General features: G+C 31.4%; 2 protein-coding genes and 1 long non-coding RNA gene across 3 annotated transcripts; all 3 read left to right on the top strand.

Moving 5' to 3' along the window:
* Nucleotides 1-4,010: 4,010 nt before the first annotated feature.
* On the top strand, nucleotides 4,011-11,758 carry LOC132744668 (uncharacterized). The gene is made up of 2 exons (XR_009627733.1): nucleotides 4,011-4,503; nucleotides 11,589-11,758. It is a non-coding gene; the product is annotated as an uncharacterized LOC132744668 (long non-coding RNA).
* A 409-nt stretch (nucleotides 11,759-12,167) lies between these two features.
* LOC132744667 (uncharacterized) lies at nucleotides 12,168-23,577 on the top strand. The gene is made up of 4 exons (XM_060733426.1): nucleotides 12,168-12,323; nucleotides 16,550-16,984; nucleotides 17,290-17,458; nucleotides 17,668-23,577. The coding sequence occupies exon 4, from the start codon at nucleotides 19,108-19,110 to the stop codon at nucleotides 22,024-22,026; it is 2,919 nt and encodes a 972-aa protein (XP_060589409.1). The 5' UTR covers nucleotides 12,168-12,323; nucleotides 16,550-16,984; nucleotides 17,290-17,458; nucleotides 17,668-19,107; the 3' UTR covers nucleotides 22,027-23,577.
* Nucleotides 23,578-32,456: 8,879 nt separating this feature from the next.
* LOC132744664 (phosphatidylinositide phosphatase SAC2-like) lies at nucleotides 32,457-125,380 on the top strand. Its single transcript, XM_060733425.1, has 10 exons — nucleotides 32,457-32,659; nucleotides 39,222-39,302; nucleotides 52,273-52,409; nucleotides 60,622-60,753; nucleotides 61,678-61,722; nucleotides 64,584-64,781; nucleotides 74,554-74,731; nucleotides 84,691-84,758; nucleotides 98,855-98,966; nucleotides 119,656-125,380. Exons 1-10 carry the CDS (start codon nucleotides 32,563-32,565, stop codon nucleotides 119,673-119,675), a joined length of 1,068 nt encoding a protein of 355 aa, XP_060589408.1. The 5' UTR covers nucleotides 32,457-32,562; the 3' UTR covers nucleotides 119,676-125,380.
* Nucleotides 125,381-144,179: the final 18,799 nt, after the last annotated feature.

The raw sequence follows: 144,179 nt of genomic DNA, 5'->3' as shown, positions 1-144,179 counted from the left end.
ATAAACGGCCGTTTGTAATATACCCCTCGCCTACCGGCTCGGGTTATATTTACAAACAACCGTTTATATTGAGCCATATAACCTGTCAACAATCTTTATAACTGATAGTATAACGCTAATAACGTCACGTCAAAATATATGCACGGCCGTGCAATACCATATTTACGGAGTCGCAAAATCGGCACGGGTGTATGATAAATACATGTATGTAAATATTATGATATACAGTTAAAAAACTTTGTGAATGTTATACATAAATGTAAATAGTATGGCATACACTTAAAAAGCCTTTGTTAATGTTATAAATGTATGTAAGTAGTATGAAATACTTGACGTGTATAAAAGTAACGTGTATTTTCTGTCCCAGCTTCAAGAAACATATAGATCAGGCATTTTAAATATTACATGAAGATGTTTGCATACATTCAAATGAATTTAGATACTGGTGAATTATGCTCACCAGATTTAATAATGGGTAATTAAATATCTATTCTTGCAAAAAAAATATATGTTAAGATTCTTTATACTTTTATTTGAAATTTATAAAAATCCATTTATTTGAACTGCACTCATGTTATCGTTATTTAACTATGAAAATGTTATGCATAACTACATTTTGACTTTACAGACTTCAAGAAATAAATATATTTTATTTAAAAAAATGAATTTATTTTTATAGTCAGATCCAAATACTGGAATAAACAACAATGTACAACAACAACAACAACAACAAAAAAGACAGGAAGTTTGGGTTGCTAACTAGGTGTGATATGATAAACATCCGTAGAACCTGTCATTATGGAATTGAAATAGTTAACTTTAAATGTATGTTGAAGGTGCTTTAAACCAGATCTAGGTATAAAAAGTGTACTTAACTGTTATTTCATGGAAACTTCATTAATTATTTTCCGTCGGTGATGATCAAATTATTTCATTCCACGAGAAGGCTTGATTGGCATGGCATAAAAGGGAAAAAATATTATGAATGTTTTGTTAATAGGTACTTTGATTAGTTTCACAGAAATGATTCCCAAGTGACAATTTTTTTAAAAGAATTTTGATTCGAACACTCTTTATGTTTAAAAACTTTGAAACTTGCCTAGTTAAAAACTCCCGGTCTTGTTTTGAGTGACATTTTACAGCCCGTTTACGAAAAATGTTCAAATGATTCAAAAATGGCACCAAGGGGGGGGGGGGGGGACAGTGTAACATTTACATTGAAAATATTCTGGTACGACACCTGATTTTGGTCTGATATAAAAACAAATGCGTTGTTACATTCTGAACATTGCCATCGAATATCCTCAGTGCTTGCATGGTAAACAAAAGCTATTCAAATGAATTTTCATAGTTCACAAAGTGGAATGACAAGTACAATGCGCATGAGCGAAATGCAACTTCGGTTGCTATGGAAAAATCGTATTGTTAAAAGGTCTTTAGCAAGAGATGACGTGAAGTTTCAAGTCAAAGTTAAAGAATTCAAAATCTGACAAATAAGTTTTTGCAACTTGTATAATCCCTGTCGGCTCACCTTTCTTTTGTTGTTATACGTAGAAACTTGACCATGGACCGAGTAGAAATCAAACCTAGTATCCCTGCATTTAGAGAAACGGCCATCAGTCCCCTTTATTAACAACATGACATTACATGACAGAATATTTTTTAGTACGTTCAATGTTATTATTCTATTACCACACAATATTTCTAAAATTTAGTTTCCGTTTTTATTTTCCACTTGTCGAATTTGCCTTTGTGAATTTCTTTTTATTATTTTGTAGTAATTAGATTATCGTCTATTTTCAATATATACATTTATAGACAAGATACATTTGTATACATATTGCGACGCGAGCACGGTGCTCTAGTTCGTTTGTTAGTTGTTAGATTCTTCTTTTTACTTGGTTTGTGGAATTTATAATATTTTTAGGGGGTTTTTGTTGATGCTGTACTCGCGTCGGCCGTCACTAGACGGCTTATCAAAATGGGCGGGGAACATCTCTTTAAATGGTAGCGGACTTATTCTAATCAAGGATGATGTTTTGTGTTGTTCTCTATGTTGTTCTATGATCTCCGAGTGATGATTGTTGATGTAGAAATTCAGACGAAGACTCAAAGTCTTGTCTCTCTATGGTTGATGACGGTGACTAAAAATAAATGTCACCGGCTGGAGAGTCGTAGTTTAACACAATAATTACACTATCGATAAACAGTTAAAATAATTCATTTAAGTAACAATTATGTTAAGAATTAAAAGGTGCAACAATTTATCAATAATATTTAAAGTTTGACTACTACGCGGACTGTCAGACCAAAGTTTAAAAGTTTAATATTTTAGAATAAATGTCCCCAAAAAAAGCTGGACATAAAAATTTACGTAAAGATCTAAACTATTTAAATGTAATACGTATAATTTGATTAACTTTGCCTCAAAATCAGAAATTTAATTATTTAAGAATATTTTAAATAGAAATGAGACAATACTTGTGCTCAGAAGAAAATCTAGAAGACGACTGCTCGGAACTGATTTTGGACGTTCTGAGCCGATAGCGCGCATGTGCAGTCACCGTGTCCGAGCCGATGCTCATACGCAGTACATGTAAATGAGCCGGAGATGAGCCGATATACATGTACAATGCATGTTAGGGAGCCGGGACAGAGCCGCTGCACATAAGAGAGCCGGTAATACGATCCGCATAATAATACAAATCCGACTATTAAACAATGAACGAGATGAAATAAACGCATGCGCAAAGATGAAAATGAAAGTTAATTGTTATCAACAGACACGAAATCAGCAAAATACATCTAGTCCACGCGATGACAGTCGTAAGCAGCCGTATTTAATAAAAAGGTTCAATGAATACTTACTATAGATAATTGTAATTCCCATGTTGGATGTTTCATGTAAAAAAAATAGAACGAAAAAATAATTCCATAAAAATAACCGTAATTGATGTCGTAGAAATTGTATAATTCCCTGCGGGCCGAAGCCCGCAGGGTATTGGTACGTTTAATTTTTGAGGCATGGAGGAGCACGTGACCTGTTTTCGGTACATGGAGGAGCATATGATCTGTAAACCGTACATGATTGGATAATTGGCCTTTTCGAAAACCTAGCTAAATACCGTTTGTCCGGTAGGTTACGGATTTACCTCTAGGGAATTAGTCGCAATTACACCTAATTAAGAACATAAAACTATTACGTGATATTTCTAATTTAACCATTTAAGGTGAAAAAACTGGCATGATGTATTTGAAAATTATCAATGTTTCTTTAATATCTACATGTGTATCTCAAATTTTACAAACAATAAATTGTTAACAGTGAAAATCTACAAAATTAAAACATTCTTAGTGGCAGCTGCCATAATAAATAGTGATATTTTCTGCGTACACGTGTGTGTTTTCCCTTTTTTACATGGAATTATTCATACAATGGTATTTAATCATTTTCTTAAAAAGAAATAATTGTTTTATTTTCGACTTTTTCCGGTCTCCGGTCTTCAACGGTCACAAGTCTCCAAAGACCTTATTATTGTCAACAAACGTTTATTTTCCCCCCAAACAATGTTGAAAATAGTTAAATGAAATATCTTTATATCTTTAAAAATGTTACCCGCAATAAACGATTTTACTTGTTAGAGTATTGCATAGAAACATGAACCCTCAGATGTCACACTATTAATAAATTCCCGTCTGGTTCTTGTACGGGGGGAGGGAGGGGCGTCTGGTTCTTGTACGGGGGGCGGGGGTAGCCAGATGCCTGGATAGTTACCGATCAGACTGATTATTAATTATGGTAAGAATGTAATATAGCCGTTTTCCATTATATATTTGTATATGTTTATGTATGTATACTGCTATTGCTATTGTGGGACTTGTGCATTTTGTAAATAAATTGAAACTGAAATTGGTCTGTACAATAGCAGAAATTAGTAATATTATATACCGGAATTTAATATGAAATTTTAAAAAATTAACATTAAATGGCAAACAACATTTGATTTCAGTTGCATAATAGTATAATAGTTTAAAAGAATTTTAATAATGCAATATTTACTTTTGCATAATAAATTTTGGTAACAATTTCATTAAAACTCAAAATGTAACTTTGTTGAACTTAAATGTCGCTAAACAACGCTAGCTACCTGAAATGACGTAGTCATAAGTAAGGCATAACGTTGTCTATTGTTTTGATACCCGGCTATGAATAGAACGGGGCGAAAGTTCTATATCGTACTCAGTTTAAAACAATATGATATGGCTTATATATGTCATTGGTATATTAACTTTCAATAATTTATCGAAAATTTAGCATAGATTACTGAGAAATGTAACTTGTAATGGATGAACAAGAGTTTTTACGTTATAAACTGAGTATCATCGTGTATTTATGAAATGTACCGAATGGGACTCCATACTTCGAATAAGTCAGCAGTGCGTACTGTGAGTCATTCACTACGTTCGAGAAGTATGTAATGCTGCAGTGGATATGGATTTCAAGTAAGTAAATTTTACTTGATATTTACTAATTTTGTCTGTCTTTTATGCTAATCATGATAGCACATTTTTGATAACATCTCTGTTTGGCTTCAGCTTAATTATTCACGGCATGACTTTTTAACGAAAACTGAGGTTGATGTAGATTTGTTTGTGTGTTTTGAATTTAGGTCTGCATTATACTAAATACAGTTATAAACATGGCGGATAGTGCAAGTTTCACGCGTTTCGTTAGTAAAGCGTGAAATATTTGTCTATTCGTAACGTGTATAGTTTACAATTTAAAGTATTGGTCAACACTTGTGCACGAGTTTTACGTGCTTGATAGTGTAGTATTTACAGGTTTATGTGTATGAAATATTCATTCTATCAGACGATTCAGTACAAGCAATATTTTCTAGCAAAGATAATAGGGCGGAAATTATGTACATGCACATAATGTATTTCAATTGTCATTAAACATTAGCTGAAAATGTAAAAGTTAAAATCAGACTTTATAAATAATTATATCTATTGTTATTGTATTATCATTATCATCTTTGGCCCGTATTCAGAATCGATACTTTAACATTCGCACTCAATGAGTAAATATTATCCCATATAATTGCCTAACGGTTAAGACAGTCCTCACCTTTCAGTAAATAGAGGATATTCAAGTTTTTTTTTCTATAAATACAGGATTTATTTTCATCAAGTGGTATGAAACTAAATATTTCATGAGTGGCTATAACCACGAGTGAAATATGATAATTTTCATACCCCAAGATGAAAATTAATCCTGTATTTATAGAAAAAACTTGAATTTTTTGTTTATCATATACATGTACATTTTTCTTTTTTTTACATTACAATTTGAAAGATTTCCCCTTGAATTTTGTTTATTGGCTGAATTTAGAAGAAAGTAGTCCGACAAGACACCAGTGAAAATACGGAAAATATGTTTCACTGCAGTGAAAAAATATTTTTTTTACAGTGAAATTACGGAAAATGAAAATTCGCATTTTACAATATTTCTCAATATTTCATTTATAAGCATATAATAAAGTGGTATTCAGGTTATAAAGTAAGTGTCGAGTGAACTCAGGAAAGTTGAGAATCTGTGAGATTAGGAGGGGGTCCTCAATAAAATGATACTGAATAACACTTACAGTATTGATTTCGAATTAATTTCGTCCCATGTACATCTAAGTGCATCATATATACGAACTGACAGTATTTTAGAAAATAAATGTTGGAAAACAGATACTTAAGATAGAGATGATCCAATTAAATTTATGTCTATCAGAAATTTTGATTTTCAAAGGGGTATACCCGGTGTGATACAAGTAGTATGAACTATTAAGAGTGTATTCAGCTCGCGGGATACCAGTACTTATGCCAAAAAGAAATGAATTTATACGACTTCAAGTTGGAAATTTCTTGAATTTCCTTTTATCCATAAAAATGATTGTTCCTGTGTTTGTCAATATGACCGTTGATGATTCTAGACAAGTTTGAATTGCAACATGTTTATCCTCATATTCTACAGTTAAGGTATTGTCTATTCAGCACTGATAAAAAATGTGATACGTAATAAATATCAGTCTATAAAGAAGACAAAAATAAAATTTTAAGAGGATATTTTTTCGTTTGAGTAAATATGGAATATATTTTCACGAAACGTGATAAAATGCCACATATTTTCACGAGCCGGGACGCAGTAATCTGAAAGTATTTAAATGAGAACAGTGAATGGTATATGTGTAAAAAGGTTGTTTTTGTAAGATAAATTTGAAAGAAACCATCTCATTATGGAATTACAGAGAAAAGATTAATAACAGTTTATAGGACATCTTAAAAAAAATCAACATTTTTTGTCATAATTTTCTGTCTCTGACAATAAAGATAATTTTACACTAAAAATACAGTTAAATTGCATTTTTGAAACAAATCTGATATATGAATGGTAAAAAGAAATGTAATTATGCAGTGGTTATTTCTGTCGAAAATAACGTAAAAGATTGCACATGGTAATTTCCATATTTTTGGCGGCCATCCTGGACGCCATCTTGGATTTCTTAGACCCCCAGCTCTTTCGGAAAAAATGAAATCCCATTTCGTATCGTAGAGATCCAGCCAAATATTTTGGTTTATCACACACCCGTGCCGATTTTGCGACTCCGTAAAAATGGTATTGTACGGCCGTGCATATATTTTGACGTGACGTCATTAGCGTTACACAAACATAGTGTAAAGGCGCGCTAAATGTTAGCGTGTTACTATAGGCGCGTCAGTGAAAAATGACTCTTTTTTCACTTTAAACGGTCTTTATTTTGGGTGTGTGATAAAAATAATATTAAATTCGTGTAAATTCATTACTGAATGAGCCAGAGGCTCGCATAATATAATTTTATTCAACTCGTGTATTACTTACACTCATTCAATATCCTCTATATATGAAACCCTCTGTTTATGATCGGAGATCAGTTAGGTGTTCCTAGGCTCATGAAATTTGCAGCACTACTAAAAGTCCTCGGATGATTTGTCGTATGCGTCTAAATTTAGGCATATGTATCACACTGTTTGGGATTGACATAGAATTCCCAATATATATATTTGAAAATATTTCAAAGGAAACATGACAGAAAAATATCTTCATGGCGTCATGAATAACCATGTCATAAAGTTAGCGTTGACGTTTGAGTATTTTAATTTAAAAAAATAAATCAAAATCCACATAGCAAAACAATATCTTGAATATTTGTTTAGCATTTGTTTAGCATAATTTATGTAAAATATACTTCACTAAACGAGTATGGTATGATATTACTTACATTTTAATAACAGTTGTATAATGATTTACCGCTTCAGTCATTAGGTATTCCAGCATCACAATCAAACAGGGTTGATTTGTTTGTTTGTTTTTGTTGGGTTTTTTTAGGGGGGGGGGGGATTATGTACAAAATCATTGAATTTGATACAAGAAATTAAAAAGATTAGGGTTATATAAAATTGTAGATACCAACGACAAATATTTAAATAAAGGCGCGTTATACCTCTTTCTATTCTAATTCTTTAGAAAAATAATTAAAAACTATGTGTTATGATGGTAGAAAATGTAAACAATGAAGTATTTTGACTTCCATACAAAATGATAATGCAATATGATTATACCCTTTGCAAAAGTTGAAATTTCAAATTAATGATATCACTTGTTATACGATTATATAATCAAATAAGAGATTATTTTGAAATTGAAGTGGATAATTTAACCATTTTTAAATGTTTTATTACGAATAATCAGCAACAAATATTTGTTTTTACTTTTATGTCAATATATGAACACCATACAATTCAACTTTGTAACATGATATGTATATTGCGTTCTTGTTTACGTGCCGAAGTAATATCTCCGGAATTACTGTATCGCTATGATAATGTGAGAGTGACGGTACAAAAGTTTATATTTTTGTCTGAATAGGTAAAACAGGTATTTTAGAAGCGAATATAGTACAAGAAAAAGTAAAAAGTACAATTTGAAATGTCTGGATGGCAAAGTTGGTAAAGTCATTAAAATTCATTACAAATTAAACATTTTCACGAGTGCGAGTCTCACAAGCTTTTTCTTTTTCTTAATTTACTGAAGATACAAATGAATTGGAAAATAAAGGTAGTTTCGTTATGATATCTAATAATTCACCGGTAATAATATTTTTTATCATGTGTAGTGTAAAATATGCAGTAGTAACAGTACGAGTATTTTGTGCCAACTCAGCTATGTGTACATGTAATAATTCCGATTAGTATTCAATGTAAGATTGTACCAACTTTTATATATTACTTTTGTAAACAAAACAAAAAATATTGCGATGATAAGTTTTTAGAAATGAACACAACACTTAACACGTCTTTTCATCAAGAAAAAATAAAACATATTCGTATTTTATTGTCTATAGACATAGACATTATTTTCGAGAAAAAAGTACAATCCGAACTAGTCTTGCATTGATATTGAACTAGAAGATTAACTGACAACCTTGCTGACAGTTGATTGAGTTGTCGATATTTTAATTTATATCGCAAGCCAGGTGATAAACACAATATGAGACAAAAGTTGTTGTATTTTCTCGTGGTAAATTAAGAAATAAGCCTGTATTTTATTTCAATAATGCACCTCTAGAAGCTGTAGATGATTTTAGTTATTTAGGTGTGATATTCAACTTTAATGGTAAATTTAATAAAACAATAAAACACTTGACAGATCAAGCTAGGAAGGCTATGTTTAGTATTTTAACTAAAATTAAGAAATTGTGTTTGCCAATTGATATTTAGTTACAGTTGTTTGACAGTATGGTTAAGCCAATGTTATTGTATGGGTCTGAGGTGTGGGGATTTGAGAATAATTCTATTATTTCTCAGTTTCAATTAAAATTTTAAAAGTATATACTTAAACTTAAGATGTCAACTCCTTCGGTTATGGTCTTGGGAGAATTAGGTGCATTTCCTATTGAAAATGAAATTACTTGCAGAATGTTAATTTTTTTGAGTAAATTAGTTAATGGTAAAAATGATAAAATATGTGCTTCTTTGTACCAAACTATGTATAATCTTCATGAAAAGGGTATTTTACATCAGTGGATTGAGAAAGTAAAATCTACTTTGAATAATATTGGTTGTTCTGATTTTTAAATAACTCAGAATGTTGCAAATTTTAATAATTTTAAATATGTAATAAAATCACGATTACGTGATCAGTTTTTACAAGTATGGAATAGTGAAGTTTTTGATTCTGCTAAGTGTTTAAATTATAGAATATAAATTATATAGGATATTTGTTTGTTTGTGTGTAAGATGAAATTTTATTTCATCGAGTGAGAATACTGTTTTTAAAGTTCATGAAATGAAATAAAATTACATCTTACACAACAAACAAACAAATTTTCTTTTTATTTTATGCTTAAAAACAAGTTAAAACGAAATTTCCATAATATTAACGTTAATATTAAAATCTGTTTTCCCCCATTGAGATCCCCATTTAGTCGGAATTTCTCATTAAAAACAAGAAGTCTTGAGCTGATAAATAAGTCCGACAATCAACGTTAAATGACGGTGATATTATTCATTTTATTAAAAAAATATGAATGATCGCTTGTTTTAATAATAAAATCAAACAATTCTTGTAGGAGAAAAAGTCCAACCATCCATCCATATTTCTGTTACTTACTGCGAATTTATATTAGACCTGGCTTTGTAAAATGTAAGCGGCAGCCAATTTTTTAAAGTTGTGTATTTCATGGGAGGAAAATAGTTGTGTTTGATTCAGAGGGATATCATTTGGATTTGTTAGTCATACACCTTTTTAAAAGAAAGAAAACTTATTTGAGGATTGCAACAGACAAAAAATAAGTGTTGACAGATGTGAAAACATTCAAAAAAGCAGCTAGGAAAATGGAAAACTTGGAAGCTGGCTCAGGAACGCTGGGTTGTTTACTTGTTCTTCGAGTGATGGCTGTCAGTGCTTTTCAATTTTTCATAAAGCATACGGCAGTTATTGCTCGTAGGATGCTTTAATATGCCCAAATGTCACCAAGAGCAGTTTTGCATGTGGAAGGAATGTATTTTTCAGACTGTAAAACTGAAACCAAAAAAATTGGAGACGAAATTTGTTGATTGGAATTTTAATGAATAGAAGTAAGTTTACTTCTTTTTATTACTTTTGACATTTTAGTTTATCAATTTCAGTTTTGCTTTTTCTTTAAACAGCCTGACATTGTCAGAATTGTCAGCAAAAATAAAATTGTGGTACCACATGGGGAACATCTTAAAAAAGTAGTATCGTCATTGAAAATTGTGAAATTATATTTTGATAATTTTCACTGTGAAATTATCAAATATAATTTTCACGGATAAATCAGTAATCCACTGAAATCATAAAATAAATAAAACTTAATTTAAATTAGAACATTATTTACTATGTTTACCGAGAAATTTAGCAATTACTCTTTGTAAATTTAGATGTCTCAATTCTAATATTCCTATAGAGAAAGGTCGCTATTTTGGTATTGAAAGAGAAAATAGAACATGCTCACTTTGTAATCAGCAAGAAATAGGTGATGAATTTCACTATATTTTTAAATGTACTTATTTTAATCATGAAAGACACAGGTATATCAGTAATTATTATTCAAGGTTTTCTTAGTATTTTAAATTTTAGGCTCTAATGTGTAGCGACAACAGAAATACTTTATTTAATCTAGCCATTTTTGTCAAATCTGCCATGCTGAAATTTCAATATTTGCTTATTTACTTCTATGCCTTGTTTGTATTATTATTTTTTTTGTTTTGTTGATTGTTCACAATTATGCCCTTAAGGGCCATGAGTTTTTGTTTATAAATAAAATAATGCATTGATAACTGGTTTACACTGTAATAGTGAACTTGTCCGCTGTGTCACTAAATAATTATTCTTAACGGACAGTACAGAGTGCCTTTATTTACGGTGTTTTGATTGTTTGACATTCCGGTTTTATGTTGAATAGGTTATACCTATGAAGCCAATCAACCAATTCGGTATTCCTACATAATTAACTAATAATTACCAATTTTCCCGCAAATGGCCGACTATAAATCAGACAGTGGTAACGGTTAAAATACATTTCAAACAAGCGGCGTCATGTCGAAAAAATGCAATTTTTGGACAATATAAACAGTTTCAGTGGATAAGTTTCTAATTTTTAAGAGTCAAGTTTTCAAATAAGAGAAACTTTAAATGAAGAGGATATTTGTTCTATTTTTAAGTTTTAGTAGATCAACTGATGTGCTGTAAGAGTGTATGTTTCAGGTGCGTTAGCTCGTAATTCAGCTGTTTAATTTCACCGGTATTCAGAATAATAATAATAATCACGACACTTACTTAAGACGTATTTTCAGATTGATGTTTGAGAAGGATACACAACAGCGCATGATGTTCATCCGGATTGGAAAAGTTGGCTATTCTTGGAAATAGTGTTCAAAATTTCAAGTAGAATACTAAATGTTAGACAAGTTACATTGATTATTTACAATGAGGTTCATGTGTTTGAATTTAATATGAAATGTATTTATTTCAGGTATGTGATTTAAGACGTGAGTGAGGTTGTTGTTATTTTTGTGGTGTTTTTTAGACGTGGTCAGTTCTTTGTTGAGAAGGCAGTCCCCTTTACAAAGCAGGCTGTGATAGAGAAATAACTTCGGATTGATGAGCTTTCGCATTTCCCCTTACTGAATTCTATATATTAATGTAAGTACGTATATAAAATGATGATTTAGAAATTAAATAATCTGTCATATGATTTGACTTTCCTTGTATATTACATTTTTCAATATTTATGATATACGTTAGGACAAAGACGATAATAGTTTGATATCTAAGTTGTTATCTATCACGTAGTTCATATTATTATCTTTAATCAATTTAACATTAAACTTTATTAAAGTATGTCAACATGTTAGTCTGTCTTCAGTTTTATGTCACTTCGCATTTTCATATAGGATCAATACATGTATGTACTGAAATTTTAGTAAACCTTTACTGAATGGGTTGACTTCAAATTTTGTATAATTGTTTTGGATATTCTAAAACAAAATTAAAACAATAATTAAAGTAAGACTTAAATTGAAAGTTTGTGTTTGTATTTAAAGGCTTACTGAAAAAAACAACGGACCAAACAATTTCACAATGGCGACTTTCAACACTCAAAACTTTTCTTCGTCCTTCAACTTCGAAGATTTTTCATCCCGATTGAACGAGCCAGAAGCTAAACTTATAATTGTTGATATTGCTAATGAAGTATCTTCAAGTCAAGGTTAGAGTAAATTACATTTTATTGAATTCAATAGACACGTTAAAAGTAACCAGAGCGATCAGTGATCACATGTGTCGCCTCATGATAGCTAATTGCATGTTGCAGGACACAAAAATCATTAACATGGCAAAACGCGTTTTTGTGGTTGTCGCCTCTACAGCGTAGTGGCAACTTGTAGGGATAACTTCTCCGTCGTCGGTCTCTTTGTTCGTCCTTCACATTCTTTTCCGAACTACTCCTCTTTTACCCCTGTCACACTAGGGCTGCGTTCTCACGGCGTCCAAAAACATCTGAACGCCGAGTTAAGCGCAGTAAGATCGCAAACATGGCGACAACATCGCCGCAACATCGCAGTGGCATCGCATAGAAAACGCGCATTTTGAGCATGCTCAAAACAAACGCCGTCACTCGGCGTTCTAATAAGACCGCTATGGGATAGCAGTAAGGACGTCGTAGCTGCTCAGTAGTATCTCCTACAACGCAACAGGAGCGCCGTGAAAGCGCAGAAGGATCGACGAATGAACGCCGTGGTTAGCCACGGCGCTTGTACGGAGATTGTACGGCGTCTCTACCGCCCTTATACTGCGTGTGTACGGCGCTTTTACGGAGCCTTATTTCTCTAAAACGCTCATACTGCGACTGTCATTGCGACCATTGCGCTCTTTAGGCGATTCTGCTGCGTTAATCTGAAATTGCAGAATACAGTAACAGTAGAATCCCTACTTAACCACCCCGGAATTAAGACCACCCCTCTATTAAGACCAATCTTTCAAAGAACGGAATTTTCTATTCCTTATGTTAATGTTAACATGATCCACAATGAAGGCCATCCCATTTATCCACTTTTAAGATTATCAGCTTCAGTCCCAATTCATTGTTCTATTTATTTAACCCCATTATAGAAACCACTGATCTTCCAGTCAATATCTATTCAGATCTCAAGTTGTATGAATTTCCTTGGCACTGCATGACAATTGATGAAACTAGGTGTTTAAACTGTTATGATTGTAAAATTGTATAAAGGTGAGAAAATAAACTTCCATTGATTTATTGTTACGTTCTGCACATTTATTTTGTGAAGAAATAATTTCTTAATTAGATCTAATAGGTAAATAAGGTACATGAAACAAGCCATTTGAATATTTAATCTTTAATAGATCTATTAAAGATCCTGCAACACATTTTTTGCCGGGTTGCACAGTTGCAAACCCGGGTTATAGTATGGTGAATGTCGGGCGGCGGGCGGGCGGGCGGGGAAAAACTTTCGTAATAGTTTCCTCAGCAACTACTTATCACAGCCCCTTGATATTTGGCAAACATCATTGACACATGGTTCTATACCGTGGGATTTGATTTCAGGTCTGTCGCTCATCCACTTCCTGATTATCGACTTAGTTAAATTTCAACATTAATGGTCAATGATAGGAAATTTTGTAACAGTTTTCTCAGCAACTACTTATCACAGCCTCTTGATATTTAGTTTATAGCATGAACACATGGTACCATACCGTGGGATTAGATTTCAGGTCTGTCGCGTATCCACTTCCTGTTTGAACAACTTAGTTAAATATTCAACATTAATGGTCAATGGTAGGAAATTTTTCGTAACAGTTTTCTCAGCAAGTACTTATCACAGCTTCTTGATATTTAGCATACAGCATTGCCTCATAGTCCCATACTGTGGGATTCGATTTCAGGTCTGTTGCTCATCCACTTCCTGTTTGCCGACTTAGTTAAATTTTCAACATTAATGGTCAATGGTAAACATTTTTTGTAACATCAAAGCCTCATGATATTTGGTATACAAATGCAACCCGGCCTTTTCTGTCTTTGACCCATTTTTTATGGTTTTAAATCATAAATATGATACTCAAATTAAGATTTATCAATACTGTAGGTTCCAAAAAAGCATTATTTATAAAGATATTACAGAATTTAACATTTTATGTAAATAAAGAGTGATACAAATGTAATAAAATATTTTCTATAAAGTTTAAGTCAAATTTTACAATAAGAAATGAATGCATATATCTTAATTATTACATATCATATGCACAAAAAATTGCAGTACATATTTTACATATTCTTCGATGTTTGAAAATTGTTTTAATTGAATAATTATGTTAATATATATAATTTCACTTAGTGTGGTAAACCACTTTGATCATAAAAATATCTTCAGACTTATGTTCTAATTAGAATTAAATATAATAACATCACTTTATATTAATATTTGTAGGTTATGATATAATTGTTTAAACATGTTTATACATAATAATTCAAATAAAGTGGCCATGAAATATATGTACTTTGATAATTACTCGTATATCCACGATTAAGACCACCCGTAAATAAGACCACTTAAGTAACGCCTTTTAACGTTATTTTCATTGTATATATAAAATGTACATGCAAGTAAATACCCTTTCACCATGGATGTTGAACGGCAGCAAGGCGGAATATTGCTTTCTTGCATGCAGGTGCAGCAGGTACACGACTATTCAGAAGTGAGTCGCTGGTATATGAATCACGATTTCAGCGCAGTGTGATCGAGCGCCGCAAGCACTGTGTGAGTGCCGCGAAAGCGCAGTGGAAGCGCAAAGAACGCAGTAAAAACGATGACCGAACGCAAAGCGCAAAGAACGCAGTAAAAACGATGACCGAACGCAGACAATCGCCAATCAAACGCGGTAAAACGCACTTCAACGCCATGGAAGCTTCGTAGCAACGCCATGATCGCTATGAGGACGCCGGGAAGACGTCGTGAAGTATCCATGTCAACAAAAATATCAGATTTTTCTTGCGATCTCGCTGCGTTTTGTGAAGTTCAACAACGCTGTGCCAGCGCAGTAAAAGCGCAGTCTAGTGTGACAGAGCCTTTACTTAACATTACGAGCAATAGTTAATTTCGTTTTTTATAATTCTTTTAAACATTAGCGTTTTACTAGTTCATATCATGAAAAATAGTAGTAGTGAACATTATAGCTGCAATATTATGCACTATTATATGACCAAGTTAACAATGTACCGAAATTTAGATGCTCCTTTAACTTTTGCACTTTCGCGTATGACTGAAATACGAAATGCGCAATTCTCAAATTTGATTTTCTTGAAATGTTGTCGTCGGAGGCATGCAGCTTAATTACTGTTTATTCCAATAAAACGATATAACGATATATATGAGTTTGATAACATAACATAATTTGTTCCCCTTGCAATATGAATGATAAATTCTTTTTTCTAATTTCTTGAATTTTGAATATTTTTATTTATGAAAAATCTTAGTACATTGGTCTCAAAGATTGATTTCTATGAAAATATTTGGGCTGATCTGGAGGCATGCAGTTTTCAGTGTTAACAATCCACTGGCATACGTAACAACCCTTTGCTGTTTAGTGTTTAAATATCAAATATAAGTAATCATTGCCATTTCTGAAGAGTTTTGTCGTGATACAAGTTAAAGTAGCACGCCTCCAGATTCCTGCTAATGTTCATGAAAATTTTGAAAATGTATTCAAAGGTAAAATATTATTAAGCTGACAGAGTAAATAATATGCACAATTCAAACGGCACTTACAACCAATGTAAATTACAAAAAAAGAGGTCAAAATATGCAAAATAAACCCTTACTGTGTTAGTAACGCAGTAGAAATATGGTGAAAATTGGCCATCAATCGCAAATAACATGGAAATTATTACTTTTATCTTTAGTCTTTAAACCTCAATACATTTTTCTCAAGTTTTATTTTGAAATATTTTGGCTCATCTGAAGGCATGCAGCTTTAAAAGAATATACTTTAAAACACACTAAGTTAATAAACGATATGTTAAGTTTCTTGGATAAGGGCAATTCAATTGTATGAAATAAAATAATGTATTAGTTTGAGCTCTGTAGCAGTTTTGTAAATTTGTAGAAATTCCGTCAGATCATCTTACAAGTTGACCTTTTAGCATATTTCTAGCGGCAAACAACCGAAGAGACATTCATTTTATTTGGCTATAATATTTTACAACTTTCCCATTTCATAGCACAGCAAGGGTACCAATAATTATGTTTCTATCTAAAGTAAAGTAAGATGTTTAATATTCTGACTTGAGGTAAGTGTAGGTACTCACACGTTTTATTTCAACAAATTTAATATCTTACAAACTCTTCTAACAACCCGAAAAGCACGAAATATGATTTCATATTGTAATTGAAAATGCATTTTTTTCATTTTATACAGTAGGTAAACCTGATATAGAAGACGACCAAAAAAGATGGCTGATTGTTGGGATATGTCTACACAGTGTCATATCTCCTGCATTAAGAAAGTATATACCACCTGTTGTAAGCCAGCTCTACAACAAATTGAAGCAAACAAACAAGATAGACACACAATCATTTGCGCAACACATGAAGCGTTATAAACCAACAAACAAAGAATTGAACTACGAGGCGATCAATAACAACAGTGCCATACCAAAAGTGAAAGGAAAAAAAGATGAACAGAAATACAACTATGATGTAACAAACGATGTAGATCTGACTAAACTGTTCATGATTACCAGCATGGCACACTATACCGGATTCGACGACACATGTGACTCCTCAGCTCTCCTTGGGAATCATTGTTAACATAGATACATTCCCAGCTTTACCACGAAAAACGGCTGAAAAGGTACTTATTTCTTATTTTTTTAATAAATGATTTAATTACTGTATCACTTCATTTCAGATTTAAAAGTTAATAGGCAACTTAGAACGATTCAAATCAACGATTTATTTTAAATAAAATAAAAAAACAACAACAACAAAAATATGCTAATATGTTTAATAATGTCAAACGAATTACATATTTACGACAATAACACTAGATATACATAATTTACACTGCCTGTGACAGTATAAATTTAGACATTTAATTTTATATGATCTCGTGACATTTATAAAAGTATATATGAAAATAAAAAAGTTGTTTTACAGTTAAGAACGGATATTCGAAATCCGTGGGCACACTGCAACTTTTCTGAATGGGACGTGATCAAGTACCAAAACTCATTCCAACTGATGCATCAGTTCATTAGAAATCTGTTACTTCCAGTTCAAGATGAGACAGCAATTCTTGCACAGCTGATGAAATGGCAAACAAATGGTTCGTTTGACATGTTATATTTAAGATATTCTTTCGATAAGCTGATACCAGGAACGTTGATTTACTTTTCTTATGATATGACTGAAGTCATAAATTCTTAAACTTGTACTAAATTTATATACAAATTTCGAATATTTAAACAATCTATAAAATTAAAAGTGTGATTGCAACTTTGGGTACTTATTATTGAAAATAAAATTATGTTACAGGACTGCAATTTTTGCAAGGGACAACACTTGGACTTGAACTGGTGCAAGAACTTAAAAATGAGACCAGGGCATTAAGTAAATACATTCTTGATGTTGTTTCAAAAAATGATACGAGTTTTCAAGTTGTTCACACATCGATACTGTCAATAGAAAGTTCGTTAAATAAAACACTTGAAAGAATTAATAACATTGAAACTCAGAGTCTTCAGATGAAAGTGGACATACAGTCGTTAACAGATGCGGTGACAGGTATGCAAGATTCACAAAAAGCAGATTTTGAAAGTGTTGAAAAGATGAAGGCTGAATTGAGCAATGTTCAAACAATAAAACTCATTCACAACTTGCTGATTCAACTATTAAAGTTTCCCAATTAGAAAGTCGTGTAGACAGTCTTTCATTGAACGTTTCTGGAAATATGAATACATTGCATGACATAAATACAGAGGTAAATGTTGTAAAGAATGAACTAAAGGGGACACAAGAAGCTCTTAAAACTAGTACACTTAACTTTCAAAGTACAAAGTCAGACGTCGCTAAAAATACTTTGGATATCGCTAATATAGCAAAATACCTATCATATGACAGACCCAATGGAAAAGTATTCTTTTATCCTCCGGACAGGGTTTCTACATTCGTTAGTCGCCTAGATGAATTGGAACAACTGCAAAAAGGGTTTAAAAGTCGAAGTAGTGAAACACATACACAAGTTATTTGCGGGTTAGGGGGAATCGGTAAAACAACGTTGGCAGTAGAATATGCATGGACATTTCAAACATTTTATCCTGGAGGTGTGTTTTGGATGTCAGCAGAAACAAATGAAGCATTGGAAGATTCTGTACAACGTCTTGCTATAGACACAAATACTGTTGGAAAGAATGCTAAAGAAACGCTAGGTTAAAACGCTTAAATGGTTGTCCTGTGTTCAAGAGAGTTGGCTCTTGTTTATCGACAACGTGGACATGGATGAAATTCAGGGAAGTGTGAAAGAAATACTTCTCTCACCTTGGAAAAGGGGTTCAAAGGGGCATATCATTATCACTTCTCGGAGAGAAGCACAGAACGCAGAAGAGACATTCTATGTGAGATTGACGACTGCATCTCTTTAGATGTTTTAAATAGGAACGAAAGTGTTGAATTTATGATGATACGTACAGGTCAGAGTGGTAAAATAACGATAGTTTATTAGAATTAGCAGAAGAGCTCGGTGGACTTCCACTCGCTTTGGAACAAGCAGCTGCTTACATAAAAGCTATACACTGTTCATTTGATGAGTATCTGAAAAAATTTAAACGGAAGAGATTAGGTGTACTCAAAGCAGTAAGATCACAATATGATGTGTCAAAAGAACGTTTAGCGGTGCGAACAACTTGGCAATTAAACTTTGAATACATTGAAAAACAATCTCGGGAAGATGGACTTGGATTTTCAGCAATAACTGTGATGGAAATTGTGGCCTTCCTATATGCTGACGATATCCCGATGATTCTTTTAAATGTTGGCTCGCCAAACATTCTTGACGAAGATCTACTCGACATTTTTGAAGAAGAAATGGGAATTAAACAAGTTGCTGAAATACTATCACGATTCTCTTTGTTTAACAGATACAGCACTAATAGCATGAGTGTGCATCGTTTAGTTCAGGAGGTAATCCGACAGAATATTAAAGGTGCAGAGAGAAATGCTTTCATCTTACAGTGTGCATCACGAATGGTCAATATGGCGTTAGAAAACACACAATCGCCAACGGATGCATTACAAGAGGAAAATATAGGGAGAGCTTCCTTACAAATGTGGAGTAAGTTAGCACTCAATGCAAATACTCTAAAAACTTATCTGTTTGACTACACAAAAAGACATGAAACATCGAAACACATCTGCTTTAACATAGAAACAACAAGGATTTTACAAACTAGTGCAATATATCACAGTCTGTACCAAAGGCAGGACGAGGCCTTAGCATGTCAAGCGCAAATGCTGAGCATTATACCGGCTCTTTCAATTTCAGAACGTGACTATAATTATCTGACCAGAATTAAGATACCTCTTCTACAGAATGATAGGCTTATTCTTCAAAGTAGCATAACAATGGTTATACCAGCAGACTCGGTTGCATCGTCAGATCCTAGTCAAGACCAAACTATCGCACTTTTGGATACAGAATCGTTGCACAAGATGGGAAATGATGCATTTAAGGAGGCAAGATACCAAGTTGCAATACAATGTTATTCTGAGGCGATCACAGCAAGTAATGAAAAGATTGACATAACAAAGTATCTAACAAACAGAAGTCTGGCGTACTTAAGAATATGCGACTATGAGAATGCTTTACGCGATGCAGATAAGTGCATACAAATCGATCCGAAATCATACAAAGCCTATTGTTGGAAAGCGTATGCAATAGGAAATCTCATACGTCTTGAAGTTTTACCTAAATCCTGGGAGTCTGCCGGATTAGCTGCAGCAGCTGTTGCTGGACACCTAAACAAACAATGCTTACTGGAATACAGGATGAAAATTGAATATCCGGTGGTAAGATACAAAATAATTGAAAATGAATCTGAACTTGGCATGGAAATATCGTCCATGATGAACAGGACGTATACAACATTACTTTTGCGTAGAGGCAGATACAAAATTGCGCTTGATAAAGGGGAGATCACTACCAAAAGCGTTCAGATCATTGGCATTGAGGATGAAGTTCAAATTCATAGCACATTTGGCGTTGCTTTGGTAAATCCGAAACAGTTTTTGCCCCAGTTTCAGATTGAACAAAAGATAAATGTTTATTTTGAAAATGTCTCTTTTCCAAATGAAACTGGTCAGATAACAATCCGCACTGGTGTTAATGCAATATTCTACAAATGCAAATTCTCAAACGCGAAAAAGGGATGCGAAAAATTTCCATTTTGCGATGGTTATTCCGGTTGTGTCAATCCATGTACTGACGAATGCAGCTCTTTATTTTTGAAACAAAGGAATGTGTCAGCTCCGCATCCCAGTGGCGTTGTTGGTTGTCCAGGCATTTGTGCAAGTGAAAATGGAAATGTATTGATTGACAACTGTCTTCTTGATAGGTGTGGTGGTGGTGGAACTTTAAGTGCAGAAGGGGCTGTGTTAAAGATCAAGAACAGTGTTGTTTGTAATATGAGACAGATGGGTATTGAAGCAAGAGATGGTGGCACTACCATTGTTGAAAATTGTACAATTTGTGACAATCAGTTTCACGGGGTGGCTATAGGACCAATGGGAAAAGGACATATAAAAAATTGTATCATACAGAATAACAAAAATGAAGGTATCTGGTGTGGTGGCAACTTGACAAATGTAGGTGAATCACGTTTAGCATTCACAACAGATTCAGGAGGTGGGTCTACATGCAAGATATTGGATAATTTGATCTATCAAAATGGTATGTCAGGAATTTCATTAGATGGTGGATCGTATGATGTGTCCGGAAATAGAATTTTTGACAACTGGCTTTGGGGAATGATGGTAAAATCTCGATCAACAACAAATATTTGCAACAACGATATATTTGAGAATAAATGCGGTGGTATAAGGATTGGAGTAAATTATTCAGGTGTAGTCGTATTAGATGGAAATTCCATCCGGGATCATACTGGCCCTGCTATTCACACAGAAACGGATCCAGATGTGAGTCTTTTCGGAAGATCATTGCCCGCAAGTCCGATGATGAAAGATATTGGTATGTTGGATGATGAGAGCAATATATTTTCAATACCACCTATTATTACTACAAGGAATGTTTTTGAGAAAAATAACAGAGGGCAGCAACATCCAAGTAAGATGTCAGTCCTTCTAGAAACTTGTTGTTTCTGTCATGCTTTTTCCAAAACATTGAAAAAATGTGCGAAGTGTAAAAAGGCAAGTTATTGTTCAAAGGAATGTCAAACACATCACTGGAAACGACACAAGTCCATATGCAAACTAATTGTTGAAAACTTTACAGTAGATATTAAGATGGTAAATACAGTGAAATGGAACGATTTTCTCAGTCCTGGAAAGTCTGTAGTGCGGGGGACTAATGCTCCGTTACCAGGTTTAGGAAAGGGTCAACCTCCAGACAAATTAAGTGAAAGGAAATTTATCATTAAAGTACAGTCGGGAACAGAATACACGCCATATAATCCAAACAAAGATTTAAGGCTGTATGACCAAACACAGACACTAGACGTATTTTTCAAAAGCCCTACAATTTGTCACTTGGTTTTTGAATGTGGAGTTCTTGCTGCAACAAAATTCACTACTAAGAAAATGTTCTGCTGGGCTTCTTATAAATGTAGAGGCAGCGTTCTTCGTATCTATACAGACAACTTGCCTCCTTTTCAAACGTGGTAAAGTTGTGTTACTGTTTTGCTACTTTCAAGCAAAGATTCGAAAAAATCTAGGAGAAAACAGTTGTTTGTCAAATTCCTAAGAACCTATATAAAACTGAGTCGTCATGTAGTCTACCATGGTAACATATAATATGATGCAGACACAGTGTAGTTTAACATGAACTTGGTCGGCAAGAATCATTCTCGTAGACATTAACTACAAGTCAGGAAAATAAAAAAAAAATACTATTAATAGGATTACTACACACTTTATTATTTGAAAGATTTCTAAATGAATAATTTATAGATTTTCTGGTATATACACATACTTATACTTAATAATAATAAAGGGAAAGAAGGGATTAATCTCATTGGATTTAACGGCATTTAAATCAGAGTTCATGTGTGATTTTTACGAATGCGTCAAAGAATTTATACATATATGCATGGATTTATTGTAATATAAATCCGTGATATATGGACGGTGGAAAATTGAGATGAAAAGAAAAGGTGACCAAAAGAATAAAGAACGTTCGCCTATCCAAATGATCTCCTTCTTAACCATCGTCAGTGTTAACTTCTTAGGTAATTTCCTACGATTGTATCCTTTTTAAGAAGCGCTAGAGGCAGTACATCGTCGGATAGCAATTAATATTTATCATATCACATGTCATGTTACATGTTAATCGGCCGAAGGTATCCGACGATGGAGGCAGTATCATTATTCTTTGTTATAACTATGGAAATCTTGGTCTATAAGTGTTGTTTTTACGTTGCTGTTTAAATGATATTGTTTTGATATCAGAATCCAGTACCTTTTTCCAATTAAACATTTTTCTGGTGAAAAAATTATGTCAAATCAAAAATCACTCACTATGATATGTAATAAATATTTTTTTTAATTTCTATGTACAGCGGACGCAGTGTTGTTTATTTGTGATTTTAGATAAGTATATTTGTTTTAACGTCGTACTTTACTATTGGTTATGTTTATTTTGAAAGTAAGTCAGTAAATATGCTAACTATGATTTTTTTCTTGTATTTTGTTACAAAGACAATTTGATGATTTTGTAAAAAAAAATGTATTAACAATTAGAGTTATGCACATTTGTAATATCAATTTTCATTTGACACTTATGACATTTATTTATAGTTTCTGTATACACAGATGCTGCAAAATTCATGAATCAATTATATCTTAATTGAAGAAAACAGTTGTATCATAAATTTGTTATTTTTCTCAAGTTATATAACTGTTTGTTATATAAGCTTTCATAGAGACACTGATTTAAATTATAATAGTTAATATTGGGTCATATAGCATGTTATAAACCTCACATATTGTATATGGATGCAGCTGTTTCCAATCAGTGTTCAATGAAGATTTTTTTCTTTCATCCTTTTCTTATTATTTTATTAGATTTTTCTTAGATGTATCGATCAATTGTCATTTCCGTATTAAGAAATTGAAGATAATGAAAGAAAGTTGAAAAAAGAAGTATTGAATTGAAGGTGTTAACAAAATAATCATATGATTTGTATCTTATTTGTGGGAATAAAATTTGAACAAAAAGAGTTCGTCAATTTGAAAGTCTTGAAAAATAACACTGACATGTAAAATAAGCTGATATAGCACATATCTTAGTGATTGAATATTGCATTCAACAGCTGTAAAATTATGATTGAATTACAATGACTTGAGTTTCCTTTTCACTTTTTCTGCATCAATTTATTAGAAAAATATGTCTTATATATACTTCATTCGCAGGGACATATGTTACCGATATATTTCTCTTTATCAAAATTATTACATGGATCTGTTTTATTCCAGATACCAGCTCCTGTCAATTTTCTTACATCTTTTTTGTTAAGTATCTGGTCAAATATCTAATATCCATTAACCTAACCAGTGGGAAGTTCCAGTGTGCGAGAATGAGTCCTTTATAGCAAGTTTTATATAGATATTGAAACATCGCACAAGGGTCATTTATTTGTTTCAACTCGACCTTCACATTTTTATAGGTATAATTTCACTTGTAATTACCGACAGAAGTCAATGAAAATATATGTATAAAATATGAGAAAGAAGTTCTACAATACAATTGCGACGTATATTGAAACACAGGCCCAGATGTAATCTAACCACACATGACTACCGGAACAGTAAGAGCTAGACAACGAAAAAGGTTTATGAGATAGCATAAGGGCGGGGAAACCAATTACTACATGTTAGTAATTTAGATGTTATCCGGAACCCGGCAATTTCCTAGCCAATCTATATAGGTACAAACAAACCTTTACCATTAAAGTTCACTATCCGCCAACCCTTTGCGCTTATTTTCGAAACTGTAACTGTAAAAGTTTGTACCTACAAATAAGCTGGGAAAACCCCAAATATTCATAAGTCATAAAAAGTTAGTCTATTAACAGACAATTTAGGAAAATCATATAGTGAATTAAATGGGAATACTAAAAGATATGATTAAAGGGCCTACATGTATACAGGAATAAAAGTCAGTATAAATTTGCGCAAGAATAACTTATCAATTAAGCATGTCCGTTTTATTGTCTCCAGTTTCATAACATAAAAAGACAGAAACTGAAATGTATTGGAAACGAAATCATCTATCAAGTTTAAAATGTAAACGGTACCTCAAAGTATTTAAATTCAGTAGATCTTAACCCATATGGGAACGGAAGCACTAAGTCTATGTTGTAAGTATTTATTATGAAATTTAAACTCTATTAAAAGAAAAGTAATAATTATTTCGAAATAGTTCAAACTATGTTTTTTTCTCTTGCTGTCAGGTTTTTCAAACATGAAATAATGATAAAAAATAAAAAGCGCATACTAACTGCATACACTTGGACAAAGTCATTTTAATGTTTCTAAATTAATTTGCACTAAAAACAACGAACATATTTAAGAAGAAAAAGACGGTATCCAATTATACGTTCGTCAGAAGCCTTAAAAATGAAATGTTCGCTGGTGACTTGTGAAATTGAAGGAAAAACATGACAATACAATTTCAAACATTTCTGGAGATACCGTATAGATTCAAAGACTTCTATATTTTTACATACGCCACGCGCGTTAAAAATGAGTTTTCAGTAATCGTTGACCATTCTGAAAATATCTTAAAAACATTGTGAAAATCTAAACATTACATAACTTGTTTGTCAAAATTCAATTCTGAAAACTGTCATAAATTTTTGTCTTCATGTGTATAAAAAGTGAAATGCAAGTTAGTAATTGGCGCAATTTCAAGGCTATTTTGGATAAAGAAGTAATGACATATACATGAATGTATATTAATCTGTAGATCTAAGATCAATACAATTGTCCTGTGTAAAAAATGTAAAAAAATAATAACATTCATACTAGGATAAATTGTCTTTGAATAAAATTTAAAGAGGAATATAGCAAGCGATTACAAATAAAGCAAATAAAACTTATCACGTATTATTAAAAACGTAAGTAATTTTGACAATATTGAAGACATATACTAACAAAAATATGCAATATGACATGGTTAAAGCTACATTAAATAAATATGTTAAAATATTTTTGCCGTCGGCCTAAAAACCAAGCATTCTACAGTTTCATTAACCTTTTTAACAGTATCGTTGTAAATCTCATCAAATATTGTTCATAAATTAGGATTTTAAATGGAAAACCCCACGGTAACACTAAAGTTCGTATACGAATTTTAACATGCAAATGAAGACTATAATCAGCTCGTGTATGCGCTACGTCACGGTGGTATAGTTGCTATCCGGAACACAGCAAATATAAGATTTTCTTGTGCGAACACACTTTTTACCGTTTAACCTTCACGGTGCACTAGGCCTGTGGTTCAGAAAAAATAATCATCTCATAAAAAAGATAAAATTTGTAAGAAAATATCCGTTACAATGCGGAAATATACCGTTAAATTAGGACTGCTACTTATAGTCATGTTTGTTGATTTGATATTGATGTACGGATGATCTGAAGGCGGAGTTTATCATGAAAACAGAAATTGTACTTCCGAATTCGCCATAATGAGGTTGCACATTTGTATGCTCATTAAACTCATTTTGGTTGTCTGGACACCAAAATAAGATCTGGGGTCGATATGAAACACAATTTATTTATGAAATGTCGCTATTTCTTTTTTTATGAAATTTATTTAATGTAACTTTAAGCAAAAGCACCCTGCACAACAGGACAAAACTAACGTGAATTAGTTTATGAAACAGAATATACAATATGTGAAACACCATTACATATTACGAGTAATAGCGAGCTCGACGAGCTGGCCCGAAGGGCCTGCTCGCAAAGCGAGCTTTACGGTAACGCGAGTACCTGCTAAGTGATGGTTTTGAAAACTTTCGTCCAAAGTACCGAATTGGACACATCGCAACCTTTCGAATTTAAAGATAACGATAAAAACTGAGGAATTCTGACTGAAAACGGATGTGTAGACTGGTCACCCGCACGTCTATGGGAACCATAATTGGACAGGGAACCAGAATAACGGAAGCTGTGTATAAAAAATGAAAGTCGAAGGTGCCATTTTGTTTGAAATCTGATAAATAAAAACAATTTTTTGTCGAATTTTGTTGTGAAAACTATTTAGAATGAAAGAAAATGGTCTAACTAAGAAAATTAATCCGAACACCAATATCTTTTATTCAGTCGTTAACGCTGTACAGACGTTTAAAGTATTGTTTACGTGACGTCACAATGTAGCGCCAAACAGCACGTGCAAAACAAACAAATCAAGTACGCTATTTTAATGTCGCAAACGATTTAAGTTTTACATTTATTTCACTTCAAATAATCTTTATTTCGCTTGAAAAATTATAGAGTGAAATAAAATAAACAAAGTTTTATCAACGTTTTCAAAACTCGTTATTCATTTCACGACAGGGGCGGAGCGATATTTAACACAGTACGTGTGACTTCACACGCACTCGTTACTGCATTTGAAATAAAAATGAGCGATTATTTCATACTATCCACGTAAAAAGTACATCGAGCTCGCTTTGAGGCTTTGCCTTTTTCATATTATGAAAAAGGCAAAGCCTCAAAGCGAGCTCGATTTTCTTTTACCGTAAAATAGTTAAAAATAATCGTTCATTTTTATTTTACATTTTCCGTTTTAAAATTGTAATTCGGTATTTTATACATTGCTTCCGTTTATTCTGGTCCCCCTTTCTATTAAGGTTCCCATATAAGTGCGCAGGACACCAGTCTACGCTTCCGTTTTCAATCAGAGTACATCGGCTTTTATCGTTATTTTGTAATTCGAAAAGTTGCGATGTGTCCAGTTCGGTACTTCGGACGAAAGTTTACAAAACCATCACCTAGCAGGTACTCGCGTTACCGTAAAGCTCGCTTTGCGAGCAGGCCCTTCGGGCCAGCTCGTCGAGCTCGCTATAACTTGCTGGTTTTCGGAAATGTCTTTGCCCTGCTTTGAATTTTAAACACATTATTTCAAGTAAAATGGATTTCAATATCAAAATACAAAAAAATCAGCGACCAACAGTATATAGTCTGGTCAGACTACACGGATGTTCAGGCTGGCCTGGCTTCCAGAAAGTTCCGGTAAATGTAAAGTACAAGTAACTAGGCAACATTTATCAACAAATATTGTAGTTCTGAAAATAATTGTCAAAAGTCATAAATGAAAAAGTTTAAATTTCTTCAAGACGAGTATAGACATTTTAAAGCGTATACCATATATAGGTGCATCTGATGACATGAAAATTAAAACCAGTAAAATTATGTTTTTCCCATAACCATATGATTGTTTCTTGACAGATTTGTAATGTGGAATGTCACTATAATTTGATATAAATGAATACTGTACGTTGACAAAATATTAAAAATATTCTGCTGCTAGTTTTAGTAGGTTTGACCATCATTTCACATATACCTCACACGTTTTCAATAAAATATACTCACAAATTTCTTTCATTCTAGGTATTCTGTAATCATTTTATGTCACAATATAATCAAAAATTTACAATCCACAGACAGAGAATATTGAAACTTTATACACTTAAACAAAATTCAAAAAGCAATGTTGTTAATTGATTTTCTGCAATGCGTCATCTTTTTAACGTTATAAAAAATGAAAAAGTGATCGTAAGTTTAGAAGATTCTGTCCAAATTAAGAATAAATAGATTAAAAATATGTTTTAATTAATTTAATAATTCATTTCTTTGATACATGTAATACAGTACAAAGTGCTGAACATGTATTTCTGAAGAAGACGTACATGTTTATTGCTAGAATGATTTTTGTTTGATAGATATTGAACATATCTTCCAGTCCGAGCAAATAAAACGTAGATTTGACTCTAGAAATATCAATTATGAGCAGCACAGTAGATCAATTAAGGAAGCAGGTGTGGGTGGGTCGGTTAAGGTGCGTGTAAGAAATTCACTCATAACTTGATATTCCTATTAAGCTTGCGAAATATCTTAAATGGGTTTGTCTTTCTTTCAATCTCGACAAAAAATTCATCATTTTAGGGACAAAATTAAAATCGCATGACCATGATAAGATTGCAATGATGTGCAGGGGTAACGTTGTAAACTGACCCCCATAATATAATGACCACCGGTCAATATTTTGTATAAAATAATGACCCCCGGTCTTTACTGGACTCTTTCAAAGAAACATTGTCAATATAATTATCTCAGATGAGAAATATGCTAATGTCACTTGTCCGTGTGTGTGTCCGTGCGACCGTGCAACGATTCGACTGAATCTTTTCACTGCTATTTGACGGAATTGTTTCAAGCTACTATAATGGAAGCCCAACCTCAGTCTGCATTTTCTACAAGTGACAACGGCTAGGGATATGTCATTCGACTGCAGTCCTTGTTTGTTCTTATTAGCTCGACTATACGAAGTATATGGAGAGCTGTCCTACTCGCCCCGACGTCGGCGTCAAGAGTTTTGGTGCGGTAAAATATGTTTGACCATAACATTTTCATTTCTTAAGGTATCAACTTAAAACTTCGATTGTATGTTCCTTATCATCAACCACATCTTATGTGTTAAGGTTCATAACTCCAGTACCAATATTTCAGATTTATTTCCCCTTGAACTTGGAATTTCATTTAATTTTTTTTTACTGATAGTATCTGTCAAATGTTGCGGTTCAGATCGGAATATCTGTCCCGAGGGACCCCGCCCATTGGGCGGTAACGAGGCTTGCCGAGTTACCGCCCATGGGCGGGTTTCCGAGATGCGGATATTCCGGTCCGAACCACAGACATATGACAGATATTTTTTCTTGCATATTCTGCCACATTGGTTTAAACATATTTTATTCGATATATTTACATTATGATGAACAATATTTACACAATACATTTGGGATTGGGCAGAAAGCTATGAAAGCTTATGAGTGTCCTGTCCCAGTTTAAACAATTTACATGTATACAGTTCATGGCATTATCATGCACAATTTAGTTGAAAATATATCAAAGACATTTTCAAAAAATATGTATTTTGCAATTAATAAATAATATGAAAAAGGCAAAGCCTCAAAGCGAGCTCGATGTACTTTTAACGTGAAATAGTATGAAATAATCGCTCATTTTTATTTCAAATGCAGTGACGAGTGCGTGTGACGTCACACGTACTTTGTTAAATATGGCTCCGCCCCTGTCGTTAAATGAATAACGAGTTTTGAAAACGTTGATAAAACTTTGTTTGTTTATTTTATTTTACTCTATAATTTTTCAAGCGAAATAAAGATTATTAAAAGTGAATTAAATGTAAAACTTAAATCGTTTGCGACATTTTAATAGCGTACTTGATTTGATTGTTTTGCACGTGCTGTTTGGCGCTACATTGTGACGTCACGTAAACAATACTTTAAACGTCTGTACAGCGTTAACGACTGAATAAAAGATATTGGTGTTCCGATTCATTTTCTTAGTTAGACCATTTTCTTTCATTCTAGATAGTTTTCACAACAAAATTCGATCAAAAAATGTTCTTATTTATCAGATTTTTCAAACAAAATGGCGCCTTCAATTTTCATTTTACATTTTCCGTTTTAAAACTGTCATTCGATATTTTATACACAGCTTCCGTTATTCTGGTTCCCTGTCTAATTATGGTTACCATAGACGTGCGCGGGTGACCAGTCTACACATCCGTTTTCAGTCAGAATTCCTCAGTTTTTATCCTTACTTTTAAATTCGAAAAGTTGCGATGTGTCCAATTCGGTACTTCGGACGAAAGTTTTCAAAACCATCACTTAGCAGGTACTCGCGTTACCGTAAAGCTCGCTTTGCGAGCAGGCCCTTCGGGCCAGCTCGTCGAGCTCGCTACTAAACCAAATGGTCATGAGAAAAAAAAAGCAAAAGATAAATGAAACAAAATGGAGGTGAAAAAACTAAATTCTTGCATCTCAGCCAGGATTATCTAACGTTTTCACCGGTGCTAGAAAACTCTGTCTAAGACAAGTCGCGTGCTTTAAATGACGTCATTGACGCGCGCCTTTTATGAATGAATCGCGTTCTTAGGATGACGTCATTTTTCCGTTATGAATGAAGTTGTATGTTCATACGCTACTATAAGAAAACTATTCTATAATTAGATTTTCGTGAAATTTGTTCCCGTTCTCATTCATTAATATGACATGCTGCGAATCACCGAAGGGGAAACCAATATGTGACTTTACATAATAGAAGTCGGAAGGAATTCTTCTTTCCGAATTCATTTTTAGCTGGAAATCGAAGGGATTAATTAATACAAATCGGGTCCATGGATAAAAAAATAGTTACACAATGAAATAGAACATTCATTAAATTGAAATGTAACGAAGCAAAACAACCCAATTTGTGATGAAAACGACTTTTCCGTGATCCGTACATTTACGAAACGAACGCTATATCACTGTGCCTTTATGCACTAAGCATAATTATATAATTGACTTACACGCGCACAGTGCCTAATCGTTTCGGGCTGATTTGGAATATTTTCCCGTTCCTGAACTGATTTGGATTGATTGGCACGTACTACAAATTCATCACTGGATAAAACATTTTACAAAAACCATTAAATTATCGCGGAATGATTTTTTTTCTATAACTGATCATGAAATACCTGAAAAATCATAGATAATAATGACTTTTTGCCAATTTTATGCTAGTGTATACTACTACTTCACTGACATGTGAAATTTTTTTTTTGATTCCAACTCGTAAAAGACCGTTAACAAACCTTATAAAGTTGTATATGATTTCCTTAATTAAAACATTGCAATGTAACGCAATGTAACGTGCAAGTAGAATATTCAAAGACTAAAAGATGGAATTGTGTTTATTTTATATATTTTCTGACCATGTCAAGCAAAAAATCCATTTTATCTGAATCAACCGGTGCCAATAAATCCAAATCAGTTCAGGAACGGGAAAATATTCCAAATCAGCCTGAAACGATTACGCACCGTGTAACAGTCACAGGCACTATAGACACAATTAATTTACCCATATACGCTATAATACTATATATAAAGAATACTCTTTATATTATAGTATTGGGAGTGTATATGGGTAAATTAATTGTGTCTAGTGCCTGTGGTAACAGTGCAGCTCGTAGAAAATTCAGGTGATAAATGTTTGCTTAATATGCACGGTATGTGTTACATTTAGTTCTAAAATTAAGTGATAAAGAACTGATTTCTTTCAGTCAAAAAAGCTATTAACGTATATAAGGCTGATGACCTATATATTGCTGAATTGCCTAAATGAAGGCAAAATATGAAGAAAAAAAGAAGAAAAAGAAGATTTGGACTCATTCATACCGAACTGTTAAAAAATGAACACTCTTTCAGATAGGAGAATTTGTATTAAGCATTTTATACTTTAAATTTCATTTTATTAGATGTTTGCTTATTCTAAGCCGGACCTCTGAATTTTGCCTTTGTTTTGTCAGCTGTTATCGCGGCAGTAGCAGCAACAATACCAGAAGCAGCAACAGGCACAACAACAGCAACAATACTAATACGCAATTGTAAGATGATGTTGACTTTACAGATTATGTTGGGTGGTGGTCAATATTTTATAAATAAAATAGGGGGTCATTATTTTATATATAAGAGGGTCACTAATTTATAGATGGGGTCACTATTTTACATAAAGTAATGACTGGGGGTCATTATTCTATTGGGGTCACTTTAAATTTACTACGTTACACCGGCGGATATGCACTCCACTGGTCGCATAGGTCGAAGCAGCTGCTGCCAGCAGGCTAATGGTTATTTATTATTAAAGTTATTTCGTTTGTAGATCGATTTTCTGTGTTAAATTTTTTAATCTTTTATGTGTGACAAATCTTTGAAAAATTGTATCGATATTTCTTTGGTACGAAACATTTGATTAAAAATACTCTTTACGTGAAAGATAGTAAAGTAATTCATAACAAAGGGGGAGAACTCTATGATTCCCTGATACAATTCAGTTGTCAAATGCAGAAAACTATGCACATTTGTTGTCTCAAGTTGTGTATTTAGTATTTGTGTGGATATACTCAGTGATAAAATGGAAGTATTTCAAACCGACAATCACTACATCATTCTTGACGGGGAATTTAGTCTCTGGTGCAGTAGAAGACATGGCACTCTTGAACCTAAGACAGGTAGGTGGTTCCTAAATTATCCGATGTTCCTACATCTGTACGCATTATCATAGCCCAAAATATCAGACTTGCACTTGTTATAGTTTATGATTGCCAAGAAATAAAACTATCACAAAGCATTGTCATATTTATTGGACAGGTTAAACGTTAAGCAGATAAGTGATAAACTGAACAGCTGAAGTGATTTGCAAAGCCCAGTGCAGGTTAGTAGGAATATTTTGACGTACCAAAGCTAAATTATGATATGTTTTTGACGCTAAATTTGAACTTAGATTCTCAATTCTAGTAGAGGGGAGATATTGCCCATACACAAAATAGCACAATATATTCTCAGTGCGTAGTACAATTAGAATGTCAGAGGTTTCACTCCCAAGACATTTCACTATTGAGACGTTTCACTCCCAAGAAGGTTCGCACTTAGATGTTTCACTCCCATTTTGTCAATTGAATGACGTTTCACTCCCAATTTTTAGAGATGTTTACCAGGAAAGTTAACAAATTTCAATTTCATTAATATCAAACAACTGGTGTAAAAAGGAAATTCAATTTAATGTTTCATTTTGTTGAATTCAATGGTATTGTTAATATGAATTATTAGAAGATTACTCATTTAATTATTGGTTGTGTGTTAAGAGGTGTAAATGAAAGACAAATTTCTGAAATATCACTTTTATTATAAGTGTAAGAACATGAGAAAATTCTATTTATAGTATTAGTAAATTAAAAAAAATAAAATTCATTTGTTTGTAGCATAGAAAGAACAACAAAGACATAAGTATCAGTTTAAATATTGAAATCACTACCAGTAAAGTAATTAATATCAAATAATAAAAAATATCAATATATTAAATATATTGACTTTATAATGATTATTTTTTGTAAGTCTTAAACAATGAAATGCGAAACATGTGTATAAAATAAATTATTTTTTAAAATTATTTTCTTCATTAATTTATTAAACAGTATCTATTAAACAAACTAAAGTAATTGTGGACAGTAAGTTATCTCATCCCCTAATTAGTTGTATAAACAATGAGACAATCAACTAACAGTTTGACACCACTATGTCATCAGTTGTATAACCACTGCACTTAAGCATCAACAGTTTACTTATCAGTTGTTTATTGGACCACTAAAATATTTTTTGACAACAGCCAATTTAAACACAGAAACTTCTCAATCATTTTAGATTATAATTATATAATAACGAATTTTTAGTAACAAAAAAATGATTATACACGACAAATATTGAAAAAATCCCAATGCTTTAATTTAATTTAAAGATAATTCAATTCTGATTTCAATGGCCATTAAAATTTTTGACATATATCACAATTAAATCACTATAGTATACTACCATTAAATAATTTAACAATTTTTTATCCCATGTTTAAAATTAACAACAAAAAAACACGTTACTCAAAGTTAATTGTTGTCACAAGATTGTTATGCTTTAAATTAAAATTGCCTATTGAGTCCATGTTTACAAAAGATCAAATAGTTAGTTATATTAAAGTGTTATTTTAATCAAAAATATTTTTTCTTTAAGTGAAATAATGTGATAATTGCACATATGGATCAAAGAATAGAAAAACACCTTATTTCAAAACAACAATAAAGAAGATAAGATAACTGAAATGATAGAACTTAAAGTACTGAGTTTTAAGTCATTGACAAAAAAGTGAAATCCCCCTTTTTAATTTATTTTTATTAAATTTAAGGTCTATTTTAGTTCAATTCAATATTTTAGGTCTATTTTAGTATATCATAAGTATCAAAATAATTTTGGTATAAAAAGGGAGTGAAACGTCTTGGTGTGAACTGTCTTGGTGTGAACTGTCTCAATAGTGAAACGTCTGTCTACCGTACAATTAGTTGGACTTAAAGTTCAGGTATATCTAGACAATTATATAATGATATGGGAAAGTCAAATATCGGGTCCGCTAAGTCGGCTTTGGGCCTTTGGCTTGGTGGGTAATATATAGACTACACATGTAAATTTTAAAGGGAATAAAAAAAACAAAGAATATATAGAAATCTATACCTATCAATGAAATTTTAAGTGTCTGTTTTAGTTGGGCACAGCCAATTTCAATGTAACGCAGTGGTAATGGGGGGGGGGGCATTCCAATAACAGAACAAATTAATTTAATGCAATGCTTTCTCCAGTTCAAACAGCTTGGTATTTCCAAAATGTTGGAGAGAAGGCTCTGACTTTCCCATCAACAGCCCTAGGGAATAGCAAGGTTTTTGAATTTTAGATTTTTGTATTCTGGGTAAAGGCCCTGCCCAGTGGGGATACTCTTAAAGTCTAATGATAAAATGTTTAAAAGTCCTGCAAAATGCCCCCACTTTCTGAGTTGGACATACAATGTATCTTCTGCTACTTTGCACCAAAAACAAAGCCACCACCGTGACCTGACAGATCAGTGACAGAATGTAAAACTTTACAGTATTTATGTCAGATGTGCTGGGAGATGTACCTGTAGTTCTAGCAAGTTGCTTAGAACTACCATTATATCTTTATAAGCAGCATAATGACTGATTCTTAACAATAAACAGGATGAAGTGAATTAATATACATGCATATAAAAAATCAAGTGTTATGTTGATGTTAGAAGGTTTTATGAGGGCAATCTTAGTGTAAGTTCTGGACAACGGCATTTAACTAAACAACAAATAACGGGTTCTGTTAAAATGTCACTGATATTTGATACACCATAGCTAACTTGTGTAACTTGCAAAAGACCAGCATGACCTCATAATTATGTTATGTGACATGATGTCAGTATTTTTTCTTTTCAAAATATTCACTAACACTTTTGATATTGAGTGACCCACTTATACCACCTACACAGTTTGAACTGAAAAAAGCATATTGTCCTTTGTATATTGAGTTCTATACAAAATACTCATCCACTTCATTTATACCTTTTGCCAACAGAGCATAAAAAGTAAAAGATAGTTCAGTTATGTGACAAATGAGTATTCTGTTTGAAACTGTAACACTTAGATATACAAAAAATAGAAAGTTTCTGAGAAATAAAAATGATAGCTTTTCTGAAGCTAAATAGGCCTTTATTGATTCAAATGTGACCTTGACCTTTGAATGGCCTTGACCATCATGATCAACTTTCAAACTTGAATTTTATTTTTTGAAAGAAAAATAGCATTTTCATGAACTTTTTACTATAATATTCTTCCTGTGATGTGTTTGACTTTTGAAATAAGAAAAAGTTGAGCATGGCCCCTGCTAGGCTGAGACTCTTGTTTTTTTTATTTGAGATATGGTGATTCTGAGTTCATGTGAATGTTTATATTTTACTTTAAATAAATTCTTAATTTCATTTGAAAGATTATGTGTTATTTTATTTCAAGTTGCCTATTACAAACTAATTGTTTATGTTTATTCACCTTCATTGCATATTGTGGACAATTTTGAACTTGGCCATACAATATTTTGTAACAGCCTTCAGTAGACTAGACACACTGGAACATGACTTTTAATATCACCTTGACTACCAAATGACCTTCACCTTCTTTGGTGTGACTTAAAATCCCATTCTTAACAAAAACAAAAAAATCACTTTCATTTTCAAATTATCAGAATTAGGAAATTCCATGGTAATTTATACATTTCTTAACTATATTTGGATGCGTTTTGCAAACTTGTTTTGTACAAGAAATCAAGAAATGTTATCATAAATATCATGACCATTTTGCCAGACTGAAAGTTATATAAACAAATAAACGTTCCCAGCAATATACTTTATTTAAACCCGTAATATCTAATGATTAATCATATTATACTACTGCATATTAAGCTCATGTTAATTGATATCTAATTAACATCTAATTGTCATGTATATAATCATTTACATCTAATTATCATGTATTTTCAAGTGTACAGCTATCATTTTCAAGTATTAAATGAGTTTCCTTCAGGTCAATGTAATACAATTCAGGGATTTTTTTTAGGACTAAGCTATTCGGCCCAATTACCATCTTCTAAAAGTATAAGTATATTTCAGAAAAAAAATTCCTCTGCCAGATACAAAATAAATTTTGTTTTAAGGTCCATTCTTTTTAAATATTGTAGTTTTAAATCATAATGGTGTTGTATATATCAAAATTTAAAATCAAACTCATTGGGCAGGGCTCCTCTCCAGATAATTTTTTAGGGCAATGAATATTTACTCATTGATTTTTTTGCGAATGAGTGAAATTTTGAAATTTTAAATCTGGAATTTTGGAGGAGTTATTTTACTCCTTGAAATTTTTGTGAATAAGTAAAACCCCTTAATCATGATTATGTTTAATGCATACTGTTACAAAGTGACAATGTATACATTTGTAAAATGTATGTTTACCTACATTTTCATTGTTAATTTGTAGTTATTAAGCTTATTAAGTCATCCTCTGCTGTTTGTGATTTAGTATTTTTCGGCAAAATTGATTTCACTTTGATATTGTTTTGAAAGAGCGAAAATGAGAGTAACTCAACAAAGCTTATTCACACATTTGTGATCAGCAATAAGTTTATGTTTTGGTTACGCAGGAGAAATGTTGTTCAGTGGGTAATCACAATTTCTTGCGCCTTTTTTGACGCTTGAAATTTTAATTGCATGCATAAACCTTGTGATTTTAATTGCATAATTTACGCATTTTATCTGGAGTCCTGTCAGACACTGTTTTCAAACTTTTCCCTCTGTTACGCAATTTTCCCCTGTCATTGGGGCCCTGCTTCCATTCCCCTAAAGGTAATTTTTTTTAAAACTTTGGCCCTGCTGCCATTCCTTTATGGCTTAAAAGAAATCACTTAAACTATATTATGAAAATGTTGTTTGTTTTCAAAGATTTACAAATAATAATTTAATAAGAATCATTAATGTCAGCAGCCAGTTGTATATGTGTTTTTGTTCATTTTATTGGAATTTGTTTTGATATAACAATGAATTTGTCAAAAATGTGTTTATAAAAAAAAACTTTCCTGACTACAATTCTTGAACTTGTACCTAAGGTTACAGGTCTTGATGTAGAAAAAATAGAAGATAAAATATGTTTATACTTGATTATAAAGCAAAATTTTTGAGTGTTTTGCTTTTATTTAACATTATTTTTTAGCAAAGAAAAATAAAGACAGATAAATAAATTTTCAGCTCACTTGATGAGCATGTTGTAGAATTGAACTGCTATGTTTCTATTAACAATGCTCCCACTGAAAATTCTGATAGATGTTAATGTTTGGCACCAAATATGCATGTTTTATTAATGAATTTTATTGGCCATACAAGTAGAAGAGTTAAACCACTATACATGTATGTAATACAGCTTTAGTGGAGTAAGTCTATTATTACACAAGTGGTTTGTGATGTGCTTGAATTTAAAAAGTCAAAAGAAGAACTACATGTAAATAATAAAGCTGCATGTCTCTAGATGAGCCCAAATTTGTTCAAGAAAATCAATTTTGAGAAAAATGTACTAAGATTTCAAGAAAAGTAAAACTATTCACAATTCATAATATTATAATGATTTACATGTTATGTGCAATGAATTTCTGATTTTGCAGTATTTATCACCATATTTTTTATACATGTATGTGGCTATAAATGCAGTTATTAAGGGCTATTAATTTTTGTAAATTTCTATCTTTACTTGGTTATTTTATACGTAGATTGAAAGTGCGGTTTGCTATGTGTAAATTACTTTTTTTTGTTCACTTAACAATATTTTTTAATACATTTTCAAAATTTTCATGAAAATTAGCATGACTGTAGAGGCATGCTGGGAAAAGTATAATTATTTTTACATGTATTACTTTCTTGTTAAAACATGACAATTCATGACAAAATGTGTGATGTGCATTATCTGCCAACAATATCTCTTGTCAAAACTACTCTGGTAGATTTTGATCAAACTGCACAGATATACATGTAATTTAAGGTTGTCTTCTACACAAGTTGTACAGCTGATTCCAGTGGCACAGGAGCTTTATTTCAAATTTGAAATCTTCAGAAATTAATTAAAACCTCTTGAGCATAGAAATTTGGTATGAATGATTGTCTAGTGATCCTCTAATAGTATGTAAGTTTTATTAATCATTCCCCAGTAATCAAAACTTACTTAGTTTTTCATCCCACTTACATTTATTGATTGATATTTTAGAAACATTCATTGCGTGTAGTTTCAGGTTGATTTGGTCAAGGTCACTGATAGAATTTCCTAAATTAGCATTGTCAAGGCAACAGCGAGGACTTTCCATTGGTGTTTCAGATATTTTTGTTTTGAATGTAAATATTGCTCCATTTTTTAAAAAAAAACTCTTAACCTGCTAATTTTCTTAAATCAACTTGTTCAAGCTTCCATTTTTGGAACCGTCGAAGTGTATTATCAACTATAAAAATTTAGTCAGTCAACAGTATAGAGCCTGGTCATTATACTCCTGGCCTGGCTATACATGCATACTGGTGGATAAGGATAATAACAGCAGGTTATGGGTTATTTTCTGTCCTAGATCTAATTTGAATGAATCAATTAATACAAATATTTCTTTATATTTTAGGGAATGATTTGTGTTCAGCCTGGAACCCAGTATGTATAGGTTTGGTGTATGGTGTTATTGGAAAGATCAAGATTCATTCTGGTAAGTCCTTGACCTTCATACAGATTACTTCTTCATTTATGTTATAGACTTTGTGTTTGAACTATCCAGTGTTTATTGAAGGGTTTTCATTATTTACCCTTTACCTTCTTGAATCAAAAGAGAGTAGCCTTTGCCACCAGTTTACAACTATGTCAGCAGTCTGACCAGGCTCAATTATTGGCAGCTCAATTATTGTACTTTAATTGATATTGAAACCCCTTGAACTTTGAATTTCACAGCTGGACAGGTCATTATAGAAATATAGAAGATTAAAACACTTAGAATAGGGAACATGATAGAGTCTGATAAAGCTTTACTCTAAGAAATTTTAAAATAAAAATGATGAATGAGTTTGTTCAGGCTCAAAAGATGGACATGTCTATTCAAGAAATTTAGCAGGGTAAGGCCAATATTATACATTTGAATTGCTCTATATTGGTGGAATATAGGCATGCCAACATCACTTGTTTCATTCAGAGTGTTAATAAGAGACAAGGTGTACAAGTGTTGCCAAGATGTATAAATTTTTAACACAGTAAACCATAATACAATAAAATTATGCAGCGATTTCAAAATACCAATTTGTATTACCATAAATACAAATGATTATGTATTAACCTTAAAAAGGAAAGAAGGAGAAAACAATTTGTTTAAGCCAGATGCAGGGAAATGTTATCAGAACTTATCGTCATACATCATGCTGCCAGCTGGCCTGGCTCTATGTGTGATAATTACACAATGTAGGTCTACTGTAGTCTTCTGTATTTTCTTCAAATACCCTTCCAATAGCACTGAAAGAATTAAACAGTTTTTCTCGGAGGATTTCCCAAACGAGTAATCAAGTCACTGTTTGTTGTTACTGTTATATTGATCAGCTTGGAGAAGTAGATAAATTACTACAGATCAGTGTTGGAGGTCGCAATCTATTATCTTATAACCTAACATTAGCTTTGTTTTTCACTTCAAAGAGATATTTTAAAGAGAATCATTTAAGATTATAAATATTCAGATTATTGGGTTGATGATTCAGTCTGTTTTGGTAGAGATATTCACTGTGTAAATTGCTTTATCTAACTTTACATGCTTTGCATTGTCATCAGGTACAAAGTTAGGTCTACCAACCTTGGATGTATGTACTCGAGTTCTAGTTACGAATTAAGCAATTTTTTCTGTGACAGTTTCAGTGGTTAGGACCATTATTTCAGTCTTTAGCTGTGTTTCAGTTGATTTTTGTGGAGAAGTTGCCATTTACTTGTGGTAGAATTGGTTAGAAATGAGGCAGAAAATTGATCAGTTTCTGGCCCCCCACCTGCACTCTCATAACTGCTAACCCATAACTCTTATTTGCCTTTCTTATATACTGTCTTAAATCTTTTCTGGTCAATATCTATAAATAAATTTATATAAAAAATATAGATGTATAACAACATCCCCCAATCTAACCTTTTTTTTTGGTGTGTGTATGTTGTTGGGGGTGGGGCAAAAGCTGAAGGGTGGAGACCAGAAACAAATGATGTAATTTTTTTTTGTCGTAAATGATTCAATGTCTCTATTGTCAATACTTGTCTGGCTAATGCCCTTTACGGAAGTCATTTACTTGTTTTAAACTCCAAACTGATGTGCCCTAATCTATTATTTATAAATGCTATACTGACTGTTTACTGTATAGTCAGTGTAAGCTATATGATAGAAATGTTGTAGTTGTAGTATATTTTAAAGATACAAGGTCCTTTTTATCACCAAATTGCCGTGTGTTACCTTTAAAGGTTTAAATGAAAGCATCAGAACTGCAGCCATCGTATATCCCTGCATGATTGTAAGAGGCAGCTAAATGGCTTTTGCATCACCGGCCGAAAACAGTTTCAGTAGTATTATAGATTAAGAGGGCATCACTAATAAGATTGTACAGTGAGTTCACACAGCTGATGTATAAATTATGAATTTTGTAGGTTGAAACTTGGTCATGTTCACAAAAGCCTTTAATGAAAGACTTTCACATATGAAAATATTGCAGAGAACATATTAAACATATGCACAGACAATCAGTATAATATTTAAACTATAGTATTTACTTACTTTACAGAACATTGTAAATAGAATATTATAATAATGATAATATAAGAAGGCATTTACTATAATTAACCTTCTTGACATCCAGGTGTGTAAGAAATTTATTTCTTGCATATCAGACTGGCTTTTTAAACCAGTAACTGTAAACTGTAAACTTCCATAGCAATCAGTGACTTTCATAGCAAACATTTACTTTTGTTAGCAATGAGTAACTCTACCATTAAATTTCATAGCATTCAGTGACTTCCAAGGAAACCATTTATTTTGTATATAGCAACCAGTGACTCTTTAGTAACTTATTGTTTTCCCTTAGCAAAAGCAACCAGTATTGTTTTTACACATGCACTATTTTATAATCATATATGAACTTTATGATATCAGTTTAAGATTTAGATTTTATATTGGCTTTCACCTATAGTTTACAATATAATTACTTGCTCCTTGTCATTAAGAGTATTTGTATTCAGGTGAGCGATATTAGGGCCATCATGGCCCTCTTGTTTAGTAACTAAAATAAATTCATTGAAGGCTTCTGATTTACTTGTCATTGCATATCTCTCAACCCTGCTTGAATTGTTCAATTTATGGCCTTTATCAGTTACATGTAATTAAGGAATTTAATAAATACAAATAATTCAAATATTGAGCTGCAAAGTGTTTGAATCAAGTTAAAAAGCATCAGACAAAAAAGATGGTTTAGGTACATTTTTGTAATTGACCAATGAACCAATGATACTTGTAACTATAAATGTACACAAAAGATAAAAAACTTTTGAGAAATAAATTTAAAAGCATTTCTTGGGCATAATGGGACTTTAATAGGTTAACTCTTAAAACAGTATGGCCTTTAGATTAATGCTAATTTTTATGAAATTTTTTAAAATGTATTAAAATTTAAAGAGTAAGATATTGTTAAGTGGACAAAGAAAGTAATTAAGAGATTGTAAATGGCCCTTAAAATCTATGAAAATTACCAAAAATAGCTAAATATTTATAAACTTTCACTTTTGTAAAAGGACAGTTTTTAAAATTGGAAGCTTTACCAGTCCATATGATAAATTCAGCAAGTTATGGGATCTTCATTAGTATTCAGTGGGTTAATTACTTTTATAAGTCTTTTTAATTTGTTAATTAAGTTGAAATTGTGAAAATACTGTTAGCTAAATCTTTGTAAACTTTTACTTTTGTATTTGATCAGTATAGAAAATTGGAAGCTGTACAGTCATGTCCATAAAGTCAGCAACTTAAGGGTTAAATTCATGATCCACCCTGGCTTTCAATGAGTTAATTAATTTTGTTAGTTTTTCTGTTCCTTTCTACTCATATTACTGTTCTTGTCAGAATTATTTGTTACAAAATATGTTAACCTTTATATATGACTTAAATCAGAATCATTGATTCTGTTTCATATTTTGTATTGATGAAGAAAAATGCTGCCTCACTTATATATATAGATTATAATAGTAATAAAGACTGTGTTTTTATTCTGAATGACATGTTAACTAAGTACAACTATTTTTTTTGCCTCTCTTGGGCATAATGTTCATTAAGCTTGCTTAATATAGCATTCATTATGCAATAATAATTCCCATATTTTGAATATTGCGTGACTGCAGGCCTTTATGTTTTATGTTTTTTTCCCCCTATAAGCTTATACATAGATAGTATTCTCACAGGGCATAAGCTGAAAATATACCCTTTTGCTACATAAATATCTCGAAATTGCTGTTTTCCCAAAAAATCAATTTTCACTTGACCTTTTCAAGACTATTTCAAGTCTATTCTTGCCTTAAATTACTTTGATGAATTATCTCAGATTTCACAATATGATATAGATCTTTATTATAAATGAGTTGAAGAGAAAACTTTCAACCCCAGACACCAAGAAAAGGAAATTATGTTTTATTGATATATATTGTATCACTTTCTTTGGCAGTGAACAGAATTTGGAAATTTTATCTGAAATGGGCCGATTCTCATTTTCTTTCATTCTTTGAAAATGAATGGTCAGTTCTATCGATGAAGTTTTTTTTAGGCCAATTTTGTTCTTGTAATGATACTATCTTGTATATTTTATGAAACAAAGTAAAAGATTTGGGTGGAGGAGAACAACACAATAAACACCAGGGTGGTTTATGAATTACTTATAGTAAGATTGAATGATTCACTGGTCTAGTAAGACCTTCATCAGGAGCATGACCTATGTCTTTCTTTATACAGTGAAATTATAAAATATAATTTTCACTGTAGTCAAACAATATCTAAATGATGAGGAAAAGAATATTTCTTAAAGAAATGGAAATATTATCAGAAATATACTCCACTAATGTGAGTAAAAGGTGCTTGATAATGAAAAGCACATGAATATCTGCAAATATCATTGTAAGGAGATGTTTAAAAATTGGTGAAATTTTACAGAATTATTTTTGAACAAAAACAATCGGATGTCAGGATTTTATGACATCATGAATGAGAGCTCATGTCATTTGGCAGCAAAAATCAGTTAAAATGATTTAAAAAAAACCCCTAAAAAGCATAAAATAATTAGAAAATTTGTTTCTTTTTTATGTCAGATCAAATTAATATATTTTTACACATGAACACCAGCTCTTATACATGTTTTTTTCACTCTTGGCCTATATGCCACTTGTAAAAATATTGCATCAGGTGTTCACTCTGTGAAATATATTTCGATCTTAGATGCAAAACAAACAAAATATCCTCTATGTCTTTATAGGTATAATTTGTAACTAACGGAAAATTTAAGCCATCAGTATTAGCTGAAATTGACTCTTGAACAATTTGCCTGAAGGACTTTTATCAATCTAATATATCCCAGTGTAAGACAGTGTCTACACAAATCTGGCCTTGTCTATAATTAAACTGTCCATGTCTGAACTGTTTGTTAACCCAATTCATCTTTAACAAAATATGTCTTGCAGGCTGATTAAGACAGTCTATATAACCTTTATATCAGGAAAATCTGAAATGAGTTACTTAATTAGGATTTAAAACTTCAGTATGACAATAACATATAACAAGAACCATGCTAAGTTAAGAACTGCTAAAGTTAGGTTATTTAGATTAAGTTATCTTGATTATTCTCAAAAAGATAACAAAACAAATTTGTGGATCTCAGTAGATACGCTTTTCGTAAAGCAATTATTACCTCCCCTGGCTGCCATTTTGAGGGTTATTCCCAGTGACCCGGTATGTTATAAGCCTAAGATAAGTTAAAAATCTCACATAATTTCATCTTTTTCATGAAAACTGATACAAATAATTAACATATAAGTGCTATTATTATACTTTCTTTTATTATTATGTATAAAAGAATTTGACAATTCATCTAAATCAGCTGTTTATATTGATTTTTTTTCCTTATTTTGTCAATTATATGATACAGAATATTGACCCTCAAAATGGCTGCCTGACTTTTGACAGGGGAGGTAAATTATTTGTAAGAAACAGGAACTATCAGTATCTGTAACATTCAGAGAGAGGTAGAGGGCAGTTACTGAAGGACGAGCAAACAATTTTGATATTTTTAAATTTCTCAATAGTATATTGATGAATTAACAACTTAATTAGCTCTAATCAGAAATTCAGAAGTCAACCAACCTTAAATAATAGCTTTGTAGTGGGCGTCATTTACAGAGTTGTAAGATCATTGACTTAAAAATACTTGTCCTCTTTAGATTGTTTTATGTGAGGAAGCCATCCAGCTAGCTTACAGAACGTTGTGGTTCTACTTAGGTGCCTGTTTGTGCCTGAAATAATGGACCCCTGAGTTGTTCCTCCACCAGTTAAGCTGGAAGGTCCCCATAAGTATGACCTATAATGTGTTAGTGTTAAATGTAAAACCTAACAATAACAAAAAGTCATTGTAGGTGAAGTGTAAAGATTTAAGACTTTTAGTCCCAGGCATGGAACATTATTTTCCTTTTTGATGATGATTAAATGGGTAACACTTCATATCTTGAAATTTACTGCCCACCTTTGTGTTTAGGTGAGAAGTTGGCATTTACTTGAGGAATTACAAATATATGCTGGTACCGTATGCTGGCATGCATGATCTCTTTAAGGAAAGCTTACAGTCCCGATGATTGTTACTAACACTACATGCTATTTAACTAGTACACAAATAAAAGAACAAAAATCTTTATCCTTTTCTAGCTTATTACATACAGGAAATTTTTGAGATTTGTGTGTTTTGTATAACTGTTAAAGTGGAAGGAGCTGTAATGACTTTGGTAGAGGTATCATTTGAAATGACATAATAATACCATATGAAACCTTATTGTGGTTACATGTAAAATAACATAGTGGTAACATTTGAAATAACATGTTAATTACCATATGAAACAACATAGTAGTACCATGTAAAATAACATAGTGGTAACATTTGAAATAACATGTTAATATTACCATATGAAACAACATAGTAGTACCATGTAAAATAACATAGTGGTAACATTTCAAATAACATGTTAATATTACCATATGAAACAACATAGTAGTACCATGTAAAATAACATAGTGGTAACTTTCAAATAACATGTTAATATTACCATATGAAACAACATAGCAGTGCCATGTAAAATAACATAATGGTAACATTTGAAATAACATGTTAATATTACCATATGAAACAACATAGTAGAACCATGTAAAATAACATAGTGGTAACTTTCAAATAACATGTTAATATTACCATATGAAACAACATAGTAGTACCATGTAAAATAACATAGTGGTAACTTTCAAATAACATGTTAATATTACCATATGAAACAACATAGTAGTACCATGTAAAATAACATAATGGTAACATTTGAAATAACATGTTAATATTACCATATGAAACAACATAGTAGAACCATGTAAAATAACATAGTGGTAACTTTCAAATAACATGTTAATATTACCATATGAAACAACATAGTAGTACCATGTAAAATAACATAGTGGTAACTTTCAAATAACATGTTAATATTACCATATGAAACAACATAGTAGTACCATGTAAAATAACATAGTGGTAACTTTCAAATAACATGTTAATATTACCATATGAAACAACATAGTAGAACCATGTAAAATAACATAATGGTAACATTTGAAATAACATGTTAATATTACCATATGAAACAACATAGTAGAACCATGTAAAATAACATAGTGCTAACTTTCAAATAACATGTTAATATTACCATATGAAACAACATAGTAGAACCATGTAAAATAACATAGTGGTAACTTTCAAATAACATGTTAATATTACCATATGAAACAACATAGTAGTACCATGTAAAATAACATAATGGTAACATTTGAAATAACATGTTAATATTACCATATGAAACAACATAGTAGAACCATGTAAAATAACATAGTGCTAACTTTCAAATAACATGTTAATATTACCATATGAAACAACATAGTAGAACCATGTAAGATAAGATAGTGCTAACTTTCAAATAACATAAGTTGCACCATTTAAAGTAATAACATTGTGGTATACCATTTAAAATAAAAAAATGAAAAATTTCAAATTGAATACATGGCTGCGAGTTCCATGATAGAAATTCAACACTATATAAAACTACTGGAATCTAATATAAGACACCATGGGAACATGGCTCTGTCCTAACAATGACAGTATTATCAATATACTGTAAATTTCCTATTAAACACCCCATGGGCTAAACATTTTCCAACAAAGGCAGGCTATTTTCCTAAATCCAAAAATCATTGTAAATACATTTAGTGTTTGCAAGTGTTGTTTTTAACATTAAAAAGTGTTAAGGTTTAAAGTTCATAATACATTTTTACTAAAAAAATAAAATGGACACTGAAGGATTTCAATTAAATAATGGATTTATTCATGAGTTCAGCTCTGATGAGTAGATTTTTTTTCCATATCAAAAAGCCTATGGTGAGGGGGGGGGGGGCTTTATTAAGGGAGGGGAGTTTATTAGGAATTTTACAGTAAATGAAATGGTAACTGAAAACAACCTTTTGTCCTCTCATGGGCATTCTAGTCATGTAGCATTCTAAGGATATTATTTTCATTGTGCAATGATAATTCCCTTGTTATGAATATTACATGAGTGTTAAGTCCATCTGTGTTATTCCTTTAAGCTGACATAGTTATGTCTTTAACCTTGTACTGGTGAATTTTGTTTAATGGACTTGCTGTGTTTTGTCCATAACTTGGCAAATTGTGCTGTTTTTTTCCAAGCCAATCAGCGAGTGCTTTCTTCCATACATAATAGAAACTAATCGTAAACAGAGGTATAACCAATGCCAAAAAGTATGTTTTTTACCCCAACTTAAAAGCAAAAGATTCCTAATTGTCAATCTTCATTGTTGTTGTTGCTGATAAAATTCTTTGAACCAAAGTGAATCCTGTAGAATTACCCATACAAGAAAATACTAATGCCATTGACAGAGTTTTATCCTATTATTTTGTTCGTCTAAAATTCCCAATTAAGACTTTTTACAATGCTTTTTTCCCCAATTCCACCAGTGTTGGTGGCAATGTTTAAACTTAATTTTTGTATATTATATTGTACATGTATCAGTCCATTATTCAAATACAACAATATAATTATCAGTAGTATAACAAATAATTAGATTTATTTTATTTATCGATGCCAAAAAACTGCTTGCACACACGATTTACAACAGAAACATAACAAAACACATAAACACATGAAATATTTTCCGTGGTAAGAAAATCTTTTTCTTATTTATTTAGTCATTGTAATCAGAAGATAAACTTCAAGTTTACCCATTTTTGGTCAATAAGGAATCATGATTGTTAGAATTTGTCTTGTACTGTTCAAGTTGATCTATATACCCTTTGATCAATATGATAACTGGAAGAGAATCATTTATCTAAGTGAAATGTTGGGATTTTGGAGATTTCTGCCACAGATTTTGACAGATTGTATTGTTACATCATTCCTCATTCTTCTCTAGTAGTTCTGATTCATTGATGCAGACACATTATAACATGATTTTATAGTTTGATTAATAACACATAAAGTCTGGATGAACATTTATTTGTTTATTTTATTGTGGTGGGTATTGTGAAGGCAAAGCAACAATGTTACAATATATTGAGATGCTGGAATAAGACTTTTATTGGGCTGTATACAAAATATAGCAGAATATTTCAAAATGTTATGCTAGTTAACGAAGTATTGGTGCATATTACAATGCACATATAGACTAGGGCAATACTATTTTTTTCATTACATATTATATCATATTCAGCAACTATAAAAATACATATCACGTTCAGTGCAGTAACTCTATTAAATAATAAAAGGAGTTAACCTGTTACTGCACTTAAAGGTGATGATATCTGTTATATAACAGAGCCAGAAAGGAATAAGGAATTTGATGTTTGAATAATTGTTTTCCATGTTCAAATATATTCGAATATTCATTTTTACAAAATTTGTGCAAATATTTCTCTAATATACATAGCTTTTCAAATCTGCCGCTGAACAGGCAGAAGAGAACATCAGATCTGATTTTCAATGGCTATTCCAGTGCTGCTTAAAATAAATGATACAATTTTGTAGTCATCTTTGCAGCATAACTTTTAACTATTTGAGTGAATTAATTGTAATTGAATAGAAAAATATGCCATAGAGAACAAAATGCAGTAATTGCTTTTTACATAATTGTACAACAGAATCAAACTAGAAGTTAGGCATAGCTACATCATATATACACTGTGAGTGATATACTGTGAGTGATATACACACACTGTGAGCGATATACTGTGAGTGATATACTCACACTTTCAGTGATATTACTCACACTGTATGTGATATTCTGTGAGTGATATTCTTTCATTGTGAGTGATATACTGTGAGTGATATTTATTTTATTTCTCAGCTGAAACCCAGTATTTCACTCATTAGCGTAGAATAAAATATTAAAGTGTAGCTGCAAAAGTGGTAATGCCAGTAGAATATACCAGTAATGTGATAATTCACTAAGAACTGCCATAGAAATATACAGTGAATCTATTTTTAGAAAAATCCTTGTCTGTAAATCCCTCCTATAGACTTTTTCTTGGAGAATTGCCTTGGCTGTCTTAAATGTGTTTTAAGTAGCATATACATTTAGTGGCATGTAACCTTAAGTTAAACCTAACAGATACAAGAATATTGTTCCAGACTGTCTTTTATGTTTCATTACAGTTTCCTTGGAACAATTTAACTTACTTTACTATTCCTGCTTTCCATGCTAAACAGATTAACTTTATGAGAGTTTGAATGCCTTTCTTTGAATTACAGGAGGTTAAGTTCTAGAAATATCAGTACAATTGATGGATAGGGCATGACATGTGATTTCACATTTTAGTTGGTATTGAGATTCCGCAACTCAGTGACAACATGTTGCTTAAGTTAAGGAAAAGCTCGTAAAGAAATGTGATAATTCTAAAACAAACTCTGAGACTATTTTTGGCTGGAATTTGTGTTTACTTTTGTTCATAAGATTGAATTTATCAATCAAATTCCAGTTACAAAAGTGTACCTATTTTTGTACTGGTTGTTATCTCAGGCTAAATATTACTATTTTTATAGAAACTTTCTTGAAGAATGGAAAAAAAACAGCAGATTTTAATAATGTGTTGAATTCTTGCTGTTGTTTAATGTAATGTTCTGTGAAGATGTAAATAATTAATACATTGACTTTCAGCATAAATATTCTAATGATCGAATGTCCTAACTTGATAAGATTGTGGGTCTCTGTAGTGGTCAAGATCATTGACTTCAAATAACTCACTTTTACCACTCATGGATGTAATTTCAATGTCGGTTGGGATTCTTTAATGTGAGGAAGCTATCCAGTTAGCTTATATAAGATCAGTAGTTCTACTCAGGTAATTGCTTGTACCTGAATAATGTATGCATGGGCTGAGCTGCACATTTGAGGTCTTTTTAAACCTGTAGGAACTGGAAAGTTGCCATGAGACATGTACAGTGTTGATGTTACTTAAAACCCAAATAAAATTAAAATATGAAAAAGATTCATTGAAAACTATGATTTTAGTAAACTTGATTTGTACACCTATGCACCACAAAAAAGGTATCTACAAACTTTTTTGCATTGGTCAGAATGACAATTTGTTATGTAACATCTCACATACCCTCTTTACATTGTAAAGAACTTGAAGTATCCAAAATGACACAAAAATACAGAATGATATGAAAATCAAAATGAAATACTGGGTGACATTTTTGACTGCCACCACACAGGTCTGCTGTAAAATATATATTCTCTAAATGATGCTCTCATTGTCACGTTTGTGTGATATTTTATATAATTACATATTAGGTATGTCCCTACAAATTGGCCTTGAATAATTTACACCCCCTACACACTTTTCAATCTGGTATCTCCAACTAAAATAAATTTGTCCTAAAGCAACAAGAGATTCAAAGTTTTTTTTTTAATTCATGAAATTGGTAAATATTATTTGATTGAAAGACACAGAACTTTAAAGATAATGTGAATATTTGAAAATTCTCTGTTTTGACTACATTTATGTTTTAAAAAAATTAACCATTTTATTTTTTAACCAGGTTTTCCGAAGGAAAAAACTGGTTATTAGATTGAGGTATGTCGGCGGGCGGGCGGTCGGGCGGGCGGGCGGACGGGCGGGCGGGCGGGCGTAAACAATTTCTTCTGTGCGCAACTCCTCCTACATTTCTCAACGGATTTTGACCAAACTTTCACAGAAGCTTTGTCATCAAGTGCCCTGGCGCATATTGTCGGGGTTTTGCGATTATATAATATTTGACCTAATTATGGCCCTTTGTTTTTTTTTCCTTATATAAAATATATAGTGAACAATTTATTCTGTGCGCAACTCCTCCTACATTTCTCAACGGATTTTGACCAAACTTTCTCAGAAGCTTTGTCATCAAGTGCCCTGACACATATTGCCAGGGTTTTGCAATTGGTATATATTTGACCTAATTATGGCCCTTTGTTTTTTTTCCTTATATAGAATATATAGTGAACAATTTCTTCTGTGCGCAACTCCTCCTACATTTCTCAACGGATTTTGACCAAACTTTCTTAGAAGCTTTGTTATCAAGTGCCTGACACATATTGTCGGGGTTTTGTGATTGGATAATATTTGACCGAATTATGGCCCTTTGTATATTTTTTCCTTATACAGAATATATAGAGAACAATTTCTTCTGTGCTCAACTCCTCCTACATTTCTCAACGGATTTTGACCAAACTTTCTTAGAAGCTTTGTTTTCAAGTGCCTGGCACATATTGTCGGGGTTTTGTGATTGGATAATATTTGACCGAATTATGGCCCTTTGTATATTTTTTCCTTATACAGAATATATAGTGAACAATTTCTACAGTGCGCAACTTCTCCTACATTTCTCAATGGATTTTTACCAAACTTTCACAGAAGCTTTGTCATCAAGTGCCCTGGCGCTCACTAAATTCCCATGTTTCTTCCAAGACATCATTCAAGTATTTTTTTAAAATTGTGAACATACTTTTCTTGATATCGCACAAAACACCACACGCCAATATTGTTGACAAAAGAAAATGACAAGAGACGCAAAAATGCAAAAATTAAGCAAAAATAAAGTACTGTTTACCTTTCTAAAACATTCGGGAAAAAAAGGCGAATAGACAACATAAAATTTCTCAATCATTTTTGTTTGAGGAATATTAAAAAAGCCATAATTCCTCCTAAAAGTTCAATTAAAAACAAATGCCCCTTCATGACAAAGCTTCTGTGAAATATTTTGCTGAAAACCTGGTTGCATCGCATTGCGATGTTCCTTGTTTTTATTATAAATCATGCACGTTTGACCATTGTTCTTAAATTTTGCAGAGTCTGAGTGGAAGTTATTGTTGATCAGCAAACAGACATGTGTTGGCAAGCTGGAAGGTGAACATGATGTATTTCAGATTAACAAGATCACTGTCCTGTCATTATCAGACACGGAACCTGCCGAGGTTGATCTTGATGTAAGTTTGACGATGAAGTGTCACGCACTCCTTGACCTTTGTTCCACTTGTACTCCTTAATTGTTTTACCATCTTAAAAGGTTTATACTTAGGTAAACTTGTAAAATATACTATAAAAATTCAACAACTGTACTACTGCTACATGTTTCAGATTGTATCTGTATTCTTTTAGCTATACATGGAAAAAGATTTTGTTTAATATATAACACATTCATTAATAAAACATGTAGCTTTCAACCTTAAATATTGTACGAAATGTGTCATTGTTCATACCCCATATCAAAAACACTACGACTTAAGCAGAATGATTATTTGAGTGCAAAAGCTGTCTGAAGAAACATTAAGCATTTTCAGAATTCATTTAAGACTGTATAAATATGAGTAGAATTGACATAAAGAGATAAATAAAATGATAGACATTAAGTTTTAGACTGACACATGCTCTATCAGAGAGTATATTGTAAGTTTATAGACAGTTTATTACCAGTCTGTCAACAATAATATAAGATATTAGCATGATTCATGATGGTATTATATGAACTGATAGCCCTGTGGAGACACATTTTCAACTTTAATAGAAAAGAAAATGATGAACAACATACTTTAAAGAGTTTAGCATGTCTGTGAGATTTTCAGGTTTGTCTTGGGACAGTGTAAAATGCTACAAGTTGAGAACAATTGCCAAAAGTCAGAGTAACCTTGACATTTGACCTACAAATCACTAAGTAACCTTGACATTTGACCTTCAAACCACCATGCATTGTGCTGTATACATGTAGTTAAAATTTTAGATTGTTTACACTCTAGAGGTCATATATATGTATGTTTGTCCTAATTATGTTGCCCCATCTATTAAGAAAAAGTACATTATTTTACAGATGTTGTATTTGGGGTCAGTAGGTCAAATGTCATGGTTATCTAGAACTGTTCTCAACTAACAGCATTTGACTTGAAGGCTTTAAACTTTGTGTGGTAGTTGTATTTATATAAGTTAAAGGCCTGTATTGTTTTTGGGGTCAGAAGATCAGAGGTCAAGGTCACAATCACCTTGGTGATGGTCCATGCTGTTTCCATTCTTATTTCTAACTACACAGCAAGTGAACTCAAAAGAGGTTACAAACTAAGGAAATTTTTATAAAATTAATTATTTTCAGAATAACAATACATGCACAACTTGTTGATTCATTTAGTATTTAAGAAATGAAATTTGGTCATATGTTTACTTGGTAAAAATTGGTCGGACCTTAATGTAGTATGGCCAAATTAAAATACAATGTATATGCCATCTTGCATCAAAAGAATTTGAGAAAACAAGATTTTATTAAAAGAACTCTGCATACTGATTTTAACATTTTTTTGCACTCAGAAATTTCTATTTAATTGCTTAATTTCCAACCTTGAAAAGCATGCTTATATAACATTTCATGTAAACAATTGGTTTTATTTGATTATTTGGGAAATAATTTTACCACCTTATTATCTCTGTTGGAATCATTATTTCTCTTGAATTCCCACACGACTAGATTATTTGTATGATGCTTTCATTAAAAGTGACACAATAAAAAAACTGAAACTCTTATTTGGAAACAAATACACTTCCATTTTCATGCAGTGTTATAAAAATGTCAAGAAAGGAAAACAAATTACGCTGAATTATCAGAATAAAAAAGAAAGATAACAATCTCTTTTTGAGTAGCAGAAAATAATACTCAGAAATAACAGAAATAGGAAGGTTTTTTTCCAATGATTTAAGGTGTTTATTTGTCTGTATTTTTAGGCGTTTTTTAGGCGAAATGCAACACATTTTTGGTCATATCTTGGGGGTTAGTCCACCGAAGAAAAATATATTCACTTGGACCATTGTGATTGCCAAAATAAAAATCACACAATTTTTTTTAATAGTTTGTTTGACAGAGTGAACACCAGGTGCTTTTAGTGAGTTGTAAAGCTACAAGTAAAATGTTTACAAGTGAAATATAATTTAATTTTACATGTACATGTAACAGGAAGAATTTTTTATTTTATTTCATTTTTTCAGTTTTTGTTGTTGTTATTTTGCCCTAAATAACGTTAACAACTCTCTTTCAGGAATGCTATAATGTAAATGTTGAAGAAAAAAAGTCACATGTACAATTTAAAATTAAGTGTGTAAATTTGTATGTGCTTCCAGAAAACATATACAATTAATTAACTTTGCAATTAAGAGTACATTGTATTACTGCAGAAAGATCTGTTTATTAATGATTCATGCTTTTTAAATATAAGTAGGTATAGTAATGATTTAGTGAAATTATCAAAATATATTTCACTGTGACATTTCGGTGATTTACTGAAAGGCATGTTATCAAATAAAGAGTGGTGGTGTGGTAGAGAATAAGTTATCTAAGGATTGGTGACTGCGTGGGTTCAAACCCTGTCAAAGGCCACCACATCAACAGATGTTTTACAACCATCAAATGCAGATATTGCCACCAACACCCCACTCGTTAAGAATCTGGAATCAATTCCCACCAATGTCACCTTGGATGTATCTATTTCCTCCATCAGTGCCACCTCACCAAGTTTAAATTACAAAGATCAGTCAAAACATGATAACTTCTCGATTACAAATCCACATAATCATTGGTTCCTTAAAAAAGGATTAAAACTCATGCATCTTAACATTCATTATTTGTTTCCTAAATTCGATGAAATCAAGATACTTTTACATGAACACAAAGAAATTGATATTTTTGGCATCTGTGAAACATTTTTAAATGAAAGTTTTAGTGACGAAGAATTCAAAATAAATGGCTACCAGTTCTTTCGGAGAGATCGACAATCAAATGGTGGAGGTATTGTGGTATTTGTGAAAGAAAACTACCCTTGTATTAGGCGTGAAGATCTGGAAAACACCAATATGGAAATCATTTTACTGGAAATTAAACCATTTAATCAAAAACCATTTATTCTTGGATATGTGTATAGACCACCATCATCCCTGTCATCTTGGAACTCTATGTATGAAGATACCCTGGAAAAATTAATTTGTGAAGACAAGGAACTGTTGATAATGGGAGACTTTAATATTGATTTTAAAACTGAAAATTCATTGAAATCAAACTGGTTAAAACTAAATGACAGTTACAATCTTTGCCAAATGGTTGAACATCCAACTAGAATTACTCAAACATCATCAACAATTATTGATCATATGTATACAAATATTCCATGTAACATAAAGAAAATTACTATCCCCAACATATCCCTAAGTGATCACTTACCAGTATGTATAACAAGAAAAACATCTAAAAGTTCTGATGGACCAATGCATAAAACAATCTCTTATAGAAATACAAAGAAGTTTAACCAAGGAGAATTTTTACAACAATTAAAATGTCAACCTTGGAGCACCTTGCAAATATACGATGATCCAAATGATGCACTAGACTATTTTTCTAACTTATTTTTAAATACACTTAATCAACATGCTCCACTAAAAACTAAACGTGTAAAACATACAAGTCAACCAGACTGGTTAACTACAGATGTAAAATATGCAATAAATCAAAGAGATTATTTTAAAAGTAAAGGTAACTTTGAACAGTACAAGATCTGGAGAAATAAAGTAAAGGCACCTGTACGAAAATTCTGAGCCAATTCTGTACAGACTCTGTACCAACTCTGGTTGTTATAGAGGCAGATTTTCATTTTTCTGTACAGAGTTGACACCGACACAGAATTGGACACAGAATCGGCCTAGGAAATAGGTGATTTTCTGTGCAGAATAAAACAGAATCAAAAATTTTTCTGTACAGAAAAATTTTCACACAGATATTTTGCTCTTAGATATTTTTACAAGACAGAATTTCAATACTTGGAAAAAAAATGAGGCAGAATTTACATAGACACACAGAATTTTAACACTTAGATGAATCTTGAGACAGAATTTACTTTTCTAGCCAGAATTTCACTCTGAGTTAATCTCAGAGTAGTAGATAGATATTCTGTAATATCAGGTGTAACCCCCATGTAACCCCTGTTGGTCAATTCAAATCTCTCAGGCTGCCACACGAGGTTTTATTACACAAAGTGTCTTCACATTGGCAAAGATTAATATGTTTTGTTTAGTTTATTTTTCTAATGATAAGTTAACAAGTTAGTTGTTGTGAAGAGCAATCATGTAGAGACTTGAAATTCTCAGATTTAGGGGCCAAAGAGGAATTATGATGGAATTATAATCAAAACCAGAGGTAAGATTTTGCAATGTTTTCTTTGAATTTTTCTTTGAATTATTTGGTTATACCTTCCACTGTAAATAAAAGAAATTATTTATACATCTTTTAATAGTCTATGAATTATCTATATTAGTTAAATTTACTCTGATTTGAGAAAGACCACTATGGTCTAATGAGTATAAAATTAATGCACTGAAGTCAAAGCTGGGCCAGTGAAATTATTAGTTCATAAATTGCTTTTTGATCAGTTGATAGGTCAAGATCTATTTTTTTTTAATTTCTTGCTCTATTATGCAATAAATAGTTTAGCTTTTTGTTTTGCTATTCTATAATTCAATTCATTTAGTTTAAATTAATCAATTCAAAACTCCCGGAAATTGTGTAGAATGTATGACCAGCAACGGTTGCTATGGTCAGTGCTTATCAGCAATTCTATTTTTAGAATATTGGCCACTTGTAAATCTCTCCTATTTTAAGTTATGTTGCAATTTACATGACTGTGTAGATTTGTAACACAAGCAACACAAGCGTTGGTCAGGGATGATATATGGTCAGGGATGATATATGTAAACAGTTTTATTAGTCAGTGACTTTGTTGTTACTTGGTGCAAAAAAACTTAAGGTATATAGGGATACAATTTTAACTGTTTTGTATACACATTGAAATATTTTACAAATTTTGTATATCATTTAATAATAGAATGAACATAATTAAAATTCCTTTTTTTTTACTCTAGATTATGTCAGGATGTGTGGTGCAAAGACAGAGACAAGCCAATTCCTGATGACAGCGCCCTCAACAAGGCTATTACTCATTGGATAGACTACTCCAGGAAAGAAATGAATAAAAATTGTTAATTAAAATTAATAAATGAGAAATGTTCAAAAGGAAAATTGATTTTGTTTTTAGCCAAAAAAACGAAAATCTGTACAGAATATTTTCTGTACAGATTTTTTTCTGTGCAGAATTCCCTTTCAGATATTTCCTATGGACAGGGTTAATTCTGTACAGAATATGAAGAAGCCCAGATTTTTTTCTGCCCAGATTTTTTTTCTGCCCAGATTTTTTTTTTCTGCCCAGATTTTTTTCTGCCCAGAAAATAATCGGCTTAATTTAAATATTTCAGAAAAAATCTGTACAGATTTCGTTCTTTATCCTTATTGCTAAAATCTATTAATAGAATTCTGGTTCAACTTTGTATCATTTGACCAGATTTTTTTCTGTACAGACTCTGTACAGAGTTTTCTAAATAAAGTCTGTACAGATTCTGTCTGCATTCTGCCCAGACTTTTTCGTACAGGCACTTATCAAAACATCAAAAAAATCTTTTTTTACAGAAAAAATAAATAACAATAGGAAAAATGATCCAAAAACCCTATGGAAAAATCTTAAAGATTTATCAGGTACATCTGTAATACATCCAACTAATTTCATCAATGACGATCAAGGCAACCCTATTTCAGATCCAGTCCAAACAGCTAATACTTTTAATGACTATTTTATTAACATATTTCAGTGTATGCAACACACACTCCCAGAAATTAATGACAGCCAAGAAAATTCAAACTTTTCTTCTAAATTTGAAATACCACTTCTAACTAAAGAGTTTGTTCAAAAAGAGTTACTAAATCTTGATGAAAGCAAGTCTACAGGTCTGGACGGACTTGGGCCTAAATACCTAAAAATGTCAGCTGACATCATAGCGAATTCAATTACATATATTATGAACTTAAGCATTTCTAATGATATATTTCCAAACCAATTTAAGATTGCAAAAGTTACACCTATATTTAAAAAAGGTTCTAAAAGTGACAAATGCAACTACAGACCAATCTCAATCCTTCCAATACTAACCAAAATCATTGAACGCCATGTCTCTAATAACCTCAAAGACTTTCTAGAATCTAACAACTTAGTCTATAACTATCAGTCTGGCTTTAGAAAAGATCACTCCTGTGAAACTGCCTTACTTTCAATAGTAGATAGGTGGATAAATGCTATTAATGATGGAAAAGTTGTTGGAACACTGTTTCTCGACCTTTCAAAGGCGTTCGACCTAGTAGATCACTCTATTCTTATTCAAAAACTACAAACACTTAATATTAGCAATAAAACAATACTGTGGTTTAAGTCCTACCTACAGGATAGGCTTCAAAAGGTATCTATATCTGGGAAACTATCAGAACCAGGACATATTAAATCAGGAGTTCCCCAAGGATCTGTACTTGGTCCACTTTTATTTCTAATATATATTAATGATCTTCCGAAGGAGCTAAAAGAAATTTTTACAGATATATTTGCTGATGATACAACTATCTCTGCAGTTGGAACAACTTATCTGGAAGTACAAACTAAATTACAAACTGCATTAGATAATGTAAATTTTTGGTGTCAAATGAACTCTATGTCACTAAATGCAAAGAAATCAAAGGCAATGGCAATTTGTCCATCAAACAAAACAGACTCCAAATTATTAAACATGCTACATTTAGACAATAATTTAATAGAATGTTCCAACTCTGAGAAACTTCTCGGTGTCCAAGTTGACAGCAAATTAAACTGGAAAAACCATATTAATCATGTGTTAAAAAAGTGCAATTCCAAATTGTACCTACTGCAAAGAATTAAATATTTCATAGACATTCCCATTAGAAAACTATTTTTTAACTCCTACATACTACCTCACTTAGACTATTGTTGCTCTATCTGGGGAAATTGTAATTTGGAGCAAATACAATCCATAGTTCGATTCCAAAAACGAGCAGCTAGGATTATACTAGATCAACCATATGATGCCCCGGCTGAAGATCTATTCATTTTATTAAACTGGATGAAATTCCCAGACCGAGTCAAATATAAACAAGCAATTATGGTATATAAATCAATTAACAATATTTGCCCCGAGTACTTAAAACAAAAATTTACATTCAATCATACTATTCATTCTCGCACCCTACGTTCAACAGATTCAAAACTTAACATATACCAACCAAAACCAAAAGTAGAATTTTTCAGAAAAAGTTTTAACTATTCAGGGTCAAAAATCTGGAATGAAATACCAATCAGCATACGCTCTGCACAATCACTTCAAAACTTCAAACATAAATACATAGAAAATTGGAAAAAGACAAATGAAATATAAAATTGTAAGAAAAACACTGCTCTTGTTGAAATATTGTTACATTGTATTGTCAAAGGTTTATTTGTAATTTTGAAATGCCTTGTTTCACTGTATATTTTTTGTGCACTTTATATTATTATATAATTGTTTGTCATTTTCTATTGCAATATCAAAATAATTATGTTAATGTTTCTGCAAAATATTTCATGTTATTCACAACTATATGATTGTAAATATGTACATTTTATGAGGCCCACAGGGTAGATTGCCTTTGTTGCAACTGTGTAGCCTCTTTAAATAAAGACTTTATTATTATTATTATTATTATTATTATAAAGGCAAGCTGTTGTTTCCTTGAGCACAAAACTTTACATTCATTGCTTAATACTGGTTGGTTCCAGGAATGGATTTGAGAGTGTTTTAATAAGCTTATAGCTTCCAACAAAATCAAACTAAAAAAAATTTGGAGGGGGGAGGGGGGGGGGGGAGCGTCCATTGCGGGAGTGGTTAAGGTTGTTGACTTCAAATCACTTGCCCCTCACCGCTTAGGAAGCTATCCAGCTGGCTTACGGAACGTCGGTGGTTCTACTCAGGTGCCCGTTCGTGCCTGAAATAATGCACGGAATGGCACCTGAGATCTTCCTCCACCAGTAAAGCTGGAACGTCGCGATATGACCTATACTGTGTCAATGTGACGTAAACACCAAACCCCCCCCCCCAAAAAAAAAAAAAAAAAAAAAAAAAAAAAAAAAATTGTATAAACTAAATTATGTGCTCTATAATCAGTTATTATGTTATATTTTGTAGCTTTGTAATCAGGTATTATGTTATATTTTGTAGCTTTGTAATCAGTTATTATGTTATATTTTGTAGCTTTGTAAGATGCATCACTTTGGAATTCGTCAGACAGATCGTATCACACAAAATGCCGACGGTCAAGGGAAGTCACTCCAGAAGACTTGGAACACGATCAAATCTGCTGCTGAGAATGTAAAACCTAAGAAGGTTAATTAATCCTCTGTATCTTTTAACTTATTCCAATGACTCGTATCAGATGAGAAAAAAGTTCCTTACAAACTGCACTAAAACTTTTTTTTTACCAATTTAACAAGCTTAGATGTTACATGTTTGGCCACAAATGGTCATTTATCCATCCATTAGCAGTTATCAAGTTATATTGTATAATGAAAGTCAAATCCTTGATATATTTGTGATTGAGCTTTTACTGTCAGGAACATATTGTCACCTTAGTGCAGTAACGGGTTAACTCCTATTAAATTACATTAGAGTTAATCCAGTACTGCACTAAGGTGAAGATATGAGAGATCCTCCCCCTCTATAATGTTTCAGTCAATGGTAGACACCTTTGTTAAACCACTGACCTTCAGCAAGATTTAAAAGCCCTGTAAAACTCACAAGTGGTGTCATGTCAGAGACCTCAACAACTCACTCAGTCTTAGTGTTTCTACACCTATGTTATATTTTTACAATGAATGCTTTTTTAAAGTTTGACAAACATGTGAAAGTGTGCACTTTTTGTTTTCATAGACTGTTTGTGAGTGCTGAGTTAAATGTGAAAAAATTTGTCCAAATTTTAAATAGTAGTTCTAGTGGAAAATAAAGGTGTTGTTCCATCTAATACATGTTGACTTCCATACATATATCATATAATGCTGACAGCATAGAAATAGAAATGCAATTTTTTTTATTCATAAATATTCCAACAAGTGATGATTTATGGAGGTATAAATAACAACTTTTATACATTTTTTTCACCAAGTAGTGATTGATTTATATACCACAGAGACCTAGGGGTGGGAATGAATACAAACTCATTACTGTCAATATATTACTATTATAGATTCCTGTATCTTTCTTATTACTGTAAATATATAATAATTGTAGATTCAAGTGTCTATGTCATTTCAGAAAGTGGTCAAAGACAAAGAAAAGTTTGAGAGACGAATATTAGAGGTATTTAATTAGATATATTGATGTAATTATTAAACTTCAACCTGCAGACGGCAGCAGATTTTATCCATGCAAACCAGTGCAGACCAAGATAAGTTGACATATCTGTACCTGCCTGATCATGGTCTGCACTGGTTGCTATTCACTAAGACGATGAATGATTTTGTACAGATTGGAAGATTGATGAGTCAATTTTAGGTAGTTTGTGGGGTGAATTGATGAAATAGGATTTGTCTTGAAGCCACTAATATTTTAAAGTATTTATTTCAACATTCGTTTGAGATTGTGAGAACACTCCTCAGCCTGTTCCTGAAGTCCATTAAAGAGATTTGAGCCGTGTCATGACAAAACCAACATAATGGGTTTGCGACCAGCATGGATCCAGACCAGCCTGCGAATCCGTGCAGTCTGATCAGGAGCCATGCTGTTCGCTTACAAACTCTATAACAAGTAGAGAAACCGATAGCGAACAACATGGATCCTGATCAGACTGCGCAGATGCGCAGGCTGGTCAGGATCCATGCTGGTCGCAAATGCATTATGTTGGTTTTTTCATGACATGGCTCAAATTTTCAGTCGGAGACTACTCAGATTTGACAGACTACACATGTAAAGCTTAGACATGTTCTATGCTGGCGGCATTGGTGTTGTTAATGAGACTAACAGTTTTTCTTACTGAGGCTTGATCTTCTTTTAAAGAGACGATTACAATCTATTGAGCATTGGTAATCTATCATCTGTACTCTATAGCTTACACTAGAAGAAATATAAAAGACAAGTTTTTGATTCCTCAAATATTTGAACTGGATTTAGAGGCAGACACCAAAACTACTAAAATAAAGAAAAAGAGAGTCCCTAAAGAAAGCCCAACACATCAAAATTGAAATGTTGCAGGCTTAGTTTAATTGACAATGGATGGAAGTGGTAATTACAAGTTACTGTCCACGTCCCCTTGCATCTGCTAAAGCAGGATTCAACATTTATTAACATGAACTGGTAAAATTTTGAATTTTGAAACATCCACAGATGTGTTCATATGAACCATAGCCCTTTTCTGTTTAGTTCAGTTTATGAATAGCTGTTTATGATTATTACTTGTTTTATTTTTTGTATAACATAAAATGTGATTGATTAGGACTAAATACAATAATGTAAGTGTCGAAAAAAAAAAATACCAAGGTTAACAGTGGATGTCAAACAACAGTACTTTATTGAACATGACTAGCAACATTTGCATTCCTTTGCTAGAGAAACTTTAACAATTTTATGCAGCTTTTATGGTAGCACAAGTTCATGTTAGTTCTATTACAAATTATTTTCTTATTTTGAGGTGGCATTTAAATTCAATTAACAAATTAAAATACATCATTAAATAGTTGTTAAAATTCTCTTGGAAAGGTCATGAATGCTATATATATCATATACGCCATTCTGGTTTAAATATTCCGTTTCTGAAACAACACTGTATTTTATGCTGCAAATAATCAGGGAAATATAATCTAATCATATTGTTTTTTGTAGTTCATAGTTTTTGTTTTTGAATTAATTTCAAATTTGTATACACATAACCAGTTACATTATACATTTATGAGTTCTATATTTTAGAGTTTAGAGAATAGTACAAATGTCAAATGACATTCAAAAACCATTCCCTTCTATAGCAGGGGCTGTTTATAAGAGTCTGCCTTAGGGAATCTCTTTCAAATCATGCAGTTTTCCTCTAAAATTCGGTTTATGTTATTTTTCCTTCTCTTTTTGCAGAAACACTGTTAGTTTTCCCAAAAATTTAAGGAGAAGTCTGCTTCTCATACCTGAAATATTCCTCTAGGATTATTTTTTCAACTTACTTATCCATGACCACATAATGTTAACTCTTTAGTTTTTTTGAAGTAAATGATTCAGATGAACTTGTCCGTCTTTTGATCTGGACAAAACCATTCATCATTTTCATGGAAAATTTCAAAATATGTACTGACTGAATAATGAACAGTGCAGACCGTGATCAGACATTGATCTGCACTGGTTGTTTGGATAGCTTCTGTTGTGGCAAGCAAGGCTTAGAGATAATTTGATCATTTTTGTATCAAAACCTCCCTTTACTTACAATGGACAGTTCTGAATTCAAATCTGAATATGTCCATTTTACAAATTAAACAATCTTATGGTAAAGTATGTAATTGATACAAATAATTCTAGGGGTGTCCATGGCCAAGTGGTTAAGTTATTGACTTCAAACCACTTGCCTTTCTCTGCTGTGGGGTTGAATCCCGACAGTGACTATGGATTCTTTCATGTGAGGAAGCTATCCAACTAGCTTATGAAATGTTGGTGGTTCTACTTAGGTACCTGTTTATAAATGAAATAATGCAATGAGGGGAACCTGAGGTCTTTCACCTCAAGAACATCAGATCTGGAAAGTCCCCATATGACCTATACTGTATTGATGGACATAAAACCCGACCAAACAAATAATTCTATATATAATATTACATGACTCATAAGAAATCTAAATGATGAAGTAATAACTGTATGAATAATGCATTATATATTAAGGGATTATGAATACCAAGTGTATTACTTAAGATGTGTAAGGTCCATTTGTGCTCAAAGTTTGAATATGAAAATTAATCATTGCATGTTTAGGCACGGGTGATAGATTAACATTTGTCATATAATTAAAGTAGAGGGGTGTCCATGGCCGAGTGGTAAAGTTTGTTGACTTCAAACCACTTGCCCCTAACTGCTGTGGGTGCAAATCCCACCAGGGACTTAAGATTCTTTCATGTGAGGTAGTATCCATCTAGCTTATTGAACATTGGTGGTACTGAAATTACACATGTTAAAGCAATTTATTTGTTTATCAGGAGCTGATCAAGATGTACAATGAAAGTAACACTTTCTATTACTGTAAGACACATGATCTGACCAATACAATACAGCGTCAGTCCTCGTCAAGTTACGATAGTACCCTGCAACTGTGGCAGAGATGTGATAGACGATTCTTCTGGAATCTTCACATGGTGAAGGAACTGACAGATCTAACACAGCAAGATAATGATACGGTAAGATAACTAGAGTTTTAATTTTGTCTGTATGTTCTTAATTGTTTTTAGGTTGTTTCCCTTGTCCATCCATCCTGCTGTCATGATGTCCAGCTGTCATGGTGTCCAGACTGGCCTTGGTTAATATTGTTTGTATTATGTTCATGCTGGTGTACCTCCATACTGCTGACATAGGCATGTCTTTATTTGTAACTGCTAAACTTGTAAACTGGTGAAATTAATTTGCCCAGCTTTCAATTAGGAATAAAATGGAATAGACCGCTATAAATTATATGAAAATTACTAAGAAAAAATAAGAGCTACCACAAGTATAGAACCTGGTCAAACTGGCTTGGCTGTATACTAATGGCAATGACTCCCTTCTAGTTCCAGCAGGTTAATGGTAAAACTTATTTATGCCCTCAAACTTGATTACTAGGTTAGAGATGTATGCAAGGATGGTAAAAAGATAAAACATTACTGCTGGTTCCATGCAAGACAGAAGTCGAGCTTTTTTTGTAATTGAGAGTCCTACCTTAAAATCAGACTTTGTCTGACCAGCTGTTCACTGTTTTGGATAATTTCATATGAGAAACAATCAGAGAAATTCTTTCAAATCAAACTCCATTTTGTAATGATAAAAAAGCAATTCCCCATAATTGTTACTTGACTTATACACCTATATTCAGTACTAGTTGTCTCCCTTAGATACCAAAACAGTCAAGTTCTCAATGAACATGAGTGCCATGTTGCATCTTTTTACTTCATTACAAAACTTGATGTTTCTCTATGGCAATCTTGCAATCTTTTCGTTATCAACACCATAAAATGTCAGTTATGTTCAGGAAAAGGCAAAACTTTATTGTCACATAAAGGCTGTTTTTTGTTGTACTATCTATTGCATTTAATCATCAGCCTTAGTTAAACCTGTCACAACTTCAAGCATTGTGAATTTTTGTTCATTATCCAAATAATGTATTTTTTTGTTAATGTCAGTTTGTTTATTGCCGGAAGTTATTTGATTTGTCTGGTATAGAATTGATGAAGAAAATAAATAAGAAAAAAATAAACAAACAAAGAAAGAGAGTCATCGTGAATTTCCAGGCGTAGTACATTAAATTGAAAGATACTACTGGTATTTTATTGTATAGACATTTTTAGCTCGACTATTCGAAGAATATGAGAGCTATTGTAGTCGCCCCGGCGTCGGCGTCAGTGTCCGCGTCGGCGTCTGCGTTGGTTAAAGTTTTTTGTAAAGTCAAATATCTCAATTATTGCTTGAGATATTCAATTGAAACTTACAATACTTATTTATAGTAACAAGGTACATCAGATTGACAAGTTGGATAACTCTACCTACAATATTGACAGAATTATGCGCCTTTTTAACTTAGAAATTTTGGTTAAAGTTTTTTGTAAAGACAAATATCTCAATTATTGCTTGAGATATTCAATTGAAACTTACAATACTTATTTATAGTAACAATGTACATCAGATTGACAAGTTGGATAACTCTGCCTACAATATTGACAGAATTATGCCCCTTTGAAACTTAGAAATTTTGGTTAAAGTTTTTTTGTAAAGTCAAATATCTTAATTATTGCTTGAGATATTCAATTGAAATTTACAATACTTTTTAGCTCGACTATTCGATAAGAATAAGTAGAGCTATTGCAGTCACCCGAGCGTCGGCGTCGGCGTAACCACTTATGTTAAAGTTTTTGTAATAGTTCAAATATTTTCAAAGTCCATTGACATATGGCTTTGAAACTTTGCACACTTGTTCACCATCATGACCCCAACCTGTAGACAGGAGGAGGTAACTCTATCAAGCATTTTGACAGAATTATGCCCCTTTTTCGACTTAGAATTTACGTTAAAGTTTTTGTAATAGTGCAAATATTTTCAAAGTCCATTGACATATGGCTTTGAAACTTTGCACACTTATTCAACATCATGACCCCAACCTGTAAACAGGAGGAGGTAACTCTATCAAGCATTTTGACAGAATTATGCCCCTTTTTCGACTTAGAATTTATGTTAAAGTTTTTGTAATAGTTCAAATATTTTCAAAGTCCATTGACATATGGCTTTGAAACTTTGCCACATTGTTCACCATCATGACCCCAACCTGTAGACAGGAGGAGGTAACTCTATCAAAGCATTTTGACAGAATTATGCCCCTTTTTCGACTTAGAATTTAACGTTAAAGTTTTTGTAATAGTTCAAATATTTTCAAAGTCCATTGACATATGGCTTTGAAACTTTGCACACTTGTTCAACATCATGACCCCAACCTGTTAACAGGAGGAGGTAACTCTATCAAGCATTTTGACAGAATTATGCCCCTTTTTCGACTTAGAATTTATGTTAAAGTTTTTGTAATAGTTCAAATATTTTCAAAGTCCATTGACATATGGCTTTGAAACTTTGCACACTTGTTCAACATCATGACCCCAACCTGTAAACAGGAGGAGGTAACTCTATCAAGCATTTTGACAGAATTATGCCCCTTTTTCGACTTAGAATTTATGTTAAAGTTTTTGTAATAGTTCAAATATTTTCAAAGTCCATTGACATATGGCTTTGAAACTTTGCACACTTGTTCACCATCATGACCCCAACCTGTTAACAGGAAGAGGTAACTGTATCAAGCATTTTTTTTACTATCAAGCACTAAGAATAGTCGAGCGTTGCTGTCCTACTGACAGCTCTTGTTTATAGTAACAATGTACATCATTTTGCAAAATTGCATAACTCTGCCTACAATATTGACAGAATTATGCCCCTTTGAAACTTAGAAATTTTGGTTAAAGGTTAAAGGTCTTCAAAGATATTTACTTGAAACTTTACACATGTACTTAGGGTCATAATTTGAGGGTCATAATTGTATGTCACTGACCATGTTCCATAACTCTATCTTGCATTAAGGCTGATTCATATCCCTTTTTCTACTTAGTATCTTGGTTAATGTTTACATGCAAGTTTTACATATCTCAATAACTATTAAAGATATTTATTTAAAACTTCACACATACATTTAGGGTCATAAGTGTAGGTCACTGACAAAGATCCATAATTCTATCTTGCATTTAGGCTGATTTTTCTTCCCTTTTTCAACTTAAAAAATTCATGGTAAAGTTTTGCTTCTAAGCTGTTATCTCCATAACTACTGAAGGGTTTGTGCCTTTTTTGGGACAATTTTATATATTATAAAAAAATAGCCCTTTTGTGAACTTAGAATATTTAACATTATTAAGGCTCTTTTACTATCAAGCACTTAGAATAGTCGAGCGTGCTGTCCTACCGACAGCTCTTGTTTTATCTATTTATATCTTGAAACAGGAAATATTTTTAATATACATTAAGGCATACATTTAAAGTTTCAATAAAATGATAAGACTTAAAAAAAGTGTTACAGTTATGTCAATATCTTTTTCTTTTCCTTTAAAAAGTAACTTTAATGATTATGATAAATGCAATGGTTGCTTCTTATTTGTTACATAACTTTGCGGTAAACTTATTATTTGTATAAACAAGCATAATATGTGGTGTTTTTTTTGTTGAGAGACTTATAACAGAAATATTGGATAAAAAGACAGTTTGAATTCAGTAACAGCCATTATTTTTCCTGAAATTTTGAAAATTATTCTTTATAAGTTACTAACATCAAAAAATGATGAAATTAGGTGACTTTTACCTACCTGTTAGAATTTTGCCTCGTAAATTTTCTTTCTGTGTAAGGAAACCATTCCTTGGTGTCAATTGATGCCTGAAATAATGCAGAAATTTGTGCATCAGATTCTTACCATTGAGACAGTAACATTGTGATATATCTGATAAAATAAAGGCAAAATAAAAGAATAAAAAACCTTTTGAAGAAAAACAGACTGTCCTAGATCAAGTTAATGTGTCAGTAATAGCGCCAAACCAAAGTGAAGGTAGAGTCACTAAATTGCTTTATGACCAAATTTGAATATAACACAATTCCCTAGTAATATTATATCTTAATATGATAGTATGATTTTTAACAGATTGGGAAACTTTCTCGGGGCCTTCTCTTAAATTTTAAAATTTTGGAAAAATAATATGATATTTTTTTCAAAAGAAGAGAAAAAAGTTGAGTTTTTTTGAGAGAGGGGGGGGGGGGGGGTGTCGACAGTCCAGTCTGATTATCCTGGATTAAAGAGGCCTGTAAATAGCTTGGAAAAAGCCTCAAATAGATAGTTGAATACAGAGTTAATAAACTTGAAAAGCATAGAACTTTGGAACTTTATTGTGTTTTGAGAACAAAACACATTTCAAATACAACCTGTATTAGTTGTAAAGGAAGACCATTGTTTTGAACCAAAAAACCTTCCACCCCCACCCTGAAAAAAAAACAAAAAAAAAAAACAACAACAACAAAAAAACAGCAAAAAAAAACCCAACCCAAAAAAACCACAACCAAAAAACAACAAAAACAAACAAAAGAAAACTGAGTATTAGTAGGATAACATAATTTTCAGATTTCCTTAATACTACTGTTACTTGATTAGAAATGATACATCATTTCCTTCTGCATTTGGATATGAATTCACCATGGTTTTGATTGATTGAAAAATTGTAAGAGACACCCTGTTTCTCCCTGTGTATCATTTTGTCAATATTGAATGTCACGTTTTCAAGCAGCTTATTGTAAAAATGTCAATCTTGGCTATAAAATAAGATGCTTGTAATTACTGTGTATGGCAGTTTAAAATCATTCAATAACATTTCTCTAAAGTACTGCATATATTGAAGAAAACAAAATTATCTGAGTTTTTTTAGTGCTGGTGGTTACCTTACCTTGTTTTGTCTTGTTTTTGCCATGTCTTGCTTTGACTTGCCTTGCCTTTGACTTGCCTTGCCTTGCCATGTCTTGTCTTCCCTTCCCTTTTCTTGCCTAAAAAGTCCCAAGTAAAAGATAATATAATCTATTCTAACTGATTATTAATAGTTTTGCGACCAGTACAGAATATGTACAGACCAAGAACAGTCAGCACATCACTGCATATTCAGAAAATTTCCCTAAAAACTGATAAATGGTTTTGTCCAGATTGAAAGAAAGGCAAGTCCATATAAGACAATTACCCTGGTAAGGGTTAATAGTAGGCAAGGCATTAAAGTCTTTTACTGTTGACTTCTGTGATCAACTAATACGACTAGGTGTATAACAAAAGGAAAAAATCAAAAATCTTTTAAGCCAATAGATATGGTGCTGGTTAGTCCTTTCTCTAACATGTATCCATTTTCGATGTACCAATTTTTTTGGTGAATCTGAAACTTCTTTCTTTTAAAAACAAGTTTTTAGACTTAAAAATATTTTCATTTTATTCCTCTTAAACCGTTCCCAAATTTGTCTTGTTTCTTCATGAGTAAAAAAGCATTAATAAAGGAAGTACAACTTGAATAAAACTGTGCATAAAACCCTTCTATATGCCACTTTTAGTGATGAAATGCGACTTCTAGTGATGAATAGTAAGATCGTTATTTTTGCGGAGGTCTAGTTATTCTGCATCAGCTGAGGCTTGATTGATAGGGAAATCATCTGAGACACCATGTTCCCGTCGCCATAATTTGTCTATATTGGGTGTCACATGCTCTACAAGCTTACATCTAGATTTTGTCTTTCTCGGCTTTAAATAAGATTTGTGTTATAAATGCAAATGACATTTTCTAGTGATGGGAATTCGATAAATCTTAAGAACAGCTGTAAAGTGCACTCAGTGTTATTGAGGAAGACAAATTAATGAAATGTTCACAATATCGTCAAGTGTTTTTTGTTGGGTTTCATTTTTTTTGTGGCAAAAAAAAAACAACAACGTATCCGATGGTTTTAATATTGGAATTGGAATTGACTACATTAAATTGTTTGTTATATTTATAAGATCCTGAGGGGATTGTTTGTTAAAGAGGCTCTACTGAGGTTTTTTGCCATGATGAGACTGGAAACAGATTTCCAAGATTTAAGTACCATTTGATGTAGGTCTGGACCAAAACTTGTGTGCAAATTGTAAGAATCCTTTCCCTCACCCTGTTTTCCAGAATAATCATTTTTATTGTGCAAAATGACAATAAAATGAAAAGAGTTGCAATATTAGTTTTTCAATTGATACATGTAAAAATTTTCAGATTTTATTTTTAAAATCTTGACGTCAGTGGAGCTCCTTTAATATACTTACTTTTTACATAATCTCAAAGTAATGATAAAAGTAAATGTAAATAGGCAGCTAAGGTTCATCTATTTATCATTTTTTCTTTGTGTTTACAGCTTAGTTTACTTATAGGGTGAGAGTTAGTTGTTCATTTAAGAAAGAGCAAGGCATAGAGCATCCCTTTAAAATTGACATACAGTAGTGTCCCAGTCGATTTATGTAAGAAATTCAAATTTTATGTTAAATGCTTTTAGTTTATATTTACATGTATATATTTTGGGCTTGAAGCAAAATTATATCTTTATATGTTAAACGAAATTTAAGATGCCTACAGAGTCACCGAGTAGTTTTAAAACAAGTCATGTAACTAGAAAAAACTCTGGAAAAATTACAATAACAGACATTGTGGATAATGTTAGATTTAAACAAATCTTAGTCAATTATTTGACAGGTACTTTACGTTTTACGTTTTCATAGTTCTCTATAACAACTATTGTGAAACCTAAATGCTTTAAACTGACCCACGTGGGTCAAGTTGGGAAACCACCATGTTATTCTTTATAAAGAGAAAAGTTTTGTTCCTGTGACTGCTTAGTGTATTAATTTCGAGGACATTTACAGAATGTTGAATCGAAGAAATGAAAAATTTGCATGTGTCTCCCTTTAAAACTCAACCAAAACAAAATATAACTTATGCTTGATGAGCATGAATGAACTACCATTGAAACTGCTTCCTTGTATTTTGGCTTTTAAATGTTTCAGTAAGCAGAAAATTAAAACCAAGTAAGATATGATTATGATTAAATACGCGTAACTGTCCATCCTGTCGTCTGCAGCAAACGTTGTTGTCCCGAACTTGTGGTCGTAGTTAACCACCGTGGATATATTCCTGTCACAAACTAATGAGATGTGGTCAGATGTGGTCATAAAATGTTACAGCTGTCTGTGTCCAGTAATGCACAAGTCTCTTAAATTCTTCATCAATTGATCTGTGAAATGAAACCATTAGGTTCTGTATTGTTTACATTTAAATGTGTCTGCTCCGATAGCAAACCATTGTAATAAAGAATGTCTGGTAATGCACTTTTTCATTATTTAATTTTTATTACCAGTCTCTTGTCTGCTTATAGTTAAATGTGAAAAGTGTCTATGTTTGTAAAATATGGTGTAGGCATTTTCTGTGCAAGCAAGGGCAGTATGTAGTGTTAACTTTGTACTGTATTGTAGAATATAAAAATCTTACAATGGCTGACAGTACAGACCAGAATATTTAGCTCGAGGGTAACTCACTCATAACGGCAGTACTGAGGCTCTACCGAGTGTCTGCTAAACAGTTACATGAGAGCTAGACACATGTATTTCAGTCTGTGGCAACAATGGTTTTTATTCATTTTCTTGCATATTGTATATAGATTTTATTACATGCTTTTTGGTGGTTTATAGAAATATATCAGTGACATATAAACTGGTTAAACAGTGAAATTATCAATTTGATATTTTTCACGGTCTTGAATTTAAGCCTGTTACGTTGTTTCTGTGAAATACCAGTGTGTGCAGTATTGGAAACCAACTTAATGACATGATGTCGTAAATGACGTCACATTGTATTATAATTTGTCGCGCTTTTCATTTAGTTCTAGGTTAAAATGTCTTTTTAAACGTTTCTTTGCATATAATAAAAAGAAAATTTGTTTAGTTTAGTGTAAGATTGAAATATATTTCACCTCCTAAACACCAAAAGTTCATATTTCTCTCGTGGCTGCGCCACCTTTTGGTGCTCACTCAGTGAAATATATTCTGATCTTACACCGAACTAAAATATCCTATATATTTCAACAACAAGTAATGAAAAGTAAGTTTTTATTTGACTTTTTTCTAATCATAGCATATAGATATCAGACTATTTTTTTGATAGTAGAAAGCGGTGTCCAAGTATGCAACTCTTTCATAAATGTGTTGGAATATATGACATCATTTCCGGATGGTGTAAGATGAGTTTTCTACCATTTGTGTTAATAGTAGAAAATTCTTAAATTGATAATGTACAGTAGTGTATGGTAGAGGTTTTGTCTATATATAGTCAGTAAAGATTTTTCTTAAAAAAAGGGGTATTTACACAAATTAAAGAAATCTCCCTATTTTTGATGTCAGAACTTCCTACTTTGTTTATTGCAAACTCTAAAATCTCACTCTTTTTGAAGAAAAATCTCCCACTTGATCATCGAAAAAAGTTCACATATATGTTGATAATGTACAATAGGGTATGGTAAAGGTTTTGTCTGTTAGTCTAAAATATAGCTGTTTGATAATGTACAGTAGAGTATGGTAGAGGTTTTGTCTGTAAGTCAGTAAAATATAGCTGTTTGATAATGTACAGTATGGTATGGTAGAGGTTTTGTCTGTAAGTCAGTAAAATATAGCTGTTTGATAATGTACAGTATGGTATGGTTGAGGTTTTGTCTGTAAGTCAGTAAAATATATATAGCTGTTTGATAATGTACAGTATGGTATGGTTGAGGTTTTGTCTGTAAGTCAGTAAAATTTAGATGTTTGACAATGTACAGTATATTATGATAGAGGTTTTGTCTGGAAAAGTTCATCAGTGAACTTGGTCAGTTGTGATTAATGAGACATGATCATGTTGCATCGTTTACATAAAACAATAGAGCTTATTGTATATCTAATTTCATTTAGTCTGGGACATTTTTCTCTTACCACATTAAATCTTATTTATGGTAATAGCCAAGTCAAATTGCTGCCTTTTTCCTCCCAGTCATGATCTAAATATTGATGTCTGATTTACATTTACATCATTTAACCTGAAAGTGATCTCTGTTTGCATATATACAGAAATTACACTTTTTTTTATGGCATATTAGACAAAAAGCTAAATTTTTGTAACAGTGAGATTTATAAAATCTATTTATTATATGCTTATCAGTGTTTTATAGAAATATATCAGTGAAATATAAAACTGATATTAGTGAAATTATTTATTTGATATTTTTCACTGTTTTGAATTTAAGCTTGTTAACCTTGTTTCAGTGAAATACCAGCGTGCATTATAGTACTAGAAACCAAACTTAATGACCTGTTGTCGTGTTATTATTTGGCGCGATTTTTATTTAGTATTAGGTTAAAATTTTTTTTAAACGTTTCTTTGCTTATAATAAAAAGAAAATTGTTTAGTTTGGTGTAAAATCGAAATATATTTCATCTTATGAATGCCAAAAGTTCATATTACACTCGTGGCTGTGCCACTCCAGGAGTTAATGTTTCATATACTACTATATCAGTTATGATATATTTATAGTTTTAGATGTGTATTTATTGTTTACCTTATAAACCAAAGTGCGGAGTGTCATAAAGCCATTTAATAAAAAAATGATATTACACTAGAGTTATAACAATTTGACATGGCGTCATTTGCAATATATACAAACATAGCATTAATGTCAGTGCTTATGTTAATGCTGTGCTTTAGAAAATGACTTTTTTTAGATGACTGTAAACTGTTCATATTTTAGATATGAAATAAAAAAGAATATTATATTTATTAATCAAGTTTAATAAAACAATATAATTTTATTCTTTCAATATCCTCTATTTATTTCAGCTTGAACTTGCCAGCCATTGGATCCTTCCAGTTGTTCAAGGTTGTATAGATATCCAGTCATGTGTTCTAGACTTCAATGAGTCAAGTAAAGATCTAAGCCCAGTCATGCCAAAACCAGCCAAAGACCCCATCTCATATACTATGATTCTCATATCTAGGAGGAGCAGACATAGGGCTGGTGAGTATGATTGTAGGTTTCTTATTCAGAAGAGAGCGTAGGAGCATCCGTGGCCAAGTGGTTAAGGTCGTTGACTTCAAAACAACTTGGCCCTCACTTCTGTTGGTTTGAATCCTGATAGGGGACTCTGGATTCTTTCATGGGAGGAAGCTAGTTAAATATGGAATGTCGGTGATTCTACTCACGGAAGGGTACCTGCGGTCTTCCTTTACTAGTAAGCTGTAAAAATGCCCTATGACCTATACTGCCTTGGTGCAATATAAAACCCAACCAAAAAATAAAATAAATGAAAAAAAAAAAAAAAAAATAGACAATTACTTACAAGTCTTTGTAGATATTGCAAGAGCAGTCCAAAAGATTTTGAAACATAATTTTGATATTCTTGCGGTCAGTAGGTAAGAATTGTATTATTTGCTTACAAACCCTATAACAAGTAGAGAAACTTAAAGCGAAGAGCATGGATTCTGATCAGACTGCGTGGATCATCAGGGCAGGCTGGTCAGGATCCATGCTGGTCGCAAACCCATTATGTTGGTTTTGTCGTGACGTGGCTCATTTAAAATTTTAAGAAATAATATACATGAGGGCAGGAATCATGGAGCTGGTAAGTATTATATTTTTTTCAGAAAGTACAGCTTAAATAAATATTAGTTAATAAGTATTACAAAAAAAAATGTAAATAATAAAAAAGAAATCATGTGAAATTAGGAGTCGGTCACTTGCAGAGAAATTGGTAATTACTGGTTATTAGTCCCCTACCGGTTTACCGGAGGGGACTTTAGGTTTACCCTCCGTCCGTCTGTCCGTCCGTCTGTCTGTCTGTCAGTCCGTCAGTCCGTCCGTCCACAAAACTGGATCCCGCGATAACTTGAAAAGTACTGAAAATATTTTAATGAAACTTGGTATACCGATAGATGGCAGTATGGAGATTATGCACGTCTTTTTCTTTTCTTCCTATGTTGAAAATTCTGGTTGCTATGGCAACAAATAGGCTAAAAATATTGCAAATTTTACACATAAACTGGATCCAGTGATAACTCAAAAAGTACTGGAAATATTTTTATGAAACTTGACATATGGGTAGATGGCAGTCTTGGAATTATGCACGTCATTTTCTTTTCTTCCTATGTTGAAAATTCTGGTTGCTATGGCAACAAATAGGCTGAAAATATGGCAAATTTTACACATAAACTGGATCCAGTGATAAAGCAAAAGGTACTGAAAATATTTTTATGAAACTTGACATATGGGTAGATGACAGTCTTGAGATTATGCACGTCTTTTTCTTTTCTTCCTATGTTGAAAATTCTGGTTGCTATGGCAACACATAGACTCAAAATATGGAAAATTTTACACATAAACTGAATCCAGTGATAACTCAAAAAGTACTGGAAATATTTTTATGAAACTTGACATATGGGTAGATAGCAGTGTTGAGATTATGCATGTCTTATCTGTTCTTCCTATTTTGAAAAAATATCAGTTCCCTTGGCAACAAATAGGCTTAAAACATGGCAAATATAACAATATTTGTGATTAGTCAAAAAGAGCTGAACATTTTTTATGAAATTGCATCTTTAATTCAAGAGTTATCTCCTCTTTAAGAATTTTGCTTTTAAAATGTTATATTTTGGTAACAGGGATGTTTCAAATATTAACTTTAGAGTGTCCTTCAGTCCGTCTGTCTGTCTGTTCATAAAAACTGTTTCCTGTGATCACTTTTAAAGAACTTTTCCAACAAGTTTACTTAAAATAGAGAAAAATTGAAACATAAGTGAATGGCCAATGGCCCTTCAGAATGTTGATGGGGTTCTAACCGGTAGGGGACTTATGGATTGCTTGCAATACTATGATAATTGCTTGTTTATCTAGGAATGCTATTTTAAGGTGTATCAACTGCCTAGACTGCTTAGATTTGACCAAAGAATGTGTATAAATCAGCCTGAAAACCATAAACCGGGCATTACCCCATAAGCATTTTGTGAAAAATGGCTTTTTTCATTGAAATGCCTCCTGTTACAAGTTCAAATTGCTATGAAACTTCAGTACTGATGAAACTTGGCACACATGTTTACTGGACCATAGCCTTTGTAAGGACATGCTCAATCTTAAATTTCATGTTACCATGGCAAGGAGACATCTCAAATTGCCAAAAATCATGTTTTTGGGCTGAATTTTTCCATCAAAACTGATTACAAAGTAATGGATTGAGATAGAGTCAAAGGCTTTTCAGTGTTGGTTACACATTACCTTAAGATGCGTTGATTTGCTTAGGGTTAAAACAAACAAACATCAAGAAATGGAATCATAGCGATATAATAGCATGACTTTTATGTTCATGTGAAGTAAGCATAATTATAAAGTGCAGGTTAGTATAATTATGTTCCATAAGAGAGCATAGTTTAATAAACTTGGCATGATTTTGTGTATTTTATCTTGTGACAAGATATTAAATATCATTAGGGGAACTTATAATTGTATTCATACATGTAATTTAAATTTTAAGTAAATAATTAAAAAAAGCTACACAAACATGAAAATTTAGTAATCATTTTATACAAATGTTTTGGCTTGAAGCCTTCATCAGTGCATAACATGAATAGAATTATTGAAAGCAATATGGGTTTAACTCACGAAACATATGATGGTCTCACAGTAAGACAGTGTGAGACTAAAAATGGTTTTTAAAAATTTCAGACAGTCAAGCATTTCTTTAAACCCTTGTTCACAGCGATTTGTCAATTTTAATGGAGACATTCTAATACTTTAAAGTAAATAATTGGATGTCTACTGATATGTTCCCATAAATCATGGTTATAGGTAGACTGATTGGACATTTTAATATAGAAATAAATAATAGAAATATTGCATTTAAGTGCAGCAGCTTTTAAAGTTACAAGTTAAGACACCACAGTTGTTAAAGACAGATAAAGTGAGATACAAGTATCAAGAGTTCATTTCAACATTTCCATAACTTGTGCATTTAGTTTCTTTGAGTTACGACCTTATTGCATTTAATTCTGGGAATGTTCTAAACAAGCAGCTTGTAATCTGTCTCTGTTCTAAGCCTATCGCCTGTTATAAAGTTTGAGAGATTAAACTTCAAAATGAAAGAAAAAGATAAGTTAGCTTAAAACTGGTGTTTAACTCTCAGAATTGATATCTGATGAAAAATGAATTACGACTTCGCAAGCTCAGCTACTTTATGTCTATAATTTTCTCTGCAACGGACGTCTGCTTTGATCAGGACATTTTAGCTTATATTTATATATGAGCAATTGTACGTCTGCTTTTGAAAATGAGAATTGATGAGATTCTTAAAGTAAGTGTACTGTTCTTCAAACAATCACGTAATACTTAAATTATTTCCTTCTGTTCTAGTCTTATGTCGTGACGTTAATTTAAAGAGAGAAATTCCCGAAGGAAGAGAAACTTTGATTTTGTTGCCAGAAAAAAATAAACCCCTGAAGATTTTCAAAAAATGTTGGTCACCCTGTCTGCTTTGCTTAAGAGATATTCTGTCTTCAGATTTTGCTTTTTTTGTTCCCTGGAAATACATATATACTGTGCTCCTCTTAGTTTACAGTACTTAACGCTTTGAAGCAAGAAAGAAAACAACACATAAAACTTATGGTACAAAAATTGTCATAAGCTGTAATATATAGGTATTTTCTAATGTATGACACAAGGAAACAACAATAAATTTAGTCAAAATCAGTTTAAATGAGCCAGACGTAGACCATATGTCAGCCATTTTGAAAACAGTATGTCATCATTTAAATCGCAGTAATGGTGTTTTATTTCAGTTTTTACATGTTTCAGTTAAAATTTCTACATGTTATTTTGCATAGTTTTAAATATTTAAAGTATCATTGTAACTCAAAATTTATTTTTTCAACAAACAAGAACATTTAGAAAATGATCATTGTTTCAGATGTATGCACAAATTTAACGGACTATTGTTGCTTTTTGCAGAAGTTTGTAAAATGTTGTTCTGTTTTACGTAAAAATCTATAGATTTAAAATATATTGCAAAAAAACTTTGTTGTTAGGTGTTTGAATAAAATATGTCAATTCTGACCAATTTTAACACTGGTCACATAAAAATATGCCATTACCATGAAATAAGTGATGATGTTCTGTATAAGTCATTGAAACTGGCATACAAACAAGAAAATCTATTTTTTTTGTTTGCTGAAAGTACGTATTTTTGAACATATAACATATTTGATATATATACAGTGTATATATATATATCAAAATGATATAGGTTTTAGAGTGAAATTTATTTTTGTCAATGTTAGAAAAGTGTTAATATATTTTTTTTTATTTCATTGATAAGTCTTAAGCCTCCGGCCCATAAATATTTACAACATATATATATAATAGTTATAATATTAGTTATAAAGATTGTTGACAGGTTATATATATTCCCAAACCAAAATCGCAAGCTAACATTGCAAGCTTGCCTAATTCCAGCATCCCTGAATGTTCTTAAAATGTAAAATTCTGGGATGGAATTCAGCACAAGAATGTTTGGGGTAGAATTTTTATGAGTTTAACATGATCACATATTTCTTTCACAAAATTTAATACATATCCTTTTGTTCAAATACAGAATAGAACACCCTACATTCACTATAACACAAACAGTTTTTTTCTAGCTGCATGTTTTGGTAGGTTCTTGTTTTCTTAGAATCCAACACTTTGTTTTAAGCAATTATTTTGCTCTTAGTCTGTCAGCGACAAACTATTCAATCTTAAATTTGTTTTAAATGTTTCTGATTATTTAAATTACTATTTCTTTTATCGGTGTCCATTTTTAGTCCTCTGCCTGTGTTTCCTAGAACTTCTTATGGTTGTGCTCACCTTTAAAGATAAAATTCATAATTAATTAAACACAGATGTGATAATGAACTATATGTTTTATTGCATAAATGCAGTTATATTTCATATCTTTTAATAACATCAAATCTAATGTTTCAACAGTATTAATTATTAAATATTAACTATACTTATGCATTTTCATAAAATACTAAAGCAATGCAGTATATCTTATTTCAATGTGCACAAATGTTTAAGAATTTCTCTGTATGAGAATTAAGTAAATTTGTGACAATATTTATTACCCAGTATGTATTAATTCAAGAAAAGATGTGGAATAGAAAAGTATTGAGATTTATTAATATACCTTTTCAGGATTAATACTGCACATCATTATTAAACACTGCCGCTATTTCTCACAGTCAGCACTTATGTCCCAGCCTGCAAATTATTTATGTATAATGTAAATTGAAAACACAACACATACAAGTCATGTAAAATATTAAATGATTATGATTGACCCTGTTCAGCTGTACAAAACTACTGATTGTACCATTTAGTCCTATTTAATCAAATTGATTTAATTTGTTTAATTTGCAGGAAATGAAAAAGATCTACTAACATGCCATTTAAACAATAATAAACAATCATTAAAAAGAAATCATTGAATAATTTATATTCTAAAGATTATACATGTATAGATTAAAAAGAATTATCAGAAAAACAAATGCATAAAGTTGAAAATATAAAAACAACCTTGATCTCTTGTTACAAATGTTAATAGTTTGATATATAACCTGTTTCTGCATTAATGTAGTTAAGGTTTATAAACACAGGTAAACGTTGCGTGGACATGACTTACACTATACCCCCGTTCCCCCTCTACAACCCAAAACCCTAAAAAAAAATTATGAAAAAAAAAAAAAAAAAATTTATGACTAAAATATTATAATATTTTAGTCATAAAATTTTTTTTTTCATAATTTTTTTTAGGGTTTTGGGTTGTAGAGGGGGGACGGGGGTATAGTGTAAGTCATGGCCACGCAACGTTTACCTGTGTTTATAAATACCTGATTCTGTTGTATATCTCCATGTCCCAGGTGATTCTGATTGTTATCATACCAATACTTAAACACTTTAAAATCTTAAACAAAACAATATCTTCAAAACTGCTAAAATATAAAGTACATCCTCTGTAATTTGCTCTCTTTGCTGACCCAGATATCTTAGAATTCAAATTTTACAACAGTTACTGTAAAACTGGACAGGTCTATCAGTATGTAAAGCAGGGTTAATCTACTCATCATTTTAACTTTCATTCTTTGAGCGTAAAAGAAAATATCAAATAGCTATTAGATATATAGATTTTTAAAATCATTACAAATTTTTGTACAAAAAGATTGCAATGTCCTTCTAGACACATTCTGCATATGAAATTTATAATGTTATCTCTCCCCAAAATAATCACACTGAACAGCCTGATCTGTCAGAATGACCAGGGAGTAAATTAGTCATGCACAGATGGTCAATGAATTTTATCAAAGCTCTGATGTGTGTAGGTAAAATCTCAGTTGATGCAGTATTTATTTTCCTAAATAAAAGCAATATATATTGATTAATTCAATATAGAATATATATGAGATTATTTCATGCACTGTTTTTGTTTTGTTTATTTATTTATTTATTGTTATCCAAAAACATGAATTCTTAGAATTTAAAAATGGCAAGCAATGCAATCCCATCTTGATTATTATAGTGTCTGAATGATTGAATCACAGACTTTAATTAATTTATAGTTAAACTTAAAGCCTGTAATTAAATGGATATTATTTCATTGTACATAACTTCATGTAGATTTATTGAAATAATAATATGTATTTAACAATCAATTCATTTACTTCTTTTGCACAGACATTTTTTCTGAGATACCCTTTTCCAACTACATGAAATGTATAAAGTGTCAAATTTCAAATCATTTACATTAACTTGCATTAAAATAAATGATGATTTTATATTTTCTTCATAAATTTACAATACTGAGCTGAATATATAAAATAACTAATAACTAATAATAAACTTTAGCTTGGTAATCTAGTTTAAACTAGTTAATTATCACTGATACTATCATTTTTGGAATTTTTTTTTTAATGTGTACACTTTTGACAAAAATTTTCTAAGTGTTTCCATTACTTTAACAAGAAATTTCTAAGTGTAGATTTGTACAAAATATTCTAAGTGTCTACTAATTGCAAGCTTGCGGCATTGCAAGCTTACATCAAATGTTTGCAAGCTTGCATGAATTTTAAACAAGCTTGCAATATATTTCAAAAGTCATCGCAAGCTTGCGCAAGCTTGTTGCAAGCATGCAGCAACCTTGTATTTAAGCTGTAAGCTTGCGGCAAGCTTGCGACAAGCTTGTCGCAGGCCTGATTTTGGTTTGGTATGGCCCTATATAAACGGCTGTTTGTAAATATAACCCTAGCCGCTAGGCGAGGGTTATATTGCAAACAGCCGTTTATATACGGCCATATAACGTGTCAACAATCTTTATAACGAATTTATAATACAGCAAACATCATTTTTTTAGAGATAAAAGTAAGATTGCTTCATGAATCAACAACAGCCGCCTATATAAAACTATATAAACGTCACGATTATCGAATGAAAAGTGCATTACAAACAAGCAGTATTGTAAAATATTTAATGTGAAGAATACATTTATAAGTCAGGGTATACAGTACAACCCTCTTAATTGAAAGGAAAATATGTGTCTTTTAATCAAGTAAATAAAAGTATGTTGTGAAAAGGTAGACTTTATGACACCAACTGGTATGTTAACTTGTTAAAAATCTAATAAGAGAGTTAATATTGAATGTGGAGAAATAGGAGGCAAGAATATGCATACAGTCAGGAGTTCTGTAATCATGGCAATTTATAGCTTCATCACAAACATACCAGTATGTTGATTTCTTGTTATGTTATACCCCTGTCACACTAGGGTGGCTTTCTCACGTCATCCAAAGAAAATTCAGAACGCCGAGGTGAGTGCAGTAAGATAGCAAACATTGCCACAGTATCGAAGTGGCATCGCATAGAACGCCGACCAACGGCATGCATTTTGAACGTGCTCAAAACAAACACCATCACTTGGCGTTCTGATAAGAGAGCAATAGGATCGTAGTAAGGACGCTGTAGCAACTCAGTAGCATCTCCTACAACTCAACAGGAGCACTGTTAAAGCGTGAAAGGAACATGGAATGAAGGAGGTGGTTATCCATGGGGCTTGTACAGAGATTGTGTGGCGTCTCTGCTGCACTTTTGCTGAGCTTTTTGATTTCAGTACAGTGTGGACACCGTAAAAGCGCAGTAGAAGCACAAAAAACATGGTAGAAGCGCATTCTGAATGCAGACAATCGCCAATTAAAACGTGGTGGAAGCTCAGTAGCATCGTCATAAACGCCGTAAAGACGCAGTTAAAACACCGTGAAGAGTCCATGTCATCAAAAAATATTGTATTTTTTATTGCGATCTTGTGGCGCTTTGTTAAATTTTACAATGCCGTGCAAATGCAGTCTAGTGTGACAGGGCCGTATTAACACTGAGTCAGTACTGGTGTAGAATACAATAGCAGTGATCTTTATATCATGGCTGCGAGGCCAGCCATTGTAATACCCTATACTGATGCTGAAATCAAACCAAACAAATAAACATTGTGGACTTAATTATCATATCCTTGATTGATGATTATTGTGAGCATAGCATTTTATTGTATGGCATTACAGTTTAATTTTTAGATTAATGCAATTAAATATCTTATTAACAATGTTTATGGCAGTTCCACTGCATTGATGTTTAACACATTTAATGCTTTTGCCTAGATTGATGCAAAATTATACCAATTAATTGCTGAATGTAATTTATTGAATCAGATTTATTTTTCGTGACATAAACATTTAAAGAACTATTCAGTGAAGATAACTTTCAAATGTCGCCATTAAACCTTTTCTCAAACGTTTCATTTAAACTAACATGTTTTCCATCAATCTTTAATTAACACTGATGAAAATTTCCAATCAAGTTTGATCATTAAATTTGATTAAGTTCTAGAAATAAACTGTAAACAATTTTTTTTTTGAAAAGTAAATTGACTTTCTATATCTTCTTTTCATTTTATTTGCTGTAATCAAAATTTATGAGTATTTTTTATCACTGATTACCTTGAATATACAAAGTATCTGGAGAACTGTCCTACTCACGGTGGTGCTCGGTCATTTTGATTCTGTTTTGATGAAAACAACTAGCTTTTATGATCGCTTTGTCAATGTTGTTTTCCTCTTGGTTGTTGTTGTTGTTGTTGTTGTCATGCCAAAACTTTAATGTAACATGTAAAAAGGTATCAGCATGAAACTTGGAATATATGCTTATCAATACAAGGTGCGGTTTATAGACAAGGGGCATTTTTCTGACAGCTAAGTTTAAGGAGTTATGCCCCATTTTAAACTAAGAATTTTTGTTAAAATTGCCAGATTTTAAACTCTGAAACCTATCAGCATGAACATTGAAATACTTGTTAATCATAAAAAAGGCACAGATGTCATATGACAAGGGCCATTATTCTATGAGCTATGTTTTCAGAGTTATGGCCCTTTTAAATTAGATTTTTGTTAAAATTGCTTATTATGTAGAATGATTTCCAAAACTATGAAAGAGAACTGCATGGAACTTTCTACACTTGATTATCATGAGAATGCACAGATGTAAGACAAGGTGCTTTATCTTGAAAGCAATTTTTATGGCAGTTATGTCCCTTTTAAATTAAAAAAAATTGTTGTTGATAGAAGTGAGCATTAACACCTGATGCAGTGCTTTTGTTTACTCTATCTTCTTTGTAACTTCAGAGGGATTTACATCATCATCATTATCATCAGTGATATTCAGTGAATTATATAACAAATATCTCACTGATACGGTTGTGTGTTTTGTTGATATTAAGCTTAAATGGATTAAATTGCCTTTACAAGACTCTTTTATTTATTAATTATAATTATATAGATATTAACATTGATTTAGACTAAGTCTTTTTACCAAATCATAATCAAATATAAAAATGTAAAGGTTAACATATCTATTTATAGGTACAAGATCAAAAAGAAGGGGTCTTGATGAAACAGGAGCTTGTGCTAATTATGTAGAAACAGAACAGGTTTGTTCCTTATTTTGTGTGTTATCAAGTGCTTTTCCTTGCTTATTTTATGAACAGTATATAACATCAAGGGGGTACTAGCATTATACGAATTAAGGTTCAAAAAGAGTGTGTCTGCAAATATTTAAAAGACTTCAGCTTAAGGCTGAGATCTGTTCATTGTTTGGTGTTGACTGGTAGGTCACTGTAATGTTATGAGGTCTGAAGAACTTTGTGCAAATTCTTGTTTTATACCACACTTTACTAGTACAAATATCATTTAAGTTTTACAGGTAAAGAAATTAAATTGCTCAAACAACAACATTTGTTGTACTATAATTTTTCAGCAGTCATCTTGTTGCTTGAAGTTTGTTAGTCAAAATCAACTTTCCTGTTATGGCATTATATGATCTAAATTGTTGAATTGTGTTCGTGCGCAGTAAAATAGAGAACCAACAAAAAAACCAAAAAAACCCAAAAAGCTCAATTGTTGTATTTTGCTTTACAAATACCTTAAACTTTGAAAAGATCAAAAGCTGGGCATATTATTTTCTCAAAACCATTAGGTTAATGTTTAACATTTTTAGCTTGACTATTGTACTTACCCAGGCATCAGTGTCACACTTTGGTGAAAGTTGGTATCTCTAAAACTGTTGAAGGGAATGTGTTGAAATTTTAAACACTTTGGAAACACATAATAGGAGGTCACTCAAGACCCATAACTCTAACATGGATTTGACAGAATTATGTTCCTTTTTGAACTTAGAAAATTTTACATTTATTCAGAAAATTTTACATTTATCCAGCCTTTTGTTTTGCTATCAAACACTGAGAATAGCCAAGCAAGCTGCTGTTTGGACAACTCTTGTTTTGTATTGACTTATATACTATATGTTCTGGAATAAATTGACATAAACTTTTGATTCAAAATGGTTGATTAAATATTGTAGCATGATTAAATGTGATCCACCAAATGATTTACCTTTAGTCTGCTATCTACCCCATGCTATTATTACAGACCATAATGATCTTGGTCTGCACTTTTCACTAGTCTATTTAATAAGTACTTTTTTTGAAATTTTCCCTTAAAGCAGCATGCCTCCAGATTCATGCTAATTTTCATGAAAATTTTGAAAATGTATTTATAAGTAAAATATTGTGAAGTGAATTAAGAAAGTAATTTACACACTGCAAACGGAACTTACAATTCACATTAATAACCAAAAGGAGGTCAAAATGTACCGGTACTTAAATACCTCGTACTGCGTTAGTAACACAGTAGAAAACGCAGTAGAATTATAGTGATTGATACTGCAAAATCAGTCATTAACCGCACATAACATGTAAATAATTAATTAAATATTAAATCTATTTACGTTTCTTAAGATCTTAATACATCTTTCTAAAGATTTAATTTTTTGAAATATTTCGGCTCATCTGGAGGCGTGCAGCTTTAAAAATATAAATGGTTTTGTAGTCTGTATGGCATGAAGCTTTATCAGGGTTAAATGATAATGGACATTATAAACTTAGAACAAGGGAAGTCCATATAAAATTTAGTATTTATGGGAATGAGAAATTACCTAGAAATGGTCTTATGTTAACAATTATAGTGTTCAGCGCGGTATAACCAGTTATGTGTCGATGTTATGTTAAACCAAAACAAACAAACCTACAAATGTAGAAATGATATTTTCTGTGAATTTTGATTACCATCACATGATGTTATTTATACTTCAAGAGGAAAATATTACTGCTTTTTGTTAATGGAATTGTCAAACCAACACTTATAAAGTCTAATAACAATATTAGTTTCTATAAATAGAGCTAGTTTTCTCCTATTTTCCTTAGAATTGAAGGCCTAACTTTACAACTAGTTTTCTTTAACAAACCTCCATATTATTTTAAAAAAGGCGGAAGTAGCTTATCAAAATAAACAAAAGCACTTACTTGCAAAACATTCATACATTTAAAATGACTTTCCTTGTGAAATTTTGAAATGAAATATTTAGTAATATATTGTTTTAGTGATATTTTTAGTTTGCCACAGGCTGGGTAAATTATTGATGATTGAGTATTTCACACAACTAATGACTGTCTGCCTATAATATGTGCTATAACTGCTCTCTAAGGCATCATTAATGTAACCAATGAAAGATAGCACAACATCGGAATATCCATATTGCATTTTTTTTGCGCATAATGGGAAAATCCATATTGCATTTTTTTGCGCATAATTTTTTTCTTCTTTTGTTTATGAATGATAGGAAATTGCACCCATAGCATTCCTTTTATATTACCATAAACTTGCAATTTAGTAATTTATCTGGTTGATTTAGTGACTAAATTTTGAAAAAAATTGTTTTAAGAATAAGTTGTTAAAGCTATCTGGCAATGTAAACTGGCTAAAATTGCTAAGAGGAGAAGGAATAGAAAAGGTTACAGATCTTTAGGGGTTTTCTTTGACACAATTTAGCTACTTACTTTTTTTTTATACTGGAAATTTGAAATCAATGAAAAAAGAAAAAAAGAAATCCTGTAAAAAAAGTTTAATGCTTTGGAAGCATTGCTCACAACAAAATATCACGGAAATTGCACTCAGTTTGATTGAGTTTGTACATGAGGGATAATGAAAAAGTGCAACATCCCTTACACCCCCTAGCACCAGCTTGAGCGGTACTAAATTTTCAACTTTTAGATTTGCTGGAATCAATGATCCAGAATGACCAGAAAAATATAACAACACTGAAGTGAAAGTTTACTTCCATGAACAATCCACAATAATAAAAAAAATAATAATAAAAAAAAATTGTGATACACATAGAAATTATCCTTAACCTTGCTAGTTACATATTGGATATAACATGAAATTTAAAGGCACATTATACTTCAGAAACAAATAAATTTGCATTTTCCACTGGATGTAAAGTTATTTAAGGTACATGTATGTAGAAAAGAATTATAGAATAATATAAATTTGCAAATGTTTTAATATCTACTGAAAAAATTTTAGTTTCGATTTATGCCATTGTAAAGCTGCTTTAAAACAAAAGGAGTAAAGAAGTAATTTTGAAATCCAATTTCAAAATTTTGATAGAGCAGGTTTAAGAATAATTTGATTTGGTTACAGTGAAATTATTCCCAAATATGCAATCTCTGTAATAAATGACAAATTGCACTTGAAGGTTAATTTACTCTTGCACTATGTCATATATACAGTCAACTTTAAAGTAATCTCTGTGGTGCAGTTAAAGACACATTTAGTCTCAGAAATGATACAATTTCTCCTTGCAAACCTGTGTTTTGTAATGTTTAAATAAGAGATTTAGAAAATATTAGAATCTAATACTTTATAGAAGGCAGCAGTGAATGTAAATAAGGCAGCATTGAATGTAAATAAGGTAACATTGAATGTAAAGAAGACAGCATTGAATGTAAATAAAACAGCATTGAATGTAAATAAGACAGCATTGAATGTGAAGAAGGCAGCATTGAATGTGAAGAAGGCAACATTGAATGTAAATAAGGCAGCATTGAATGTAAAGAAGGCAGCATTGAATGTAAAGAAGGCAGCATTGAATGTGAAGAAGGCAGCATTGAATGTAAAGAAGGCAGCATTGCATGTAAAGAAGACAGCATTGAATGTAAAGAAGGCAGCATTGCATGTAAAGAAGGCAGCATTGCATGTAAAGAAGACAGCATTGCATGTGAAGAAGGCAGCATTGAATGTAAAGAAGACAGCATTGCATGTAAAGAAGACAGCATTGAATGTAAAGAAGGCAGCATTGAATGTAAATAAGACAGCATTGAATGTCAAAAAGGCAGCATTGAATGTCAATAAGGCAGCATTGAATGTCAAAAAGACAGCAGTGAATGTAAATAAGGCAGCATTGAATGTGAAGAAGACAGCATTGAATGTAAAGAAGGCAGCATTAAATGTGAAGAAGACAGCATTGAATGTAAATAAGACAGCATTGAATGTAAAGAAGACAGCATTGAATGTAAAGAAGGCAGCATTTAATGTAAATAAGACAGCATTGAATGTAAGAAGGCAGCATTGAATGTAAAGAAGGCAGTATTGAATGTGAAGAAGACAGCATTGAATGTAAATAAAGACAGCATTGAATGTAAAGAAGACAGCATTTAATGTAAATAAGACAGCATTGAATGTAAAGAAGACAGCATTGAATGTAAATAAGACAGCATTGAATGTAAAGAAGACAGCATTGAATGTGAAGAAGGCAGCATTGAATGTAAATAAGGCAGCATTTGAATGTAAATAAGGCAGCATTGAATGTTAATAAGGCAGCATTGAATGTGAATAAGCAGCATTGAATGTGAAGAAGGCAGCATTGAATGTAAATAAGGCAGCATTGAATGTGAATAAGGCAGCATTGAATGTAAAGAAGGCAGCATTGAATGTAAAGAAGGCAGCATTGAATGTAAATAAGACAGCATTGAATGTAAATAAGACAGCATTGAATGTAAAGAAGACAACATTGAATGTAAAGAAGGCAGCATTGAATGTGAAGAAGGCAGCATTGAATGTAAAGAAGGGCAGCATTGAATGTGAAGAAGACAGCATTGAATGTAAATAAGACAGCATTGAATGTAAAGAAGACAGCATTGAATGTAAAGAAGGCAGCATTTAATGTAAATAAGACAACATTGAATGTAAAGAAGGCAGCATTGAATGTAAAGAAGGCAGCATTGAATGTGAGGAAAGACAGCATTGAATGTAAATAAGGCAGCATTGAATGCAAAGAAGACAGCATTGAATGTAAAGAAAGGCAGCATTGAATGTAAAGAAGACAGCATTGAATGTAAAGAAGGCAGCATTGAATGTGAAGAAGACAGCATTGAATGTAAATAAGACAGCATTGAATGTAAAGAAGACAGCATTGAATGTAAAAGAAGGCAGCATTTAATGTAAATTATAAGGGGACAGCATTTAATGATAAAGAAGACAGCATTGAATGTAAAGAAAGGCAGCATTGAATGTGAGGAAGACGGCATTGAATGTAAATAAGACAGCATTGAATGTAAAGAAGACAGCATTGAATGTGAAGAAGGCAGCATTGAATGTAAAGAAGGCAGCATTGAATGTGAATAAGGCAGCATTGAATGTAAATAAGGCAGCATTGAATGTAAATAAGACAAGCATTGAATGTAAATAAGGCAGCATTGAATGTGAATAAGGCAGCATTGAATGTGAAGAAGGCAGCATTGAATGTAAAACAAGGCAGCATTGAATGTAAAGAAGGCAGCATTGAATGTACATAAGGCAGCATTGAATGTGAAGAAGGCAGCATTGAATGTGAAGAAGGCAGCATTGAATGTAAATAAGGCAGCATTGAATGTAAAGAAAGACAGCATTGAATGTGAAGAAGGCAGCATTTAATGTAAATAAGGCAGCATTGAATGTAAAGAAGGCAGCATTGAATGTAAATAAGGCAGCATTGAATGTGAAGAAGGCAGCATTGAATGTGAAGAAGGCAGCATTTAATGTAAATAAGGCAGCATTGAATGTGAAGAAGACAGCATTGAATGTAAATAAGGCAGCATTGAATGTGAAGAAGGCAGCATTGAATGTAAATAAGGCAACATTGAATGTAAATAAGGCAGCATTGAATGTGAAGAAGATAGCATTGAATGTAAATAAGGCAACATTCAAGGCAGCATTGAATGTAAATAAGGCAGCATTGAATGTAAAATAATTTGTGATAAAAGTAGCGAAAATGGTATTTTGTTTTCCATAGGAAATACTTATAAATGATCTCATAACTTTTCTATAATGACCAAAAAAGCAGAAGATTGTTCATCTGTTTGACCATATTTAACAGAACATCACTAACAACAATAACAACAAAAACAACAACAATGAAACAACAACATCTCATCCTCTATAGTAATAATTAAAAGAATATATTGAACTCTGTTTATTTTGTAATGGAACAAAAGGCATTTGTTTGATATATTAGCCAAATCCTGTACTTTTTTAAATTTATTATATCACAGTTAATTTTAATCCCTAACATTTTCATGATATAATGAAGTAAAGCAATATGTCTGAAAACAGATATAAATATAAACATAATTATTATCTCAGTTCGTTTTCTGTATAAACATGAGTATGTCAGCCCTGTAAGCCCAAAACATTTGGATCTGTAAGCCAAGGGTCACTGGTTTGATCTTCAGCAATCAGGCAATGTGAGATTTCTCCATGAAAGTTGATTTTAATGGTCATTTGTCTCTCATTGCTGATTCAGAAATCATAATGGGATAAGTAGACTGTCACTGGTGTAGAAAGTGGTAAAAATCTGGAAACAAAGTGAACAGTTAACATGTTTATGAAGAAGATATTTCCCTTATTTATCCTTTGGTTACCTTACATTAATACAGGCAGGTGTATTTTGTGACATTTTCTTATCTTTTATTAAAAAAAGACACCGAGTTATTTTTATTTATTATTAATGAATTGATATTTGAATGATCAATAAACAATTTGTAAATGTATGAAACTATGTATATATTCCTCTTAAAAATACAAATGGTTCTTCTAAGATGTGTGCTAATTTACCAGATATAATGTATTTAGCAGCACCTTTGGTTTTTAGCTCGACTATTCAATAAGAATAAGTATAGCTATTGTAAGTCACCCGAGCCTCGGCGTCTGCGTTGGCGTCGGCGTAACCACTTATGGTAAAGTTTTTGTAATACCTCAAATATTTTCAAAGTCCATTGACATATGGCTTTGAAACTTAATTGCACACTTGTTCACCATCATGACCCCAACCTGTAGACAGGAGGAGGTAACTCTATCAAGCATTTTGACAGAATTATGCCTTTTTCGACTTAGAGTTTATGTTAAAGTTTTTTTTAATACCTCAAATATTTTCAAATTACATTGACATATGGCTTTGAAACATGTTGAAATTTTATTCTCTTCTTTGAGAGTATAAAAGGACTCTCTCCAAGGCCTATAACTGTAATATGGATTTAAAGAAAATTTTTTTTGCCTTTTTCTATACTTAGAAAATTCTACCTATTAATTAAGGCTTTTTTTTTACTATCAAGCACTAAGAATAAGTCGAGCTCTTGTTTTGTTTATTTTACCTACAGGAAAGTCACCAAATGACCCTAAATGTTTCAGTACACCTCAAACAGTTCCTTCCCTCTAGAAAAATTATATAGTGTAGTATTTAATTGCCTCTCTATTTGGATAATAACATGGTATCATATTAGCAGCGTAATTGCTAGTTAATAATTATTAATTGTCTTTGTAAGGGCAATAACTCCATCAAATTACCAGTTGTGTAAATAATTTATTACTGTTATTGCCTTTCAACAGTCTTTTTATCTCATTTTTTGACCAATGAGTGTTTATTGTGTATTGTACATAAGTCAATGTTCTAGAGGCACTTATCTGTTAATTAGTTTTTATGGTTAGAAAAATATCTCCATTTTCTTCACCACCTGGTCAATAATCTGTCAATATGGCTGTACAAATTGTGTCTAATAAATCAGCTATGTTGAAAGACAGTCTGTAAATCTGTCAGCCTTCTAATGTTTTATCTGTTACACATGTGATTGGATCAAGATTTATGGCTTTCTGCACAGACTTTCAGAAGTATTTAGCTTTTTTTTCCCACAGTGCTATCTTGAAAGGAATTAATTCATTAAGACATGGTGTGTAAATGGAATGTTTGCTTTTCAGTTGAGATATATCCATTAGTTTGAAGAGCTTTCGCCTTCATACTCCTTCATACTCGATTAATGTTTAATGGGTCTGTAAACACAACAGCATGGTTTTGTTATTGAAACATAAGAGATTTTTATAGGCAGTGTATGAAAAATGGCTTTAAACATATAATAAAGTTGGGCTATTATAAGAACTATTTAAGGGACTCAACTGAGTTTTTTTGACATGATGGAATTGGAAATAATTTTTCGAGATTGATGGTCCATTTGATGAAGGTCTATATAAATAACAAAATTTTAGATCATTTGCTTGCTTTGTTTTTCCAGAATAATTATTCCAATTGTGGAAATGACCCAACAACGCTTTTTGGACCAAGAAAGTTTACATATGAATATATGATGTTTGATACAATATTATTCTGAATACATTTTATTAATTATCTTATGCATATCTTTCTGTTTTAAATAAACCCACAGGCCACTGATCTAAAAAATACGAAATTCACATTTTGATTTTATATGATGCAATTTTATGATGCATTTTGATGATAATTGACCTAAATGATGATGTATTTTTTAGATTTTAAATGGTTCGATTTTATGATGCATTTTGGTGATAATTGACCCAAAGTTTGATGCATTTTGGTGATAATTGACCCAAAGTATGATGCATTTTGGTGATAATTGACCCAAAGTATGAATCATTTTGATGATAATTGACCCAAAGTATGAATCATTTTGATGATAATTGACCCAAAGTATGAAGCATTTTGGTGATAATTGATCTAAAGGATGATGCATTTTGATTTTATATGACTTAAAGTTTGATGCATTTTAATTTAAAACTATCCCAAAATTACATTGTATATTGACTCAGTACAAAGTCAAATACCCAGTAGTTTTTAACTGCGGAATAAGTGAATTAGTCCTGCAGAAAAAGTGACAGAACAACTTTCATATGACTAAATACTATAATAAAGTACTGAACCAATACCAAAATACATCTACAAGTATAGATATATATTTAACTAGCTGATACACATATTTCTTGAATATTCTAGAAGGAAGAGAATTGTAACCAATATACAAATTGGCTGATTATTTTAAGTAGAGGAGGACGTAAGCTGTAGGTTTCCCAATAAACCATCAAACTTTATTTTTTGTAGCAACGTTATTGGTAATGCTATATTCTCATATTGGTTGCATATGTCAGATGTGTTCCAAAATAGATTTTAAGCATGAAAATATAGAGTTTAATATCGTCAATTATTCAATTTTCCTATCCAATTTCTGTATCATATCATGCAATGTTCTTCCCAAATCAATATTATGATTGTCAACTGTTACATACTAGCAAAGGATGTAAGAATATTGAGAAACAAACCCAAGTTTTTTGTTGTAGGATTATGGAATATTTTACAATTTTTTTTACAGTTCATGGAGGCTCCATGCTCCTACACTCTGTTTGGAATCAACATGATTTCTTCAAAAAACAAAAAAGCCTTTCTGCCATACGAAGTGGTAGCTTTCAGAAATCTTCATGTAACAAATTTTAAATATTTGTAATATTAGACTTCTCCAGCAATACATGGCATTAACAGAAGAAAATGAAGTTTTTGAATGTTCTTCCTTATGTATAAGAATTGAAATTGATAATAAAAATAAAGAAGGAAATAATAGTCAAGATCACTGTAATTAATATTTTTTATTTAATGCTATCTATTTATATCTATATACCTGGTTTAATATAAACTCACACTACAAGAAATGTGAAACAAAATTACAAAACATTTTATATTGTGTCAGCATAAGCTCTTACCACAATAGATATCTTAAAATGGACTTGTCCATTGCAATCCAAACTTAACTAATCATCAAATATCTATTAAATTTTGGAAATAATAATTGAGCCGTGTCACGACGAACAGCATGTATCCTGATCTGGATCCATGCTGGTCGCAAACCCATTATGTTGGTTTTGTCGTGACACGGCTCATATGTGCTGACGTAATCAAGCAAACAGTGACAACCATTTGTCACTGTTCTGACTGATCATGGTCTGCTCTGGTATTTTCACTTTCAGACATCAAGCTTAAAGGGTTAGATGGAACTTGGCTTATCTATTAAATATCCTACAGTTTATAACCGATGAGATATTTCCAGCTGCATTTTAGCTTATTTTAGCCCTTTAGTTCTTCATTTTAAGTGTTGTTAAATTGTTCTGGTCCTGGGTGTCTAATAAACTCCATTACTTTAAGTGTTCAGGATTATACAATTTAAGATATTGCCAGAATATGTGAGAGATGTTGCACTTTCCATTATTATTCATAAACAACTTGAATAAAACCAAGTATTTTCTTTTGTAAGTTCAACTATTTGAAGAAAAGGGAGAGCTTTTTAGCTCACCTGTCACAAAGTGACAGGGTGAGCTTTTGTGATCGCTTTTCGTCCGGCGTCCGTCCGTCGTCCGTCGTCCATCCGTCGTCCGTAAACTTTTACTTTAAATGACATCTCCTCATAAACCACTAAGCCAATTTCATCCAAACTTCACAGGAATGTTCCTTTGGTGGTCACCTTTAAAAATTGTTCAAAGAATTTAATTCCATGCAGAACTCTGGTTGCCATGGCAACCGAAAGAAAAAACTTTAAATATCTTCTTTTAAAAAACCCTAAGAGCTAGAGCTTAGATATTTGGCATGGAACATCTTCTAGTGAGTGTCTACCAAGTTTGTTCAAATAAAATCCCTGGGGTCAAAATTGGCCCCGCCCCAGGGGGTCATTGATTTTCCCTATATGCATATAGTAAAAACTTAAAAATTCTTTTTTTAAAGAACCCAAAGAGCTAGAGCTAAGATATTCAGCATGAAACATCTTCTAATGAGTGTGTACCAAGTTTGTTCAAATAAAAGCCCTGGGGTCAAAATTGGCCCCGCCCCAGGGGGTCATTGATTTTCCCTATATGCATATAGTAAAAACTTACAAAATCTTTTTTGAAAGAACTCAAAAAGCTAGAGCTAAGATATTCAGCATGAAACATGTTCTAATGGGTGTCTTCCAAGTTTGTTCAAATAAAAATCCTGGGGTCAAAATTGGCCCCGCCCCAGGGGGTCATTGATTTTCCCTATATGCATATAGTAAAAACTTAAAAAATCTTCTTTTAAAGAACTCAAAGAGCTAGAGCTAAGATATTTAGCATGAAACATGTTCTAATAGGTGTCTACCAAGTTTGTTCAAATAAAAGCCCTGGGGTCAAAATTGGCCCTGCCCCGGGGGTCATTGATTTTCCTTATATGTGTATAGCAAAAACTTAAAAAAATCTTCTTTGAAAAAACCCAAATAGCTAGAGTTTAGATATTAAGCATGAAACATCTTCTAGTGAGTGTCTACAAAGTTTGCTCAAATAAAAGCCCTGGGGTCAAAATTGACCCCGCCCCGGGGGTCATTGATTTTCCTTATATGTGTATAGCAAAAACTTAAACTCTTCTTTGAAAAAGCCCAAATAGCTAGAGTTTAGATTATTAAGCATGAAACATCTTCTAGTGAGTGTCTACAAAGTTTGTTGAAATAAAAGCCCTGGGGTCAAAACTGGCCCCGCCCCAGGGGTGTCATTGTTTTTAACTATATGTGTATAGCAAAAACTTAAAAAAATCTTCTTTTAAAAAGCCCAATGAGCTAGAGCTTAGATGTTTAGCATGGAACATCTTCTTATGGGTGTCTACCAAGTTTGTTCAAATAAAAGCCCTGGGGTCAAAATTGGCCCCGCCCCAGGGGGTCATTGATTTTCCCTATATGCATATAGTAAAAACTTAAAAAATCTTCTTTTAAAGAACTCAAAGAGCTAGAGCTAAGATATTTAGCATCAATCATGTTCTAATAGGTGTCTACCAAGTTTGTTCAAATAAAAGCCCTGGGGTCAAAATTGGCCCCGCCCCGGGGGTCATTGATTTTCCTTATATGTGTATAGCAAAAACTTAAAAGATCTTCTTTGAAAAAACCCAAATAGCTAGAGTTTAGATATTAAGCATGAAACATCTTCTAGTGAGTGTCTACAAAGTTTGTTCAAATAAAAGCCCTGGGGTCAAAATTGGCCCCGTCCCGGGGGTCATTGATTTTCCTTATATGTGTATAGCAAAAACTTAAAATCTTCTTTGAAAAAACCCAAATAGCTAGAGTTTAGATCTTAAGCATGGAACATCTTCTAGTAAGTGTCTACAAAGTTTGTTCAAATAAAAGCCCTTGGGTCAAAACTGGCCCCGCCCCAGGGGTGTCATTGTTTTTAACTTTATGTGTATAGTAAAAACTTAAAAAAAATTTCTTTTAAAAAGCCCAATGAGCTAGAGCTAAGATGTTTAGCATGAAACATCTTCTTATGGGTGGGGGGGGGGGGCTATATACCGGTGGGCGACCTCAGGGCCATCAGGGCCCTCTTGTTTAATCATGCCGGCTTTCGCACCATGCACTGTTACACTTTGGTAAAGTTTTCCTTGCAAGGTAGTTTCTCCACAACTGTTGAAGGGACTTTGTTGAAACTTCATGCTCTTGTTCTCAGTGTGATAATCTACTGTGATGGCTTGTGAGTTACCTTTTTACAGAGTTATGCCCATTTTTTACTGCCAAGCTCTGAGAATAGTCTTAGTTATGTTTTTCACTTCTCTCAGAATCTTTCACTTACATTTGTATGCAATAAGATTAAATAAATATTTTACTGTTAAAGTTTTTGAGTAAGGTAAACATAATAATTTTTTTTTTGTAATTTTAGAAGCATATGATCTCAGTTAGAATAAATTTCATTCAGTTTGATATTAGACATAGAGATATATGTATTACAATTATTCTTGCAGCGTTTGCAAATATTAACTTTTTACAAAAACAAATTTTGAAACAAATTTAATTGTAATTATGTTCACCTACATTTTGTATTAGCGTCTGGTGTTTACTTGGGAAGTCCTAGATTTTTTGCCATTATATACTTGATGCAAATAAAACTTTATTAATACTTGCTTTTATATTGTGAAAAAAATACAGTGATAATATTTGTATTAATTGTTAATAATTATAACAAAAAAGAATCTCAAGATATCCTGCGTTACAAATGCCATAAAATACAGCAGAAATATATAATGCCATGATACACAATAGAAAGTTAAAATGTAATAAATGAAAGATATAATGTACTAAATGAGAGTTATAATGTTATAAGTAGCTTATTACAATGAAGAGTCTTTTGGAAAATGTGTTGCAAAAGTGCGTTAGTGATATAAAAATCTGTCTGGAATGTACTTTCATTATTTCAGATGTAATGACAATATAATTTAATGCTTTGGAATACCTCTGTGACATTATCTTGTCTTGTAGTTAAACTAAATAATTTCTAAACCAAAGTTATTACTTAAAAAGCTTTCATTAAACTCACACGGTCATTGTTGATCAATTGCTGCAGCGAGCATTTATGATATTATGTTCAGTTTCAAACTACCAAAATGTTGATGTTGTTCTAAAGAAAAAGTACCTAAGAAGTAGAAATTGGCATGGTGACCACCGTATGAACACATCTGCGGATGTTAAAATCTAAATTCAAAATTTTACCTTTTCATGTTTAAATGTTGAATTCTGCTTAAGCCAGTGCTAGGGGGCATGGACGGTAGTTTGCACAGTGACAGTACCGTCCATGAACAGGCTCAATCAAACCGAGCCTGCAATATTTTCAATTTTGCTGTGTTGGGCTTTCTTTAGGGATTCTTATTTTCTCTATTCTAAATAGGCTGTAATTGAACACGATTTTACCAATAATTTTTTTTCTGAATTTTCTGGATCAGTACCAAAAAATGCATAAAGGTTTTTAAAAAGTCGGCAAATTTATCCCAAAATTAGTAAAATATTATGTCACATCCCTGCAACAATGCTACCAGTCTGGGATGTGGATACGCAGTGTTTGATTAATCATGAACCAGTCATCGTCACTTTGCAACATTGTGTTATAACGCACCATCACATTTATTGAGCATATGCATTGAATTTGTGTTTGTTGTGAAATTAAATAAATAAAGCATCATGTCATTCCTCTCAGCTGTATCTTTTCAAAATTTCAGCATGATCGGGCCAATATTGAGTCACAAATGACACCATTTATACTTGCGCATTTATAATATTTGTTAAGTGTATAATATTTAAGAAACAACAAACTTCATTCTTTCAATTGTTTTGGTAAAATATTTATATCGTACTTTCAATAATTTTGGTAAAATATATAAGAAACAACAAACATCATACTTTCAATTATTTTGGTAGTACTTTACATGCTTGTTGTGCATAGTTATCATCTGCCGAATATTTTAACCATCAGTAATAATAAATCATTATGTATACAAATAAAAAGAATTTAGTATCCGAACTATATAAATGTTTCAATATTTCAGATTATAGAATTCAGTCATCACCGTGTGTCTTTCGTTCAGGTACGAGGATCAATACCAGTATTCTGGAGTCAAACTGGAGTGAAATACAGGCCGCCACCAAAATTAGATAAAGGTAAGTCCTAATATTGTCCCTGTAGTTTCATTTATATAATATTAGATAAAAGTAAGTCCTAATGTTGTCCCAGTAGTTACATTTTTATCAAATTAGGTAAGAGTAAGCCCTGAAGTTACATTTATACAAAATTAGATAAAGTAAGTCCTAATATTGACCCCTTAGTTATATTTATATGATTTATATGAATTAGGTAAAAGTAAGCCCTAGTATTGTCACTGTAGTTACATTTATATGAAATTGGTTAAAAGTAAGTCTTAATTTTCATCTATATGAAATAAGGTTAAAGCAAGTCCTAATATTGTCACCATAGTTCCTTGTTTAGTATCAAAAAAAAGACAGTATCTGAAAATTCTGTTTGATGAGTGAAAAAAATGTGAAAAATACTATGATACTTTCTCAGGCATTCCAAATAGAATAATAGTTTAATAAATTGACTATAGTGTTAACTATATTTTGTAGAGTATATATCACACATAATCACATTCTTAACACAACATATGAGAACTCAAAAGAGTTCAACCTGCAAAAAAATTGCATTTTCCAAAAACTATACTTCAGTCAATATTGAAAATTTGCATTGTGTCAATCTGTCTTCGTCCTGAACAATCTTGATGCATAACCTTATGATTAAGTTTTTACTGTAAAAAGTGTTATATGTTGATTTTATTCTGACATATGTAATACCCTGTGGAGTACTTATAAGTTTTGTGAAGTGTACCAAATATATCAGTTAACCTTTAAATCAAATAAAATACATTACCAGGTTATTTTACGAAATACATTTGAGTCTGGATAAAAAGACTGGAAAATGGAGGAAAGAAGTCATATTTACACCTTTAGAGAATAGAGAAAGAGTGATTAAAATAGCTTTTCAGATTTTCTGGTATGTTTTGATAAATTCAATTGAGGAAATCAGAATATTTTACAACCATTTTTCACACAGGGATGGTATCATTATAAAATAATATGGCAAGCATTGTCATATTAATACCTTGCCACAATTTATTTTTGAAGCAATTTTGCACATTTTTGTAGATGATATTTGAGATTAGAGCCCTATAAATATCTCCTGAAATAATGCAATAATTGCATCTGTCTGGAGATGATGTATGATGGTTTTCCTATATTTCATTAAATTCTTCTGATAAAATATTTACACCTGTCTTCAATTTATTTTTCTCAATGGTAATGTGATTGGAAAAAAATACAATCACAACAAAGAAAAAAAACAACAAAAAACCCCCCAAAAAACCCCAACTAGTATGTGATATGACAATACAACAATACATACTCTATAATTATTGCAACTTGATCAGTGTTTATGATTGTATAAACTCTGATTTATGAACCCTTTAGTAGGGTTGGGTTGTCATAATACCACAGGCAGTATGACCAGGCTCTAAACTGTTGATTTTTTTGTATTTCAAAAATGCTGCAATGTTTCCATGGACTGTTCCAGATTTGTATTGGGACTTACAGTTCATTGGTCAAATTCAAGACAGTATTGTAAGTGCAGAGGGAGATAAACATTTTTATCTGATGTAGAAGTATTATGGAGAACATGGATTTGATAAAAAAACTAAAATTTTGTATTGGATTAATAATAACACATGGCCAGAAAATAAGTAAAAAGAAAAATAAAGTGAAAAGAAAATACAAATAAAAGGATGCCCTTTGTTTGAATAGAATAACAAATCTTTAATTGAGTGATACACTTGTCTCAAACAGAAGTAGATAAATTAAAAAGCAAAATTGACATTGAACTAAAATACTCTATCAATATGATAAACAAAAAGAAACACCAGGAAAATAAACGTTCCTGGAGGTATGGAGGTTATTAAAGTTTTCACTTAGTAAATGTGTCACTTAAAATACTATCATTTGAATGAATTGATTAAAAAGGAATAATATTTCAAAATATTGAAATTGAAAATATGATACAAAAATATAAAACAACAAACTCAAAAAGGCTCCTTTTTGAAAATCATTCTCATTTACAAAGCTATTGTTTTTGTGTTTCTTTGCAATGATATATTAGACATCTCGATTAAGTATATTAAATACTCTTTTTGATTTAAATGATACAAGAATTATTTAGCCATTTGGTTAAAAAACATACATGTAGTATTGTATAAATTATATGGTGGATTTCATGAGGATTAAATATAAAAAAAAGGATCAACCAGGAAGAGCAACATTCAGACTTTTTTGCCTTAAAAGGATATTAAAATTGCTATTGAAGTGTTGGGCTTTCATTAGGGATTCTGTATTTATCTATTCCATAGAAACTGTGTAGAAAAAGTGATTTTCTGGCATAAAATGATATCTCTAACACCTTAAAATGAGGCTGGAGATAATTACTTTAATTTTGTTGTGAGAATACATGTATACAAGTAATTCTGTGGTAAAAAACCCATCCAACAATACTGTTTTTTCCCTGCCTTTTGTTTTATGACAGAATTAGACACACACTCTTTTAATTGCCCAAGAAGAATGACATGATTTGTTGGAAATTTGCATGTAACAACCCTTCCACATGGGACATGTATTTATATCAATTTTCCAAGTTCAGCTAGCGGACATTTTAATTTTCTCTCCTCTCGCTAATACATCAATGTCCATATCATTTATTGTCATTAGTAACTGACTTGGGACATTTTACTAAAGTAAAAGGCAAACAGAGTGTATATCCCAGCAGTGTGCCAATTTAAAGAACTTAGGAAAGCTAGTGACAATATAGTTCTTATTACTAAACACTTGAAATATAGAATACAAAATCAAACTCGAGTTGTGAGCTTCAGAATGGTTTGACTGAAGATATGTTAACATTAACACATAATCGTTAGATAATTGTTTTGATATTTTTTAATAGCCAAAATATGTTATATACACTTAGTGAGGAAATAATAAAAAAAAACAAGCAATCTATGAACTATTTAAAAGTTTTTCCAACACAGTATTTGTAAAACATATAATAAAGAATAGAGTTTAATCTTTATTATATGTTTTATAAATACTGTTTCGGAAAAACGTTTAAATAGTCCATAGATTGCTTGAAAATAATAGTTAACAGATTATGTTTAATTGTTTATTGCAAACGCCTTTTAAGACCTTACTGATCATTGATGAATTCACACAATTTATTTTATTCTATTAAATTCAAGTTCAATGGGTAATGACAATCAGAAATGAGTAAATTGCCATAGAAAACAAGAAAACGGCATATCTTTTGAAAACTTGTTATTTTAAGCAAGCCCTATTCAGTTGCAAAAGTCTAAAAGATGAAGACTATGGACAAAATTGTTAGAAACTAGTTTTCATACAGAGTATTGTGAAAAAGTTATATTTGATTCAAAGATATATGAAATCAATGAAAGTGTGAAAGTGGTCTATGTATTTGCTTTTCTGTTGTTATAAAAATATAATGCAATCTGGATTTTCAATTTTGCATTTAGAAGATAATTTGTTTCTTGTTCGACTCATATGAAGTGGTCGTTTTTCACATAATTAATGGTCTGTTCCAGGAATCAAACTTGAGTGTGATTCCATTAATTAGAATATTTTTAGCCTAAAAACAAAAAATATTGGAAAAAATAATAACTTTTAGACAGTATTATACACAACCCATTGAGTACACATGAACCCATATATTGTTAGAGAAGCACGCAAAGATAATTATACATTATTTATATGATGCTAATTGATATTTCTTGATATTTAGAGCTTCAAAACCATGCCATGCTAGATATATTAGAACTTCTTCTAGATATTGGAACGGTTATTAAATGCCATGTTTGTTTTTCATTTAGTTAATGTTTCTGAAAATCAGTCTGTTAGTCTAAGAATCAATGAATTTAATAATGATTAGATATTTTGTTGATTTTACATCAAATATTTTATTTAAAAATTCAATTATTCTTGAGTTAAGAAAATCAAGAATGATTCTCGATTGTTTTGATTATAGAATTGAAAAACAAATTTAATATTATTCATATAAGAATTTTATTTTCATTTCTATTGTCTGTGTTAGTTTCAACACTTACTACCACTTTAATTATCTTAATTGCACAGAATCATTAAGCATGTTAAAGGAGAATTTCAAAAAAATTTACTGGCTGAGTAGCAAACAATTTGCGAGCGGATCTTAGTACAAGCTTGATACATGGGTACAGTGAGTTACCACCACCAGGCTAAGGGTATAAAAACAGTTTTCATTTAGAAATTTTCAAAAATAAACTTTATTAAGATTGTTATGTTGCAAGATTGCCAAAACACTAGAAATATATCTCATCAAAGTTTGGTGAAGAAGCTCTATTCTTTGCAACATACTTTGCCCAGAATTTGAACAAAAAATGTTTCAAATAAATGCAATTTGTCGCTATTTCCTGCATTATTGATAATTGTATTGTTGATGAATATAACCATATCTACTTACTATTTTTTCTCCAAGCCAAAATGTGATGCAAATACATTTGTCAAATATTCACTTAACAAACATTATGTCTTTATTTTGGCTCTTTATCTTATTTTTGGCTGTTTGAACAATAAAAATTTATGTATGAGTAACAACTTGTTTCCTTTACCAATTCTTGTTCATACTTCAGACAATTTTAATCTTTGCTAATCTACAAATATTAATGTGTGCTATTTAGCCTCTCTTAAATATATGAATAATCTCTTTTAAGGAAGTAAAATACATATGAAATGTAGTTATATTATGTTCAGCTGGGAGATCTCTTTTATTCACAGCTTTTACAGACAATATTATTTTGTTAACTTAAAGGTCCATTAATTATGCCTCAGAAATGCTTTATGCTGTTTTTGCTCAAAATGATTGGTATTGTATGTTTATATGACATTGGCGTGATGTTTATCATATTATTTACTGATATATCCATTGTAATATTTTCACAATACTCCAAATAAGTTAAAGTGACATAAGACTATTTTCACAATCCTTCAAATAATTTAAAGTGACATTTCATTATGAATTAGATAAAAATGTCATCCGTTATTTACGCAGAGTGACGCTGTACTGATATTATTAGATTTCGTGCATACATGCACTATTGCGAAACACGAAATGGCAAAACCTAACACATTGTGAATAGCTTCAGACAGCAAAAACAATGAAGTGTTAGACTGATGTGTGTCTAGGAAGAAACATAATCAAGGAAGAGAATTGAATTCACGCACATGTTATACAATGTATTTTGGAATTATTTTTTTTATATTTTGTAAATTGATCAACCTTCTAACTTTAAAGACTTGATTTTGTAATATAATATTTTTATAGCTGAAAAATTTAAAGCAGTATGTGTGTTTTGGCTGTAAAAGGTAGTTCAATACTATTCAACTTAAACAATAAAATATTTTTCTTTAATGAAACCAGTGTAGATGAAATATTTTCTTGAATTCCAAATTCTTTCATTTTGAGTCAGTAGCATTTTCGAGACGTTTGATTCCCACCAAAGCCGTGGGACATTAATGTAGATTCTTTAGTTACTCTACGGTTTCCTGGAAACATAATGTCATCTTCTCTTCAGTTAATTTAGATGGAAGAAACTGTGTGCAATTAAGAAGTGACAGAAACATGCTTTGACCTGTTAACAAGCATTTCTGTATCCAATTATACACATTTTCAAGTTGTTCTTCCATAAATAAATATATCACGAGCGAAATCCACTCATATAAGATATAAAAAGCATCTCAGTTTATTAGATATTTGCGTGTAAATACCCCCTTGGGATATTAAGAATAGAGACTGTAGCGAATTTGCGAGTTCAAGAAGAGGACATTTGCAATTCTTCCATCTTATTAATACATGAGTGCCCAAACTGTCAAGTCGTTACTGGTAGTAGCCTCACTTCAAATATGAAAGGTCGTTAGGCTAATTAAAGTTAAATACTTAATCACAAAATAAGATAAACAAGATCAATGAAGGCAATTTCCACACGACCCAGCAACAAGAACCAGTGGCAATGAGCCCAGGAGGACCCAAAAGAAAAACAGGACAGGCCAATCACCTAAATGATACAATTTGTAACTGATAAGGAATTCAAAGAAAACAAATAAATGATTTAATAATACACAGTCAAAGGGCACAGGGCGAAGGGAATAGGAGATTCGGGGAGGGGGGGTATATTAAAGAAATAAAAATAGGGGCGTAAAGGAAGATACTTACCGTAGACGAGATAACAACGAGGGACACAAACAAAAGTGTCATCAAAACAGTATGAAACAACAAAGACATACATCTGAGGAACACAGAGGGGCGCCGCCTTGGAACGGTCTAAGCTTACCTTAGAGAATAAATAAGATAATGGCATTTGGTTTTCATAAATGTTAAAATCGCTGTAAAAATCATTTTGGTTTTAACAAAGAAAAGATTTCTGAATGTGTCACTGTGCCATGTTTTGGTTATTTGTTTGAAATTTTAAAATTTGGTATGTCGGTCAGCGTAGAAAAATAGAATAACTATTAACTTGTATTAATCAGTTCTGACTTTTATGGAGATTCTTATACGCTTTTAACTGACTTGAAAGTAGAAGCAATCATACTTTAAACTTTAACGAGATAAAATTAATGAATTTTCACCAGTCAGGCAAAGTAGAGGGAAAATGTTGATTTCTTTAGAGTTACCAATTTACATCAGAAATAATTCAGATTGATGATATCAATTTAAATTAAATTAAAAGTAAGCAGAATGTTTCCCTAATTGACATGCAGTAATTCATCAATTACCTTGTTCAAATGTCTCAGCAGGGGATCAAAGGCGATGGCACAACACATTCATAAGTCTATATTGATGATATTTTATTATTTATTTGAACATATCTTGTGACAAGACAAGCAACTAAGATTCTCCCAAGTCACTTATACTTTCCCAGTTTTAATATCAATGTTTGCATTACAGACATATTTATAGACCAGTTTATAAGTTTTAACATTGTTAAGATCAGTCCTATTGGAATGAAAGTGGTACAAGATAAGTTAATTTTTTATGAAATTACAACAAGTAAAGCTATGCCAATTTCTCCCTGAAAAACAAAACAAAAAGACAAAAATGCCAAACAAAACTAAAACTTGACCAGCACATATGACATGTACTCCTATTTTCACTCACGATTATTTCTAGTTATTAATAATAATCTATATTTATGACAGAATATACAACTATAAGACATGAAACTTAATTTGAAAGACGTTTGCATGTTGAAACACCCCTGGGGCCTCATTGAATGGTATCTGATGAAAAGGAAAATATTTACGAGTTCAGAAAGAGGACATTCAGAATTCATCTTTCAGGCGACTACACCATTGTCATGTTTTGTAGTTTCAATGGTTTCGGATGACGATTGATATATAATTGATTCCTCTGTCATGTGCAACAAACAAACTAGAATGTTTCGGGTCAGTTTTTTGGTAAATTGAAGTGTACCTGTCAATGGCATATCATTTGTTAATCGGGATTAAAATGTATTTCCGTACTATTTGATTATGTGTCCTTTTGTTACAAACCGAATACATGTATACATATCGTATTCATCAGAATCCAATATTCATCATCTTCTATTGTTATAACCCAATAATGGGCAGCAAACCTTTTATGAATATTCAATAATCATTGTGTGAAAAGGTTAAATAGAGGTCGACATTTCATTTCACAAAATCTAAAATGATGAAATTTGAATCGTTTTTTTATACTTTTGTGACAAAACGAAAATACTTAAACTGAACTTCTCAAAAGTTCAAAATAAAAAAAACTTCAGATCAATATTTATTACCAACATAATATTGTTTTCAGATGATGACAGAATCAAACGAGAAACATGATACTAACATCAACAAATGTATAGAATAGTTCATTAATTCAGTTATATGATACCGGGGTATTTCCTTAATAATATTCTTTGCGCACCTTGCAACTTAATAAAAAATCGAAAGTTAAAAATACACATCTGTCATTTTATTATTATTTAGTTTATAATTTTTTATCATTTAATTTTAGGTTATTAACTTTTACATTTCGATTTTAACATGAAACTGTAAGGGATTTTCTACTTAGAACACCCTTTTGGTGAACATTATTGTATATAAAAGAGATTCCAGTGAAGTATTAAGTCAAAGATTTTCAATACATTTAGATATATATTTTATATACTTACTTACTTTACTGGCGTTCGCTCTACACGATCACGCCAGTATCCGCGATGAAGGTTGTGGTCCGCCGCAGGTCCTCAACGTCTCCGGCGGACCACAACCTTCATCGCGGATACTGGCGTGATCGTGTAGAGCGAACGCCAGTAAGTAAGTAAGTATATAAAAATATATATCTAAATGTATTGAAAATCTTTGACTTAATACTTCACTGGAATCTCTTTTATATACAATAATGTTTACCAAAAGGGTGTTCTAAGTAGAAAATCCCTTACAGTTTCATGTTAAAATCGAAATGTAAAAGTATATATTTTATATAAAAGTAGATTCTTTTTGCTTTGAGAATTAAGATTAGTTCCAGATTTCCAAGCAAAGTATAAATATTGAAAAAGATAAATGCACAAAAATTTACAAAGAAAAAATCCTCCAAAGCTTAAACGCATTTATCAATGGTGACAAAGAAGAACTAAATTTTGCATTTAATTCAACTCCTGTAACCTGTTATTTCATGTGTTACAGTACACAATACTATTAGCCTTGGTAGAGACGATGTAATCAAAATATTATCCAAAGATGTTATTGATTTAATCGATCTGTTTACAGTCAATGATTATAGGTCATTTTGTTTCTTAGTCAGTATGTACCTTTCAAATGATACCTAATAAGTTATGACATTGTGATATTTGTTCTGCATGGTTAACTTTGCAGGCAGATTTGTCTGCGAGTTCTTCATTACCATAGATGAATGTAATCATGTGAACTGATAATGCATCAAACGGTAAATTAAGCGACTACAAAGTAAAACGCATTATAACAGTCTGTGCATAAATTTGTGTTTGTGGAAAAGTGATAGTTTCACATCAGTATGGCTACAAAATGATATGCTGGACTGTTTGTGTCCTTAAGTAGAAACGTCGAAAGAGTAAACGTGTCCTTAAGTAGAGAAGATGAAAGAGTAAACCTTTAAGGCCGTTTGATTGAGCTTGTTTGTTGACGTAGAACGTCATGGCAAGCTGCCGCTTACAGCCGTAACACCTAAGACAAATAATGAATAAGAGGGAATAGGCTATACCTAAGTGACCTCGTAATATGTTCTAGGAATGACATCATCTATGCCTACCACCATTAACATATATTACATGTTTTTGGTAAATTTAACTCGTTTCAACGATAGGCGGACTGAAAATTTGAAACAAGGCGTCATACATTTATGCTCTTGTTAAAACACTCATATGTGAAACCTATTGTTTCAAAACAGCAAAAGTGTTTGCATAGTGCAAAAATGATGAAGTGTTGGACTAGAGTCTTTTTTAGAATGAATGGTAAACATGCCACACACTTTAAATGTACTTTTGAATTAAATGTAAATATACAATTAAGAGTAGTCCTATAAACCAGGGTTTTATTTAACAAATTCTAAAGGATGGACTCATTGAAATTGTTTTGACTTTCTACAAATTTATGTCCCAAGAATTTATCTATATATTTCATTTTGCAGAGAAGATAATTGTAACATTCGTGTTAGAAATATTGATTAATTAAATTATATCAGGCTCCAAGGCTCCAAGGTTTTGAATTCCCGCAAGTGTAATTTATTAAAGAAATACATAATACATTAAAAGTTTGTTGATGCACGAGAATCAGCCAAACACAAAAGTTATCAAAATTGGAATGATGTATGATGCGCAATTTCAAATGTAATTTTAGTAACATTTTGTGATGTTATTTATTGGAATGATTCATAAAAGACGTCATCAACAGCGAACAAACTCTGGGGAAAAAAGAATCAAAATTGATCATTTTACTTATATGCGCCCAGTTAAAAGTGTGAGCTTACTGTGATGGGGTTAGTTCGTATGTATGTATGTAGGTACGACACATCTCCCTTGGCTGATCAATAATTTTAGAGGAATATTTTGCTTCTACGTAAATTTGAATAGAATATATCCAAAAGTGAAAATATCTGTATTATTAGTTTCAATGTCTGATATACACAACACAAAGTATACACTAGTTATGTTGGCAAAAATTAAAAAAAAATCAGTTTACTTGTAGTTACCTAAAAGTTGCTAACTTTATTTCGGGATTCTTCTCTGCAACACAGTTCATGTTCTTTGGTCGAATGCCATCTAAAAATCAATTTGACCTCATGTAAATTATACAGGGAAGAACTGAATATAGAAAGAAATTTCATTGGCCATTTTGAATTAAAAACTGAAATCTGTGAATCTCATTGGCTATAATAAATTAATTGTAAAGGATAGTTTTGCCATTTTAAATATTTTTTTTTAGGATAGTTCTTAAAAGTGTAAAGGATAGTGCCTGTCAGTATTAAATAAAATGTAAAGGATAGTTCTAAAAAAAGTACAAAGTTGTTCTTTAACATTCTAATTTTCAGTCTGAGATATTTAAGTCTTGTTAAAACATATATACCTCCTACCAAAAAACATTTTTACATTGCGTTAAGGTCTCATTAGAGAGCAAAGAAGAAGAAAAAGTGGTCGAAAAACGCACACCCGATTTTAATGAGTCCGTTAATGAAAAGTAAAGGGGATGTCAATATCTTTTGTGCACCTAACAGTTGATGAAGTTTCTTATACCCCGTTTATTGACTTTGAAATACAAGCAATCAAAGTTTAAATCATAAGGAAAAAAACTAAATGCTCATCAGTCAGGAAGAAGAGGCAAAGTGTGTGTTGATATTTAGGGTCATCTATATATACAAGCAATAATTCAGATTGACTTTATAAATTCATGCCCAAGCTTATTAAAAGTAAATGGGATGTTGAGCTCAGATAGAAATGATGCATCAAGTGGCATTTAGAAGGGGAAGGATGGTCAAGTAGTTGAGGTATCTGCCTGTTTCTCAATCAAGGGATCGTTGGCTTGAGCACTTTATTTCCTCATATAAAACCAGTACTGGTTTCTTCCAGGAAGCTGATTCTAGAATAGTTCATTCAGGCTACAAGCTTTCTTCACAATCTAGCTCAAATGCATACTTGTAAAACTAAGTTCTATGTTTAAAAAGGTCTCTGGTAGGGATTCAAAAGCGCCTTTAGAAGAAAAAAATAGCAAACAAAAAAACAACATCAACAAAAAAACCCAAAAAAACCAATCCTTTAAGAATATCCAAACGATAAACTTTTGCTAAAACATCAGTTTGATTAACCTGTTTTTGGACGGAAGTGGTAAGTGCAATGCCATTGCACCTTAGCACCCCTTTATTCAGTATTCAGAATTAACATATAAAAAAAATGGTAAAATTTAGGAAAAAATCTTTGGTTCTATAGGGATTCTTTTTTCTCTATTTTATAAATACAATCAAGAAATATAGCTATGACAAAAACATATTCAGAACAAATGACATCTATCCATATGTTAAGTTACAAATACTCCTAGTTATGCATTTAAATCAATGTTTATGACAGCATACAAGAATATAAAAGATAAAGCTGAATTTGCATGACGTTTGTATTTTGAGATGCCCTGGCGCCTTATTGAATCGTATTTTGTTGGATTTGTTTTTCATGTCCAGTGAAAGGACATTTAAAAGTCTTCTTTCAGGCTACAACATTAGTGTTTTGTTCATATAGTAAATGTTTAGTTAATTTACATAAAAAAGGATTTTCCTTTGCTATACAAGTTATTGAATATTCTTTATTGTACAAAAAAAATAAAACAAAATATGGCGGGTTGGTTTATTAGCTCATCTGTCACATGGTGAGCTTTTGTGATCGCTTTTCGTCTCGTCCGTCCGTAAACTTTTACTTTAAACGACATCTCCTCATAAACCGCTTAGCCAATTTCATCCAAACTTCACAGGAATGTTCCTTTGGTAGTCAACTTTAAAAATTGTTCAAAGAATTTAATTCCAAGCAGAACTCTGGTTGCCATGGCAACCGAAAGAAAAAACTTAAAATATCTTCTTTTAGAAAACCGAAAGAGCTAGAGCTTAAATATTTGGCATGAAACATCATCTAGTCAGTGTCTACCAAGTTTGTTCAAATAAATGCCCTTGGGTCAAAATTGTCACTGCCCCGGGGGTCATTGAATTTCCTTATTAATATTTGTATAAAGTAAAAGCTAAAAAATCTTCTTTTAATAAAACCCAAAATAGCTAGAGCTTAGATATTAAGCATGAAACATCCTGTAGTGGGTGTCTACCAAGTTTGATCAAATTAAAGCCCAGGGGTAAAATTTGGCCCCGCCCCAGGGGGTCATTGATTTTCCTTATTTGTATATAGTAAAAACTTAAAAAATTCTTTTTTTTTGAAAAACTAAAATAGCTAGAGCTTTGATATTATGCATGAAACATCTTTTAATGGATGTCTACCAAGTTTGTTCAAATAAAAGTCCTGGGGTAATAATTGGCCCCGCCCCAAGGGGTCAGTGTTTTTCCCTTTATTTATACAGTAAAATCTTAAAAAACTTCTTTTAAAAACCCAAAGAGGTAGAGCTAAGATATATTTAGCATGAAACATCTTCTAATGGGTGTCTACCAAGTTTTTTTTTTCAAATAAGGGCCCTTCGGTTTTGCCCCGCCCCAGGGGTCATTGATTTTCCTTATATGTGTATAGTAAAAACTTAAAAAAATCTTCTTATAAAAACCCAAAGAGCTAGAGTTTAAATACTAAGCATGGTATATCTTCTAGTGACTGTCTACCAAGTTTGTTACAAAAAAAGCCCTGGGGTCACGATTGGCCCCTCCGAGGGGGGGGGGTCATAGTTTTTTTTCTATATGTATTTAGTAAAAACTTGAAAAATATTTTTATAAAAAACCCAAAGAGCTGGAGCTTAGATATGTATCCTGAAACATCTTCTAATTTATTTGTTCAAATAAAAGCCCCTGGGTTTAAAATTGGCCTTGGCCCAGGGGCCTTTATACAGGTGAGCTATTTCAGGGCCATCATGGCCCTCTTGTTGGTAAATTGAAGCGCTTTATCTCCGTATAATTAGTTTATAATATGTACTTAAAATGGTGTTGTAAAAGCATAACTTTTATATAATCTATACTCTTGTTAAAGATAAAATAATTAAATAAGCATACCTTATTCTTCAGAACCCGATATTTTCTGTTATAAACTTCCATTAACGAACAGTATCTCTTTTCTAAAATATGTGAGCAGGCTAAAAGAATGTCAACAATTCAGTTTGAAATGTCTTCAAAGACATAACGAGAAGCTATATGCTCGAACAAAATAAGATGGGAAAATTTCTCATATAGTAACAAAGATTGATAAAAATAATAATGCATTTGTTTGAATGATCTGATGAGCTTGTCCCTTCCGTGCATAATTTCAGCCATGGACGAGTAGAACCACCGACGATCCGAAAGCTAGCTTGAAAGCTTCCTCACGTGAAAGAATCAAAAGTCCCTGTCGGGATTCGAACCAACAGGGACTTTTGATTCTTTCACGTGAGGAAGCTTTCAAGCTAGCTTTCGGATCGTCGGTGGTTCTACTCGTTCATGGCTGAAATAATGCACGGAAGGGCATCTGAGGTCTTTCTTTATCAGTAAAGCTAGAACGTCGCCATATGACCTATACTGTGTCGGTGTGATGTAAAACCTGATTAAACAAACAAACAAATAATGATCTGTCATAGACAATGTACTTCTACAGATTATGAAATATAACAGATAATTACATAAACAACCATTAACACGTGTACGTCTAAGCTTAGAAAAGATCAACACTTTTCTGAATATATACACTTTTTACAATGTGTAAATACATATAAAAGAAAATCATTCCAAATTACAAAAGAGAAATAGAGGCGTTATTATTTTGCATGTTAGTATCTTACAACATGCGTTTGCTAGTCTTCCTGGTGCTCTTTTTCACCCATCGCAATCGCTTTGGTTTTTATGTGCAAACCATTAAACTGATAAAACAGAATTATTTGCTGAATTGAAAAAAAAACCATTGTGATTTCATTAAGTTAATAAAGAAAAAAAAGGTTAATAACCCTCTAGAGAAATTCGTTCTCATTTTAATCTGCAAGTTAGTTATCTTTTACCAGATAAAACTGAATGATAAAAATATGTCCGGCACCAGTATTGTTTTCAAATTGTATTATCCTTTTTCTTTATTTTTTATTTCTGGGTTGTATGTCATTGACATTTAAACCATTTTCTTTAAAAAAAAACAACCTCAAACTAACTTCCTTCATACTTCCTTAAGATTATTTTGGTGCCTAACCGTTGGGTTTGTTATTGTTTTAGTTAAAAGAGGGTTTGTTATTGTTTCTGTTAAAAGAGTGCTGTTGAACAAAACGAAACAATTGAAAGAAAATCATTATGTTTTTATAATGTTTAAGGATTTTTTCTCACGTGGCTTAGGCCTCCTTGCCGTGTCTTGCTGAGCTTCTTGCCGTTGGTCCTGAGTTACGTTGATTGAACGCCATCCTTCCTTTATGATCTTGTTTTTCATATTTTAAAGCAATCATATCATATCAAATATATTCGTGTTGTGCATCCGAAGTAGCATCAATTTCAGAAGAAGAGCGATATTCAACATAATTACCAAAATATTTTATTGATTACATAGACAGATTAATTCGTCTGTATATTGTTTCTTAATCTAAGAATAGATTGATAAAATATTAATCAATCAGTTATGACGTTTTCGATCGATCGTTTGAATGAATTTATTTTGTTCTGCATCGTTAACTTTGCAGGCAGATTTGTCTGTGACCTCTTCATTACAACAGATGAATGTAATCACGTGAAATGATGATGCATCAAATGGCAAATTAAGTCGTTACGAAGTAAAATGCATTACTTCTGTCTGTGCATAAATTTGTATGAAAGTGTAAGTTAAACATTTTCAAGGCAGACTTGAAGAAGAATACTAGTACTTTTGTACTCACAATTTTACTTTGATGGTCAGGTTGTGCGCACATTAAATTGGGTAAAGCTCAGCAATAATTTCAACTTCAACTCAATAATTTTCAAAAAATTCAACTGACTATGTTTGTATGACAGCACTTTCCTTTGTTTGTTTTGTTGCCGTTTTACTATTTATCTTCTATATATAACATCGTGTAGAAAAGGTATGGTTGATCATGATTTCTTCTTTAAGATTCAAGGGAATATTAAGCATTAATACACAAAAGGCATAACATATCTTTTCAAACAATGTGCAGATATAGAAGTTTGCATTTAAACGTCTATTTTATAAACGTTTCTCGTTTGCATGTACACGTAACAACAAACAAACAAAAAACAACACAAAAAGCTTATTTTAACCAGGATTGTTCCTTTATTGAAGGGCTTGCAAAGTTGTTAAAAGTCTTTAATTCTATGCCGAATTCTGGTTGCCATGATGACCAAAAGGTATAGCCATGATGCCAAAAGGAATAATAGGAAGAAACTTAAAACTTTTCTAGGACCACCAGGCCTGGACTATTTAGTCATTAATAAATTTTCGAATTTTCGAGACACAGGCAAAATTTGATTTCTTAGTTTTGAATTTTTCATTCATTATTCTGTAAATGCCATCAATATGAATATATTAGACAGTCAAAGCGACAAAACTTTTCTCCATATAAAGAATGCAATGGTGGTTTCCTAACTTGACCCGCGTGGTCAGGTTAGAGCGCTAGGATTTCACAATACATTGTAGTTGTCACAGTGAATTCTGGAAACGTTAAAGAACATGTCAAATGAATGACTGAGACTTGTTCCAATCATACAATATCCACAATATCTGTTATTGTAACTCAAGTCACATGACTTGTTTTTTCGATGATTCAATTGGCATCTAAATTTTGTTCAACATATATAGCTATTTACGCTACAAAACCAAAATATATAGAATTTAAACAGATATTCATGATGGAACTTTAAGTAATGTCATTTTAGCGTGATTTGAGCACATAAGATAATTTTAATATTTTGTCATTATTTTGCCTGAATATCCCTTTAAAGTACACTATGCCTAAGAAACGAATAAATCTTTTCTAATTTAGAAATGGGAACAGTTTAAAAACGTTTAAATGATGTTTTAAGGGATCCGTTTTTTTTCTATTTTAGGGCATGTTAGATTCTTATTACCTGAAAAAGTATCACTGACTGTGAAATAAGTAAAATAATAAATAAATATTTAGATGTGTTAGAAATAATGCTATAGTTTTCTTATTATCTTATTTAAAAGTGTATAGTATAGACTTAAGACTTTAGAAATTTATTTCAAAAACAAAATATGCTTAATCGTTTGTATAAAAGGTTTTTAAATAATAATTTGGTTAGAATCGAAATAAGTGGTTTTGGTAGTTTACCCTCCGAATCATGACCGAAAGCCACTTTGAATTCACCAGGGCATAGTTCAGCCTCGGCATCGTACCTAGGCAGACTGTCAAGCAGTTTATTAGTTCTACGCTTTCATTTTCGCAAGGAAGTGATATAACTTTTGCCAGAGGTATTGTGCAAATGAACATAGAAAGGGTTTCCTGATCAATCGGAATGACAATGACCTACACCGTCCGGGAATCGAACCTGGGTCGACCCGATATACAGTCCTACGCTTTACTTAATGCCCGGTCGCCCAATTTACGGTTCAACGCTCTACCTATTGATCTAACCGGACGGATGTGAAATATAGTTGTACATTAACTACATTTAAACAAGTGTTTTATATGTTATATACACGTAATAATTGTCCAATGAAAATGTACTCAGTATGTACTTAGATGTCTGGTGATTATTTCATAGCACATCTAGAGAGTGTTCTTGTAATGAATTAATTTATCTAAGAAAAATCAAATAACACCTTTGACAAATGAACATGTACTAATAAAGATTAATAGTCTGACACTTGTTGTGATATATCAAGATAGTGATAGTAATTTAGATATGAACAAAAAACGGATTAATTTGTTTTACGATTTAGTTTTGCGATTGCAAAAATGTTTAGGTGCATATCAACTTAAAAGATAGACGCGCTCACTATTAACTTAGTGTCTGTATATACTTTTTATGTAATTGTATATAATGCTTATGATTTTCTCTTATATTTTTTCTGTCTTGACAGTATAGTTGAAAACATTTTCATCATGTCACTCTTTACACCTTAATTTAACATTTTAATGAAAGAGATATTTATAACGTTTGTTCACGCTTTCCATGGAAAAAATCAACAATAAAAAATAATACAATACGACAGTGATCAAATTATTTTCTTAATGTTTCTTATTGTGTCTTATTTGTATAAACATATTGAAGACAATTCATTTATATGATCACATTAAAAGTTTTCTTGCAGGAAATTTGTTAATATGAACTGTTTTCTTATAATTGGGATGGCAATTGATGATAAAAAACAAAATAGAAATTTTTTTTTTTTTTATTTCAATTTGACCATTTTGATAAGAGAAGTGAAATAATTAGCTGTTAAGAATTTTCTTCTTCGTTTATTGTAATTTTAACATATTGCCTGGCAACAATATGTCATTTTCATAGAAATTAGATATAATTGCTTTATGACAAGGACAGTTTAAACCTACATAAATATTTTCTTATTAACAATATATGATGAGAATTCTTATTTATGTATGTGTCAGAAAACACAAATATAAGACATAAAATAACGGCATAATCTGATGGAAGTTTGCATGTTACCACCCCTTTGGGACCGCTGTGAGTAGTTTTTGTATTATATTTTCGAGTTCAACAAGAGGACATTGGGTTCTTTTTTCTCCAGCAAATATCATGTCAGTGTCCGTATTGTTAAACATCATTGGAGCATGTTTTATTTCAAATGCAAGATCTTCAATAATGCACAGCAAGTAAGAGACAATGGAAACAAGGACAATACTTCAACAATAAATTGGTGTATTGAATACTAGACTATTGTATTAATAGCTTGAAATATAATTTGAGTGTTTATTATAACTTAGGTTTAAGACGAGTTTATGTTTGCTTATTGATGATTTTTCTTCCTCTTCTTCACTTGTTTGAATTATCATTATTCATTGACAAGTATGAGGTACACAGGACAGAACAGATTTTTTCATTAGATAAAACACAATCAATTTTTGTGTTGCATGTAACAGAGTATCGGCGACATATAGAGATCACTTCTTCGTCGTTGTCTGTCTGTCCGTCTGTCACAAAACTTGTCCGGACTACCCTCAACAACTACCAATGCGATTTCTTCTAAACTTTAGGAATTATCAGTAACATGTTTTGTTGTGTATATTGTCAGCAATCTCCAGTCAGAGTTATTTAGGCCCTTTAATTATTTTATTTCTTAATGATTGTCCGGACAATTTCTCTTATGCCACTAATGCTATTTGAAAGAGACTACAGGATTGATCGATACTTCAAGTTCATGTGCATTTTATACGGGTGTTGAATTAGTTTTGACTGAGTTATGGCCCTTGTATGGAAAATGCGTTTTGATCCGTTAATGATTTTTGTGTCGCGACGACTTAGTTGGATCACTTCTCCATCGTTTGTCTCTCAGTTAGTAAACCTTGCTGAGTTAAAAAAAAGCGTTGTGATGTCTTATTAATAATTTTGTGTCTCCTGCTACACAGTACCTGCAATGAATGTGATCTAATCTGGCAAAAAAAAAAAGAAAAAAAAGTTAATCTTTAAAGGTTCAGTTAAGTGGTATTTGAAGGTGATTTGAGCATATGAAGAAAAAAAAATGAAGAAATGATTCATTATTTTCGCAAAGTTGATTAACTTTAAAACGTTGAAATGACCGCTTAAGAAACAAAGATCCTAAGTGACTATTATATTATTATATAAATGTGTTAATTTTATAGCAAAATAGATATATTTTGTAGCAAAATAGATATATTTTGTTGAAATATAAATGTAAACATTGTAATCTTTAGTTTCATAGACTTTTTTTTACATATTTTACCTTGGTAAAGAGCTATCACTTCAATTTACTCGCCTGTTATTTGATAGAAATCGGAAGAATATTAACTTTTAAGATTGTAGAAAATGGCCAAGAATGTTAAGAAATATTTTCGACCATGATTAATCAAGATATATTTTTGTCTGTATATTACAACCAGAGAAACTCTTAAACACGTTTTAGATGTTTATCATCATGAATATGTCTCAAGAAGATATCCTAGACAGAAGAAACCTGATCAATATTTATACATTCATATAAAATATCTGAAAAAAGACAACACATATTTTTAAACGTTTTTTCCCCCAAAATATGATAACAAAATTTTACTCCTGATGCCTAACAGACTTCAAAAGATTAAAATATACAAATTGTATTTTACTAAATATAAATAATATAAATATAAAGTTATATCTGGCTAAATGTACGCAACAAGAACAAAATACAGATTCCGAAAGAATATATTTATTCCATTCTTTCAGTTCTTCGTATTTTTCAAATAGAAGAGGCATGGGTTAGTATGTGAAAAGTTAGTTAGTTTAGATAATACTTTTGTGAGCAGATCATAACCAATATGACCAGCTTCTGAGTGAAAGTATACTATTATTTCCAATTATTCATACTTAAAGAGATTTACAAATACTAACGATTACAAATATGTAACGATGAGGATGAACAACATTTATCAGTCTGGCGATTATTTGATAGTATTGACCATTAACCGAGAACCAGGGAATTCTTTTTCCTAATGAATCAATCTTTCTATGTATAACAAATTGTTCTCTCAATGAGTGAACAAATACTTACATAGATTAACAGTCTGATATCATGTTCCATAAATCAGTATTACAAACACGATCCAGATATATGGGTGCTCAGAAAGGGTAAAAATGAATGAATTTGTTTGATTTTTAAGCTATATATGGTCTTGGACTTTTTAAAAACGACATAGATAAAATGATGCGCACCCTTTTTATGGTTGCTATTGTTGTATTATTGTATTTATCTACACCACATAAATTCAGGGAGGGGGCTTTTTTGGAATCATTGTCGCGGCAGTCACTCCGTTGGTCATCCTGTCTCTAAATAATTAATTTGATAATTTGAATTAAAAAAAAGTTGTTTTGAGACTAAATCGATTATTATTTCATTGTTTTATTAAGGTCATTAATATGATAACTTAACTTGATTTATAGCTGCTCGGCCCAAGGTTCTTAAAAAGAAATCGATATATGATGAGATACTTATACATTAAATGCTTATTTTTTTGTAACATATATATTTCCTTTCTCATAACAGACGAATAAGATATGCTTAAAGAATAAATTCTTTAATGTATGCTTGATTTCACTGCTTTTATATACTATACATGTACCCATATTTTAGTCAAGACACTTAAATGCACTTGAACCCCACATAACTTACGATATAACCTTTTAATCACCATGCTTTTATAGCTTACATATTTAATTCTTTTAGCTTTCTTTCATACATTTATTTTTTTACACGAACTGAGATTTATTAAAAGATAATATTATTGGTATTTTATGCTTTGGTGTTGGTTTTGTTGTAGTTATTTCATTGTATTTTTTTCTGTTTCCTCCAGCACTTCTGTCGTTTAATTATTTTTACCTTTGTTTATGTCATTTTTACAGGACTAATTTGGTACATTTGATGGAATCTGCTGTAAGGGGAACAAAAATGCACCAAACGCATTCAATACGGTAAATTGCTCAATGCTTATGAAGAAACAGTTGAAGAGATCTATGGTAAAATGAGAACGATATATATAATGAATCGTTTGATGAAAAAACTTAATAGTTATTGTTGGTTGAAAGTTTTGCCAATAATACACTGCAAATGACAAGGAAGTACCACTTATCCAATCACACAGACAACGTTACAAAGATGAACAAATGTTTTCTGATTGGTTTCAATGAACATTTTGAATGTTCTTAATCCACCATAACAAATATAGACGAATATTAATAAGAAGAAAAGGAATTAAAAGAACAACAAATACAGTTACAGCAAAAACAATGGCAACAAGAAGACAGAGTACTGTATTAAAATAATTGAATTATTCAAAGAAAAATAGAAAGACTGAAATTGTATTAGATTTCATGTCATGCAGGGACATTCATTACCAACATGTAAAGTTATTTTAAATAAAAAAGATTTTAAGTCATTTTTTAATAAATGGGGTTCTAAATGATTTGATAAAAGTAAAAAATTTGCCACTTCTGTGCATTGTAAAAACATTAAAGTTATTTCAATAGATAGTATAAATAATATACACTTTTTCCAGTTTAACTACTAAACCAGTCATCAAAAGAGAAATTCTTTGAAGTGACAGTCATGGTCTCTGAATGTCTACAAACGATATCATATTTATTACAGTGTGAAGCTAAGTTGTGTCTGACAGTGGTAATTAGCACCAGGGGAATTCTTGGAGACTGTCTGATTTAAATCTCGACGTGGTTATAACTGCAGGATCTAAAACCCCTTTCAGAAGGACAACACACCATGAGGGAATTCGGACAGACATCGAAATGCAAGAGGAATAATGGTTATAATAACTCTCAATGAGACTTGAAAAAGATGTTTTTTTCTGATTAGAGTCTATACACTTATAAAACAAGTGATAAAGAATGGAATATAATTTTGTTGGTGTGAACTGTTTGAAGCATGTTTAATTTTGCATGACATATATTTTTATTATAATGCTTATATTGCGATTCTGCATGTTTAAATGCATTGCACAATTTAGTGTTCATGATTTGTTATGTCTTCGTCTTGTTTTCGCTTTTTAGTGTACACCAGTTTTCATTTTCCTCTGCACGTAACCTGTTTAACTTAATTTACCCTTATTTCCTTATTAGCATTTTTTTATTGAGTTCATAATTAGTTTTAATGGTTCTTCATATTAATATGTATGAACATTAAATGTTTTAGCATAACTATAAAACAACTAACATGCTTATCACATCATTATAAATATGTATCTTGTAAATATTCATAGCGGAAGGATAACCATTGATACATTACACAGTCATGCAATCCCTAGACCTGTTTAAGAGAATAAATATTGACCATCAAATATGAAAACAGATGTTTTATATAGATTATTCATTTCTGAATGATTTAAAAATTGTTTCATGTTTTTGATGTATGTGCAGGGTCTGTTAAATATAATTTATCACATAGCTCATACTTAAATCGTTATGAATTTGTTACAAACATACGTATGCGCATAAAAAATTTGTAGAAAGTCAAATATAACTGGGTGTTAATCTGATAGCTTAATTTTCAGGTTCATTTCCTTGACAATAGATTCAGTGATTTAAATGAAACTTTTATAATTAGATATATTTAAAGACGTTTACAGAAATATAAATGTTAACGTTATACAATCAAGTAGCTAAGAGCTGTAACCCTATTTCAAAAATATGTTGCTACTTTGGTGGAAGATGATGTTTTAGATCAATCAGTTATAAAGAAACCATTGCTGAAACCCAGAGACCCTTTACAATGTTGTTGGAAATAAAACCATGAACAGTTTAAGGAAATAATATTCAAATATGCATTGCTTGTATTAACAGTAAAGATTGTGCCATTGTACAGAATTGACATTAAAATATAGATCCATTTACGAAAATTTAAGATATAAGGTCACAGAAAAAACTGTGTCAGATATCGTATAAATGGAAATCCATCTTATAAACTACTGATTAACTGCTGTCAGTACTCTCTGACATTCAATCAGATAAAACGTTGTTAATATTATTTATGACTTTATTTATCGTAACTTGTCATGTAAACATCCATAACAGCGGCTCACATGAGCAGCAACACCAGTAAATTCGGGCATAAATATTAACAAGTCGTTTTAATCTTGCTCACGTGCTTTTACGAATGCATTTTAACTGATAGAAATTAGTATTTAAGATATCGCTTTAGATCACGCATGCAAACGTAAATAAAATAATTTAAAAAATTTTCATTATGTATTTTACAAATATTAATCAATGGAATGGCTGCAACTGTAATCATGCTTAAGTAGATTAGAAATACAATAAAATAATGATAGCATATTTGTCTATTATTTGATCATTCACACAAGTGTAACCCAAGACCGCCAGATGTTCCAAAACTAATTATATGTTAGTAAATTAGTAAGAGACAAGATGACGACATTTTCTTTTATATTGTCCATTTACTATTCTTTTTTGTCGGCAATGATGTCATTATCACGTCATTCAAAAATACTCTTTAGCGTAATGCAAACTTTAAGCATGCCAACAAGATTTCACATTTTGGCTTATACTTCAATAGCTCAACGACATAATTTCCGTCTTTCAAGGCGGATGCACCTAGAAATCGATGCTGAATTTAAAAATTACTCTTTGGACATTATGAAAACAAAGGCTAAGAAGAGTTTGAACATTCTGATAAAACTTTGATATTACTTGTTATACTCGGTATGCATAACATAACAAATAATTCAACTATAATTCCATATTTTCATATTCCATTATTGTATTAGTATTATTGTAGAGTGTTGAGTTTATGCGTATTTTGCATTGTAAAGACCTACGATACATTATTTGGTTAACAGCATTGCTTTTTTTCCTTATTATCAAGTTTGTTAATTTTCTTTATTTATTTTAAGTATTTAAGTATGATCTGTTCTTCGATGCTTCGAAAAAAAAGCCCTTGACAAAGTAGCTGGTGGATTGACCGTTTTTCATTTGTTGATGATGTATTGAGGTCGGGAGTTCAAAATCATTGGTCTGTCAAAATCTAATCGAAACATTCATTGTGCGTTGCAAATTAAGATACAAAAGATAATAACTTATATATTCTGACAAGAAACACTCGTTTTCTTCAAGACAGTTTCCTTTCGACCTGTCCAGTGCCTTTTCTTTTTTGCTGAAAAATAGTTTCATAAACATATAATAATGTATATTGCATTGATACACCTTAAAACAAAATAAATAAATAAATGAGTTTTTTAAAGCTCTTTTGTAATAACATCCAAAGTAATAATGCTATGTTCTTCGAAAAGTAAGGTTTTTTCACAATGAACACCCGTAGCCTAGTTTTCCTTTCAATTCTACAACAAACATGAATTTAATTAAAGCGATGTCTACCATAAAGAAACACACGCTGTTGCCTTCGGAAATGATGTCATAAATTGTAATCATAATCGAATTAATCCTCCCAGAAGTGGGTTGACTGCTGAGAGTTTTAGGTTGGTTCCCTTCTTCCCTTAATGCATATGTTAGGTTATTTACAGGTTAATGATGACATTTTTATCCCTATGTTCCAAATTGTAATTTGTGGAATTTCTTATTGCTCCATTAAATACCTCGTCACTTGTCCTTACAATTTATATCTTCACCTTATTGGCATGTTTATGTCATACATTTCTTTCATGTTCTCATTAATATTTCTATGATTTATTGTTGTTATTATTATTATTCACAGTAATAGAAATGGACACCCCCGTCTTGCTCTGCCCTTGGTGTCCTCTCTAGTTTTTATTTGGTCACCATACAATACATACATATACTTTGTGGCTCGGTTTTGTTGGGAGATGTGTTCAGTGAACGTCTTCTCATTATGAAACATATTCCATTATTTGTATATGCTGAAATGTGTTTATTATATCTCTTTCATGGGACAGTTAAACAATTCTCCGACAAGAAAGCTGTCAAAATGATGTCCTTCATCGTTTTTACTGAGGTCGAGAGTTCATTGCCATTTCTTTTGTCAAGTAGTAATAGAAGTATTGTTTATTTATTTCCAAATGAATATCTGTATATTTACTGTATATTCATAAAAACCCGAATAAACAACCAGATAAACTGGAACAATTTTCTTGCATTGATCCTTATATGGTAGAAAGACATGCTCACATTTTATTCCTTTTATTAAAGTACACTTATTTGACTTATCCCTTTTTAGATCTATAGATAAACAAGTTATATGACAACTACATATAATGAGCAAAAAAGGAGGAAAGATAAATAATATGATAAAAGAACAACAATCAAAACGCCAAAAAGAAAATTCTTTAAAAAACAAAACAAAACACACAACTACATGCCACTATAAGAATGATTAATGGCGCTTCGTTTTGACAGTATAGAAGATAAACGAACGGCGACTCTAACTAATGACTTGTGATTACCTTGACGAACAATCAGTCCTCCCCAATTCACATTTTCCTGTTAAACATCAAAGCACTGCATCAGTTGATCAGTCTGCATTTAATGTGATAATAAATTTTCTTTGGACATTAATAAACAACTAAAAAATATTAAAGCAGAACGGTATGAGCCACAGACTTAATGTCTAAATGAAACTGTTCAGATGAATTGATTACTTACTTTACATACAAAGGGTACATATTTGGCTTTATTATTTGTATGTTGAATAATGTAAATCTAGCATGGTTCAAAACAGTTCAATTGCTTTATAAGTATGGCATTCTATTTATAGTTTTATTAGAAATTCGGTTTATTATTTTTTTAATACTCTTGTGTTATGGAAAATATTTTGATAGTATTCTAAACTTTAAAAGTTAAAAGTTTCACTGAATGTTTCAAGAATAACTTGTTTACAGTACTCATATATTTTCTGTTACAGGGGATTCCCAGTTCGCTCATGAATGTATTTAATATTCTTTCTTAATCGGCGGACTTTATTTATTTGTAAAGATAGATTATTGATTTTTGTCTATTCCGAAATGGTAGTATGAAATCTTTCATTTTTGCCATTTTCATAATTAAAAAGGGTAGTGAGAGTGAAGTGTTTTAATACTTGGAATGCATTTTTGCATGTTTTTAATCTTTCCTGTATCTTTGAATGCATGTGTCTGATACTTTCAATGACACATTATTATAAATTATGAACCATTTAATATCGAATATTTTAAACTTTGTTTTTTTTTACCATAAACACATGTAAGTGTACTTTTGTTGGCACGTCATTTGTGCCCATTCCTATTCATAAATCACCCTTTTAAAAACATTGATTTAATTATGTTGGTTATTATCCTTCTTCTTCTTCTTCTTCTTATTATTATTATTATTATAACACGATACCTAAAAGGTTTACTTCGTTTTTCTTAACATGTGTATAGAAAGATGCATGTCGTGATTATTATTCATTAACGATGCTTTTTATATAATTGCATGTATCCAGTTAAAAATGGAAACATTGTTTCCAATTATTGTTGAATTCAATGCTTTTAAAAATCGTCAAATAATACGTTTTTGTCATACTAGTAATGTGTTAAGTATTAAGTGACTTTTTTATTAAATTTTATTACTTAATTAGAATTGTTGCTTTCCTTCGGTTGTTTTTGAATTGCAAATATATTTTCTAAAAAATGTACGGGACAATGAAACGGGCTACGGAATGCAAATCCTAACAATCTTTTCACTATGTTTAAGGTTAAACATCTAGAATTCAAACTGGCATTATATTAATTTAATGGAAAAGTTTGAATAAGTTCAGTCACATTTCTTTAAATGACACCAGAACTTGTTAGTTCCAGAAAGCTGACTCAAATACTGCAGGAACTTCTTCACTGTCGAAATTTTATAATACATTGAAACTATTTATATCGAAATACTACTTTCATGCTATCGTTTTTCAGAGAAGTAAAAATCATTATGTCTACTGTTATCGTCATTTCTCTAAAACATTGAATAATGAATACCGTCGCAATCAGGACATCTTCGTGTAAAGCAACCAATCTCTGGAGAAAAAACCTTTAAAATATTTAATTGCATTCGTATTTGAAACCATAAAATTAAAAATAAATCCACAGACAGGTTTTAGTAGCATAAAACATATCTCGCAAATGCATCTTTTATGATCCGTAATAACATAAAATTGTCTTTGTGACCTACTTTTCTGGCCTGGAATTAAATCATATACGACAAGTATCACGCAGCGATTAGATTACGTATTAAAGTGACTTTGCCCATAACTTGAGAAATTCATTTTTTATCCTGACTTGACAGATATTTTGATATTACTTTGTCTTTTTATCGAATTAGTCAAAGCTTTCATCAAATTAAATGCTCTCAAAAGTTGACATATTAAATGGACTGTAGAATTTTAAAAGTATTTCCGAAGACAAAGCGACAAACACAACAATAATTAACAAGTAAGTGCAAACTCCAACCTTTTTTTTTGTAAAAAAGACGGAATGCAAAAAAAGGATTTTCTTTTCCTATTTCGTTTTTAAATTATAATCGGTAAAAAATACAATTCAATTTCAATTTCAATTTATTTACAAAATGCACAAGTCCCACAATAGCGGGAAACATCAGCAGTATACATACATAAACATATACAAATACATAATGGAAAACGGCTATATTACATTAAAAATTTTTTGGATAATAGTAATATATAGTTACAATTTGGTGAGCAAAAATATATATTATAGTAAAATATTTAGTATGACTAATGGATCAAATAGAATGTTTACACCTTTCATAATAACCTGAACAAAACGAAACGAAAGCCTATCGAAAAAAACAAACACGAAAGATATCCAGGTTATAAATAGGTTCTAACAATTTAACATTCATTTCAGTATCAATTGTTTGTAATGAAACAGAAAGTTTCATATTTGAATCTTAGATTTGCTTGAGAGAAAAATAAAATGTGCGAAACGTACTTATAGCATAAAGATTGTAATTTAATACTTAATGTAAAAGTGTGAAATTATATATATTATACATATAGCCGAGATGACATAGTATTTCAAATATCTTAAGATATTATACTTTTCAAATTTCAACAAAGGTGATTGATTACATGTTGCATAATTTCAACCTTTTTAAGAAAGATAGAGAGAGACTTATATTAAGTACGTATAACAAAGAAACAAATTTTCTTTTAAATAATTCAAATGCCAAATAAATAAATATATTTATATGCTTTAGTCAATATATAATTCTTAATTTTGTATATTTAACAATATAAACTTAACTCTTTCATGATACACAAGAACATGAAAATAATGCAATATATTTGCAGCATATAGAGCATTTTTGTCAGTAATGTCATTTCAGAAGAATAGTAAATATTCTAAATTTTCTAAAAAATGTAGTATTTTAATGTTTCACAATGTGACATATAAGTTTTAGTGAACCTTTCATAAACATCCTATGTGAACTATGTGAATAAAAATTACAGAATATACTGTTTTTAAACAGAAATCATTAATATCTAATACATAAACATGGTATATTAGTATGTTGACATATTTCATCTACCAATACCTTAATCTACAGTGTACATAACATAGACAATATATGTAACATAGAGAATAATCAAGAAAAAACAAAATATTGCATAATTTTATTACAACAGATACTTAAATTTTCTAATTTCTTCATATTTCTACAGTTTAATAGTTCTATGAATTTAAACATACTTGGTCTTTGTCGGTAAAAATTATCTATATATTTTCTTCTTTCGTTTTCAAATATTGGACATTTAAAAATGTAATGAAATTCATCTCCTATATCTCTACAAAGAGTGCATTTACGATCGTTTATGGGTATGTTTTGCCAACGTCCCGTTTCAATTGGAAGTCGATGGTTCCTTGTTAAAAACATAAAAAATTTCCTAGCAAAATACAGAGGTAATGTGTCTATGTAAGCGCTTCTACAAAAGTTTTCTTTTATATATTTATACAAATTTGAGTCTGACGTATTGTTAATTTCAGCTCTCCAGCTTTGAATATAGATATCTTTTAACTTTTGAAAGTTTGCTTTAATAAGCCATTTACTACTGCTAAAACATTGAGCATACCATATTCCAGAAAAACCTGTCTCACATAAATATTGTTTAACATTTTCTATCCAGAGTGACTTAACTAAATAATTATTTTGTAGTTCCCTTAAAACAATATACAACTTAGATGATAGTTTTTTGTTTCATTACTATTTATATTATCAATAAGTATTGTCCAGTATGGTACAACCCTATGTTTAATATGAATTTTTAAAGGAAAAATGCCTGTCTCTCCGTACACCATATAAGACTGTGTAGACTTTTGAAATTAAAAATATATTTGTAAAACTTCAGTTGAACTTTTTCGAAAACAGAAACATCGCCAAATCCCCGAATTTCACTTCCATAAAATTAAATTGGTTTGATTGTCTTTTCAAATAGTTCAATTTGTAAATCAAATGGTACAGCTCACAATTTAAGTTTCCTTAACAATGCAAACATAGCTTTATTTGCTTGTTCTGCAATTTTTTAGATTTATAAAAAGAGCCACTTTTATTAATGTATATACCTAAATATTTGTACTCATTTACAACTGCAAGAACGTTTTCTCGTATTGTAAACACGTAACAACTTTTAGAACGGCCTTTACTGAAAATCATAATTTTTGTTTTGTTTACATTAATGTTTAATTTCCATTGATCGCAGTATTCTTTGAATTTATTTAAAGCAATTTGAAGATCTTCTTCATTATCACTGAATATGACGGTGTCGTCAGCGTAAAGTAAAATAAAAAGTTTCAAATAAACCCGCACCCCTTCAACAAAAGCTTCTCTAGAAACTCCATTTACACCACTACTATTAAGATAGCTTTCAAGGTCATTCAAGAAAACTGAGAATAAAAAAGGAGACATGTTTTCCCCTTGACGTACCCCAACAAGACAGTCGAAAAAAGGCGTACATCCTTCAGAAGTTACCACTCGCGATTTAATGTTATTATAAAGACTTTTAATGACATTAAAACATTTTCCATTTATATTATTTTGTCTCAATTTTTGCCATAATCCAACCCTCCACACGGAATCAAAGGCCTGTTTAAAATCAACGAAACAACAATAAAGTTTTTTCCTATTGGATTGTACAATATCGAAAAACACTATATTGATCTTACCAGTGTTATCCTTATTCAAAAATTTAATTGTATTCGACGTTATTTCATCGATATGGATGTGTTTGATTTAATGTAAGAAACACCAGTAAAAGAAAATTATTATATCACATCGGTTACTGATAAAAAAATGTAATTTTCAGTTATTCATAAATTTTATAAATTATAAAATAACCACTTGAAAACGCCTCCCTTCATTGAATTAATAATATACATACTTGTGTACAATGTTTCTTGTATAATTGTTTTACGACGTATAGACAATTTCTCGGGAAACTAGTGGTCACATTTACATTGCTTATTTATAAAAATGATCAACACACTTTATCGGCAGTTTGATTTTAAAAATCAGAATGTAATAGCCTCTGATCTGATTGAATTAATACCTCGAGTAATTTAGTTTACTAATCACTTTAAGAAAACTTATAATATACGTGTAAAATAAAGTAAAAATAAATAAAATAGATAAAAATAAATATAAAAAAATGTATTGATTAAACATTCTCTTTTTTGCCATTCGTATAAATGTCATTATCCGGGGACAAAACATTACCATATTGACCTGGAGCAGCTTTATTCACAGTCCAACCTCGATTATACGAATTGCGGGGCATTGAAAATTTACTTCAAACAATCGAAGGGTTCGAATAATCGAAGTCCAAATATTGTGATAGACGACAACTTCTCAATATTGACCATACTACCTTGATAATACCCCATGCTTGATAATTACATGTCAGCCTTTTTCGAAGATATTTACCATTATCAATACAAATATATGTATTCTTTTCGTTATGTTACTGTGCAAATTACATTAGTATTTTCTCTAATGCAACATCATGTATTATCTAAAGAAATATTATATTTCATGTCCACCTGTATTTTTCTTTCATTTTTTTTATTTTAATTTGCTATAATTATGTATAAACTGAATTGCAATAAAAAATTGAATTGAAATTGTTTTATCTAATTGTAAATGCTTTTTCATTGTAAGCTGATATTGTAAGCAGCAAATCATGTTTAGTTGGGTTTTTTTCACACTCTTCTCAAATAATAATCACCCCTTGACTAGTTAGTTGTCAGATTTGGTGCTCTCATTTCTGGATGATGTATTGAGGTCGGGAGTTCAAAGCCATTGGTTTGTCAAAAACTGATTGGAACATTCATTGTGCGATTCAAATTGAGATACAAAAGATTAGGGTTTGTAATTATTTTGATAAGAAACAGATGGTTTCCACAAGAAATCAATAAGAATATGATGGTCAGTTGATCATTTAGCTAGAAACCATTTCTAATAGTTACAACACAAAAACCAAACAACATTTCACTAGAGGTTTAAGTATAAAAGACCGCTTTATTTATCTGAAAGGGCATTTTGTATCTGATAATATGTTTATGTCGTATTTTGTATGTGCACCTGTTTGTCCCTTGTTTGCGTTATCAGAAGTAAGAAGGTTTAGTTTAATTTATTTATATAATTGTTTTGTATTAAGATATTGCCAGCTAGCCGAGTCAGACTTTCCTACGACCTATAAAGTTTGTATCTTACATGTTCAAGACATTTTCATTATTTGTATATGCTGAAATGTGTTTGTTTTATCTCCTTCAAGGGACAGCTTAACAATATTCCAACTAGCAAGTTGTCAAAAAGATAGCCTCCGTAATTTTTTATGATTGTTTGGGATATATTTCCCGGGATCGACCGGGTTCGAAAGTTCATTGCCATTTCTATTGTTAAAAATCGATAAAAACATGTAAATCACATGATAAAATGTAGATAATGTTATATTCAACATGTGCTTTTCATATGAAAACAGTTTTGGAGCAATAAAAGCTAATGTTTTCCCTTATTTTTTATCTCAGTAGATAGGAAATATGCTGTAAATATTTCTTTTAATTCTGTTTGTTTTCGTTTTTCATGCAATATATAATAACATATATTAGAAACATACCGGTTTACCTGTGGGAAATACAGGTTTGAGCACCACCCGTCCGCCCAACAATTATTCAGTGTTTCATTAGCTACATGCCATCTGTTGACTTAAGAAACAACCGTCGCTTTAAGTGGTAATTTCCGCTGATTTATGTAGCAAAATATAAATCTTAAATAAAAACAATATATTTCAGAGAGCATAGTTATGTTGTTTATTTTTGATAAATACCCGAGTAGCTTTTTAATAATAATGCAGTAGAGGGATAACTGCATTAAAGCGGTGTTAATGAAAGCAAAAATGGAGGGAAACAGCCCTTACAGCTATACATTAGTTTTAGAATGATTGGTGAGGCTACGTGATTATAAATCTACATTTTTACTGTAAATAAATGCTTAACGACGGAACAATCGCCTTCTTAATAAATTATGATGGGAAAAATTATTTTGCTGCTATTCTAAGTAAGAGGTAAACCGTTCAGTAATGATTTCGTGCATGCGCCATTCGCTCAAAAGAAAATAAACCAGAAGACAATAGATATGTAGCTTTATACACTTTAATATTAGAAATGCTGCACAAATAAACACCAAAATACTAAGAAAAGCAAAACAACTTATTTACGATCTACATACAAAATTATATAAGATCGGATAATGTTTTTTTCTGCATTTTTTTGTTTCAGTAGCTGTGAAATTATGATGTCATAAGCCGCAAAAAACAACTACTTAACAAAAAATAAATAAATAAATGAAATAAAATAAAATAAAAGATTTATAAAAGTATAATCATTTTTTGTTTTTGTAGGTTTTATAAACTTATTTTTTGTTGTTGTTTTATGACAAGGTGGATCTGGATATTAGATTGTTAAGTGATGATATGCCATGTCTTTAAAAATATCTATAAATTGCTTTATGTCGCAAAGAACGCAGTATAACGATAAATAAAATAATTAAACTTAAGAGTCTTAAGAATATAATTTAATGAAGAGCTTGAAACACTAAATTTATATGTAAATTGTTTTTGTTGTTTATTTAAGCGAATGAATGGTTTTGAATATTTTAAAACATCTCAAAGGTATGATCAAATATTTTTGCAAAAGAATATAATTGCCACTTTGAATTATAATTGAATTATAATTGAATAACAATTATTATTGTTTTGTGGCATTGTGTGCATATTATTGCAATTCATTAACTAATACTTCTCGTATCTGTTTTTACAAATCATAAACAGTTAAGTGAAAACTATCATATTCAATGAAATATATGTACTTTCACGTTTTAACTTAATTTGCATCCTTGAAAACGGGTGTTATATACACTCCAACAATCACATGTATATTCAGCTTTTTGAAAGGCACCTGTCATATTTGAAAGCTTCAAGTACTTGATGAAAGGCTTGTTTTCCTGAAATAATCATTTGTGACCGAGTGGTTAATGCCGTTGACACTTGCCACTTGACCCTCACCGCTGTTCGGATCGTGACAAGAACCTTTTCAGGTGCTCATTTGTGGTCCTTCTCTGGAAGTTGTGGCTAATTTTGTGTTGGTGTGACGTAAAACACAACCAAAAGAATAATGTTTTGTATATGTTAACAGACCTCTATATGATGTATATGAGTAAACTTTCTCATAAAATTGCTTGTAATTAATGGAAATTAATATTTAATCAAAGGATTATTTAAATGTGTAAGATAAATCTATTGTCACCGTCTTATACTGTTTGCTATAAACGATTTATTTAAGAAAGATGTCTGTGAGTTGTTGAAGTCTTCAATATTTTAGCAGTTATAAGTGATAGAATTATCTTAGTCTGTGTGCTCGCATATTAATTTCAATTTATTTTCGAGACCATGATGTTTGTTATACTTATGTAGTTTCTAGAGTCCTTGAAATGCTTTAGTGCAGTTAGAGTCTTGTTTTCAAGGTTTTTTTTATTATAAGAAAGCAATATCACATGTAGTTCCAGAGTAATGTGAGATCTCACTATTTATCATCCATGTGGCATAATTGAATTTCGTGTCAGTCATTTTTTTCTTAGAATTGTTATAAATGAATTAAATTTAAACGGACCAAAACATGTTCTTTAAAAGCAAAATTAAGATTTTCTAAAGACAAATTTCTTGAACAGTTCTTATAGAGGTAAAACACTAGCATGCCATATTATAGACTAGACAAGTACAAATACGTCCATGAAAAAAATAGAAGTACATGTACTCGTATAAGTCCGGACAAGTTTCTATGGATTTTCTACCTCTTGGTACAGAAGGACATACATTTAAAATATATCTTTCATGAAATTGAAAAAAATATAGTAAATCTTTTCTTTTAGAATCTACATCAAATATAAAACAAAGAAACCAAAATAAAAAAGCATAATTCACATCAAATGGAAACAATTATTTTATTATATGCATAACATTTCAGTAAAAGAACTTTATTCCTTTCGCGAGTTTTCCCATTTTATAGAAATATTGAAATACTAACATTGAGAAAACAATTACATTGTTTTCTTTAATAAAAACTCTGGAAAGTAAAGAGACATCCCAAGATAAATGAAAACAAAAACAAATGCTGAATATCGCAGACTACCAGATGCATAGCTTCACAGTTTTATTGAGTACGTTAATGAGAAACAATGGAAAGTGCAATATCTCTTACACCTACAATTTGCAGCCTAAACGGTATTGACTCTTCAACACTGAAAGTATTGGAATAACAAGTGAGATGATGTCATGGTATTCATAAAAGGTGAACAGTGATGACCTCGTTACATTAAAGTTACATTTAATAAATTTCGTAAAAAACTAAATAGCGACATTTCATTAATAAAATGGGTTTTATATCGACTCCAGGTCTTATTTTGGTGTCCAAACAACCAAAATGAGTTTATTAGCATGAAAATAGGTAACCTCATTATGGCGAAATGGGATGTACAATTTCTGTTTGCATGAAAACTCCGCCTTCGGATCATCCGTACATCAATATTAAATCAACAAACATGACTATAAGTGGCAGTCCTAATTTAACGGTATATTTCCGCATTGTAACGGATATTTTCATACAAATTTAATCTTTTTACGAGATGATTACTTTTACTGAACCCCAGGTTTAGTGCACCGTGAAGCTTAAACGGTAAAACTGTGTTTGCACAAGAAAATATCACATTTGCTGTGTTCCGGATAGCAACTATAAAACTGTGACGTAGCGCATACACGAGCTCATTATAGTCTTCATTTGCATGTTAAAATTCGTATACGAACTTTAGTATTACCGTGGAGTTTCCAGTTATGAACAATATTTGATGAGATTTACAACAATACTATTAAACAGGTTAATGAAACTGTAGAATGTTTGATTTTTAGGCCGACGGCAAAATATTTTTACATATTTATTTAATGTAACTTTAAGCTACATGTTTAATAGTACTTTCTGACCATGTTCTTAAGTTGTAAATACACTTAAATTAGACGTTCAATTAGTGCATTTATTTTTAGATAAATTTCAGATTGTAATACTTTGTACGTTATTCTGATGAAGACAACAGTCGAATCTAGTAAAGATTAAAGAAATATGTGTTGTATTGGTGTATTTTAACTGAATCAAATTACGTCGCAATACATTTCTTAAATTGCCTTGTTTGAAAGGTCTTTTGCAAAGCAAAAATTTTCTGCATACTTAGCAATGTCAAATAAATCAGAAAAATACTATTTATGTTTCCTGAAAACAATACAGTATAATTGATAATATTTTAGATGATTTTGTTTTCTATGGGAAGGAGGGAAAATATTTCTCAACTCTAGCTGGAAGGGAAGAAATATTTCTGTTTGTGTTAAATCAGGAAATTCAAAACACGGAAATAAATTGGTTGTATGGATCCCGATCAAATTTCAACTCCATTCTTGACTTAATGTAGAGATGATAGTAATTGACTAATATGTGAAAAGAAATTTCACTAGCGGAGGGACATGAGAAAGCAAATTACGTTTGACAAGTCTTTATACTTTGTGTAATTAATTCATGGTAAATTGTCTAATCCTTACTTGTTCTGTTGATTTTTTCCCGAAGAAACCTGCGTTTGATTTACAACTAGCTAAAAGTCATATTTAAGGTAAATGGTTTAAATTCTATAATACTTAAGCTGAGTTAGTGAATGTGTTGTGATATTTAAGCGGCACACTTTCAGATTTAAAAAAAATGTGTATGAAGTTTAAAGAAATGTCCTTAATTAACCGTTCGTTATTGAATGTGTAAGTACATTGATTTACCCTAGTAAATGGAACTACTTATAAACATACGGTAATATGCAGAAACCTTCACCTAAAACATTGCGACAAACACTGTCATTAAGATAGCGACATACCGGTTGTACTGAAGAAGTCAAATAATTACACAGGTTACTTGTTTTGATATACAAATACTGTTGCTATACTTTTCCATATATTCACAAGCTTGTTAAGCTGTTGTGAAATTGAAAGAAATTCCGTGTCCAATTAATGACGTAAACAAGTCTTAAGACATATGCATTAGCTATCATTAACTATCATTAACCGCAAAGTTGTCAAGGAGTAGAAAGTAGCTCTTGTCCTAAAAGTGCATCTTTACTTTCGTCTTATGTTTGTTTTGTACCGGATTTGAACGGCGTGAGAAAAAAAACGTAGGAAAGAGGTTGTTTTGATTTAAAACCTGTTTATGCATTTGGTTTAATCTTTATTCCAGATGGCGGATATTCTATGTGTGTTTGTTGAAGTGTTTTCTATTCGCAATGCAAACGTCAGAGATAGCTCATTTTTTATGAAGTAAAGTAATTCCTTAGGACAAAGCGAGAAATGTCCAGCCAAACATTGTCCTAACTGAGGGATTATTTGAAATATTTAAAATAAGAAAATTAAGCCAAATTTTCAATATGTCTGTTTGGCATGTTTATTGCTAACCGGGTTCGTTTAATTAAATTCATACATTTTGCTCTTGTTAGATTTCTTGTACTGTATAAATATGTGAATTAAGCGATTATAAGTAAGTGATTTTATTGTCATTAATTAGTGACTAAAATAATAGGGAATAAGAGAAATTATTATTGATGTTGTATTTCTTTATTTTTAAATGTAAGTTGTTTAGTGTTAATGTTTTTCTTGTTACTGACAACGCGATTCGAATTGTTACTGGTATTATAAAGATTAGTCATGTTTTCCCGCTTAGTTTAATAGGGAGAGCGTCGGATTAATAATCAAAGAGTCGTTGGTCCGAACCTCCTGGCGAGGCGTAATATCTTCGTGGCAAAACGTCTAATGACCAGTTGTCTCTCACCGCTGATTTAAAAATCATGTGAGCCTAGTAGTCATTTGCGTGAAAAACGGTAAAATCCTTTTTGGTTAATCTAGGACCCCGGTTAGGCTGATCAACCGCCATATATGGCTCGTACTCGTACAGAATTAAAATTGCCTTTGCAGATAGAAGTAATTTGTTTTAATATTTGAGCTGATGAAATAGAACTTTAGGGAGTTTGATTATTATATCAGTTTCCTTATCAAGTATGTTAGATAGCTTGTGTGATGCTTTCTTTCGTTATCACAATAGACCTAGTATTTATAGTTATTTTTAAAGGCTCGATGTATAGTCAGTTTAATGGATGTAGTGTTACCTGCATTGAAATCCTGAGAAAGTTGCTATCCAGAAGATAAATCTACACCATCTCTGTAGTTGTTTTTCGTTTTGAATAAGTTGTAAATGATAAATTATTTTGCTGACTATGGTGTTATATAAAACTATATGAACTCTTTTGAAACACTTATATTGGCAGGCAGTTTTTCTCCAGTATTAAACGTTCAAATTGGAAGAAAACTGAATGAAAATGTAATACAATCACTTAAAAAAACTCAGAAATGTCATTTGCAAATTATGTGAAGTGACAAAATCAGTCAATCAGTCTGGCTGTCCATATCATGCTGATCAATTAATGGTATAAAATGGTACCTAACACAAGGTTGGCATGTTGTCGGAAAAATGGTAATTATAGTCTGACATTACGGAAACAAAAATTCTAGTTCACATCGAACTGTCTTCTTTTTCAACCTCATAATTTAATTTGCTTATTGATACATACCTTGACAGTGCCATTGATATATGTGTTTACAACACGGCATTTTCGTATTTTGATATATAGAGTGGATATAGAAGGGTGTTTTCTATTTTCTTTCTTTGTGACGGATACACTGGATCCTTTGCTTCCTAAATACAGTATATACAGAAAATTTATGTTGCTACTAATTATAACAAATTGTAAATTTTGTAGGATAATAAGTTATATTATTCGTTATGTATAAATTATAAAATGCGTTTTTTTTATACTTGCTCAATGTATATTTTTACTACACGTTCTTATGTTTTTTATTTGTACAAATAGGAATATGCATGTAACACACCGTCTTAAGGTTTTGTTATTTCCAGTAGAATCATTTTTATTTTTTGGGGAATTAAGTAAAAGAATTAAATAAACAAGAAGCATGATTCTTCTGACTTGTTCTGTTTTAAATCATATTGACCGATTTCTTTTCCGAAGTATTATATTCCTGTTAAAAGACTTTACCCTACCTATAGAAGTAAAAGAGGTTAATAAGTTGATTACAGTAAAAAAAGCACAAAAAACAGAAGCCCCAAAGACGCCAAAATAACGGCAAAATCGCAAATGATGCAATGATTCATGGCAGGTACAGGAAAGTGTAAGCGATCGTCAAAGCCCCACCCCCTACCACCAGCGTATGTAGAATTCAAAATTTAAACATAAAAAATGGTGAAATTATTAATTTATAATAAACATCCGAAGTTGTATTCATACGGCGGATATACTGACTGTTGTTTTCGAGTTGCAAAACTGTAATAGATGAGTCAATAAAAATATTGAACAGCGTTTTTATTATAAAAAAAACTATTGTATGAAGTCAAATGCCTTTCATCATTTAATTCACGTTAAAGTTTTTTATGGTTGTTAAATTCCCCGTAATTTATTATAAGAAGCAAACACTTAATTGATCATCAATAGAAATTTACGTATTAAATTATGGCTTTTGGGATTGCTGCATGACAATTGAAAACTTATCCTTATTGATTCCAAATTATAACAGATAAATACTAAAGATATCAACCTTGTATTGTCAAAGGGGATATAAATAAAAGGCGAACGTTATAATGATTCTATTGAAAATGTTAATAATAAAGCTGAAACATTTTATTATTATAAACTATGAAATCCTTTGAGAAATGTAGAAAAACGTTGGTATAAATATTTTTGAACCAGGATAGTTAAAAGTAAGAAGATATATAAATAATAATGTATGAATAAATTTATTTAAAAGATGATCTTTGGTTTCTTATTTTATATGTACCTGGTTTGCGTGCTATGTTTAATTGTTAATTGAACTTTTCACCTTTATTGATTCATCAGAATTAATCTTACCATAATTGACGTTATCGACGTGTTTAAAAGCGTTGTGTTTGCGTTGCTTGTATAAGATATATAGTCTTGAAGATAACTTTTGAATTATTCTTTCATTTTAGTAACTTATGCTGACACTCGATCATGTAAAACATTTAACTTATTAGTAATTGTTTATCTGATTATATTAATAATTTTTTCGATGTCCCATTACCCGTAGACGAAATGGTTTATTAAAATATTTTTTTCCAGGTTAATTCGTTACTTTTCACATCACCTATCACATTTGCCAACCTTTAAGTTATTAAAATGGTTAGTTTTGTAAAAAATATTATTGAAACGTGTCACAAATCAGTGTGACTGTATTTAAATATTGTATTGTTATTAATGTTTAAATAACGTCATTAGCTACTCTTAAAGATATGTTCAAAGAGAAAACTATCGACAGTGAAAAATAAAAAAGTCAAAAGGTTTTATTGAATCTGATCCTGTTATGAAAAGTGAAATGTCTCGACCAGAAACATATAACGCCATTTTGATATTGTTGTTTTATGACAAGGTGGATCTGGATATTAGATTGTTAAATGATGATATGCCATGTCTTTAAAAAATATCTATAATTTGCTTTATGTCGCAAAGAACGCAGTTTAACGATATATGAAATACATTTAACTTACAAGAGTCCTTTGAATATAATTAAATGAAGAGCTTGAAGAAACTGTCATATTCAATGAAATATGTGTATTTTCACACGTTTAAACTTAATTTTGCATCCTTGAAAACAGGTGATATTACACTTCAACAATTATATTCAGTTATTTTTATAGGCACCCGTCATATTTGAAAGCTTCAAGTACTTGATGAAAGGTTTGTTTTCCTGATATAATCATAATGGGGCGTTTGTGACCGAATGGTTAATGCCATTGACACTTGCCACTTGACCCTCCCCGTTGTGGGTTCGAATCCCGACAATGACTTTGGATGTTATGATGAAGCTATCCAGTTAGCTTACGGAATTTCAGTGGTTCTATTCAGGTGTTCATTCGTTATCTTCCTCTTGCAGTTGTGGCCTATTTTGTGTTGGTGCGACGTAAAACCCAACCAAAAGAATCATGTTTTGTATATGTTTACAGACCTCTATATAATATATATGAATAAACTTTCTCATAAAGTTGCTTGTAATTTATGGAAATTAATATTCATTCAAAAGGATCATTTAAATGTGTAAGATAAGTCTAGTGTCACCGTCTTATATTGATTGCTATTAACGATTCACATATCAACTTTGATTTATTTTCAAGGCCTCGATATATGTTATACTTATGTAGTTTCTATTATCCTTGATGTGCTGTAGTGCAGTAAGAGTCTTGTTTTCAATGTTTTGTTTGCATTTTGTTGTTGTTGCCTTTTTTTTTATAAGAAAGCAATATCCTATGTATTTTCAGAGAATATGAGAGCGAACTATTTGTCATCCATGTTGCACATACTTGAATTTCATGTCAGCCTTTCTTTTTGTTTGGAAAATTATAAATGAATTTAAGTTGGACATATCAAAACAAGTTCTTTAAAAGCAAAACTCAATGTTTTCCAAAAAAAAAATTCTTGAATATTTTTTTAGAGGTATAACTCCATCATGCTATATTATAGACTAACCAAGTACAAATACATCCTTGAAAAAATAAAAGTACATTTACACGTATATGTTCAGACTAGTTTATATAGATTTTCTACCTCTTGATACAGAATGACATTCATTTAAAATATATCTTACATGAAATTGAAAAAATATAACAAATTTCTTTTTCAGAATAAACATCAAATATAAAACAAAGTAACAACAATAAAAACATAATGAATATGAAATAGAAACATTCATTTTATTTACATGCATACCATTTATATAAAAGTACATTATGCTTTTCGCGAATTTTCCCATTATATAAGAAAAATGGGTCAAAGACAGAAAAAGGGCGGGTTGCATTTGTATACCAAATATCATGATGCTGTTAAAAATACCATTGACCTTAATGAGAATAATTTAACTAAGTCAGTTAACAGGAAGTGAATGAGCGAGACATGAAATCGAACCCCACAGTATGGGACCACGTGCCTATGCTGTATTCCAAATATCAAGAGGCTGAGATAAGAAGTTGCTGAGAAAACTGTTACGAAAATTTCCTACCCATGACCATAAATGTCAAACATTTAACTAAGTCAGTAAACAGAAAGTAGTAAGCGACAAACCTGAAATCGAATCACACGGTATGGGACCACATGTTTATGCTGTATGCCAAATATCTAGAGGCTGTGATAAGTAGTTGCTGAGAAAACTGTTTCGAAAATGTCCTACCATTGACCATTTATGTCGAAAATTTAACTAAGTCGGTAAACATGAAGTGGACAAGCAACAGACCTGAAATCGAATCCCACGGTATGGGACCACATGTCAATTCTGTGTGCAAAATATCAAGAGGCTAGTTGCTGAGAAAACTGTTACGAAAAGTTTTCCCCCGGCCGCCGCCATACCGCCACCCCGCCCGACATTCACCATACTATAACCCCGGTTTGCACCTGTGTAACCCGGCCAAAAATGGTAAATGAATACTGTATATCCTTTATAAATATTGTGAAAATATTTACATTGCTTTCTTTATAAAAAAAAGCCTGCAAAGAAAAGGGACATCCGAAGATAGATGAAAACAAATACAATTGCTGACTATGGCAGACTCGGTTTTATTGAGTATGTTTCAGAAATACATACAATGGGAAGTGCAATATCTGACGTCTACAATTTGCAGCTTAAACGGTATTGAATCTTCAACACTAAACGTATTGGAATAGGTTCCCTAGGTATTCATAGTAAACAGTGATGACATCTTTACTTTAAGCTACTTGTTTAGTAATACTTTTACTTGAAGTATCACGATTTGCATTTGAATTGGTAAGATGTCATGTTAAAGTGACTTTTTGGTTTGATTGCACTCTTGACATATCCTCTTTTCAAGAATTTTTCTCCAAGCTACGTGGCATTTATGTTTCGTAGTTGACAGATATATTCTTTTACTGAAATCTTGAACTCCTCGATCTATGTAATAGCACTTAAAAGATGTTTTTAAATTGAAACAGGCCAGATACATATTCTTAAAACTAATGATTTTGAATAAAAAACACTAACCACATTCCTCGACCAATAACAAAACGACTATAAACTATTACTTTTAATAATAATCGGTACCTTATCTTAAAATGTTATTCATTTGTTTCTCCTGTTTTGCTCAAATGCTGAGCTATAAAGGTCTTACTGTTTTTGTATTCGATATTTGTCTGTTTAAATGCTAGGGATGAGGATATGAATGTGATTGTTTATTTCCTTTATACTATTCTGTTCTCGAAAATTTTATTCTGTTAATATGCAATTTTTATGTATGTTAAGTACCGGGATATTCAATGGTACAGCCCTTTGGAGAATCGACTACATTTTTGAACAACATTATTTTGCACCTTAATCTGTTAGATATTTCATAATAAAGCGTTATATACTACAACATTAGTTCAATATACACAGGAACATATGGTGGAGCTAAAAGTAGATTAAGTAGATTAAAACTTTAAACTTAAGACTTTAAACAAAATTAGAATTAAACACTTATATTGCAGAAAGTCTGGAAACATGTTTTATTATGATTTTAAGTGTTGGTTGTTGGCTCGGTTTACTTGAGTTTGTTAATGAAGGTTAGTGGTAATTGCATACTTCCGTCCACAATCCCAAATAACGACTTAAGAATAGCTCAATATTGAAGTATGAAAATGTTTGGTTATCTTTTCGCGTGTAAGTTGGTATCTCCAAAACTGGATTTTGAAAAAAAACATCCTTTTTATGTAAAAGAGATTGCATTATCTTGACCCAAACGCTGAGAATAGTCGAACACGCTGTCCAACCAACAGCTCGCATTAGATTCTTGCCATTTTCTTACGATGAAAATACACTTAAATAAGACTGTTCGTGCATTTACTTTTAGATAAATTTCAGATGTCTACAAATTACGACGCAATACATTTTCTTAAATTGCCTTGTTTGAATTTTTGTTTGCAGAGCAACAATTTTCTGCATACTTAGCAATGTCAAATAAATAAGAAAAATACTATTTGTGTTTCCTGAAAACGGTTTTATTGTTAATAATTTAGATGATTTTGTTTTCTATGGGAAGGGGGGGAAATATTTCACAATCCTACTGGAAGCAAAGAAACATTTCTGTGTGTGTTAAATGAGGAAATAAATTGGTTGTATGGATCCCGATAAAATTTCAACTCAATTTTTGACTTAATATAGAGATGATAGTTACTGACTAATATGTGAAACAATTCCGCTAGCGGAAGAACATTAGGAAGAAAACTACATTTGAAAAGTCTTTTTACATTATGTAAGCAATTCATGATAATCATCTAATCTTTACTTGAACTGTTGATATTTTCCCCGAAGAAGCTTGCGTTTGATTGATAATAAGCCTAAAAATCTTATTCAAGGTAAATGGTTTAAATTCTATAATACTTCAGGTGAGTTAGTAAATGTATTGTGATATTAATGCGGCACACCGCCAGATAAAAAAAAGTGTCTGAAGTTTAAAGAAATGTCCTAATTTAACCGTTCGTTATTGAAAGTGTAAGTACAGTTATTTACCAAAGTATATGGTACTGCTGATAAACATAAGGTAATATTCGGAAACCTTAACCTTTAGCATTGCGACAAACACTGCCATTAAGATAGCGACATACCGGTAGTTCTATAGAAGTTTAAAAAAATCACAGGTAAGTTGTGTTATGTATACATACATAACATAACATAACATATGTAAACATACAGTTACTATACTTTTCCATATATTCACGAACTTGTTAAGCTGTGGTGAAATTGAAAGAATATCCGTGCCCAATTAATGACGTAAACAAGTCTTAAGACATATGCATTAGCTATCATTAACTATCATTAACCACAAAGCTGTCAAGGAGTAGAAAAGGTCTTGTCCTAAAAGTGCATCTTTACTTTCGTTATGACATTTCTCTTATGTTTGTTTTGTACCGGATTTGAACTGCGAGAGAAAAAACAAACGTAGAATGGACGATGTTTTTCATTAGGCATTAAAACCTAGGGTTGTTTATGCATGTTGCAGATGGCGGTTATTCTATGAGTGTTTTTTAAAAAAAATGTTTTCTAAACGCAGTGCAAACGAATAGCTTATTGTTTTTTAAACAGCAAAATAATTTCTTTGCCTTGGAAAAAAGCGAAAAATCTCCTACCAAATATTGACTTAAATGATGGATTGTTTGAAATATTTAAAACAATGGAATTAAGTCAAATTTTCAATATAAATGTTCGACATTTTTGTCGCTAACCGGTTTCTTTTCATTAAATTTATACATTTGGCTACGGTTAGATTTCTTGTACTTTTATGTTTGCATAAATATGTGAATTAAACTGATATAAGTAAGTGATTTTAATGTCAATAATAGATGTCTAAAATGATACGAATTAAATTACGTTTCCACTTGTAAGGGAATGAGAGAATTAAAATCAAAGTTGTATTTCTTAATCTTTTTTTTTATATTTCAAATAATGTTGTGCAATTTTTCGTTGTTACTGACAACGCGATTCGATTTGTTTTTCCTTTATTTGTTTTATAAAGATCAGTCCTGTTCTTCCGCTTAGTTCAATAGGGAGAGCATCGGATTATTAATCCAAGGGTCGATTGTTCGAACCTATTGCGAGGCGTAATATCTTTGTGACAAAAGGTCTCAGATATTGAGTCTAATGATCATTTGTCTCCCTTCACTGATTCAGAAACCATGTGAGTCATGTAGTCAGTTGCGGGGAAATTGGTATTTCCAGG

Source organism: Ruditapes philippinarum, unplaced genomic scaffold, assembly GCF_026571515.1.
Source record: "Ruditapes philippinarum isolate M1 unplaced genomic scaffold, ASM2657151v2 ctg551_1_1_1_1, whole genome shotgun sequence".
Classification (NCBI taxonomy): Eukaryota; Metazoa; Mollusca; class Bivalvia; order Venerida; family Veneridae; genus Ruditapes; species Ruditapes philippinarum.
The sequence above is the reverse complement of the archived record's forward strand: the minus strand, read 5'-3'. Positions and strand labels throughout refer to the sequence as shown.

Bases quoted from the DNA above. Each gene is read 5' to 3' on its own strand.
- LOC132744667 (XM_060733426.1), top strand. From the start codon at position 19,108: ATGGAAATTGTGGCCTTCCTATATGCTGACGATATCCCGATGATTCTT.
- LOC132744664 (XM_060733425.1), top strand. From the start codon at position 32,563: ATGGAAGTATTTCAAACCGACAATCACTACATCATTCTTGACGGGGAA. The intron at 32,660-39,221 runs GTAGGTGGTTCC...TTTATATTTTAG, and splicing joins CACTCTTGAACCTAAGACAG to GGAATGATTTGTGTTCAGCC. The intron at 64,782-74,553 runs GTAAGATAACTA...TATTTATTTCAG, and splicing joins CACAGCAAGATAATGATACG to CTTGAACTTGCCAGCCATTG.